Source organism: Staurois parvus, unplaced genomic scaffold (genome assembly GCF_062004578.1).
Source record: "Staurois parvus isolate SC_StPar_1 unplaced genomic scaffold, SC_StPar_1.0 ptg000096l, whole genome shotgun sequence".
In the NCBI taxonomy this organism is placed as follows: Eukaryota; Metazoa; Chordata; class Amphibia; order Anura; family Ranidae; genus Staurois; species Staurois parvus.
Genome location: NW_028317892.1, coordinates 1,687,369 through 1,802,500, shown reverse-complemented (window position 1 = coordinate 1,802,500; position 115,132 = coordinate 1,687,369). Strand labels below are relative to the sequence as shown.

Sequence of the window (115,132 nt, the reverse complement as noted above, 5' to 3'; positions counted from 1 at the left end):
TAGGCAGTTCCATTGATGTCAACTGTGACATAGCAGTTTCCCAGACACAGCCGCTACTAAGTATCCAATGTGACATCCATAAGGGTGCATTGCCCTAAATACACACTGTGGGATGCATGCAACACCTGTGCATTTCTGTGTCAGGAAATGGGGATGCACACAACAAGCAGCCCTGCCTGAGGCATGGGAACTAATTGCCACGTGAGAATGAGGCCTAACACCACATTAAGTTATGCAGGCCATAGATGGGTCATTTATCGGCCGAATTTTCATCTGCACGAAAGATTGGCAGATAATCACACCGTTAGTGGGGCCAGCCCGTCGGCCGTTTTTTGCGGATCTCGTCATTTATTTTTATCGGTCATGCTGGAAAATCCGTGAAAAATAGCTGTTTTTCGTGGACATGGGTGGCAGCATCGGCAACAGGGCCGACCGATTTTTCGTTTATCAGCCGAAAATTCGGCCGATAAACGGCCCGTCTATGGCCTGCCTAAGTCTCTCTAGGCTTTATCCACTGTCCTTGTTTTTTCACTCTCTAAATCTAAATCCACCCAAAAACTCTCAGTATAAACACAAATGCTGCAGTCACAAATAAGCATAACAAGTCTCATTTTGCATCAGTTTTTAATTGTAACAGGACAGGACAAAAATGTATTAGTAAACAAGATAACCCACAGTCACGTCTGTACTAACCTTTGCTGAAAATCTGTTTGAAGATACTGGGAAAAGGGAAAAAAAGATTTGTTAATAAAAGAAAAGCATTTTCTTTATTTTCAAAGAAACAACAGTAGTCAATGATGTATGATTTTTTGTAACACCTATGGCATAGACCAGGGGTCTCAACTTTCTAAACAAAAAGGGCCAGTTTATGGTCCTTCAGACTTTGGGAAGAAATCGTGCCCCATCATTGGTATCAGTGGGAGGAATAGTGTCCCATTGTTGAGGTCAGTGGGAGGAATGGTGTCCCAAGGGCCAGATAAAGGTATGCAAAGGGCTGCAGTTTGGAGAACACTGACCTAGACAAATTAAAATGTTATTTTCTATATAAAGAAGAGTCCTAGCTATGTGCATGTTCTGCAAAAACACTAAGGCCTCACTAACATTAGTATTCCTGCATTTAGCCTTTCTAATTGTAGGAGGAGTCATCTGGGAAGTAGAAGCAACTTTTATACCTCCCAGATCACTTTCTCTGGCATTTATATGTTTCTGCTCTTAGCTCTGTTTATAGTCTCGCTTAGTTGCATCCAAAGCTTTTAATTGAAAAGAACTCTGTTTGTCTGTGCGTTTGGGGTCATGCACCCACACAGATGTCACATCGGGAGCTGTGGTTGTGTTCTTGCAGCCACTGTTGCCCAACTGACAGCAATGGAAGCATGTAACACCTGTGCATCCCTGTGTGGGTACAAATGGCCCTCACACAGGGTTCATACACCCCATGTGAATATGAGGCCTAAATGCAGCTAAACTGACTGCGCCTAAATGCTGGTAAACACTCGGCGTGAGTGGCATCAAAAATATTACATACATTTATATGCATTTAGAAATGCCTCTAAATTCAAGAAAATGAAAGTTTGACAGTGCCATTGTGAATCAGGCATAACAGAAACTGTAAAAATACTCTTCTCTGCACTACCTGCTGCTGAGATCGCATAGTAAATGGTCACATTGCCAAAGATTATCTGAGTAGAGAATTTGGTCTAATGAGAGGTGGTCATGAGAATCCAGTGAAAAGTGTTTGAAACGTAAGAGTATTCCATGGCATGTGGTCCCCTTTATTACTAAAGGAAACAAAATGAACAACACGCGTATAATTCACAGGATTGACAGGTGAAAATAAAAGGAAAAAAAGTCAGACAAATTGCAATATATTACAATTTTTGTATTTAGATATATTTCAAGTCTCACTTTGTTTCTGTTCCTTGACTTTACCAAACATCATGGGTAACCTCTCCTAAGTGGAACTACCTTCCAATGAGACTTTCTTGGTGGACATGCTTAGCCCAGTGTACACTTAAGCATAACATATAGAGGCAAATTTTGAGACTTTTTTTGCATGAAGTGCCATACCGGAGCTTTTTGGGGGCAGAACCACGCTTTTTTGGCCCCTTAATACTCTTATTATGGGAGTGCTTGAAAAAACGCACACAACACGTGTTTTTGCGGTCCTTTCAAAATCAATGAGAACAAAAACACCTCATTCCACTTCATAACTTGCTAATGAACTTTTGTAAGCTTCAGGCATTGAGCTACAGGCGCTTGAATGCTCACATATGAACAGGAAAACAGTAAAAGCATAGAATTTTGGTTGTACAGCATTTTGGATCTTTGGAGCTTTGAGCTACAAAGCGCTCATATGTAAATAGGGGCTTAGTGAGCAGAGGAAGAGTAGTGATAAGATAGGGGAATGTCAGGGTGTAAGAAAAAGGGATATCAAAGTGACTCAATGTGCAAACAATTATGCCTGCTGCAGAGAAGACATTTAAGATTTTAGGATCATTACACCTCAGTTCCAGTAGATTTGGCATTTAACCAATCTCTGTTGTGGACAAAATGTACTTAGTCTAGGGTTCTTGGATGCTGGAAATATATTGACAGGTTGTGCCCTTACGTACTTGTGGTGGCTCTTGCTCACATTTATTGTATATTGGAGTGATGGTACTTCTTTTGAAAATGCACAATGTCAAAATAAAGAATTACAAAAAGAAGACATTTAAGAGAAACCAATGCTTCTGGGAGTGTTGGACTTCTTCTACCCTGCTGTGCACAGTGATTCAATCCACCATGTCTTACTTCAGTACTTGAAGTAACATAGGGGAAAGCTGGAGGCATCACAGAATTCAGAGCGTCATTAAGAAATCAACACTTCTGGAGTGTTAGATTTTGCAGATACTTCAGCAAGCAGTTTCTCTTTACAGTGAAGCTTTATTTTTTTTTTTTTTTTCAAAGACTTCACACAAACTTTCCGACCAGGTCCGCCTATCTGTTTTTCAGGTAGATCCAATCGGAACTTCTATACTCCTCTATGGACACATGTTCGTTTACACCCGCCTACATCCAATCCAATCCATCAAAAAGACGGAGGGGATTCAATCCCCTTCTGTCCAACAGGTCAGGTCAGATGGCAGTCAGGTGTAAATGGACAGGCGTTCTGTTTACACTGACCTCCCATAGAGGAGAGCAGTCTGTGTGTGCACAAGTAGAGTGCACATGAACCTGTCATACGCCTGCTCAGCGGGGATCAGCGGACAAATCCCGTACTGAACAAGCGGATCGCAACTACAGTCCACTCCATGTGAAAGGAGCCATAATATGCTGCTTTGCATTGCATACTAGCACATTATGAGAGACTTGCCTTAAAGTGGTACTAAACTCACAACAGTAAAATCAGTCCGTATGTGCATCAAAGCATACTTGTTGTACTCAAAGTGGAATCTAATGGGTTAATCCTGCACACTGTGTAAAAAGGCTGTTTGAGCATGTCTTCTCTGATTCTCCCCTTCTACTGTCCCCAATCAATCTTGATAGTACAGAGCTCTAGGAGCACATGCTCAGTTTAGTATGTATTGCTAGAAAGTTTTGTTTTTCTTTGGGAGGGTGCATGTGATCAGCACAGGACCAATCAGTACTGCCCAGACAGAGGGTCAGAGGTTATGCAGCCTCATAAAGCAGTCAGAGGAGAATGAAAACACCTCCTACAAGCTTTAACCAGTGCTCAGCTGGACACTGATAGAAGTCACAAGACTGCTATATACTGCTGATGAGAAAAGGCATTTAGCAGTTTATATTTACTAAAATAATTGCATTTCCATGTTGTGTGTACTATGGGAGACCAGATATAGTGAATGCAGGGTGATGGGTTTAGACACTTTAAAATGAAGCCCTCACCGCTGACAGAGCTTCAATCTTCACTCAGTCTTCCTCCTGGTTTCAGGGACTCTGGCCATCTGACTGGCTAGGCAAGAACACATCACTCTCGTGCATATGCACAGGAGTCATGGTTTACAGCACAAAACTCTGAAGGAACGGCATGCTTGTGCTGTTCCTTCAGTGCGTATGCGCTGGTAACATCACCGACTGCTGCTCATTGGAATATCTCCTAAACGTAGCATGTTTATGAGATATTAATTTTACCTACAGGTAAGCTTTATTATAAGCTTACCTGTAGGTAGAAATGTAAGACACAGGGATGTGCAATTCCTTTCGCCCGATGCCTGGGACATGTAGTTCCAGGCACCGGGCAGATAGGTTTTTTTGCCTTTAGCCCTGTTGTGGAAAAGCAGCAGGGCCCACCTGTCAGGTGGAAGCATTCGGGCGGTAGCGCTGCCACCCGATTGCTTCCACACAGCCCACAGTGCCAGCCGCAGCTGCACCTCCGCCCGCTATATGTTCCAGGCTCCGCTTGCCCATCTGCGGGCCCGCAACTGGTTCAGTAGGTGCTGGTGGTATGTCAGGATGTGGTTATAGAGGAGGGAGGAGAGCGGATACGTCCGCTCTCCTCCCCATCTTGTACTGACCAGGAAGTGATGTGACGTCACTACCGGGTCGCCGTTGTCAGATTCCCAGTCATCGAGGCCAGGAAAGAATGTAATGCAGTGCGATGTGCACTGCATTACATTCAGGGAAGCACAGGGGAGACATCTCAAAAGATGTCTAAAAAAAAAAAAAAAAAAAAGAAGAACCTGTCACCAAAAATCATCACTTTTTTTTATTTTTTAAAAAAATGTAAGTTTCACCATAGCATATAACCGCCCCCTCCCCCAACTTTTTCAAGGCACCCCCATGCACGTACAACGTAAAAGCACGCGCTGGGGCTCCTACACATGAAAACGATGACTGCGATACACGTTATATATTGCCATGACCCCACAGCGAGAGCAATAATTCTAGCACCAGACCTCCTCTGTAATGTTAAACTGATAACTTATACAGAGCTTTAAAAGCGTCACCTATAGAAAATATAGGGTACCAAAGTTTCTTGCGGTTTTACGAGCACACGCAAATTTAAGGTCACCTTCGTGACAATATCGTGTGACATAAAAAATTGGAACTACCGCTATTTTATTCTCTAGGGTCTCTGCTTTCAAAAAAATATATATTGTTTGGGGGTTTTCTGTAAACTTTCAAGCCTTAAATTATTTTTTAAAGGTGCAAAAACAGCTCTGGCAGCGAAAGGGATAAAGGATCAGTTCGACACGCCCCTTTTCTGACGAGCAGCCAATCGGTGCTCATTACACTGAAAGGTCTCTCCCCGCCTTGCTAGTCCCTGGGTGCGGTGCTGGAGACAGGCAGGGAGGGGAGGGGAGGAGGCGATATACAACGCAATGTTAAAAATATTAAACATTTAAGTTGCCATAAAGCCCCTTTTGTTTTTAAAAGCCCCAGACATTCCATAAAGCTCCTCAGATTTAAATACGGTTTTGGTTAAAATATATTTATTTTTATCAGGAAAAGTAGATTGTCATGAGGGACAAGTAGATTGGGACACCGATTTAGTCCCTGGACAAGTAGTTTTCCCAAAAATTTCCACACCCCTGAAGACAAGTTAAAGTGGAGTTCCAGCCATTTTTGTGTTTTATAAAAAGTCAGCAGCTACAGTTTTTGTAGCTGCTGACTTTTAATAAACACACACACACCTGTACCAGAGTCCAGCGACGCACCATCCCTTCTCTCCCTGATGCCAGCAGCTCAACTGTGGGCACCAGGCTGTGACAGCTTGCAGCTTCACAGCCGAGTGTCCACTGTGCATGCGTGAGTCGCGCTGCGCATCCTGATTGGTCTGGCAGTCTTCTGGGACCTGTGAAGGTTCCCAGGAGACTGCAGGAGGAGGAGGAGGGGGGCCGAACTTCCGGCTCAGTTCATCGTGGCGAAGTGAGCCAGAAGTGGGAGTGGGTACCTATCAAAACCAGGTATCTGCTCTCTCCTCCCTAAAAGGTGCTAAATGTGGCAGTGGAGGGGGGGGGGGGGGGGGAATGAGGCAAATAAGCAGAGCTTCCACTTTTGGGTGGAACGCCGCTTTAAATACCACTTCAAAATTTCTTTTTTGCAAAAGTTTAAAATGTAGGATGCGTCGATCTCCATGTACACTATATTTACTTAACAAAAGTGAACCTACCTTGAAATATGATTTTGGTTCTGTCCAGTGGAGCAACTGCTGTCTTGGCCACAGCTCCAGCCAAAGCGCCAGACATTAAGGAGTTGATGACTCCCTTGCCGTTTTTGTTTCCCTAGTGAAACAGAATAGACAGTTACAACAACAATCTACAAAAAGTATGGTTATCCCTAATGGGTACTATAACACGTACTCCATACACGATTTATAGTGTCAACAAAGTTTACTTAAAAGTGAACTAGAATGACCTACCTTATTTAAAAAAATTATTTATATCCAGTCAAGTTAAAGTGAAATGTCTCTTTTACTATGCCTAAACCCTTTGGGGTGCACCAGTCTAATAAAAGAGGCACTGACGTTTATTACTGAAAGCAAGAACATAGGATTTGGCTAGAGTAATAGATCTTCTTCTACATAGAAAGGAGAACAAGAATTCAGTCAAGCTTGGGTGCTCTAAAGAACCTGTGTACACCTATGGTAGCTTTAGAAAACAAATATAATAGCTTTTTTTCATACATCTAATGGATAAGTGGATAGTCAAGCTGGGTTTACCTGTGTACACAGCTATGTCCAAGAAAAAAGAAAAAAAACAGGAAAGGGAGGGGGGGGGGGGAACTCAGAGGAATCAGCCAAAGAGTCCCAACCTTGCCATAAGAGATTATTTGTATCTTAGCCATCTGATTATTTGTTGAAGTCATAAATACAAATGAACATATGTACCTGTACAAAAAAGAAATCTTAACATTATCTTCACTTAGACCTTCATTTCATGAACTGCATTTTCACTCTGAGCTTGGACAACCCCACCCCCAGACACACACACACACACACAAATATGAATACAGGGGGCGGAGGCGTAATACAGGGGGACCTATCCCAACTCCTCCGCACAGCAATGCTAGATATACTCTGCACTGGCTGACAGCTGACTGGTGCAGAACTACAATGTGAGATTTGACATATGATACCAGTCTAATTTTTGGAACAGGACATCATGAAAGAGGGAAACAATTTTACTTGATTGCAAAATATCAATCTGCGAGAAATCTCTTACAAAGCAAAGACGTGTTTATGCATTAGCTACAGTAATAAAACTCATCTCTTATCTCATATAATGATCTCTGCACACCCTTGCCCTAAGGCTTTCAATGCAAAACCTGTAGGAGAGTACAGTACGTAGTGTAATAGCTCATCGGATATGTGTTTATGCGAGCAAATATCACTTTCACGTGCACAGTAGAATTTGTTTCAATTTTTTTTATTGTGGTCTATGCCCCCGTTAGGGAGATTCACCCTCTCGGTTTGTCCGGTTTACCATTATCATTGAAAGTGAAAGTAAATCCTACATTTTCGGTTGTCTCCAAAAAAGTAAAAGAGGGGAAATCTTCCAATGGGGGAACTAGCTCTGGTGACCTGGGAGGGCCACAAGAGACTTCCTAATTTACAGGGAATTCCTCACACTTCCTGTTTGGCTATGGGACAGAAAATGACAGTAAATCTCCCCAATGGAGGAAAAAAAAAAAAAAAAACCCCACACACAACACACAGACAGGGGTTATGACCTCCCGTACTTTATCAAAAGAATTTTTTTTTCTTTTGATAAAATACGGGAGGTGTACATTACAGAAAAGCTATTTAAAGTAGAATTATGGGCCAATTTTTTTATTGGCCCATAATTCTACTTTAACTTTTCTGTAATGTACACGGTTATAGAAAGAGCAGAATAACAGCTATTTTAAATAATTATCTGGCATTTTACTGTGCCCAGTTACTTAGTCTATGAATGGTCTCATCACTGTTCAGGCATAGTTTACCAGCCAATAATTGACATTTCAGTTACCCAAACCCTTTCAGCAAAGACCATTGGTCTTTGATCAAATGACAGGCTTACAGGGCATTCCAAATTTAATGTCTAGCAGATTTTTTTTTTATCTATTGCTATTTACAGTTATTTAGTTTTTGGACATAAGCTAACAAAATAAATTATGCAAATCACATAGACAATAAGAATTTTGGGTGCATTCCAATTGTAAATAAATACCTTTATTTAGCTGACGAACCTCGGGAAATTACCACTTGCTAACCTCCCCAAAAGAGAACTTTCCTAGACTTTAGTCAGTTAAATAGTTAATGATAATATCTAATAGTGGTTTGGTAGTTTGTATAATTTCAAGTTATTTCCATTAGAAAATAACCCAAAGCTTCTTATGAATCTGTTCTCCACTTCATATGTGTCTGTTGTGTTTTTCTCCAGCTTCTCCTTAGACACACAGGGGTTATTTACTAAAACTGGAGAGTGTAAAATCTGGTGCAGCTGTGCATGGTAGCCAATTAGCTTCTAACTTCAGCTTGTTCAATTAAGCTTTGACAAAAAAAATCATGAAAGCTGACTGGTGTCTAAGCAGAGCTGTACCAGATTTTGCACCATGCAGTTTAAGTAAAACATCCCCAATAAAGTGATCCGAGCAACTGAGTAACCACCAGATCACTTTTAGAAGCAGCAGGAGGCGTCACCACCCCCTTTCCAGTGGATCTTGTGCTTAACGGTCTCACCCAAAAGCTTTGGAACCTATTTGGCAGCTGGCCATTGAGGTGGATAGTGACCAAATTGTCTCTAATCACCTTCTGACCTAGGAGGCCAGCAGCGACATCATGACATCACTTCCGGTTTAGGACCAATGTAAACAATGCCATTTTTTAGGGGAAAGCATCAAATTTTTTTTTTTTTTTTGATCTGATGCTTTCACAGGTATAGGAGAACTGGGGTCTAATAGACCCCAGAGCTCTCCATAAAGAGGACATGCCATGCTTTATTTTTATCACAAAGGATGTTTATATTTCTTGTGATAGCAATAAAATTGGTAAAAAAAAAATAAAAGGGACAGTGTAAAAATAAAAAATAATGTAATAAAATAAATAATTATTTATTTAAAAAAAGGACTCTAAAAACATCCCCGTCCACCCGTGCTCACTCTGTGCTACATGTAAAAATACAGATTTTTACATGTAGGAGAGAAGTGTCAGAATAGGCCTGATGAATCCACTTGTACTGAGCACCCAAGTGCTTTTGTGTGCGAGGGTAACCCTGAAGGTATAAGGGCTCGTTCACACTTGACCGTTTTACCAATGCTTGCCAAACGCCCCTATAGCGGTGCCCCGGTCCGGCGTTTTCGGAGCGTTTTTTAATACTTGGCAAACACCGCATGCACGGTTTAGCGGCGGTTGCTAGGCATTTGCCAAGCATTAAAAACGCCCCACAAACGCCTATAATGAAGTTTGAATGGTGTTACCGCTCCGCAAACGCATCGCAACTGACGGCCGGGCGTTTGCGGAGCGGCACCATAGACTAGAATAGGAGGCTTCAACGCCTCCTGACTCGACCAGAGGTGTCCGTTTTGCCGCGACGCTGACGCTAGAACAGCACCATGTGCTGTAATGTGCAGAATTGTCCGAGGCGTTTGGGAAGCGGTAAAAACGCTTCCCAAGCGCCTCTCTGCCACCTGCACACAATGCTAGTGTGAACGTAGCCTAAAGGTTTTTTGTTTTGTTTTTTCCTCAATGGGGCCAGTGCATCATTTACTCGCTCAGTAGATATGCTTCTGCTGAGGGTTAAGAGAGCCCAACACTTTCCTTTCCTGACAAGCATCCAACTGGTGCTCAGCACACTGTGAGGTCTCTCTCCTCCCTGCTAGTCCCCGGGTGCAGTGCTGAAGAGAGGCAGAGAGGGGAATAGGAGATAAACAGCGCAATGTTAAAAATTCTAAATTGCCGTAAAGCCCCTTTCATTTTTAAAAGCCCCAGAAATTCCTAAAAGCATCTTATCAGGACAAGTAGATTGTCATGAGGGAAAAGTAGATTGGGAAAAGTAGTTTTTTAAAAAATTTCTACATCCCTGCTCCTGCTAGGATATCCCATACAACTGTGCCAAGGCTAAATTAGGTGGCGCTTGCTTTCAGTCCTGTTCCTAAAACACCAACAACACTGCTTGTTACTACTCCATATCTCTTACCTCTGATGACACTGCAGTAGTGGAAAGGACAGTATGTGCTCCATTTCTGTTCAGACTCACTTGGCTCTTCTTAATAGCATTCTCCATACCACAATTCTTCACAGCTATGTTAGAAAACAAAGCGAATCCTGACAATGAAAAAAAAAAGAACTTTTGACGTAGGATATCTCCAAGCAGTACCCTTTTTTTACCTTGTGGTATAAAGCAAGTCATGTAAACAGCAGAACATTTCTTGTAATGACTTTCAGTGAAGTGTTAAGGTGAAAAAAAAGGAGGGGGCGAGCAACATGCAACCAGTAATGCTCCTGAGCACTGGCACAAGTCAGCAGCTTATTTTCAGAACTACTGCATGAAACATCCCAATCATTGCTGCTAGGTCCTGACTCTAAGACCCTGTACACTGGATGTTTTTAAAGCGGCTGTTTTGGACTTTTTTTCTACAGTTAGTAACCCCCCCCCCCCTCCCCCAGCATGTTATCCTATGTGCCCATGCACACAGACTGTAATCAACAATTTTTGAAAGGGAAGTTTTTTGGCTGTAAAAAAAAAAAACCCAGGACTAGTGGGTTTCTAGAGGAGTTTTTTAGCTGTAAAAACGATCTAACGATGAAAATGCAGTAAAACGCCGTAAACTGGTGTTTTTGGACTTTTTAGGAAAAAAATAAATAAATAAAAAACAGCTAAAAACCGCAAACGCAGAAAACGCTGCTAAACGCTAATGCAAAAACGCTAAAAAAAAAAAAGCTGAAAAACTCACGTTTTTAACGTGACTTTGCACAGTGTGCATGGCGCTATAAGAAACATATTAAACACTGATTTTTCTGTGCTTTAATTATGTAAAAAAGTGCCATATACACTGAGTAATCAAATCATATGTATTTAGAAGAAACATCAATAATCGATGCACAAATCAAAATACCTGGGGTGCAAACTGGAACCTCAATTGCCAATCAACAGTATAAGCAGATACAAGGAAAGCAGATTGTGAGAGGCAGATGGCTGCTCAAAGAGAAAACCGACAGGTAGAAAACCTATATATAGCCTTATTAAGAATTATGTACATGAAAAATTTATATAAAAATGAATATGACCATATATTATTTAAGTATTTGTAATACAAAACCAGGGGCTCAATTCACTAAAAGGATATCACATGCAATATTTGGATCATATATCCAAAATATCGCATAAAAAATGGAAGTTCTCAATTCACTACAGGTTTATGCGGTATTGACTGCAAAAACAAGAAACAGTAAATATTACATAAACCTGTCAATTAAAAAAGTAAACAAATACATTTGTTACATAAGTTGTGGTCTAGCCACACACTATTTAACAGCTTCCCGACCACCCCATAGCAGAAATACTGCTACAAGGCGGCACAGGTGAGCAAAATTAAGTACATATATATATATATATATATATATATATATATATATACACGTGATTTTGCATTTCCGGGTAGGGGGCGCGTGCGAGCGCTATTCTTGGCTGTCAATAACCGGGTGCCGGCTGGTGATTTCTGAGGATCTCCGATGGGGAAGAGGACTGTTTTGTTTACTAACACTTCTCTTCCCTGTCAGCTCGGGCACACTGCTTTGGATGGCTGTGCACAGCACAGGTATCCAAAGTAGTGTGCTTACAGTGAAGCACACTGACACGGCCCCCTAGTAAAACACTCCCTGCACACAGTTAACCCTTTGATTGCCCCTCAAGTTAGCCCTTTTCGGCCCAGCGCCATTAGTAGTGTCAGTGCTTTGGTTTAGCACTAAGCACTGTATTGGTGTCACTGAGGATGTCAGTGACACCAAGTCAGTTCCCCCCAGTGTCAATGTCTGCCACAGTCCCGCTATAAGTCGCTGATGGCCACCTTTACTAGTATAAAAAAAAAAAAAATTCCAGTATCTATACCGCCATTTGTAAACGCTATAACTGTCATGTAAACCAATTAATTTACACATAATGGGATTTTTTTTAGCAAAGACATGTAGCAGAATACATTTTGGCCTAAATTTATGATGAAATTTGATTTTTTACATTTTTTTACTGGACATGTTTAATAGCAGAAAGTCAAAAAATTGTTTTTTTCTCTCAAAATTGTTGGTCTTTTTTTTTTTTATAGCGCAAAAAAATAAAAAAAAAAAATTAAAAACCCGCACAGGCGATCAAATACCACCAAAAGAAAGCTCAATTCATGGGAAAAAAAAAAAAAAAAAAAAAAAAAAAAAAAAAAAAAAAAAAAAAAAAAGAGGACGTAAATTTCATTTGGGTGCAGCATTCCATGTCCGTGCAATCATCAGTTAAAGTAAAGCAGCGCTGGAACACAAAAAATGGCCTGGTCAGGAAGGGGGGTAAATGGCTAATGAATATCCACTTGAAGACCAGGTCTTTTCTGTCACTTTTTGTTTACATGTAACAATCAGAATTTTTTCTTTTTCTTAGAACCCCCAAACATTATATATTTTTTAAAGCAGAGGCCCTAGAAAATAAATTGGTGGGTGTTACAATTTTTTTTATGTACCACGGTATTTCCGCAGTGGTTTTTAAAAAGCTTTTTTTTTTTTTTTTAAAGTATACAATACATCAGGGCTTGACAAATTTGCTTTGAATCTAGGAGCCAGCTAAAAAAGTTAGAAGCCAGTTTTTTTTTTTTTTAATCACTTACCTACTGGTTACTTTCGCCCCCTTCCTGCCCAGGCCAATTTTCAGCACCGTCACACTTTAAAGGACAATTGCGCGGTCATGCAACACTGTACCCAAATTATATTTTTATCTCTTTTTGGAGACAGATAGAGCTTTCTTTTTGTCATATTTATTCACCACTGGGTTTTTTATTTGTTACTAAATACACAAAGAAAAGACCAAAAATTAAAAAAAAAAAAAAACCTTTTTTGTCAAATAAGTAATTTTTCTTCACTGATGTGCGGTGATGAGGCTGCACCGGCGAGGAGGCACCGATAGGTGGCCACACTGGCTGTCACGAAGGTAGCAGGCTCCTGGGCTGCCCAGACCCGACTCGGAGCTGCAGTCTGACCCTGTCCAGGGTAAGAACCGCAGCACCAGAGAAGTCCCTTATGAGAGGGTGTCCAGCTCGGAGCCATTGCTGAGCCACCAAGTTCTGCTCCGAGGTAAGGCTGAGGGTCTCCCTGAAGCGGCAGGTGTCCCCTAAGTGCCCCAAAGGGGACACTTCCTGCCAGCTTCACTCCTCCTCTGACCTGCCCCTCCCACTGCTGTACAGCCCTGCGTCTCCCCTAACCCACCCTTCACATTCCTGCAGCTCTCCTTTAACCTGCCCTCAAAGCACCGTTCCTCAATACTCCATGGCCTCACACACGTAGCAGACACCTGCAGGCTGCTCGGCAATGTTGCACCTGGCTGTGCTCCCCTATGCTACACCACTGGGGCTGACAACAGCCCTGCAGCCAGGCCACACTTTCTAGTGGCCATGGCGACCTGGTGCCCGATTTATCGAGCCCTGCAATACATAACCCAATTTTTGGTAAAATATAAAAGATGTTACAATGAGTAAATAGGCACCAAACATGGCACACTTTAAAATTGCGCACGTCTGTGCAACAGTGACAAACAATGTAAATTTTACTATCCATAGGAGATAATGTAAAACCTTTCCAGGTTACCACTTTAGATTTACAGAGGAGGTCTGGTGCTAGATTTACTTCCCTTGATCGGACGGTGATACCTCCCATGCATGGGACAATTGCTGCTTGTGTGCAGGACCGATGCGTACATGGAGGCATTTAAAATTTTTTTTTTTTTTACATTTTTACACTGTTGTTTACATTTTTTTTTTATCACTTTTATTGCTGTCACAAGGAACATAAACATCCCTTTGGACGGCAATAGAGATGTGACAGATATGCTTTATAGAGAGATCTGGAGTCAATAAGTCCCCAAATCCCTCCTCTGCACTTAAAAGCATTTGATCACACCAAGATCGGTATGATCAAAAGCTTTTTATTTTTAAAAATGGCGTGGTTTACATTCGGGTAAACAGAAGTAACGCAAGGTCATCGCTTCTGGTTCCCTATATCAGAGGCAAAAAAGCAGTTCCACTCTTTGTTTGGCTCTATGATCAGCAGCCAGAAGCGCCGGCTGATTGACCGGGTGTCCCCAGTGGTGTATTTAGGTTTTTTGCTGCCCTAGGCAACACAAAAATTGGGGTGCCCTCCCCCCTTTCCCACAGAAAGAGCCTGCCATTGACCAAGAACACCCCTACCCTCCACCCGAGCCTTCCACTACCACTGCCCCCCATAAACCAGACAACATCCCCCATGACGAGAGAAAGAAAGACACTCACCTTCACAGCTCTGGACATCCCCAGGAACAAGAAATCGGGCTGTGCATACACCGTCATGAAACCCACAGCATCTCTCAGAACCCACCAGGTCCCCATGCCTTGCGAGTCCCTTCTTCCATCCCTTCTTCCGAGGGGCAGTGCTGCCCCCCCTGAAAAATGTCGCCCTAGGCAAATGCCTTGTTTGCCTTGTGGTAAATACACCCCTGGGTGTCCCACTGGAATGAGACAGACTGTTAAAGCAATAGTAAACTGCATTAAAAAAAAATGCCCCCAAAAAACCACTCCCTGCAAATTCTTGTATAAGATCTCCGTGACTTTAAATCAGCATCACAGATATAAAACCCAGTGCTCTCTCCGAAACGCCACACATGAGTTTACCAGAATGTCTGCGACTCTCAGTGTATGAAGAGTCAAAACAATCAGAGTCAAATAACACAAATCTGTTCGTTTGGTGTTTTTTGCTTTTTTTTTTTAACCTGAAACTGAACTCCCATAGTCGAACATTGAACAAAATCTCTCATTTCTGCTGTGACGAAGTTACCTTCATAACACTGAACACACCTATCTTACAAGGTACAGCAGGCTAATAAAGCACATAGGACCTCCTAAAAGGGAAGTATATGTTATCCATATCATATTCGTTATCTAACACATTGTCATTCTGCAAAAAAAAAAATAATATCCTGATTGTCAGATTGTAAAACCTTGTCAGCACGCCTAAATCACAAAGAAACAATACGTTGCACATTCAACATTTTTTTTTTTCATTTAACCAGTGGGTTGAATGAAAAAAAAAAAAAAAAAAACCGACACACCCCAGCATGCCCCGGCAAATTTTTCTTCATTTTTAATAGCCGTCAATTTGTTTTTATATTCAACTGTCTGAACCCGCTGACAGCTACATTGCTGTATGTTTTCACTATTAAGATACTGCATGACTTAATAAAATAACTCATGCATTATTTAAGTAGCAATTTTTTAATGAATGCCAACAAACTTTTTGTGCGATATCTTAGCGCATACTTGGATGCGGTGAGATACCACTTTGTGAATTGTCCCCACAGAGTGGTACCTTGCCACGGGCAAGTTTGTACTGCAATGGGATCATGCCTTTTAATGTCTGTCCCCATCAATTCACAGCACATCTCTTCCCTTACTTATGCTGTGACTTACACAGGAACTTTACATTTCCAGCCTGGGAGTTTAAACCACTAACCCTCTTGCCTGACCTCTGCTGCTGGCAGGCAGTACTGCATCTGGAGTTACAACAGACCTCTATGAACATTCACCATTGTGCCTGCAACTACCCCCTTCCCCATCGCCACTGTGCCTGCAACTACCCCCTTCCTCGTCGCCACTGTGCCTGCAACTACCCCCTTCCCCGTCACCACTGTGCCTGCAACTACCCCCTTCCCCCATCACCACTGTGCCTGCACCTACCCCCTTCCCCCAATACCACTGTGCCTGCACCTACCCCCTTCCCCCAATACCACTGTGCCTGCACCTACCCCCTTCCCCCATCACCACTGTGCCTGCACCTACCCCCTTCCCCCATCACCACTGTGCCTGCACCTACCCCCTTCCCCCATCACCACTGTGCCTGCACCTACCCCCTTCCCCCATCACCACTGTGCCTGCACCTACCCCCTTCCCCCATCACCACTGTGCCTGCACCTACCCCCTTCCCCCATCACCACTGTGCCTGCACCTACCCCCTTCACCACTGTGCCTGCACTACCCACTCCACTATGCCCGAAACCTCCACCCCCATACTCTCATCACTGCAGCTGACTCCCATCCTCCTCACCTCTCCCATGTCTCTCACCACTACACTTGCTGCTACTGCACCAGCGCATGCATCAGCATTTACCCCCACTGTCCCAACGCGCACTTCTATGCTCTCATTTAGGGATGGTTCACACTATAGAAACGCAGTCCGGATGCGTTTCTGCATACGCGTTTGACGCGTTTTTGGTGTGTGCCATTGGTTTTTGATGCGTTCTTGATGCATTCCAGTGCGTTTTTTTATGCTTTCCAGTTAATTTTTTCCCCCTCTTTTTCTTCAATTTAAATAGGTTCATGTGCGTTCCAGTGCGTTTTACCGTGTTCCAATACAGTTCTGTGCAGAAAAAAATGCAGCCTGCTCTACTTTTTTTTTTTGCAACCGGAACACACTGGAACTGCAAGCACTGATGTGAACTGTGACATTGACAGCCATATCACCTACTTCTTGTGCGTTTTGGATGCAGAAAAAAACAACTGAAACGCATGTAGTGTGAACTGGCCCTCACTGCAAAGATGAGCCCTTCCATATTTAGCCCAGTCAACCAATGGGCACACTTTTGCTAGCAAAATTAAGATGATACATTTGCACATTTTAGATTTTCAACATAATGAAACACTAAAATAATGAAATAAATACTAAACAACAGCATGTTTTTTAAAGTATATGTTAAACCTTATCTTCAAAATCAACGCATTATGTTTAAATATAAATGAAAGGCAAAACATTTGTGCATATAAAAAAAAAAAAAAAAAAAAAAACTTTTTTGTTTTTTATCCACTTGCCTACTGGGCACTTGTACCCCCTTCCTACCCAGGCCAATTTTCAGCTTTCAGCGCTGTTGCACGTTCAATGACAATTGTGCGGTCATGCAACACTGTACCCATATGAAATTGTTATCATTTTTTTCACACATATAGAGATTTTTTTGTTGGTATTTAATCGCACTGGAGTTATTTTTTGCACTATAAATTAAAAAAAAAAAAAAAGTTCTTTGTTTCTATTATAAAATTTTGCAAACAAGTAATTTTTCTCCTTCACTGACGAGGCTGCACTGATGGGCACTGATGAGGCGGTACTGGTGGGCATTGATAATCAGGGCACAGATAATCAGTGCCCTGATTATCAGTGCAGATCTGCTGTGACATTTGCCAGTTATCGGCAGCATGTTATTGGTACTCTGTGACAGCGTGAGGAAAATCCTGCCGATAACCGGCAACTGTATTTACTTTGTGATCAGCTGTGTCATTGGACACAGCTGATCATGTGGTAAAAGGCTGCTGTGATTGGCCTTTTACTTAGTCATGTGATCAGCTGTGTCTGTAGGACACACCAAAAACAGACAGCGCCGGGAGCACGATGCTGGAGGTGCGTTCAAAGATGACGCCCTCCCAGAACTGGACAACCGCGCTGTAGCCATCTTTCGGCTATAGCTCGGTTGTAAAGCGGTTAAGTGATCACATCTGTCCTCAGTTGCATAAAGCGCTTAGAGAGCTAGGAGTGGAAAAACAACAGAACACCTATCTTCCCAGTACTGTGCAGAGTGCACGTCATTTCAGGTCTGACCATTGGAGGACAGGCAGGCTGTTGCCTCAGCACAGCCAGAGAACGGACCACTATGGGATGGATGTGCTCTCCTACCTAGTGTGGTCAGTTTTTAATAGGAAATCAGAGGGAGTGGCAGGAACACCAGGGATTTCCCACAATATACTGATGTACATATACTGATGATGAATCTCTCCAGGCAGCAACAAAAGCCTGACAGGGGCTCTAATGCTTCCTTGCTCTCCGAAACTTTAAAAAAAAAAAAAGGGGGGGTTAGTCTTTAGATACAATTCAATGCATGACTGATGACTGTTTGGGTCTGTTCTGTGATCCTGTGACAGCAGGGGATTCTTTAGACAACATGCACCATGTGATCCCTATGTCCATCCCACCCCCTCAGTGCAGCCAGTCAGAAGGCACATTCCTGTACACCACATACATAGACAGACACCTGTGGGGTGCAGTGTCCGCCATGTGGATGGTGGGCTCCCCCCTGCACAGTATGTAAAGTAACAGGACACATTCGTAGAGGTTTCCCTCGCAGGTGTCATGAGTAAAGCCAGCAGAGGGACACATGACAACTCCCGGGCACATTCCCCCACACAGGCCACGCTGCCCGCACAGCTGTTTACCACAGCAGGTGACACACTCACCCCAGTCTGACAGGACTCCACTCACCCGCTCCCACTGCAGGCCACCGTACCATTGCCCGCGTTACCGCCCATGCTACGCCCTTCCAGGTGTTGCCCAGCTACGAAACTCAGCGAACTAGCAGGCCGAGGAAGAGAGGCACGGCTGTACGCCAATCAGAAGAAGCGATGCGTAAAGCTGGGCGGGGACGAAAAGAGGCAGGACCGAGGAAAGTGATTGATAAGAAAACGGACCAATGGCGCAGAGAGAAGGCGGAGTCATGAATCCCATGCGGCTGCTGTTTTGGGGGATGGGGGAAGGGTGTTGGAAACAGGGTGAAAGGTGATAGGAGTGGGCGGGGTTGAGCACTGTGTGTACAAGTGGAAATATGTGTGAGGAGAGCACGTGGCTCATGTACAATCCGAAGGGCAATTGGGATTGATGAGCTGTCACTGTATACAGTGCAGAACACAGCCTTCAATGGGATGGCAGTTGTTACTTTACTGTGCTAGTGGAGCTGACTTTTCACCTATTTCAATAAAACTCACATCAAGGTCAGATCATCTAAGACTGTGTTTTAGTTAAGTGTTCTTGCATGGCACTTACTGTCATCTCACATATATATTCTTATTATTATAGCCAAATTTACCACCCTAACTCCTCCCACAGTTTTTACACTACCTAGACCGTAATATACCGAAACGTGCGGATTGTTCCCGATTGGGGTGCCATTACTTTGTGGAACATTTCGCCGATTGGTTCACGAAATATTGGCATTTTTGTGGTGAAATTGGACCCATAGGAATGAATGGTGGAATGTTCAAAACTAGAGTGGGAGCTGACAAAAGCTAGAGTGTGAGCTGAAAAATCAGGACATGTTTTCTAAACTGCCATCACTCCCTCATTTTCAAGCCCAACTACACAAATCTTATATCAAACGTTCAGCTATCCCTGCTGCCACTAAAAATGTCCACGGCTAAGCCATAGTCCTGATAGTTTTCACAATATGACCATTTGTTTGCAACTCACGCCGCCCATTGACATTCATTGAAACTCCACTCTAGCCACCTCAAATTTGAAGGGCAATTTCTAAACTGCGACTGTGCCTTCATTTTTAATATTTCAGAGACATACTATACATCAAAATGTAGGTCTGGGTCTTGTGATTCCCACAATATAAAGCTCTTCACTGTAGGATTTATAGTTTTTAAAACTACGACCATTTGAAGATGCCAGTGAAGTGAGCAATTTGGAGCAGTTGGTTTTTAACCGCTCTTCTCTGCCCTATTTGAAATCTAATTTTGAATTTGTGACAGTTTGGCCGGCTTCTGGTTAAAGGTTTGGAAATAAGTTTTCTACAGTAGAGAGTATTTGAGGTGATAATGCTGCTAATGTTTTTATAAATGTATGTTTTAATGTAACTGTGAAGCACTTTGGGCAACAACATTGCAATTAAATGTGCTATATAAATAATTAAAGTTGAAATGCATTTCTCACTCTATCAAGCTTGCCATGTGCACTTTTTAAATTTGATCAATCCATTGGTTAGTGTAATGTTTACTATCTTTACTCACTTCAAACACTCCACACAGTTACTCTGCCCACTCCATAAAGTTACTCTGCCCAGTCCAACCTTTTCACAGTTACTCCAGCCACTCCAACCACACAACAGTTACTCAAGCCACTCCACCCAGTTACTCCGCCCACTCCAGTTGTAGACTACTGGTGGAGGCAAGAACACTTCACACAATTTTCCCAGAAATTGAAGCTTTTCTAGTTTTCTTTTTTGTGTCTACTTTTCCCTGAAGGTGCTGGTGACTGGAGATGAGCTTGGGCATCCTTTGAACTTATCTCTACCCGATCCTCCACTTTATGCTTTAAAGTGGTTGCAAACCTCAGACATGAAATATGAACAAAGAATATCCCTCTATAGTGTGTACTTGTCTCAATAAAGGACACTAAGTGTCATCTCTGTCTGCTGCTTCATTCCTCTGCTATCAGCATAAGTCATTTCTGAAAAGTTTTCCTGACACCAAGAGAAAAATGGTGACAGAGGAGGGACCTCCAACAGATTGAGAAATATAAATAGGGCTACCCTGTTCAACTTGCCAGCCAGCTAACCAACAACATTGGTCAGCAGCCCCAGTCTAAAAATGGCTTTTATCAACAAGGAACATGGATAGGTATCACTTATCAAAAAGGGGGATAAGAAAGCCAGTTCAACTTGCCAGCCAGTTACCCAACAACCAAATTAACCTGTCTAAGAACATGCGTTTAAAAACAGGGGTTTAGTTAGCACACATTTGCAAATACATACGCAAGCCACAGAGCCACATCACGGCTCAGGGGTGTGCTCCCTCAGGTCCACCTGCCCTTGGTCTATCCATTAAATGCATGTGCCTCTACTATGAGGACTTTCAAAATTTGTAGAGTTAGGACCACAGAATGTAGGGGTGCTGTGATGTTGTTGGTTAGCTGGCTGGCAAGTTGAACAGGGTAGCCCTATTTATATTTCTCATGCAATGCCCCCATCCATGTTCACTACTAAAAAAGCCAGTTATAGACCTGGGGCGGTGACCAGTCTTTTGACCTCCAACAGATTGACATCCTCAGCTCTGTTCCTGAGTTGTGTGAAGGGGGGTTTGTTCCTTCCCTCCAATTAGCTCTTCAGTGTATGATTTCAGCTCTCCGCCCCCTTTTTGCTGAGCTCTCAGATAAGCTTTATAATTCAGCACTTTGAATGGCTGTAGAGAAGAAAAGACTGCCAATAAACAGGTACAACTTATGTAGGATTATTTGTTTCATCTCTGTGTATCACCTGAGGTCAGTCACTTCACTGGGTGTATATGAGGGTTTACAACCACTTTAAACCCTTGATACCGACCGCACGCAAATTAGCGGCCTCACAGAACTGGGATTTTTTATTCTCTGGGGCCGCTAATTTACGTGCCTGTCTTTCTACTGGGAGCATGCCCAACGGCGCTCTCCCAGCAAAAAGACAGGGGTGTTTGTCAGGGATTCCAAGTTTCGCCGCGGCGCACGAATCTGCACATGCGTAGGATCCCGACAATACATACAGGCAGGCGGGCACTAGGACCCAGGCGTGCCTGTCACCAATGGCAGCGCCGGGCAGGCACTAGGACCCAAGGCGCGCCTGTCGGGCGGGCTATTTAAACCAGCTCTTGCAATGCTCACATTGCCGTATGGTCTTGTTCCTGTTCCTATGAGAGGTTCCTGTTGTTGCTGAACCCTACTTGATCCTGACCATTGCTGACCTTCTCCTGCCCTGACCCCTGGCTCATTTGACCATTCTTCTGCCTATTCCTGATTGTCTGATCTCCTGCTGCTGAACCTGGCCTGTGACCTGACGACCCTCTGCCTGCTGCTCTGTACCGCTCTCCCTCCGTTACCTACCCGGCCTGTCTGACTCCGCTATTGTTCTAGTGTGTGCTTTGTCCATCCATCTTGCACGGATCGCTCTGCCTCTTCACATCAGGCTCTCATCCTGCTACATGCTACAGACCACTCTACCACAGCTGGGTGTACTCAGGGGCCGCGACCAGGTCTCAGTCTGCTCCAAGTCCATCCCCACCATCAGGGGCTCTGGTGAACAAGCAGATTGGGGCTTAGACTCCGCGCCCTGGGGAAAGCCGGTCTGTGGAGCGCTAGAGCCACCATAGGTAGGTACAGGACAGTGTCGTTCTAACGATTGGGATCCGAAACTCCCAATTCCAGGTCACCTGATTGCTGTGATAGCCTCTGATTGGCTATTACAGTGATCAGTTACTGTGAAGCCTGCCCCCCTTGTTTTCTGTCTCTGAATAGAGGACAGAGATACAATGTATTATTATATGCATTATATTATACATTGTATATCTCTCTGTCCTTTCAGAGAAAAAAAAAAAAAAGTGTGTGTAAAAATAAATAAAATAAACAAAAATACCTAGATCAAGGTTTGATCTAGGTCTGTGCCAGGGTTAGTGTTTGGGTCAAGGTCAGGGTGTTTTATTTTCATTTTTAAATTAGTGGCAGGATAAAAATAAAAAAAAAAAAAGCAAAAAGTGCACTATTGTTTCTGGGCTGTACTACAGGTACAAACAACTAACATACACAAATGTGGTATTGCTGCGATCGTTGAAGCAGGAGAAATTATTTTGGGTTGTTCTTTGGTGGTAGGTTATGGTAGTAGCAAGTAATATACAGCTAAATTTAAAAAAAAAATTTTTTTTTTTTTACTATTTTGGGCCAGTTTTCCTTTGGTAATAAAAAAAAAAATCAGGAGATATCAATTACTATTTACCATCAAATGAAAGCCCATTTTGTTTCTATTATTATTATATTTTTATTAATTTTATAAATACAACAATTTTCCAAACAATAGAAACACACAATTTCCATAGTAAATTTTACATAATCCCTTCCCCTCCCTCCATCCCCAACCGGTCACCTCCTACTATTTCCTCTTTCTTCCTGTTCCTCTATTTTACTCCTAACATCTTTCTACATCACTCCACTCTCCTTCCCTGCCTACTAAAAACTAAAGGAACTATCCTTCCTATCTTGTCTTTACCCTTCCTTTACACGATCAGTTCTAAATATTTCCTAGATGTTTTAAAGTCTGTTCATCTATCCCAAATATTCTTAAATTTTTAAATTGTATCCTCTCCAATATGATATAGTTCCTCCATCCTGTAAATAAACTCCACGCTATTCATCCAATCTTTTATTTTGGGGGTTTCCTGAACCTACCGGAATTTAGGGATTAGTCCTTTCACCGCGTTTATTAAGTATAACATTGTTGTGTTTTATATTGTTTCACCGTGAAATCAGAATTATGAAATAAACAGACCCGAGGATCCTTCAACATACTAATCCCCGTTATCTCCTGTATTTGTTGTATTATTTATTGCCAAAATTCCTGTATTCTGGGACAATCCCACCATGTATGTGCCATTGTTCCTTTCATCCCACACCCCCTCCAACATAAAGGCGAGCTCTCTGGTTGTTGATTGTGTGCCACACTAGGTGTAATATACCATCTAACTAAACATTTATAATTAATTTCTACTGTACTCATATCCACCACACCGTGTGTTAAATTAAATATTTTCTTTTTTTCTTGTTCATTTAATTTTGTTCCAAGCTCCTTTTCCCACTTTTCCAAAAATGGTAGAGAGACAGAACCAGGTATACCAGTAAGGATCTTATATATGCGAAAGCTAACATGTTTTCGCATTATATCCATACTAAAAAGTTGTTCAAATGGATACATGTCTTCCTGCTTTAGTGGCTGCGGGAGCGCTGTAACAAAACGTCTTAATTGATAATAATGCCACTCATCCAATATAAAATATACTTTTATTATTTTTTAAATCTAAAAAAGTGCATAATTCCCCTTTATCAGTGATATCTTTTAAACACGCATTTCTATCTTTTATCCATTTACCTGCAATATTTTCTTTCCCCAGAGGGAAGAATTCTGTTCGTCCCAGTGGTATTAACAGTGAGTTATACTTCCACGCCCTTTGTTTATGAATTCTATCCCATATCCTGAAAACATTCCGTGTTAAAGTGCTTGTATTTTCAGAAAAAAATTGAAACTGTTGTGGAAGCCAGATAATCTTATCTAATTGTGACTCATTCAGTGTGCTTTCCATCATTACCCAACTTTTCCCCCATGAGTTATATATCCAATCTGCTATTCGTGAAATCAACACCGCACAATAATATCTCCTAAAATCCAACACATTTAAACCCCCATTAATTCTATCTTTACACAATACCTAGTAGTTAACTCTTGTTTTTTTATTTACCCATAAGTATCATCTTTTTTATAGTCTCAAAGAATGACTCTGGTAGATATATTGGAAGCATATGAAATGTATACAGGGTCTTTGGGACTATTACCATCTGTAACAAATTTATACAGCTAATCCAAGAGAGTGATCCAAAGGATATTTCCTCAGTTCATCCTTCAGATCATTTATTAATGGCAGGGCTTAAAATTTCAAGTCCTGAGCTACTAGCCAGGCCTTAAGAGTTACCGCCACCAGTTGCCCCACCCAACCCCTAATTCCGCCCCTAAACACGCCCTTGTAAATTATTTCATGAAACTGTTAATTGTTACCCACATTACATCAGGGTCCCCAGAGTCCCCCCACATTACATCAGGGCCTCCAATATCCCCCTAAGCACTCCATCATACTTAGACCATGCACCGCAATAGCAAAGGCGTCAGTAGGGTGGACGCCTTTGCTATTGAGGATCCACTAGCCACCAGGGAACTGCCTTACCAGACCTGGATGAGTATATCTGCATTACCCTTACATTATATGACTATGTACTTATGATACCACTAGCCACCAGGGTTTCATTTATTGGACCTGGATCTGTATGCAGTGCATGTTGTATTAACCACTAACCACCAGGGAGCCTAACCATTTGGGCCTGGATGTATAGTTTGTCGATGTAAGTTCTGGTCGTTCTGCTTACATCTTGTGTTTTTAATAAACGTACTTCACTATAAGCGCTTTCTTGCCTCCCGGCTCGTTTTTTTAATGAGCTTATGTAAGGTGACGTTTTGGATTGGAAAGCCAGAGGGAGCTTGGTTAGCGGTGTACCTGTGTCCTGGATGTTCGGATATGACCAGAGGGTGCCCAGGCTATTGACCAGACCATGATGCCCGGTTGCTGTTGAATTGCATACAATGCTCATATTGTGTGTACTTGTGGTAAGCGCACAACCTCACTATCTTCCTATATCTCACCGAATGTGATCTGGAGCAGCATTGGATCATCTCTGTTTTGCTTCTGACTGATATATATGAGTTATTATATGAACTTCTATGTGATTATTTCATATTGCAACAGTCCCTGTGCTTGTCATCTGTTCTCTAGCGCTACATACCCCATTTATAAGTTTTATTCCAAGGTTTTGAGGTTTACCCTGTATGTTAGCTGCTCACCTGATCTGTTTGCGCTCACTTACCCACCTTTATATCTGCTCAGTAAGATGGCCCTGGGGACACACTCGCCCCCACCATAATTTCCACTCAACAATGCGAGCAGGCGAGTGGAAATTTCAAACCCTGATTGATGGAATGTAATTTATCTGATATATGTTTTTTAAAGAGGGGGTTAACTTTACACCTAAGTAACTCAATTCCTTTTCCCTCCATACAAAGGGAAAAGCTTTATGTAATATCTGTCTTCAGAACATTGATATTTAATATCTCTGACTTCAAGGGGTTAATTTTCAAATTTGATAATTCTCTATAATATTTTAAAACTTTAGTAAGGTTGGGTAAGGTTACTCTGGGGTTTGCGATATAAAATAACATGTCATCTGCATATGCCGCTACCTTATGTTCCACGTCTCCTATTGAAATTCCCTTTAAGTCTATATTCCTTCATATAGTCGCTAACAGCGGTTCCAGTGATATAACAAAAAATAGGGGAGAGAGTGGAAAACCCTACATAGTTCCGTTATACATTTTGAAGGACTGTGACAATGAGCCATTAACCTTGCCCGCTGCTGATAGAAAACTATATAACGTTTTTATCCATTGTACCATTTTAGGTCCAATTCCTAATACTTCCAATGTATCAATCATAAATCCCCAATCTACCCTATCAAAGGCTTTTTTGACATCAATTGACAGAAGTAACGCCAAGAATTTCTCTTTTCTACTTTTTTGCAGAAGAAGCAACGATCTTAATCCATTATCCCTTCCCTCCCTCCCTGGGATAAAACGCACCTGATCTAAATGTATCCACTCCAACATCAACTCTTTAAATGAAAGCCCAATTTGTCCTGAAAAAAACAAGGTATAATCCACCTGGCTGAATAAAGTAGTTATGATGATATGTACAGTTTTGCTAATACATGTCAAAGTTGCAAAATTGTGCTTAGGCATTAGAATTTGCTTTACCCTAAGGGCCCATTCACACCAGAACGCAGTGCAGGAAAGTCACGTTTCTGTGCATGATTCCCGCACTGCATGGTAACACTCTGCCCTTGTTAGATATTTGTGGCTGCTGTTAATACCTATTGGCACTTTAAACCCACCTAACAAGTGCAGAGCGTTTGTGGCCACCAAACCGCATCGTACTGCAGTACCATTGGCGCAGTGCAACTTTTAAAAGTCGTGACTTTTTTTGTGTGTTCATGTGTGTTTGGCAGCCTATTAAAATGAATGGTCTGTCAAAAATGGATCACACGCACAGCTCAGTGTCCAAGTTCCAGTAACACTGAGATAAACTCCTGCACATGACATCATCTCAACCAAATGAAAATGGCTGAAGATTGGTACCAAGAAGCTGATCCAGCCAAAGATGATAGTGGCTGGGGGAGCTCCATTGGATAGAAGGTGAGTATAGTTCCACTTTAAGAATTAGAAACCACAGAGAATAAAACATTGTAAAGAAAATTTTTAATTGTCATCACTGTGGCTAAATGGTTAGCACTTCCGCCTGGCAGAACTAGGGTCATTGGTTCGACATCCCAACCATGGCACCACCTGCCTGGAGTTTGCATGTTCTCCCTGTGCCTGCGTGGGTTTTCTTCGGATACCCCAATTTCCTCCTACACTCCAAAGAAATGCTGGTAGGTTAATTGGGTCAGCAAGCCCAGATTGCAGGTTGCCAACCTGCTATCCCAGAGCATGGAGCCAGTGCTGACATCAGAGGAAGCAAGTGACCGCAGAGGAGGCAGAACCTGCAGAAGCCGATGTTTCCTCTGCCAGCTCCTGTCCCAAGTGGAGTGATACCAAGTGCACTTTTGCCTGGGACCTTTCTAGCGTCCTAGCAATGCCAGCAGAATCTGGAAGAGAAAAAGCTCAGCTTATCAAACATCACATGGGCATAGGGTTATCAGGCTGCTTTCACATTGATCTGCAGGTGCAGTAAAGTGCACTTGCAGTTATCCTGTGGACTAGCTGCACTGAGTCATATACTTCTATTATATTCTGCATCAAAACTTCTGCATTCAGGTTGTGGTGCTTTCAGAAAGTGCACCATACTTGCAAGATATAATAGAAGTCTATGGCAAAATGCAGCTAACCCACCTGAAAGCCGCAGGTGCACTGTGCTGTACACACAGTGCAGGCAAACTGTGTAAAGGCAGCCTTATAGGGGGCTCAAGCCAGTAAGGGCTGGTTTACATTTGCGGTTTTGGGGGGAGGGGGTAAAACCCCATAGTTGAGCCAAGTTTTTCCCACACATCCCCAACCATCAGTGTAGCGTCAGGGGTCGTAGTGGCGACCCTGCCCCATGCTCCAACATTTTGTTTTACACTTGGACAGGATGGGGGCAAGGGGTCGGCTTGTACAGGAACCTATCCTCTCCAATTTTCCAACTGCAACCGCTGAAATCTGGCTCCTCCTCCTCTACCTCCTGCTTGCGTTCAGCAGCTACAGGACGAAAATGTTCATTATGCTTTTCAATGGCTGTCTCTGTTGACAGTAAGTAAGGCTCTGTATAGTTGTGAAAACAAGACAGGGGTTCTATTTCTTCCCCACTCTATAAAACAACTTATAAAAGTTTTTTGACTTGACACTTACAAATTTTATATTGCTGCATTCAGTTTTTATTTTCTTTGCAAAGGAAAGACACCGAGACATGTGGGGTTGATTTACTAAAACTGAAGAGTGCAAAATCTGGTGCAGCTGTGCATGGCAGCCAATCAGCCTCTATCGTCAGCTTGTTCACTTAAGCTTTGACAATAAATCCTGGAAGCGGATTGGTTTCTATGCAGAGCTGCACCAGATTGTGCACTCTCTAGCCATAGTAAATAACCCTCATGGAGTTTTAGACCACTGTAAAAAATCTGGGAGAAAGAAGCTAAAACTGAAACATAGAAAACAGCAGACAAGGAAGCCTGGAGATTTCACTATGGCTTAAATGTTCATTTATTTTTTTGTTAATACAAGTACAACTTTTCATAGCCATATGCCAGCATCCATTACACAGAGGCAATAACTTGTTGTATACAATACACTAGAGTACCTGAAAGCTCTTGATTCATGTTTTTTGGCACTAGCAGCTAATTATATCAGTGGGTACATACGTCTAATAGCAATAAGCTGATACTGTGATACATTCAACTTCCAAAAAAAACAAAAAACAAATAAGAATATACACTAAACATTACATTAAAAATAATGAATAAATGCAGACCTATATAGACCATGGTATAATGCTTAACTAAATTAGAGGCACATTTGTCAGGCTCTCTCTGAAGATGTATTTCTTTTCTGCCTTTTTGGTAAACGTTTCAGGATAATTTTTATGCAGTAATGTTGCTAACGCAAATGCAATCATTAAGGCTCGGTTCACACTGCTGTGACTTGGAATCTGATTTGTTAGACCCCAAGTCGCATGACAAGTAAATTCCCATGTTAGTCAATGAGAGCTGTCTTAATTAGCACTTGTGAAGTCTTTACGACTTTAGAAAAGGCCCATAGAGTTCAATGGAAGTCACCTCCAATTCAGATGCTCATCTATATAGAAGTGATTTGGATCTAATATTACCGGAAAATTACCCAGGCAAAGTCGCATGGCACGAACGTTGTGCATAAAATCACATCAAAGTTGTACTCAGGTTGCATCAAGTCGCACTGCGTGTGACTTTCAGGTCGCAGTAAGTAATGTGAACTGAGCCTTATTCTGTAAGGCACTGCTTATATTTAATTGCATTAATAATGTACAAATTAAAAGGGCTGTTCATCTACTAGGTTCATCTGACAATATGTTACTATTTTCTGCTCACCATGAGTTTTTTAAATTTGGTATACAATGTAACTTTTTTGTGGTTACATTTATATTTACTGAAAAAAAAAGGGTCAGATAAGAAGTAGAAAAGGAGAGGTACTCAGGACAGACACAAAGTCAAGCATATCATTATCTCTACACCAGGGGCGGACTGACAACTCATGGGGCCCCCGGGCAATAGGGGATCACGGGGCCCCTGTGTCCTTGCCCAAACTCAAAAAAGCCTATGAAAAAGGTACCAGGGGCATCTCATGGGGCCCTCGGGCAGTGCCCGAGTTTCCAAATGGTCAGTCAGCCCCTGCTCTACACACTATGGGGTTGATTTACTAAAACTGGAGAGCGCAAAATCTGGTGCAGCTGTTCATGGTAGCCAATCAACTTCTAACTTCAGCTTGTTAGAAAAAAAAAAAAAAAAAAAAAACGGTTTCTATGCAGAGTTGCACCAAAAGTATGCACTCACCAATTTTAGCCAGTCAACCCCTATGTGTTCATTTACTGAAGCACTTAGCAAGTGAATGCTCATTGATCTTGGTAAATACAGCAAGGCTATGTTCAATTTGAATGCTGAATCGCGTGCACTAGAGAAAAAAAAAAGGTTGAAAAAAAAAAAACAGGATTTTTCTTGCACGTTATTGGATGAATGAAGTGACCAGTTTAATTTTATTTACCAAGCTCGATGAACATTCATTTTACTAAAGTATGCCATAGACGAGTTGAAATCCGAAAGTTCTGTCGAGCAAAATATGAAAATAGCTCATACGATTGTGCCATCAATCGTTTTGTTTTTCTAATAAAAAATGTGAACTATGAATTATTCAAAATTTTCACATCATCTATGGCCTGCTTAACAGTTGCTCCCCAGCAAACACAGTAAGCATTAACATGATTTGCATGATGTACAATTTCTGGGCTTGGATAGGCTTGCCTAACGAAGAGCACATTACCATAAAAAATGCGTTCTTAAATGCACTGTACCTTAGTGGTAAGGTGTGAACCAAGCCCAAATATAAGATTTAAACCAGATGAAACCTTAAAGACACATTCACTTTGCCTATTCAGTATATGCACACATTTTACCCCCTTAGGCATGTACTGTATACTTCCCTAGCAACACTCCTGTCTCCCTACATCTGGAGCCCTTGCAAATAGAGCTGGGCTTGCTTGTGTGAGTATGTGATCTCACTAATATAGCCATGTTCAAGCCTGAGAGATAAATCACTAGAGTTAAACCCTGCCATGTGTAGGGAGTGCCATGACTTCAAACACCAGTCAGCGTTGGAGCTGGGACAGGCAGGGATGCTGCATCAGGGAGGTGGTAAGGGAGGACAGTTGCTGGGTAAATATACATGCCCGGAGGGCTGGGGGCTATGTGAACAGGCACTGTCCCTTTAAGAAACCATCTTTTCTGTTATCAAAATAATAATGGGTAATGGAGGGAACAGCTGATATGTTGTCTAGATTATATAAAAAAAGTCTAAGCTTTTTTTTTGCATGCAAGTTCAGAATACACAGTTTAAAACTTGGAAAACTAATCCTTCTTCTTTTAAATTACTAAAAACATTTAGCCCTTGATATGTCTGTAATATTTTTAGATAAGTGCCTTAATGACAATTTGACATTAAAACAAGACTTTTTCCCCTGAAACAGGGTGAATCTTCTTTGTCATCCTAATCCCCCTTGCTAAAAGTAGTTGAAACTGCAGCATTTATTTACAAAAGCACAAACTTTGAAAGGCTTTCCACTTACCAGGCATTTAGTTTGGGCAGTGACAGTGTACTCAGTGCCTTCACACAGCTTCCTGGGAAGCCTATGTCATCAAAGGCTGCAGGCAGACCTCAGGAACTAAATAACAAAATCTTGTCACCCATCTCAGAGTTTACACCGATCAGTCATAACATTATGACCACTAACAGATAAAGTGAATAGCATTGATTATCTTGTTATAATGGCATCTGAAGGTCGATGGGATATATTAGACAGCAAGTGAACATATTGTCTCTGAAGTTGATATGTTGAAAGCAAAAAAACAAACTGGGCATCACAGTTTATTGCATATGGGTCTGCGTAGCTGCAGATAGGTCAGGGTGCCCAATACTGATCTGCGTCCACAGCCAAAATTGCCTACAGTGGGCATGTGAGCATCAGAATTGGACCATAGAGAAATGGAAGAAGGTGGCCTGGTCCGATGAATTACGTTTTCTTTTACATCATGTGGATGGCCAGGTGCTTGTGCATCACTTACCTGGGGAACAGATAGCTCCAGCATGCACTGTAGAGGCATGGCGATGCTTTGAGCAATGTTCTTCTGTGAAAGCTTGGGACCTGCTATTTACGTGGATGTTAAATTACATGTACAGCCTACCTAAACATTACCGCTGACCGAGTGCACCCTTTAATAGAAACGGTATTCCCTGATGGCAGTGGCCTCTTTCAGCAAGATAATGTACCTGGTCAACCCGCAAAAATGGTTCATGAATGATTTTCAGAACACCAAAATGAGTCTGAGGTGTTGACTTGGCCTCTAAATTCTGTAGCTCTCATTCCAATCGAGCACATGTGGGATATACTAGAAAACCATGAGTGATTCAAGAGGGCCCCAACCCACGACTTGAAATGAAAGGATCGACTACTGACGGCTTGGTGCCAGATACCACAGCATACCTTCAGAAGTCCAGTGGTGTCCATGCCTCGGCAGGTAAGGACTGTTTTGGCAGCAAAAAGGGGACATGCACAGTATTAGGTGGGTGGTCATAATGCTATGGCTGATCAGTGTAGTTTGTATATGCATAGAGATACATAGAGAATCCAGGTTCAGAGGCTATCCAGAAACACAAAGCTTTTGTAAATAATTACATACAGATGCCTGGAGATCACCTGCATTTGGTCTTGACTTACTTTAGTTGCCTTTGGTTGGTTCTCAAAGCACAATTTATAGATGATCAATAACTAAAGCTGGGAACACAAGCATCAAAATTTGGCTGGCTACTGCTTTGAATTTCAATCTGTGTGTAGGCCTTTGTTAGACAGAAGCTGATAGTTAGTCTGTCTTCTGTTGAACAGCCCTACTGGAAAACCAGCATTCGTTCAGCCGATATCAGAATACAGTAACACATCGGGGGAGATTCCTGCTTCCACATTGCTTGTGTGGATACAGGAATCTGAGGTTTGTTTGTTTTTTTTTCCATTCAGGCCACTCGTTAAGTGGTGATGGATAAAGGGTTCACATCCCTATTAGGTTTCATTATGAAAGGGACAGGGAATTCAATAATATCCTACAGACTTCGAGTTTTGACAGCAAGAATTTAAAATAGTATGCCATCTCATAAACCAGTCTGCCATGCACTTACAAAAAGAAATGCCTTTTACCCTAGCCTGAATGCTTTCTTGCATGATTGAACGAAACCTATCGAGGAACTTAAGGTTGCACAAACAAATTAACTATCCCTAGCTTTACTTCTGGGGACAAATACCACTTGCTCTTACTTATTAACATAAAGATTTGGATCAGCAGGCGAGTTACAAACACTTTAGCACGCAACTTTATATTAAACACAGACTAAGGAAACTAGTCTGTAATTGTGAAGTAGAACATTGCATTGCTTAGAGTGTGCTATGCTATAAACATCTTGAAGTCAGGATTTGTTTTTATACTGCAGTCATAGACTTTGAGGAACTCTCAGCTTTTCATCAGAGTTTTTAGACACTAGCAACATAATGCCTGTTCACTACCATATTACATTTCTCAGCTGAAAAAAAGGATTTTCATCCTGAAAGGTAACCCCGTTTATTGCGCACCTCTATTTTATAACATCAAACAGCTTTCATCTTTTACAGTTTACCTGTACATTTCTACTGACGCAATCCTAAGTACCAGTCTCTATTTTCAAGTAGGAATGTAATCAACCCTAAAAACAAAAAACCTATTCATATACAAAAGTTCTTACAAACACTCCCAATATCTGTGTAGTCCATTTTTGGTTAAAGATCACAGCAGCAGAATCCATTTTATTTGAAATATCAAATTGTAGCTTTTCTGTTGTAATACCATAACATGAACAAGGGTAATTAAGAAAATGAGTCACAAACAAATGGAGCATTTATATTTTCGTGAAATCCCATTCAAATCTCTAGTTTAAGCAAAAACATAGTGACTGCCATATTAAAAAGTAATTTTTATGGGGACGTATACTACAATTACTTAAAGGATAAGTTCACAACTCTGGCAGTTGGAGGCAGGCGCATAGGAGCATATTACACCCCAAATATGGGTGTAACATGTTACATGATCCCATGCACCCTCCTCCAACCAGCAGAGTTGTGAACTTATCCTGTAAGTAATTGTAGTATATGTCCCCATAAAAATAATTACTTTTAATATGCCAGAGCTCTCCTCTCTGTGACAGAAGGCAGGATATACTCTCCTTGCACCCGCTGCCACTTTTTGAAAACAATGCGGTGTTCCACCCACACAGCTGCGTCATTCATTCACAGAGTTCTGTGAATGAAAAAACTACAAGTACCAACTTTCACCGCAGCAGACTTAGGCTGGCCATACATTATACAATTATCTGCAGATTTTCTGCCTAATTTCCTTTAGATTTACCTTCAACTATGTAGTGCAAGGGCCTGCCTAATTGGATACAACTGAAAGTGTTGTTTAGGTTTGTCCTCCTATTATATGGTTTTTGGTAAATCTAAACCAAAAATCTGCAGATAATTGTATAATGTATGGCCAGCCTAACTTGCAGTTTGTAACAGAAAGCTGGTATAGGGATATGGGCACAAAGCTAGAGGAAGATTGTACAGGAGCCTAACACTGCACAAAAAAAAAAATTATAAATGAACATTTTTTTTTACCTTCAAATTTGTGTGCATTTTTTTGAAAAACCTTTATATTCTATAGAGAAGAGAGACAGCAGCACCACTCAGTGTAGAAGGTTAAAATCAAGCAGATTTAATGGTAAAAATGCACATACATAGGCAGGTAACAAGTAGGCATGTCAGGTTATGGAGGTCTGGTGGAGAATCAGGTCCTTTACCACATTCTGGGTGTTACCCCGCCGCTCCGGGGGTGCCCAGGGCTCTGGGGGGTTGCAAAGGGGCGCTGAGAGTGTACAGGGACGGCGTGACCGCATGGAACGGGTTTCCAAGATGACGTGCGTTCGGAGCATGCGTGCTCCTTTGTCAGGCCAATCCATCTTAGTGTGGGCTAACATGGGAAAATGAGGTGGGCCGGGCTGTCCAGTCAATTAAGCCTCAAGGCAAGCGGAGATGCTGTGATTAACACTAACAGAGCCGGATTCAGAGAATTACAGGGCTAAATGACATGCTTTAGAGGACGAAAATATATACACATAACAGGATATGCCAGTAATACTCACAACTGAAACTGGTGGCTAGGGGGCAGTTGAGGAAAGATAAAGGAGACCTTGGAGAATTAAAAAAAAACAAGTATGATGAGACTATAGAGATAGGCAATAATGATGATGGGCAATAATAAAAAACTGGGAGGTGGAAAAACAAATGAAGAATATATAAAAACATTATATATATATATTAAAAGAAAAAAAAAAGTATATGAAAACACAGGTAAAAATGGAAATAAATATAAGACTTTAAAAATAAAAAATGGTTATAAAAATTCAAAATAAAAATAAAGATAAAAATGATTATGAAAATAGAAAGAGAATGGCAAGAGGTGATGGGATGGATACGGAGAATGCCTTGGTGTGGCAAACGTGTAGAAACAGAAAAAGAAAGAGTGGAGTATGGGGGATGTGTGGGGATTGGGGAAATCAGTATCGGCCTGTGGGTATAGGCTGATATATAGGATGAATGGAAAGACAAACAGGTGGGGGAAGGGAAGTCGGGAATGGATTATAGTATAGTGCAGGGGTAAGCAACTGTGGCCCTCCAGCTGTTGGTGAACTACAAGTCCCATCATGCCTCTGCCTTTGGGAGTCATGCTTGTAACTGTCAGTTTTGCAATGCCTCATGGGACTTGTAGTTCTACAACAGCTGGAGGGCCACAGTTGCAAACCCCTGGTATAGTGGATAGTTCCAATTCCTCATTGAGACCACCAGGTGTCAGTGTATTGAGGGTATATATCCAGAAGGTCTCTCTTTGGCAGAGGTTTTTCAAGCTCTCTGCTTGGGAGAGGCCTCTGGGGATGGTTTCTATAACCCATACTCTCATGTGGTCTGAGGATTGGGAGTGAAATTCCAAAAAATGTCTGGGGATGCCAAGTTTATTTTTGCCATCGTCTACTGAGCGTCTGTACTCACCGAATCTTTGGCAAAGTGTGCGGATGGTGCAACCAACGTACAGAAGTTCACAAGGACAGGATATACAGTAGATAAGGAATTCGGAGGAACAATTGTAAAAGTGGTAGGTTTTACCTTGGGTAGAGAATTGTTTCTATCCATGTAGGACGTATTTGCAGGTTAGGCATTTGGGTTTTTTGCATTGGTACATGCCTTTGATGGATAGGAAGGTGGGTATAGGGTTGGTGGTGTTTTTTTTGGTGGTTTTAAGTTTGCTGGGGGCTAGTTTGCTTTTAATGTTCTTAGCCCGCCTGTAGGAGAATTTTGGAGTCTGCAGGATGGAAGTTTTGAGGTGTGGGTCCTCAATAAAGATACTCCAAAGTTTCCATTTTGCGGTGGTGGGTGTGGAACTGTGTGATGAAGCGTAGAGGTCTGGAGTTGGGGTGGTTTGCATTGGGTGGAGTGTGTTTGGCTGGAGGGGTGGATAAATAGAGAGAAAATGCTTTTTGGACCAGTGGTTCAGGGTAGCCTTTTTCCAGAAATTTGAGTTTGAGCTGGTCACCCTGAGCAGTATAGTCCTCCTCACGTGTGCAATTGTGTTTGAGCCTGCAGAACTGGCTTTTTGGGATATTACTTATCCATCTGGGGTGATGGCAACTCCGAAAGTGTAAAAATTAGTTGCCGGCCATAGGTTTGGTGTACTTTTTGGCATAGATGGAAGTATTGGTGTGGCAGAGTTCTAGGTCTAAGAATGCTAGGGTGTTGGGGTGTTCGCTTTATCTTGTGTGCCGTCCCAGATGATGATGACAATGTCATCTATATAACGACCGAAATAGATGAGGCGTTTGGTGTAGGGGTTGTGATTCCAAATGGATTGGTGCTCCCAAAGGCCCATGGTGAGGCTTGCGTAACTGGGAGCAAAATTGGCTCCCATGGCTGTGCCTTGTATCTGAAGATAGTAGTAGCCATCAAACTGGTAGTTGTGAGATAAGCAGAAGTGTGTGGCATCCAGGATGAAATGGGCCTGTTTGTGGTTCAGTGTGGGGTCCGCTGACAGGAAATGTTGGGCTGGGAGTCCCACTTGGTGGGGGATGGAAGTATATAAGGATGTGACATCTAGGGAGAGCCAGAGATAGGAGGGTTCCCATGAATAATGTTGAAGGTTGTCTAAGAGATGAATACTGTCACGGATATGGGCTGGAAGGTTTTGGGCCAATGGTTAGAGGAATTGGTCAATGTATATGGAAAAGTGGCTGGTTATGCTATCCATGGAAGCCACTATGGGGTGACCAGGCAGATTAGTGAGGCTTTGTGTATCTTAGGAAGATGGTAGAAGTATGGCGTGGAATGGTAGTCTTTATTAAAGAAGGCAAATTGGTTGATGATGCTTTCTGCTACGGCGGTTCTTGGAAACCCAGTCCCTACGGTGAAGCCATCCCTGTGAGCCTCCCTGCGCCCCTCTGCAACTCCCTGAGCCCTTGACACCTCCAGAGCAGCGGGGTAACACCCAGAGTGCAGTAAAGGACCTGATGCTCCACCGGACCTCCATAACTTGACATGCCTACTTGGTACCTGCCTATGTGAGTGCATTTTTACCATAAAATCTGCTTGATTTTAACCACTCAGAGTGGTGCTGCCGTCTCTCTTCTCTACCTGCATCCAGGAGCATCTACAAGTTCTTACAGCTGGCTGCCTCCTCTGACAAGTCCACACAACTACAAGCCCCCCATTAAAGATGGACTTGGTCATGATCTCCACATGAATCTTTTACTAATCCCTATCACTGATGATCCACCCCCTAGCCCACACAGGGTAGATGTTTTGAGCGCTCCCTTCCCCCACTCACTTTTAAATTCTATAGGGTTCTTTTGTAAGTGGTTTGAGCAATTTTTGCGTTTATGTCGCAGAATACATTCCACATAGCTGAATATTTACTATTTGACCCTTATGCAGTTCTCAGCATTTCATGTGCCAACACCCTAAGTGGTTTTACATTTTCAAATTTAGCAAACTGCATGGACAAGAGAACTTTTGCTTTCTGTTGGAATTTAAAAGATTTTTTTTAATCATACTTACCTAGGTGGATGCAGCATCGATCCAAAGCTACATCTGTCCCCCAATAACTCTAAGGCTGAGAACTGAGCGATCAGACACAGGTGATCGCTCTGTTCTCCCCGCCGCTCTGAGAAGAGAGCGGTGACTGTCAGGCTGAGCCAGGTGCCAGTCCAGGCTGCCGGGTGGATCCCGATAATATGGTTGTGATCTTTCCTCAATCTGGACTGGCTTTGTGACGTCAGCCCACAGCGGGCTAAAGATGAAAACAGATCACAAGAGATAAGAATGAACTGCACTCCTGTAATCCACAGAAGTACAGCCAAACTTTTAACTATGCTGCAGAACTTTAACTGGTTTGGTTTACTGACAGTAAAAATAATAATATAGAATTTACAGAAAGAAAAAAAAACTACTATACTGGTGAATTTCAGATTTACATAACCTAATGAAACATATTTGTTAAATGTTTAAAATGGTATTATGCAACTGAATTAAAATAATCATTCTCTATTCTTAGAAATACCACATGGCTGTATTTGATGTGTCTTTTAATTTCAAGTACTAACTTCCCACTTTAAAAGGCAAATGTTTATAGCAGGTTTAATACTGCCTATGTTAACTGGTCTGTAACAGGTAAATTCAGATAAGGCAAAATATGTTTTTAAAGTTTGGTAAATAGAGTTCATACTTGAAAGCAGGGAGGATAACATTTAAAGTTTGGTAAATAGAGTTCATACTGAAAGCAGGGGGGATAACATCAAGAGTATCAGAAGATGTAGCACATAGGAAAACAGCAAAAACACACATAAATAAAAGCTATTAAGCAGAGGTCAAATGTAGTTTGTTTATACGAGGACTTGAAAGTTTGCCATAACTGCCCTTATAAGCTGCCAGCGCTTGTTTATCATGAGCACAGAATGTACTGAGGTTAGTGCACTAAGTTGCCTTTCTGGCCAGTCCACAGTTCTCGGAGTTCTACTTTACAGCCAAGATCTCGTAGTGCTGCCTTAGCTACATCATCACAGTCCTTGTGAGTGCTGCGAGCCTGTAAAATTAAGGACTCCGCTCCCATTTCCAAGATGGGTTGTGAAAAATCTCGGGTACGTGAAACCAAGTTCCGAATAACCATACAGGCGTGTTTCTGAGAGAGAGAGAAAAGAAAGCATGAGCAAACGTAAGAAAAAATTGTTTGTATGTAGGTTAGTGAGCGCACTCTGAAAAGCGGCTATTGCACTAAAAAGGAGCCACAAACCTTTCTGTATGAATCATTAAATAGGGAGTGCAGTGCTACAAAAAGTTATAAACAGGCTGAACCTATCTTAAGCACATAAATAAATAGATAGCAATGAATGTCCAATAAGCAATATCATGTAAGGTGAATAGTCCAAAAATTATGGGTGACTTCAATCAATGCCGGTATGATCCCAGTATCCTGATGTGGAGATATAGATAGATTGCCTACTCACCAGAAGCGCAATCTCAATGCGCATGTCAAGATCACATGTAGCCTGGGGTCCTGGGTGGATACTGCCTGGTAATGCAATCCTCTGGTGGTCACTCAGTGGCGTGTGATAAGGATACCGGTCTGGTCATAACATACTTACTCTTCAAGTCTGCACAGATGCCTGGAATGCTGGGGCTGAGGTGTGGAGGCTCAGTGCCAGGTATAAAAAGTAAAGGTGCTCATAGTGTAGTATTATTGATTAAAAGGTTTATTAAATCAAATGAAGCAGAATATACACACGACAATGACTGTGGGTAGTGGTAGGAGGCTGCTTGTAGATAATGATAAAAGCACCTAAAAAGCACTCACCAGTGGAATCAGATGGTGGCTGCCGGACCTCCTGATCCGGCGGCGTGACGTCAAGGCGTGCAAGGAGGATTCAATAAACCTTTTAATCAATAATACTACACTATGAGCACCTTTACTTTTTATACCTGGCACTGACCCTCCACACCTCAGCCCCAGCATTCCAGGCATCTGTGCAGACTTGAAGAGTAAGTACGTTATGACAAGATCGGTATCCTTATCACACGCCACTGAGTGACCACTAGAGGACTGCATTACCAGGCAGTATCCACCCAGGACCCCAGGCTCCATGTGATCTTGACATGCGCATTGAGATTGTGCTTCTGGTGAGTAGGTGAGTGGTGAAGATAGTGGTGAAGATAGTGGTGAAGATAGTGGTGAAGATAGTGGTGAAGATAGTGGTGAAGATAGTGGTGAAGATAGTGGTGAAGATAGTGGTGAAGATAGTGGTGAAGATAGTGGTGAAGATAGGTTCAGCCTGTTTATAACTTTTTGTAGCGCTGCACTCCCTATTTTATTGTAAGAAAAAATTAAAAGATACCGAGTGCAGGTATCCAGCAACAGCAGGAGTGACCAGTTTAGTGCACCTGTACTTAGGCAACTGAAACCAGCGTGTATGATAAAAGTAAGATTTATTAATAATGAAACAAAATCCATCCAACACCAGCACACAAAATACACAACAAAAGTGAAGGTACACATGAACCATAAACCATGTGACAGAATACCTAACTAGCAACATAACTACAATACAATATACACTGTGTGCACAATTATTAGGCAAGTTGTATTTTTGAGGAATAAGTTCATTGTTGAACTACTACAGTGCTCTCGGTCAAACAAAAATATTAATAAACCTCAAACCTGAATATTTAAGAAAGTAAAAGTGAGGTTTTGGCTTTCTTAGGAGAATATCTATGTGTGCAGAATTATTGGGCAACTATTAGTGTGCAAAATTATTATACAACTAAATGAAAATTTTCCCATGTCACTTGTTTATTTTCATCTGTTAAAGTGAGAATAATAACAAACAAACAACTTAAAATTTACAAGTAAATATTTCTGACATTAAAAAAAAATAAAATAAAAAAATCAGTGACCAATAGCGCCACTCTTCTTTCTAATAACAGTCATAAGCCTTCCATTCATGGAGTCTGTCGGTTGCTCGATCTGTTGATGATCAACATTTTGTGCAGCAGCAACCACAGCCTCTCAGACACTGTTCAGAGAGGTGTATTGTTTTCCTTCACAGTAAATCTCCCGTTTACCCCAACAACCGGCAACTGTATTTACTTTGTGATCTGCTGTGTCATTGGACACAGCTGATCACGTGGTAAAAGGCCGCTCTGATTGGCCTTTTACCTAGTCATGCGATCAGCTGTGTCCATAGGACACAGCGATCACTGACAGCTGGGTGCATGCTGCTGGGTGTGCGGGGGCGCATTCTGGGAGGCCATCATTCGGCTATAGTGCAGTTTTAAAGTGGTATTAAAAAGTAATCAAAACATGGCAATTTCAAAAATGTTGGATTCTCCTCCACTTTAAGTCCCGGGGTGTCAGGACCTGGATCACCTGCCAGTGACACTGTGGTTCCCAGAGCGGAAGGGTGTAGTTCCGGTAGCCACCAGCAGGTTTCTTTCAGTAGCCAGCTGATCTCAGTAATCAGTGTCCACCTGATGCTGGCTGCTGGGAAGGTTTATAACCCTTTCCCTAACTTCCTTCACTGGCTCGGTGTTTTGCCTGTGTGCTGTCTGTCTGAGTATTGATGTGCTGCTCCTGTCTGTGATCCTCATTTCTTCTGTGATTCTTTTCCAGTACCTGTATTCTGTGCTCTGCTACATTATATCTGCCACCCATAATCCTGATCCCAGTTCTGGCCTCCTTCCCTATCCATCTCCTTGCAGTCCTGTTTTACTCTATTAGTGTTCTCCATTTTGTATACACTGTGTGCACAATTATTAGGCAAGTGAGTATTTTGACCATATCATAGTTTTTTGCATATTGACCAACTCTAAGCTGTATAAACTTGAATGCTTATTGGATTTAAGCATATTAGGTGATTTTGTATTTGTGTAATGAGGGACACACCCTATATCAAGGTGTGCATAATTATTAGGCAGCTTCTTTTCCTCAGGCAAAATGGGCAAAAAAAAAAAAAAGATTTAACTGACTCTGAAAAGTCACATAATTTGAGAAGTCAAGACTGCATCAAGAAATATCTGAAGACAGACATTTCAAAGATTTTATGGACTGATGAGATGAAAGTGACTCTTGACGTACCAGATGGATGGGTCCACATGGTTGGATCAGTAACGTGCACAGAACTCCACATCGATTCAGATGCCAGCAAGGTGGAGGTGGGGTACTGACATGGGCTGGTATTATTAAAGATGAGCTAGTTGGACCTTTCCAGGTTGAACATGGACTCAAGATCAACTCCCAAACCTGCTGCTAGTTTTTAGAAGACACTTTCTTCAAGCAGTGGTGCAGGAAAAAGTCTTACAGGAAAAAGATATTTACACAGGACAATGCTCCATCGCATGCATCGAAGTACTGCATGGCTAGCCTGTAAAGGCCTTAAAGATGAAAGAACAATGACATGGTCCTCTTCCTCACTTGACCTAGACCGTATTGAGAACATGTGGGCCCTTCTGTCACACCGTTAGGAAAGTACTGCTAATAACTGGCAAATGTCACAGAGCAGATCAGCACTGATAATCAGTGCCCTGATCATCAATGCTGTCCATCACTGCCACAAGTCAGTGCCACCAGTCAGTGCCCAGCAGTGCTGCACATCAGTGCCTCCTCATCAATGCCCACCAGTGCTGCCTCATCAGTGTAGCCTATCAGTGCCCATCAGTGCTGCCTATCCATTCCACCTCATCAGTGCCTATTAGTGCCTATCAGTGCTGCCTATCAGTGCAGCCTCACCAACGCACATCAGCGAAGGAGACCCGTTTACAAAATTTAATAATAGAAACAAAGAAAACCTTTTTTTTAATTTTTTTGCTCTTTTTTTGTTTATAGTGCAAAAAAATAAAAACCCCAGTGGTGATTAAATACCACCAACAGAAAGCTCTATTTGTGTGAAAAAAAAAGATAAAAATTTAATATGGGTACAATGTTGCATGACCGGCAATTGTCATTCAAAGTGCAACAGCACTGAAGCTGAAAATTAGTCTGGGCAAGCGAAAAACACAATAGTAGGTTTCCAGCCTAAACTGTAATTGTATTTAACCACTTGCCCTCCAGAGGATTTACCCGCCCTTCCTGACCAGGACATTTTTTGCGATATGGTGCTGCATTACTTTAACTGACGATTGTGTGGTCATGCAATGCTATACATAAAATTATGTCCTTTTTTGCCCCACAAATCGCCACTGGGGTTTTATTTTTTGCACTATTAAAAAAAAAAAAAGAATGACAATTATGAAAAAAAAAACAAAACAATATTTTTGATTTTTTGCTATGAAACATATCCAGTAAAAAAAAAACAAAACAAAAAAAAAACAAAAAACACATTTCTTCATAAATTTAGGCCAAAATGTATTCCGCTACATGTCTCTGCTAAAAAATAAAAATCCTGATACATGTAAATTAATTGGTTTACATGAAAGTTATAGCGTCTACAAATGGTGGTATATATACTGGATTTTTTTTTTATAATGGCACCTATCAGCGACTTATAGCGGGAATGCGGCGGGCATTCTGACACTGGAGGGGAACTGACTAACTGCAACTGACATCCCAATGACACTAATACAGTGATCTGTGCTAATAAAAACACTGACACTGTACTAATGACACTGGGCAGGAAGGGGTTCACATCGGGGGCGAACAAAGGGTTGACTGTGTGCTATGTGTGTTTTACTAGGAAAACATACTGCTGTGTATTTCTCTGCTGTGCAGAGAAATACACAGCAGTATGCTACTGTTGGCAGGAGAGAGACCTGTATTGTTTACACAATTTACGCCGGGTGTTGGTGGGGAATCTCCGTCCGGGATGCAGTGATCAAAATCTGTAGCCACCAATGGAAATGCAAAATCACGTACTGTCTATATTCATGATTTTGCGCAGCCCTGCTGCCCTGTAGCAGTAGCTCTGCTATAGGGCGGTAAGGAAGCGGTTAAAGACCAACCATTTTCTTTAGTTCTGGATACAGTAGGGATGGTTAGATATCTCCTAAATTGTAAGCTCGAAAGAGCAGGGCCCTCGATCCCCTCATGTTTTGCATTGTATTGGTATTGTTCTTTCACATGTTCTGTCCCCCTTTGTGATGTACAGCGCTGAGCGAACCATTGGCGCTTTATAAATACTGTATAATAATAATAATAACTCTATTGAGTTTTTATTGCTGTCTATATCCCCACTGGAGGGATTAACCTGCTCTTAGCAGGAAATTAATATGTACAGTCTTGAGTAAAGAAGGGAAAGAGGAAATATGAATAAAACATTTAAATACATTAAGGGAACAGCTAAGATCAAGAACATATTGACATGGCCTCAAACTAGCAGGAGTGAAGTTCAAAACTAACCCTAGAAAGTAAAATTTTCCCAAAAGAGTTGAAGCTTGGAATACATTTCCAGCAGAAGTAGTGAGTACGCAGAAATAAAAAAAAAAAATGGTCATATCACTTGTGCTTCCAGGAGAGAGGCTGTCATTAAAGCAGGCCTTGCATTTTCATGCAAGGTGAGCTTTAAAATATTTGTATGTCTGTTATCACATTAATGTTGGTAGTTTGCATAGGTCTACACAATTGTCCTTGTGATTTAACACTGGATGAAGGTGGCACACATTATTAGTAAATTATCTGTTTGTATAGTTATCATATTGGTGTACTCTGTGCAATACAGGGCTTGACAAATTTGCTTTGAATCTAGGAGGCAGCTGAAAAAGTTAGGAGCCAGTTCTTTTTTTTGACTAACGGCTTTATTTTCAATGACGGAGATGGCAGATCTTGAATTTGCGCATGGAGGGGACTGGAGCCGAGGTTTTTGGGGGCTGAGGTTTTTGATGTGTGTGTGGCATGCTGTGTGGGCTGGACTCTGTTCGTCTCAAGTGCCACATGTGAGGACTGGTGGTGAGGAGGAAGGGTGGGCCACGGTATGCACGGATTGGCTGGTGTCAGGGGAGAGGGGAGTGTGGGAGAGCATTTCTGCACAGCAACGGTGGGTCTGAAGGGGGAGGGGGTGGAGGGTGCATGGGGATGCCGGTGTGTGGAGAGGTAGAGAGAAATTTTGGCTCTGCTGTGAGTAAGCTGCATGTCTGGGGCGTCGGGCAATGGGAGCTGCTCGTGCCTGGTGCTGGCGGTGAGTGGGCTTGGTGGAAGACCAGGTGCCAGGACGTGGTTTCTGGGATTTGACATGCCCTGCCCCCCCCAATATATCCTGGTTTCCCCCCTATACATCCCTCTCCCCCCCCCGCTCTGTATACACACTGAATCTGGTTTGTGCCATCTGCCCTTACTCAAGATGGACACTGGCAGAAATGCCAGGGGGTGTTTTTCAGAGTGATTTCTCAGCAAAAAACAAGCATGGAGACATTGGAGACATGGATGGATAGGGGACTTGCTTTGAATATTAAAAATGAATTAGATAGCATTTTTCTGTTGTGGTGCAGTAGTGTAGTTCCACTTTAAGTAGCTAGTATTTTATTATGCTTAGACTGTAAATTAGGAAAATAGTACAAAAACAATTTAAACTTCTACAACATAAACTCTTTGTTTAGTTCGACTGCAACAATGAGGGAATAGTGAATTTACACTTACCTGTACACTGGCATCATTAGGATGCGCCTTCATGGCTTGGAGAGCAGTTAATGCTCCGCCTCCTTCCATAATAACTTTACAGTTCTCAGGCTTACGTAGGGCTAACATAGCAAGAGCTGCACAGCCCTGTTCACAGACCTGCAGGGAGAAAGCACATCTTATATCATCCATTCAGTTGTCTTATCTCAAATTAGCCTTATGCTTTTAGTCATTTAAGGAACATACAAATTGGAAAGAAGATATTAAAACTCACCAATGCCTGTGTCGCATAAAGACTAAGTTTACTTTTCAGAAAAAAATGATAAATGCACATAGTTTTCCAGAAAAAAATAGCATTTATTATTTTTTTCAGATCAGCCTGCAGAGCTGACATTTTTACAGACCGCAACTTATGTCATACTTACGGAGCTCCAACACTTGTCTTTCTGGTCTCAACTCCAGCAGCTGCAGTGATTAACTTACCACTAGGGAATGTTTGGTGAAAATCTTGTTAAAAAGGTAACCCAAAGTGTTTTCAGTCACTCCACAGTGACTGCTATTTTATCTCATGATGAACTACTAGATCACTAATTTAGGAATGAGACAATATTAATATTTATTATAAGAAAATATAGAAGTTCAACCCCTTAATGTGTTACTTCTGTTTCATGTGATCACTATGGCTGAAGCTCACAGAGGTCAGATGATCGAACAAGCTGTCACCATTCTGGATACTGCTCAGGAATCAGCAGGATGGGTTCCAGTGTGCTGGGAGAGGCACTCTCAGCACACAACCTCAGGCTACAATGGACGCATATGTGCAGTTGGTTGGGCGTTAAAGCCACAACTGCTTTTTAATTTTTTTAAGATCCTGAGGATTGGTGATTTTGAGCTTTAAAAGTATACTAATGATCTACTTGAACAGTTGTCCTGTTGTATGGTGTTCAGCGCTGCAAATGAAAGGATGACTCCAGTTGGCTGCTAAGGTATGAATACTTAGATTTCCCCCCAGCTCTCACAGGCAGTAAAAAGAGAATTATAAACTAAAGGATTCCAAATCTGTTGATTTCTATTAATTTTTACCAGAATGTTAGAGAGGTGTCTGGACATCGCAAGAACAATCAGGTCTGTCCCTCCAGAACTGACTATTGCATCTTTCACGTCGTCATTGCCAGCAATTGCCTTGATTGCACTCAATACCTGCTTTACAAGCTCCTGAGAAAAGAGGATTTGACAACACCAGTCATTTATACAGATATCCACATTTACATCTATCTTATTATGTATATCATGTTTTTTAGGGGCAGGAAGGTTAAATGATCAGACAACAAAACAGATCATCTGAATTCAATGGGGTTCCATGCAAGACTTAGGGGAGGAAGCTATACAATGAAAGGATTCTGGTCATCCATACCACAGTATTTTAGTCTGCTTTTTAGAAAAAGGAGCAAACATCATCACAATTTCAAACATGGCAACTCTACATATTTAAAACACTTTTATTTTTATTTTTACGGATGACTCAATATAAAATACAAAATATGACTGATTTTGATAAGCCTCTGACATTGTGTTCTGATCACACAATCTCCTCTATGTTAGAAGTCCCTAACTGTAATCTTCCTGTGAAGGTATATTATATTCATAGCCACAATTAAAAAATAACTGCTTCAGAAATCCACATCAACCACTGAAGAAAAATTCTGGTCTAATGTCAAATTAATTTTTACAGCTACCTGCTAATCTGACCTAGAATCCTGCTGAAAGGAGAAAATATGCAGCTCAAGACTGGACAGTCTTAAAACTTTGCGTCCCCACTTCCACAAGTATATCAAACTGATAAAACAGATTTAGACTGAGCCAAACTGGAGAAGCTGCTATTGAAAAAAGGGTTTGAGATACTGATGAGCAAATCCATTCAGGCTCTCACTGTGAGTTTGGCAAACCCTATTAGAAATTTGGTGACCCCCAACTGAAGTGTATGGGAACAAAACATGTTAACATGATCTGGCCATTTTAGGGCTAAAAGGCAAGTTATTGTCAAGGAAAAGGATTGGGAAGCTGGACAATTGCAGAGCGGATATGTACGGATGCCAAATAAATATTTTTTCTACATACTGTACAGTGGGGAGAGCGTCTTTTTCATACAGGATTGGGGCAAAATTAAACATACACAAATCCTTTAAAAATTACAAGCTTGAGGGGGATTCCTTAAAACTGTCCATGGTGTTACAGAACAGTGTGAATCTAACATACAACAGTGACAGCACATACTATATTTGGCTTTACTTTTTTTTACAATAAATCTTACTGTTATTTTTACTACAGAAATAGGACTGGAGTGATATAATGCAAGTTGTTTCAGGCACACATTGCTTTTTTTTTTTCTTTTAAACAATGGTGCAGTGTGGCATTCACTTGCTGCTGACTAAGAGTTAAGCCCCGTACATATGATGAGAATATCGGACGAACAATCGCCCGGTTTTTTTTCACCTGCTAGTCTCACATCGAAAGTGAAAAGGTTACTAAAGATATGAAAATTCTCCTATGAAAGAATAGAATTTCAAAAGTGATGTCATGTATTGTATTTGTATTATATTTTCGGACGACTACTGTACTAACTAAACGAAAATCGTACGATCTGGTATCGTATGAGAAAAATTTTCACACTTGTCCCTTCGGATATTGTCGCACGAATTGTCGTGATTGGCTCTTGAAAGCTGTGTACTAATGATCCGATTATCGGACGATCGGTCCTCGTACGAAATTTTTCGGATAGTGTGTACGGGGCATAAGGATCAGAAGCTCCCCTGCTCTCTCCAAGAGTGGTAGTCTCTACTATGTACAGCTATGTACATTGCTGGACAACTGACATGCTATCCTGTACACCTTGCTGGAGGATCAGAGATAGCTAGTGAGCTGTGATCCCTTTTTTAAAAGGTGCTTTGAACACCCCAACCGTAAAAAAGGTCCTATCAACATAAAATAAACAATATACCCCCAAAAGAAATGAACACACCAAAATATCAGCCCCTGAAAAAGAAGCCCTTACCACTTGCTACCCAAAGGCCATATGTAAGTGACCTGAACTTCAAGTGGTACAAAACAAGCTCATAGTTTGTTATGGAAGGGATAACAGCTGCCACGAATCAACAATGAACTAAAAAAAAGCGTCCAATAAAAAGACCAGCATAAAAAGAAAGCAAAGGGGGTGATTGCCCAGACATACACTAAGTGTGGGTTTACAGAATGTAACTCTAAAGTAAGTCTTTCGGTGGAAGCGGCTTGCCTGTGTTACAAAGGATAATGTCTGCTAATTACCTGATGATCGATGCAGTCAGCTAGAAGAGCCACCATGAAATTTAGACCACCCAGGTCAACAACATCTTGACAGAACTCATTACGTACACAAAGGCGGGAAACTGTAGCACATAGTTCACTTAGTACTCCAGTATTATCTGTAAAAGCTAGAAGACAAAACAATAATCATTCCAGCTGAAGAGCAGCTTTCTGCAAATTCCTTCCAATATGTGGAACACTCCACAGGCAAGAAATCTTGCATGAAGTTTACAAGTGCATTTGAGAGTGCAAGATATTTTGCACTCACTAGATAAAAATGTACTCCATTTACATTTACACAACATGTATTTATTGAATAGAAGTAAAACATTACAATGAGGAACCACTGAAGCTCACAGCCTTCTGCTAACAGCTTAAGCTCTCTGACAAGTAACAGGTAATGTAAGAAAATGTTTTGCCAGGGATTTACTAGGAACCATTACCACATCCCAGAAACAGGTGAAAAGAACAAATCCATCTGAAGGCAGCCAACAGAAATTCGGGATTTTGAAGGTGAATTATCTCACAGAAAATTCCAACTGACATTATTTAAAGCAGAACTAAACCTTCCTATTCTTTTCAGCCAAGGAACCTACCATATTAGCCTCTGTTTGATCTTCAACTGCCATGATGCTGCACATGTGATCAGTAATGACACCAGCGATTTGATGGTTTGGCAGTTTAGTTGAGAGCACCAGCAAATGTGACAGTTAGAATTAAAGTGTGTCAAATCGATGGGTTTAGTTCCAGTTTAATATAAAAATACAAAAGTTTATTCCATATGACCCAACCTCAACAACAGGTTAGTTGTGTTAAAATCATCAAAGCAGATGTCAAAAGCTGTGTAAGAGTTTCAGTATCTCACTGCAATTTGCAGGTGTGCTTCTTCAGGAGTAAGGTGTTCTGGAAACCATAAATCCCCTCAGGATGTTAATACAAAAAGGTCACACGGAAAAAACACATGGAGATGAGCGCCACAAAAGAATCCTAAATGTGAATGCACTTTATGGGGAAACTGCCTTCAACAAAAATGAACCCCGCAATGACGTCCAGGTCCCTGTGCAGTGGATATAAAAAAAAAGTCTACACACCCCCGTTAAAATGTCAGGTTTTTGTGATGTAAAAAAATAGACAAACATAAATCATTTCAGAACTTTTTCCACCTTTATTGTAACCTATAAACTGTACAACAAACTAAAATCTTTTAGGTGGAGGGAAGTAAAAATAAAAAACTAAAATAAAATGGTTGCATAAGTGTGCACACCCTATCAACCTTTTCTATCAGCATGGCACATCTTGACTTGGCAATATTTGCCCACTCTTCCTTGCAAAAACACTCCAAATCTGTCAGATTGCGAGGGCATCTCCTGTGGCGTGATCTTTAGATCACGCCACAGATTTTCGATCAGATTCAGGTCTGGGCTCTGGCTGGGCCATTCCAAAACTTTAATAATCTTCTGGTGAAGCCATTCCTTTGTTGATTTTGATGCTGAAAGATGACGTTCCTCTTCATGTTCAGCTTTCTAGCAGAAGCCTGAAGGTTTTGTGCCAATATTGACTGGTATTTGGAACTGTTCATAATTCCCTTTACCATGACTAAGGCCCCAGTTCCAGCTAAAGAAAAACAGCACCAAAGCATGATGCTGCCACCACCATGCTTCACTGTGGGTATGGTGTTCTTTTGGTGATGTGCAGTGTTGTTTTTGTGCCAAACATATCTTTTGGAATTATGGCCCAAAAGTTCAACTTTTGTTTCATCAGACCAGAATACATTTCTCCACATGCTTTTGGGAGACTTCAGATGTGGTTTTGCAAAATTTAGCCAGGCTTGGATCTTTATATTTGTAAGAAAAGGCTTCCGTCTTGCCACTCTATCCCATAGCACAGACATATGAAGAATACAGGAGATTGTTGTCACATGTACCTCCCAGACCAGTTTTCTTCTCAACTTTTCATCAATTTTGGAGGGATATCCAGTTTTCAGTAATGTCACTGTTGTGCCATATTTTCTCCACTTGATGATGACTGTCTTCACTGTGTTCCATGGTATATATAATGCCTAGGAAATTCTTTTGTACCCTTCTCCTGACTGATACCTTTTAACAATGAGATCCCTCTGATGATTTGGAAGCGCTCTACGGACCATGGCTTTTGCTGTAGGATGCAACTAAGAAAATGTCAGGAAAAACCTACTAGAACAGCTGAACTTTATTTGGGGTTATTCAGAGGCACTTTAAATAATGACTCCTATTTAACATGATTTTGCATGATTGCTTAATTCTGAACACTGCTACAACCCCAGTTATAAGAGGGTGTGAACCCTTATGCAACCACATTATTTTAGTTTTTTATGTTTACTCCCCCCCCTAAAAGACTTAAGTTTGTTTTTCAATTCGATTCCTATCGCCCGACGCCTGGGACATGTAGTTCCGGGCGTCGGGGCAGGTAGTTTTTTCCTATCTTTAACCCTGCTGTGGGCATGCAGTAGGCTCACCTGTCAGGTGGAAGCATTTGGGCAGCAGCACTGCCAATTGCTTCCACACAGTGCCAGCCTCTCTCCCCCCCCCATCCCCCCCGAGGTCTCCTGGGCTGGGCTCCGGTTGCCCATCTGCAGGACCAGGAATGGCTCACTACCGTTGGCTACAGGGGAGGGAGGCGAACGAACATGTCTGCTCCCCTTCTTGTCCTGACGTTATGATGTCACTTCTGGGTCCCCGGTAAGAGATTCCTGGCCATGGAAGCTGGGAAAGAATGCAATGCAGTGTGATGTGCACCACATTACATTCAGTGGAGCACAAGGGAGACATGCAGGGTCTTTTAGACCCTAGATGCCTCAATAAAGAGAACCTGTCACCAAAAAAATCATCACATAGGGGACTTTATCCTCTATGTGGTGAAAAAAAAAAAAAGTTAAAAAACCCCAAAAAGTTTTTTTATTGTAAAAAATGAAAAAGTTACACCCAAGCACATACCACACCCCCCAAAAAATATTTGAGGCCCCCCCACCCCTACATATACGCATGTACAAATGTAAAAGCATGCACTGGGGTGCATATGCATAAAAACATTCATTACGATACACATATCACATATCGCCGCGCACGCCAGAATGAGAGCAATAATTCTAGCACCATACCTCCTCCGTAATGCTAAATTGATGACCTATAAGGAGCTTTAAAAGTGTCGACCTATAGAAAATATAGGGTGCTGAAATTCTGCGCCATTTCATGAGCTCACACAAATTTAAGTTTTGACATGTTGGATATCCATTTACTCGCTGCAACCTCATATTTTACGAAAAAATAGGGTAATTTATTGCTTATTTTGTGCCCTAAAATTAACTTATTTGTATTTTTTACTGACATTTTGCGGTAATATCATGGGACACAAAAAATTGGAACTACCACTATTTTATTCTCTAGGGTCTCTGCTTTCAGAAAATATATAATGTTTGGGGGATTTTGTAATCTTCAGGCCTAAAACGATTTTTAAACTTGTGCAAAAAATGCAAAAATGGCTCTGGCAGCGAAAGGGATAAAAGATAAGCCCTGACCCACCCTTTCCTGAGGAGCAGCCAATCGGTGCTCATTACACTGCAATGTCTCTCCCCTCCCTGTTAGTCCCCGGGTGCAGTGCTGAAGACAGACAAGGAGGGGAAGAGATAAACAGTGCAATGTTAAAAATATTACACGTTTAGGGCACCATAAAGCCCCTTTTGTTTTTAAAACCCCCAGACATTCCTAATATCACCTCCGATTTAAATACAGTTTTGGGTAAAATTTATTTATTTTTTTATCTGGACAAGTAGATTGGGGTACCAATTTAGTCCCTGGACAAGCAGTTTTAAAAAAATGTCTACACCCCTGCAGGTCACAATAAAGGTGGAAAAAGTTCTGAAATGAAATATCTTTGTCTCACTTTTTTACATCACAGAAACGTGACATTTTAACAGGGGTGTTTAGACTTTTTATATCCATGGTATATGTTGAAGATCCTATGTGCCCCCTATAACACAATCTAGAGAATGCAATAGATCCATATAGGCACCTTTCAAGCACACAAATGTGATATATTATATGCAAATATATTATATATGCAAAGAAATGGAGTGTGTTAACACAATGCACCAGATTGGGGTGTGGATGGACCCTTAGGATGGCTATAGAGGGTCTGGTAATTACAAGCAACTATCTTAGTTTCAACCGTCACTTGCAATTTGGTAGTGTCTAATTTCTTGGTATGTTAAAACCAGCACACTGTCTATGTTCAGGGACATGCACTGGCACAGATGTCAAACTGGGAGCAGAGGATGTGTGTATGGGACTCCATGCATGCAGATGCATAAGATATTTCTGCATCCCGTGCAGGCAAACACAGCCCTTTGCACAGATATATACATAAGTATGCCCCTATGAACAAAGCCATATCAGTTAACATTGTTTACAGATATCTCTATGTACTACAAAACACTCCCTCCTATGGTTTGAAGAAGAGAAAAAAGTGGAATATGTTCTGTAGTTTAACACTTTGCCTTACGGTGTCATTGCTGTTCTTCTATAGATAGAGCATGGAGGCAAGTAAGTGCTTTCAAACTAGGACAGGAATGTGTTACTGGCAGGATCAACTGGTGAAATAAAGGTTAAAAACATGAAAAAAGAAAATGAATACAGCTAATACACTTAGGGACTGGTGAGCTGAGTTATATTTAATTCTTGATCTTGGGTTTAGATAATCTTTAAAAAAGCCTTTGTTTCTGAAACACAAGCAGAACAAAATATAATGCATACCTTTTGCAGCTTCTATCAACAGTTTCAGGCCTCCATTCTCCAAAACAATCATCTTCGCATGATCATGTGCATGTCCAAATGGAACTCTAATGTCATCATCAAAGGTCATAATCCTCAAAGCAGAGCAAGCTTCACGCACCACGTCTGGATCTGCTCCATGGTTTGATATGGCTTCTGTAAGGTGTCGTAAAATACCCACTTTAACAAGGTCTTGTCGATTCTGCTCATGTTTCAGACATGTGTGCCGAGTTAAACGGATTGCCATTAAGGTCACCTCAGCATCATGTGAAAAATTCTCTAAATTACGAATTAACAGCTCCTGTCCAACACCTTCGAACAAATCAGGCTGCCCATCAGTGAGAGATGACATAGCATAAAGAACGTTCAGTAGTGCTTCCCTGTCATCCTCAGAAAGTTTCCAGGCTTCAAGAACCACTGGATAGGCAAACTTCTGTCCTGCTAGGTACCGATGCCCCATACCCTGTTTACACTGATCCCCAAACTGAATAAGAATTTCAGAGAAACTGCTTGTAGACCCAGAATCCACAGCCTGTCTCAATGAGTCCAATGTCTGCAATAAAAAAATAAAAGAAAACAACTGATCTATACTTAATAAACCTTAATTTGTTTGATTGTCCATGCATTTAGAACATTCTTAAAGCAAAAAAAAGAAGAGATTTCCCTTCTTGTCTCACTGTCTTCCTGTCACTGGGAAGTAAAGGGAAACCTCCTCAAGATTGAAACACCAACATCAACTGGACAGGGGTTCCATCCTTTCCCCATTCCATTAAAAAAAAAAAACAGACACTGCAAAGATTTTTGGCTGCAGATTGGGTTTAAAAAGCCAATTGCAGTGCAGTGCCTTCCCATCCATGTTCTCAAAATAAAAGCAAACCTACCTGCAGAATGTCATGGCCTGGGGCAGCCCCACTATCATCATTTTGTTTTCGAACTTCCTTAATTATGTTTGTCAGGTCAACACCTAATTAACCAAAGAAAAAAATACCATTTTGAAAATCAGTTAATGCATTTTGAAAAATTAAATGAATATTAAAGCAAAGCTTCATCCAAAAATACGATAAAAATAAATAGCCCAATAAAAAGGTAAAAAAACAACTTTTGTGACATTATTCATCTTCAACCCTGAGATTTCCTCTAAAGAAATTTTTTCTGCCACTTGATACCCTCGCTGATGGCCTGCCCACTTTGTCTGGGCCCAGGTCACCATGGAGCAGTCCCAGATTGTGACTGGATAGTGAATGGAGAAGCTGCAAAGTGATGAACTCATGGCTCTGTCATTCTCCTTCCTCTTCCTATCAGCATGCTTCATGTCAGCACATATACTTTTAATCAATAATGCAGTCAGTTTAAGTGTAATTAAACTGTGACTAAACCCACATCATTAAAAACTATCAATAAATGCCGTATTACATGTAGTTTATACTCATTCAGTATGGGATTCATTTTCTGTATTCTACAAAAAAACCTGGTTGATCCTGCTGTTCTCTGTCTCCCCAATGCAGCTGTGGAATTTGCAGAGCAGTTTGTTTCTATGCTGATCATTTCCTCTTTATCACATCTTAGCAGCCCATGTGACTACAGAGTCACACGTGTGGGTGTATACACAGTGGTAAATGACAGCCCACTTCCTCCCTCCTCCTCCATGCCCACTAACCAGCTAAACACAATGGGGGTGGGACATTACATCTTGATTGATGGAGGTTTAATCTTCCTGTTATTCCAAGACACAGGCTGGAGGGGCAAGACACAGCCTGTAACTGGCAGAAATCCGTCCACAGCATGTTAATGCCAAAAAATAATAATGCTTTCATTTCAAATATATATTTGTATGACAATTGAAAACAGTTTATTGATATTAATTATTTTTACTCTCTATCCCAAAGGCTGTTCTTTATCTTGAACATGTGACTAGCAGCAGAGGAATAGAAGCTCCTCTTGCACTGTTTGACTGCAGACAGGCTGGGAAAGAAATTGGTCATGTAACAGCTGTATATCAATTAAGAAATAGGGACTTATTTGTTTTGTTTTTTTGTGTTAGAATACTTGCAGTGCCATCATCCACACACAGAAAGAGAATGGATAATGTAAATTAGAGTGTGTGTTTAGTATCACTTTAATGTGATTGTGAAGTGTCTGTTTTTTTTAAATAACAAACAAGTTATACTTACCTGCTGTGTGCAATGGCTTAAACAGAGCAGCCCCGACCCTCCTCTTCTTGTGTCCCCTGCCAGTGCTCCTGCTATCAACTGGTCCTGTGAGGAGGGAGAGAGCTGCTGCTCTCAAGCACGGCACTACATCAAGATTGGGCTAAGGCAGTGTTTCTCAACTCCAGTCCTCATGGATCCCAACAGGTCATGTTTTCAGGATTTCCCTCAGATGAAACAGCTGTGGTAATTACTAAGGCAGTGAAACTGATCAAATCACCTGTGCAAAATAATGGAAATCCTGAAAACATGACCTGTTGGGGATCCATGAGGACTGGAATTGAGAAACACTGGGCTAAGGTAAGTATAATGGGGAGCGCTGCACACAGAAGGTTATTTACCTTAATGCATAGTTTTGGATGAAGTGGAGAGAGAATAGAGCACCTGGTTTTTTATTGCTGTCTATTTTTCTATTACGTATATTCACCCTCTCTATTTGTCATGTTTACGATATTAACAAAAGTGAAAGAAAATCCCTAAATTTTGTCTCCTGCTGCTGTCAATCAAATCTTGTGCGGAAGGAGTGGAGGATGGGGCCAAGCAGCAATGTGTGTGTCAAAAGACGCGCAGAGCCTGGCTCAGACTCAAGCCGCCATGTGTGCCACCATAGGAAGCAGCTTCCTATGGTGGCACACGGAGAAAAATAGGAACCAGGAGCGCCAGCGGGGTACCCTTGAAGAGGGGGATCGAACAGAGCAGGTAAGTAAAACGTTTGTTATTTAAAGAAAAAAACAAACCAGCTTGTACTATCACTTAAACCGATCAACATTAGTAAGTGCAGACATAAGGAATTAGCTGCAAAGAGTAAATACTGAAAACACCATTTACAATTCAGACCAAATCTTTATATTCAGCTGTCTGGTACCTTGTGATTCAAACTGTTGAATAGCTTCATTCAAAGCTTCTTCTGGTTCCATATCAAATTCTACCACATTTTCCTGTACAACGGCATCAAAAGTCTCCTGTGTTATCCATTTGCACGCCATTTTCAAGTGTCTAATGCGTTAAGTCTTATCTAGAAAAAGAAGTTAGAATGGTACAGTGTGAGAGAACACAGATGTTAAAATGTTTTCTTAAATTAAAACAAAAGGAAAAACTTTTATTTAGTTTTGGATAGAGGGGAGAGGGATTGGAACCAGTCAGATGGCATTGCTGTCTGTGCACTCATTAAGGAGATTCACCCTATTTGTCCTGTTTACCATCACCATTAAAAGTAAACTAAAATCCCAAACTTTGGGTTGCCCCCAGAAAAGTATCAGTCAGCTGCTGCACCTGCTTTCCTCTAATGAGGAAAATTGCAGGGTGTGCATCCTTTAGGCGTAATCTCATATTGGGGGTATCTCACAAAAAATTACATTTTTGTTGCAATTGATGCCTGAAATCTGACTTGTATCTTATTGCAGACTTCTGGGAACTCAGTGAGCCAATCACACAAGCAGGAAATTATGTTTCTGGGGGGTGTTCTGCATGTGATACTACCAGTCCATCTGCTGATAGTACAGAGCACTTGGAGATGCTCTGCACATGCTCAGTTTAGTGCTTATTGCTATGTATTTTCCTGGGAGAGTGCATGTGATCAGCACAGAGCCAATCAGCACTGTGCAGACAGAGGTCAGGGGTACTGCATTCTCCTAGAGCAGAATGAAAATTCATCCTACAAGATTAACCAGTGCTCAGCCAGACACTGATAGAAGTCACAAGACTGCTATATACAGCTGATGAGAAAAGGTATTTAGCAGTTTTTACTAAAATAATTGCATTTCCATGTTCTGTGGGAGACCAGATGTGTGCTCATTAAAGTTACTAAACCCACAACAGTAAAAGCAGTCTGTATATGCAGTAAAGCATGCTTGTTATACTCACTGTGGAACCTAAGGGGTTAATCCTCTGCATTGTGTAAAAAGGCTGTTTGATCCTGTCTTCTCTGATCCTCCCCTTTTTTTTACTGCCCCCAATCCACCTATCATAGTACACAGCAGCAGTGGCAAGTCAGCACATGCTCAGTTTAATGTGGATTGCTAGAGTTTTTTTTTTTTAGGGAGGGTGCATGTGATCAGCACTGTCCACACCGGAGTCATGCAGCCTCATTGGACAGTCAGAGGAGAATGAAAACTCCTCCTACAAGATTAGCCAGTGCTTGGCTGGACACTGATAGAAGTCACAAGACTTACTGCTGATGAGAAAAGGTATTTAGCAGTTTATATTTACTAAAATAATTGCATTTCTGTGTACTGTGGAATACCAGATATAGTGAATGCAGGGTCCTGGGTTTAGTAACACTTTTAAGTATGGCCAGCTTAGGCAGTTGCAGATCCTTCTAGAACCGCTGATGACTACAGTCCCTGATGAAACAGTGTACAGTTTGCTGGTTGTCATGGGCAGTACGAGCTCATTGTTCCCTATACCCAGACAAACAGGGCGCCTCACTGATAACAGAACACACACAAGGCTAGGCAGCTCTCTTGCTCCTAAACCTACAGCAGTAGATCTCAATACCTGTACACAAACCTCCTTTCACTAGCCGTCGGCTGTTACACGAACCTATTATGGTTATCACCATTCAATCCTTCTCACTGGATCTTGTATCCGCCACCCCTTCCTTCCGTGAGCCAAGCCTCGTTCCGGTGCCCCTCCACAGATCACATGACCTTCGCTGAGCCAGCCTTCGTTCTAGGACATGTGCTCCAATCACATGGCGAGCTTCCTGAATGAGGCTTGAATCTTGGTAGGTCATGTGATCTTGCCGAGCGCTCTCAGGAACGAGGCCTGGCTCTGGACGGAAGGAGTTTGGTGCGTGCAGAGGAAGGCCCCAAGATCCGCTGAGGAGAACTGAATGCCGATATCTGTATTAGATTCGCCTAACAACTGACGGCTAGTGAAAGAGGTTTGTGTACGGGTAGTGTGAATTACTGCGGTGGGTTTAGGAGGAAGAGGGCGGGCTGACCCTGTGTATGAAATCATTGGTAGGGTGTCGTAGGTATAGGGAACAATGAGCTCATGTGCTCAACGCCTCACGTTGCACACTTATATACGAACAATTACCGGCAAACAGCGGAACACGTGACCTCCTAGCTTGGTCTGGACACCGAGCTAGGCCTAGCAGCTGTGACGTCCTAGCACAGGCTTTAGGCGGGACAAAGAGCAATGCTGATTACAAATAGACAATTCAAGTTTAACGTGGCACAGCCTTACAATATTACACCAAGTGTTTTTACCACACGCAACCATGAGTTTAACCGCTTTCCCACCGCCCTATAGCAGAAATAGTGCTGCAGGGCTGCGCAAAATCGTGTGTGTATGTGTGATTTTTGCATTTCCGGGTAGTGGTGTGCACATGTCCTACCCATGCTGCCATTAGCGGCCTCTGCTGTTGATCACCAGGTCCCAGCCGGCGATTGCCTGCCTGCCTGCCTGCACCCGGTAATTGCCAAGTAGCACTGAAGGGGGAGAGGTCTGTGTGTAAACAATACAGATCTCTCCCCTGTCAGCACCAGCATGTTGCTTTGTATTGCTCTGCACAGCTGATCACATTAAATATTGAATACAAGAACAGAGAGCGCTCAAGACTCTGATTAGGTCAGCAGCAAATGCACTAAAAAGGAACCTTATATAAAACATAAACAAAAATTAGTGCAGCGCTGAAAAAAAATTAATATATGGCCTACCTCATCGCAGGCTATCCCCTCTTCAGTCTATCATGAATGCTGTGGCCAGACTCATCCACCTTACTAACCGTTCTGTATCTGCCACCCCTCTCTGCCAATCCCTCCACTGGCTTCCTATTGCCCAACGGATAAAATTCAAAATATTAACAATAACGTATAAAGTCATTTATAACTCTGCCCCAAATTATTATTATTATACAGTATTTATAAAGCGCCAATAGTTCGCTCAGCGCTGTACATTACAAAGGGGGACAGAACATGTGACAGAACAATACCAATACAATGCAAAACATGAGGGGATCGAGGGCCCTGCTCTTTCGAGCTTACAATCTAGGAGGGAGGGGATAGTGGTACAGGAGGAGATAGCTGTGGGGGATGGAGTGGTAGGAAGAGTGGAGGAGGTCGGTCAAGTTAGCAGGGGGTAGGGTAGGCTTCCCTGAAGAGATGGGTTTTCAGGGTGCGCCGAGAGGAGAGTAGGTGATAATCTGATGGGTTGGGGCAGGGAGTTCCAGAGGATGGGTGACACCCTGGAGAAGTCCTGGAGGCGGGCATGGGAGGAGGAGACCAGGGAACTACAGAGAAGGAGGTCTTGTGAGGAGCGGAGTGTGCGTGCTGGGCGGTACTTGGATATTAGGTCAGTGATGTAGTTCGGGGCAGTATGGTGGACAGCTTTGTACGTCAATGTTAGGATTTTGAATTTGATCCGTTGCGCAATCGGAAGCCAGTGGAGGGATTGGCAGAGGGAGGTGGCAGAAATGGAGTGGTTGGAAAGGTGAATGAGTCTGGCAGCCGTATTTAGGATGGACTGAAGCGGGGATAGCCAGCGGCGAGGCAGGCCAGTGAGGAGGGAGTTGCAGTAGTCGAGTCGTGATATGATGAGGGAGTGGATGAGCTGTTTAGTGGTTTCTGGGGTTAGGAACGTGCGTATTTTGGCGATGTTGCGGAGGTGGAGTCTGCACGAGTTTGTTAAAGATTGGACTTGGGGCTGGAAGGATAGGTTGGAGTCCAGAATGACACCCAGTACTCTGTCCTGCAGGGCAGGTTTGATATTGGCGTTGTTGGATGTGATGGAGACGTCAATGGGGGGTGGGGTCCGGGCTGGGGGGGAAGACAAGAAACTCGGTTTTGGAGAGGTTCAGTTTAAGGAAGTGGAGCGACATCCAATCTGATATGTCGCTCAGTAGGTGTGTGATTCGGGCTGAGACCGAGGGGGTGAGGTGGGGGGTTTAGAGATAGATTTGTGTGTCGTCGGCATAGAGGTGGTAGTTGAAGCCGTGAGAGTGTATGAGTTGGCCAAGGGAGGAGGTGTAGATGGAGAGGAGAAGGGGCCCAAGGACAGAGCCTTGAGGGACCCCAACAGAGAGGGGGAGTGAGGGGGAGGTGGTAGCATTATAGGTAACGCTGGAGGAGCGTTGTGACAGGTAGGATGAGAGCCAGGAGAGAGCAGAATCTCTGAGGCCGAGGGAGTGTAGTTTTTTGAGGAGGGGGTGGTCGACTGTGTCGAAGGCTGCAGAGAGGTCAAGGAGTAGGAGCACTGAATAGTGGCCATTAGCTTTGGCGGTTAGAAGGTCGTTGGACAGTTTGAGTAAGGCGGTTTTGGTGGGTCAGCAGCAAATGCACTAAAAAATTGTTTTTTTTCAGCGCTGCACTAATTTTTGTTTGTTTTATATAAGGTTCCTTTTTAGTGCATTTGCTGCTGACCTAATCGAAAGATCATCAATGATCTTGTCTCCAAATATCACCCAAACCGTACTCTCCGCTTCTCGCATGACCTTCTGCTCTCTAGCTCCTTTGTCTCCTCCTCCCATGCTCATCTCCAGAGCTTCCCCCATCCTCTGGAACTCTCTACCCCAATTTATCAGACTATCGCCTACTCTGCTCACTTTTAGGCGATCTCTGAAAACCTATCTCTTCAGGGAAGCCTATCCTGCCCTCAGCTAAAAATGGAATCTTCTACTCTTCCAACCAGTCCATCCCCCACAGTTACTACCTTTTTGTACCACTAGCCCCTCCCTCCTAGATTGTAAGCTCCAAGGAGCAGGGCCCTCCTATCCCTCCTGTATTGAACTGTATCGTTGCTATATTCTTTCCCGTTATATTGTAAAGCGCTGGGCAAACTGTTGGCGCTATATAAATCCTGTATAATAAGATATAAAAGTGCAATACTCAAAATATTCTTAATATTAAATACAAGCTATAACACAGGAGTGAATGAAGCGCTGCAATGAGCGCAATGAAACAAGTGCGGCTATGAAAGTCATAAAGCAAAGAAAGTGTTCGTATGATGGTGAGGTTTTGACAAACACCAGTCAGAAAATTGTGCTGCACAGGTGGTATCAAACTATTTCATGTGACTTTAATCCATGTAGGTAATTAATAAAAATGCGCACTCACCAGATGCGCATAGTAAAAGCAATGTGTTGAATCCTATAATGACCAAAGATCTGCAGGAAGCCCCCTTTAAGTGGACCAGACAGCATGGGAAGAGACTTCCTCCTCTGGATCTGAGACTGCTCTACCACCGTTCTCCAGCTGGAGTCCTGGAAATCATTTAGCTTGCTGCAACAATAGAAACTTCAGCTCCAGCTGTTATCTCCTCCAGATCAGAACACTCTGCCCAGGTTGATCACGTGATGAGGTAAAAGACCAATCACAGCAGCCTTTTACCACGTGATCCAATGATACTGCAGATCATGGAGTAAATATAGTTGCCGGTTATCGGTAGCACTTTCCTCACGCTGTCACAGCATGAGGAAAGTACTGCGGATAACTGCCAGCTGTCTCAGAGGAGATCGGCACTGATCATCAGGGCACTGATGACATTGTTCAACAAATTTTTATTTTTTGCCAGTTTTGGAAACAAAAGGATCCATTTCTTAATGAATTTCACATTCTGAGTTCAAATATAACAATGAAATTTGTCAATTGGCTCTAGTTTTTCTGTAAACGGAAAGTTTTCTACTATAGGCGTCATGACTACATAATGCACAATAATTATATAGATAGATGTCTTTCCACAAATATAAAGCAAGTGATATTGACTACATAACAAAGCCTAAATGGCATAATATATTGCATAGGATTACCAAGAAAAATTATAGCCATAAGCTAAGTTGAATCATTTTAATACTTCGGATTCTCACTAGTTTTGTCTTCAGTTTGTGTCGGTTTTGCTTCTCTTGGCTTTTCTCTTGTATTCGAGGAAAGGGCTATCTCTTACAACTGCACGTGACTACACGCTTCAGGTTCTTCCTCACTTGACTCAACCACGAAGGATTCTGGTGCTTTAGGAATTGGTAGCCCCTCTCCATGAGGAACTGGACGTATTGCCGATGGAATATTTGGATAGTGCACAGATAAGTTTTTCTTCTTATTTAGCCCTTTTACAATTGGAGGCACCATACAAAAGTAACAATTACTAACATGATCTGTTGGCTCTCTCCAAATCATTGGCACAGCGAAAGGCATAGATGCCTTTTTTCCATTCAACCATTGCTCCAGTGCCGTCCCACAAGAATTGCAGCATATATGTGGTGCCCAGCTCTTGTCCTGGTCCCCTATCTTGCAGCCAAAATACAAGTTGTAGGCTTTCTTAATCATCCCTGTTATCCTCCTTTTTTGTGAGATAAAAGTTATTTCACCGCAGATATAGCAGAAATTATCTGCTTTATTCACACAAGTTCGAGGCATTACTGAGTAGCCTATATAAGCAGAAAACGAAATGTAAAGACGCTGTCGAACTACAATCAGCTACAGATACTGCAGCTTTTATGCAGTGAAGTGATGCAATTAAAGGCTAATATTGCATCATCTCAGTATACATGCAATTTTCTATTGGTCACCAGTATCAATTGCGCAATATGCAGCTGAAGTTGCATCATAATTTTGAATGGCTTACGTCATTAGATGGGTGAATATATCATGGAAACTAGAGCCAATCAACATTTTTTAGGGTCATTTTCGTTTTCAGCACCCCAAAATTATGTAAGATTAGCTAATTTTATGCCCAAAACTTTTTACCTGTTGAACAGTGTGATCAGTGCCTCCGGTCAGTGCCATCAGTCAGGGCTGTCAGTCTCATCAGTTAGTGCTGTCTATTAGTGCAACATCATCAGTGCCTCCTCATCAATGCCTATCAGTGCTGCCTCATCAGAGCACATCAGTGAAGGAGAAAAATTACCTGTTTGCAAAATTTTCTAATAGAAACAAAGAAACTTTTTTTTTTTTTTTTACAAATTTTTTTTTGCTCTCTTTATGTTTATAGTGCAAAAAATAACACCCAGTGGCAATTAAATACAACCAAAAGAAAGCTCTATTTGTGTGAAAAAAAAATGCTAAAAGTGTCATATGGATACAATGTTGCATGACCGTGCAATTGTCATTCAAAGTGCAACAGCACTGAAAGCTGAGAATTGTCCTGGGCACGAAGGCGGTATACGTGCTTGGTAGGCAAGTGGTTAAGGTATAACTAAGGCAAAACTTGTACATGTAAATTTACATGTTATATGTAATGAAGACCGGGGTTGCCTTTTCAGCAGTTTTGCCTTAGTTATACTTTATAGCCCAGCTCAAGGAAACCAAAAAATTATTTGCGGTAGAGCTGCGCCTATACTACAAGGGTTAACTGCTTATTTGTCCAGTATTCAGCTTCCCCTTTAAACAGCGCTCCCCCATGCTCTGGCAATGGACTGGCCCTTTTTGGTTTGAAATCAGTCTTTATGAGGTCAGGGGACCTTAGGCCACTGGAGCATAGAAGAAAAGAGGCTGTGGGGGCCGGTCTAGCAGTAAGAAGGAGCCAGCAGGAGCAAAGGATGAGGTAAGTAAATCTGCTTTTCCAAATCCCCTAGATAAAAATGAGCATATAATCCTTTCAGTGTGGGTGCAGCCACACTGTAAGGTATAATTTTTAGGTTTCCTGAAGTTCAGCTTTATAGATACTTTAACCACTTTCCCTACAGAGGATTTATCCCTCTTTTTGACCAGGCCATTTTGTGTGATACGGCACAATTAGATCCCGGACCTCAAATCCTGGCTCCTGGAGTATTTGGCCTGTTCTGAATCGAGTATCGGGCCCAAAGTGTTTCCTTCAACATGCTCTGCACTGCAGTCAGGCGGCTCTTGTCCCGCAAGCTATGGTCTCTGCGCTTTTGCATGCAGGCTCTGGGTCTCATGGTGACTACCTTTTTGAAGCAGTCCCGTATGCCCTGTTCTACACAAGGGCTGTGGAGAAGGAAATCCTGTTCCAAGTGGGAAAGGTCGCCGGCTTCTCTGGACTATCAGATCTACCTGGAATAGTCGACCCGGGCCTCCCTTCTTTGGTGACTCCAGTCTCCGTCCCTAAGAACTAGGAAGTCCTTCCTTACATTTTACTGGATGGTAGTCATGACAGATACCAGCTGGTTGAGCTGGGGAGGAGTCCTAGGCTTTAACTCAGCTCAAGGTTGCTGGACTCTAGAGGAAGCTTGACTGCCCATCAATGTTCTGGAGCTTCAGGTGATCGGGCTGTCCTTGGAATGTTGGAAGGATCTCCCAGTAAGGATCCTGGTGGACTATGTCAATCAATAGGGTGGTACAAGAAGTGCAGTAGCGGAGTCGGAACTGTCTCACATTCTGAGGTGAGGGGAACAGTTTGTATGCCGTGCACATCACTGATGTTGAAAATTGGCAGGCAGATTACCCTGGATCAGGGGGAGTGGTAGATAACAGTAGGGCAACCAGATTCAGTAAAGGCTAGACAAAGCTCTGTGGACACCTCAAGGTGTTACTCCTCTGCAATGCTTGCATATTAGAATGGGGCATCTGCAGGATTACCTTCCGGCATCACAACATTTGGGGGGGGGGGGGGGACTGGCTGGCAGGGGGAGAAGTGAGAGGGGTCCGTAAAGGCTGTCAATTTTTCATTGACCATGAAGCAAGTCAGGTGATGTTTGACTTCCTGGAAGCTGAGAATGGGTGACTTTCAAGAGTGAGCAATGGTTTGATTAGTAGTGATAAACAAGAATGTGATCAATTTACCATTTTTTTTTTTTTTTTTTTTTTTAAATGAACTGCTTGTATGGGTTTAAGCAAAAGCGCCTCAACTGGCTCTTTTTGCATGCTATAGTGGAGAAGCATGTTTATCAAGGAATACACCCTGATCCAGAGTCTGCGCACTGTTGGGCAGGTCCACTAGAAGTGGTCCACGCAACTGAATGCAGAGAGGTGAGTGGCTAGGTACAAATTTAGAGATACGGGCTGGTATAAGATACCAACGCATAAGGACTTTATATGAGTTTTCAAGCGCAATTACATTTCTCAAGCAAGTAGCTGTGGACTCCCAAATAGCCTTCCAGTCTTCTGAAATGGCTACTCCTAGGTCTCGCTCCCAGTTTATCATGTAAATAGTTTTTTTGGGCACATGTGGGAGAATTGGGGCAGGAATATGAGTGAGATAAGGCCTGGGGAGTGTGGATCTGCATGGCATTTACTCAAACCACGTGAGTGGGAAGGAAGCGGGTTTGTTTAAGAGGAGGAAGTATACAAAATGTCTTAGTTGGATGTAATGAAAGATTTCCCCTGATGGTGGAGGTAGAAGGCCACCAGAGTATTTGACAGAGTCCTAAACTTTAAGAGAATGGGTCAAGGAAGGAGTTAGAGAAGGTTGGTGTTGGGGGGGGTTAGCCATAGTAGAGATTTAGAGGCCGTGATACTGCAGTAAATTTTTGTCCAACCATGTCCATATGGAGATTTCAGTAGTAGCGTGGAATTTGGTGAGCTGGGCCAATTGAGCAACCTTATAATAATGAAGAAGGCATGGAGTCTCCAATCCCCCCTGATACTTTTGTATACAGTACAGACCTGTTAATATGGAGCCTGGTGGTATGCCAGATAAATGAAAGAACTTTGTTTTGTAGGACACGCAGTACCATTGGCGGGACATGGACAGGCAAAGCTTGAGCTTAGCAAAGTAGTAGAGAAGCTTGGACAGGAAATATCCAAGAAATAGGAAGTTGAGACCGAGAATGAAGAAGGGAGACTAGAGATTTGAAAAGGGGATAACTCCCCAATATAGAGTATCGTAAGAGGGTGTCAGGTGTACCCCCAAATAGGGGAGCTTGGTGGCTCAAGTAAAGGGGAATGAAGATTGCAAGGATGCCAGAGTAGAAGAGGAGAGAGAAACATCCATGGTCTGAGACTTGGATTGGTTAATTTTGAGGCCGGAGAAGGATGCAAAGTCAGCGAGGACCTGAAATAAACTTGGAACAGAGATCAGCAGGGACGTGATGTTGAAAAGAATGTCGTTGGAAAAGAGCGATAGCTTTCCATGAATAGTAATTTATCAACTCCTTTTAATGTCCGCATGTATCACTATTGCCAATGGTCCGAGAGCAAGGATAAACAAATTAGGAGACAAGGGACATCCTTGTCTCGTTCCTTGTCTAATTGGGAACCAGGGAGATTGAAATCCAGAGCATCAGACAGAAGCAGAGGGAATTGAGTAAAGTGCCATGAGCCAGTTTAGGAAGCATCCCCAGAATCCCCATCGTTTGAGAGTGTGGAAGAGATTTGGCCACAATAATGTGTCAAAAGCCTTTTCTATATCAGTTGGAAGGAGCATGAGTTCTTGCTTTTTATGCTGTGCAGTATGGAGCAGGTTCAGGAGCTTCCTAATGTTATCTCCAACTTGTGGTTGGGGAACAAAACCGGTTTGGTCTCGATGTATAGGAGAACCAAAGCCAGAGTTTAATCTGTGGGCCAGAATTTTTGTAAGAAGCTTAACATTAAGGAGTGAGATAGGTCTGTAACTTCCCCAAGAGTGAGGGTCCTTGTTGGGTTTTGGAAGCATTACTACTTGCTCATGGAGCATAGTGGGAGGTACCGATGCTGCGGTTCTAATTTCATTAAACACAGCCACCAGGGAAGGGCTGAGAAGATCCACAATTATTTTATTTTATTAAATGACTGAAAAGCCATCAGGGCCTTGTCTTTTCGCAGTTTTCTAAGTTTTTATCGCAGCCTCGACTTCCTCAGGAGTGATTGGGACTTCCATTCTGGAGGCCAGAGAATCCGAAATGCGTGTTAGCTCAAACCTCTTGAAAAAAATCTCAGCCGCTGCAGCATCGAAGGGAGCTGGACCAGAATATAGTGTAGCTAACTGCTCCTTGAATTCTTCCACTATTTTTAGGGGGTTACTAGTGCCTACACTACTACTTGTGCGTAGGCTTATAGGGGGGGTGGACTGGATTGAAGCAACGCAGCCGGTTCGCCAGTGGGTTGTCAGGCTTATTGCCTTCGCTGGAAAAGCGTTGTTTAGACCAGCTTGGTTCATGAGTAACATGTCGAGATTAGCATCAATTTTTTCGAAGGCGTGCAAGTTCGTTTTTGTGGGGTGAGATTTAACTAGGGCAGTCCTCTCTGACAATTCTTTTTCTAATCTAAGCAGAAGTTGCTTACATTCTGTTTTCCTATGAGATGCCAATTGAATTAGGTGGCCTCAGAGGACAGCTTTAAGGGCTTCCAAAATGGTGGAGGCTGAGTCTACTGAGCCAGTGTTGAGATTAAAAAAAATTCCTTGGCCTTATCTCGTAGTTGAGTCATAATCTCTGAGGATGACAACACTGAATCATTCAGCAACCAAGAGGAGCAGGAATGTTTCAGGACTGGAGAGGAACAGGTAAGGTAGACAGGGTCATGGTCAGTCCAAGGGACAGATAAGATGTCAACATGGGCTACAGTGGGCAAAAAGGGTTGTGGGACAAAAATATGGTCAATCCTGGTGTATGTATTATGGGGTGAGAACAGAACGTAAAGTTTTTGTATAGGGGGTGTGTTTCACGCCAGGCATCCACTAGGGAATGTTGGGCAAGCAGCGTTTTGAATCGGTGGGCGTCAGGTGCTCGTGGTTGGGAGAAAGCCGTATCTACAGGGGACCTGTCTAACTTTGGATTGAGAGTAAGGTTGGAGTCGCCACAAAGGACTGCTTTTCCTGTGGTGCTCCAGTAGGGCTGGCAGGTGGAAAAAGAATTGAGATCTATTAGGAGCATAAGTAAGGATCTTAACTTCCGTATCCTGAAGTTGGCCCTGAAGGAGCATGTACTGTCCTTGGGGGTCTGCAATTTGCTTAGCAAAGGAGAATGCTTGCAGAATGCAATGAGCACTGCTTCGTTGGTGCTATGGACTCGAAGACTTGAAGGCAGCGTCAGCTAAAGTATGAGATGGGTGAAGCTGTGGAAAAATGAGTTTCCCGAAGACATGCAACATACACCTTTTTTGAGAGTGTAAAAACATGAAGACCTTGACCTGTTTTTAGGGAGAATTGAGTCCTTGGACATTCAGTGTGAGTAAATTAAGAGCCATATTGGGAGGGTAAGATACTTATAATGAACAGGTAAGCCAGGAGCACAGCTCTCCGAGGACCGAAAGGGGGGGAGAAGTGAAGGAAGAAAGGGGGGTGGGGGTAAAATAAAACATCCCCAGAATGAGGGGGTGAAGGAAAAAAAAACACTCCTCCAAAACAGAGGGGTAAAAAGAAGCACCCGAAGAGTGCTAGTAGGATCTGGAGACACAATTTGTGTCTTGGGGGATTGCAGGGGAGCATGGATCGGCTTCGGGAACAATTCAGCCGGCTAATCGCCTAGAAATCAATTGTACAGAACCTGGGATCCAGATCCTGTATAAAACAGTTAAACCAGGATTTCCGATAATCCATCAAACTGGCTGCAGGAGGTGTAAGGCAGTAACAAACAGGAGAGAGCTCCTCCCAATAAGTACAAAATAACTTGAATAATTAGTTTCACAGGCAAAAGCTCACAATTACATTTGACCATTGAAGAGCAAGACCAACTGAACACGGTGTCGTCCCCCCTCTCCCCCAGACTCGCCATAATGCTAGGTCCACTGATTCTTTAGACATCCTCCCCCCACATGTAAAAATCTTTCATTACACCTAACAAGGTTTTTGACCCTTGCGCCTAGGCATGAGTGAAAGGCAGTGGATGGATTAGAAAGGGTAAACGTGGTGGCAGAATCCCATCTGTCTCGGGGTAATTGTGTTGACATCAGATGGATAATATTGCTCTGGAAGTCAAGCCAAATCTTTGTGTAGTTAATGAAGAAACCTTACCATACAGTTTTTATGTTCCTCTTGCTCCCCTAGGGATGAAGTGCATGTAGTATTTCATCCTGAACATTTTGCTCAGTAGGAGAGGTCTAACTAACTACAGCACCGATTTCCAGCACTAGGCACTTCCCAAGACCAGCAGTCCTGTAAAAGGTGAGAGGTGTGTTCAGAGAGCATGCCTTTAAAATATAAATAATACTGAGCTCAGGTGCACTCACAGGAGAAGGGGAGTTAGCCTGTGAGCTCTGCCTTGGCTCCACAATGGGAATGTGCAGTGAATACTAATTCAGTGGGATGGGTTGAGTCAACATGAGTCTCCTGTTCCCATTGGAATGCTTACACAAGACTGCCTGCAGCACAGGACTAACCTGCCATGCACATTCATAGAACTGTAAGTTCCAAGGAGCAGGGCCCACCTAACCCTCTTGTATTGAACTGTATCATTGCTGTATTGTCTCCCTTTTTATATTGTAAAGCGCTGAGCAAACTTGGCTCTATGTAAATCCTGTATAATAACTGGTGGCAGTAGCAACTTGCTGCTTTGCGTGAGCTCCATAATGGGAACACCCACAAATCTCTAAAAGGGGAGTTGCTGACAGGCGGTAATGCAGAGGTAAAGAAGTGATTTACTGCACAATCATTCAGCAATTCTTTTATAAAATACTTATATTAAAGTGTTACTAAACCCAGGACCCTGCATTCATTATATCTGGGCTCCTACAGTACAGAGAACATGGAAATGCAATTATTGTAGTAAATATAAACTGCTAAATACCTTTTCTCATCATCAGTCTTGTGACTTGTATCAGTGTCCAGCCAAGCACTGGTTTAAAGCTTGTAGAAGTTTTCATTTTGCTCTGATTGTCCTAAGAGGCTGCATAACCCCTGACCCTCTGTCTGGACAGTGCTGATTGGACCTGTGCTGATCCCATGCACTCTTCCAAAGAACAAATAACTCTTTAGCAATACACACTAAACTGAGCATATGCAGAGTGACTCCTAGAACTCTGTACTATCAGCAGATGGATTGGGAACATTATAAGAGGATCAGAGAAGACAGGATCAAACAGCAATGCAGAGTATTAACCGCTTAGGTTCCACAGTGTTTTACTGCATATACAGACTGATTTTACTGTTGTGGGTTTAGTAACACTTTAAATACTTATTTGTCTGTCATTTTGCATCGTCTTGTTTTGATCGTGTGTGTTTTTGTTTTTTTGTGTGTTTTTGTTTTGTGTTTTTTTATTTTAAGACACTTAGTCCTGCAAGTTGACAATATTTTAGAACAGGATTTTGTGCTTTATGTAACCAATTAAATCATTTTTACTTGCAGTGTTAGAAACATGTCAGGCCAAAGAATTACACGGGATGCATTTGATGCTGTAGTACAGGAGAAGATGAAGAGATATAGAATAAGCATGGACCAAGCAGTTGCTAACACTGTACGAGAGTTTCAGATGGAAGGTGAGTACCATGTGAGAGACTTGTTTTTAAAAATAAAATGTTTTTATATATTAGTGGTGCACCGAAATGAAAATTATAATACCGATATTGAAAATTCAGAATGCATGTGGCCAAAAGCCGAAATGTGGGTAGGCTCCAGTTTTTTTTTTTTTTTTGTTTTTTTTCTACTTTCATGTATATTTTTACTTATTTTAACTTATGATTTTATTGCTGTCACATAGGGCAGGGTTGGGCAACCATGGCCCTCCAGCTTTTGGAGAACTAAAAGTCCCATCATGCCTCTGCCTTTGGGAGTCATGCTTGTAACTGGCAGTTTTGCAATGCCTCATGGGACTTGTAGTTCTACAACAGCTGGAGGGCCACAGTTGCCCACCCCTGACATAGGGGACCAATAGTCCCCTATGTGATAGCATATGAGTGACAGGTCCTCTTTGTAGGGGGGAGGGGGCAGGAGAGGAGCAGTGTATACAGAGAGGCTCCCTCACTGGCTGTCACTATATGTCAGTGCCAGTTTTTAAATGCAGTTGACGGCTTTTTTTTTTCCCTTTACTATAGCTGACAGAATTAGCTGTCACTTTCCCCAGAGCTAAAGGAAACTTTTTTTTGTTTCCTTTATCTCGGAAAATAAACTAAGAGGAAACTTTGTTTTAGCTGGGGGTAAAGTGACAGCTGATTCTGTGAGCAGTAGTGAAGGAAAAAAACAAACACATTACATTTAAATACTGGCACTGACATAGTGGCAGGCAGTCACCGTGTACACTGATCCTCTCCTGCCTTTCTCAGCTGTCCCTTCACCCCCCCCCCCCTTCACATCTGCAGTACACACAGTTTCCTGTATCGGCACCTGTATCTGCTAAATTTTTCTTATTGGCAAAATGCCGAGAGGGCTATTTTCAGACGAAATATATACCAGAATTGTGTTACTTGTGAGCCACTAATTAAAATCAATGCAGGTGTGCTGACATCAAACACATCCTCTATTCATGTGTATATAAGTACCAACAAAATTATTAATATATGTCGCGCTCCCAATCTGAGTGAAAATATAAATAATATATATAATTCAACTCAATAAATCCCTAAAACATAATCTAAATAATAATCCAAAAACAATGTGATCAAATAAATGTATAGTGACTACTATAAAAATAATTGAATAATGCAAAGAAGTCTCTGTTGAAATAAGGTGACGACTCCAGTGATGTGATGCAAATAAAATATACATTTCCGGTGATTCCTTAATGTGATTTAAGTTGTGCGCTCACCTCCTTATAAGCTTCTGATAAGCTTACTGCGCTTTTTGTTCACTTATGGAACTTTTGAAACCTGTGTTGCATCATATGAAGGGTAGTGGGTATCTCTCAGTTGGCTCCCCATACTCCTATCCCCGCAGGGCTCTCTCTCTCCTGCTGCTACTCTTGTTTTCCTCCTTGGTTGTTCCTCAGTGGGAGAGAAATGCAAAAATAGTGCCTTATCCTTTTAAGGTTAAATTACTTTATGTGCCCAAATGCACTCATATTCAATATAATTTAAAAACGCTTTGTTAAAATCAATAGCCGATAACAGCGTGCTCTGTGTATACGCGCCGTCCACGAATGGTCTGTGACGTCGTAGCCCCTCCCCTACGCGTTACGCCGCAGGTCACGCGGCTTCATCAGGGGGTTGTGATGAAGCCGCGTGACCTGCGGTGTAACGTGTAGGGGAGGGGCTACGACGTCACAGACCATTCGTGGACGATGAGTATACACAGAGCACGCTGTTATCGGCTATTGATTTTAACAAAGCGTTGGGAGCGTGACATATATTAATCATTATTTTCGGCTGAAATGTTTTGGTGGCCGAAATTACTTGATCCATTAAAAAATTAAATACGATTATTTCTTTAACCCTTTTGTTCTGGATGGTAATAATGAAAACCTAAAACATTCAAAATTAAATAGACACAAATCCTTTACAAAACAGCATACAAAATATTTTTTTAGGCCAGTTCACTGCACTGGGTTTTGCTGTGAAGATACCCGTTATGAAAGAAATCTGGAGGCTTCTTAACTTTTGACATGCCTGATCTGCCCACTTGTTCTCTCAGTGCTTTGGAAAGAAATGTTGCTTGAGGGCAAGGCTAACAGCTACTCAAGTAGCAATTTTAGATGAAGTCCTGCTAGCATGGATAAATGGCTTCAAAAATGGCAGAAATAAAAGGCCTGGGCACTTGTGATCTCTACTGAAGGTGGTATCACTGTTCAGATTGACTTATCATCCCCTTGAGCTGAGATCACATGGCCAAGTGCCTAGGCCTTCAGACCAGCATTGGGGAAAACCTAACATTCTTCAGGAGAGTTAAGTGTTCACTGACAGGTGCATTTGACCTACAACTGACCTCCTACTGGCCTGCACTGGATTCAGCATCTAACTTACCAAATAAGCAGTTTTGTTCTTTTGTATTTCTTCATATCATGTTAGCTTCAGAATACCCGTGGTCAAATACACAAAAAATGGTGTGGATAACCAATTCTTCTATCAAGCAGTTCTTCAAAATGTGTAAATGGCTATTGCAGAGTATGATGAATTCTTACTTAAAGCAATACTAACCTCAATAAACAAAGCATGCATTAAACTGCAGGTTAACAATTCTTGGATGTGGTGGCTATATTCACTTCTTTTTTAGGCTTTATTCCTCTATTTTGCCAGCTGATTCAGCCAGTAAGTCTGTTATTTTTCAACCTGCTTTACCAGACCAAGTTATCCAGACAAAGTAGCAGAGGATTGAGACAAACTTTTTGACAATGATAGGGGTGATTATAATGGCCAGCTTTTATTCATTTATATATTTTTTTCTGAAAAGAAAAAACTGTTTGCTGTAACTGCTTAGAATGTGTTAGCTGGCATGCAGCTTCAACTTGTTAGTAGAGTCCATCTTAAAGTGGTTGTAACGGCTCAAGGTTTTTCACTTCCATGCGTTCTAAAAAACCTGTGTGTAGCAGCCCCCCCCCCAACACTTACCTGAGCCTATCCCAATCCAGCGATGTCCACAAGTTCCTCGAGGACTCTCCCTCCTAATTGGCTGAGGCCGCAGCGGGAACCATTTGTTCTCACTGCTGTCAATCACAGCCAGTGAGCCAATCAGGAGGGGGCAGGGCTGAGCCGCGGTTCTGTGTGTGTGAATGGACACGCAGAACTGCAGCTCGGCAGTGCGCCTGCTCGGGTGCCCCCATACCAAGTTGCTTGCTGTAGGGGGCACCCGACAGGAAGGAGGGGCCAAGAGCGCCATCGGGAAACTTGAGAATAGGAGGATCCAGGCTGCTCTGTGGAAAACCACTACACAGAGCAGGTAAGTATGACATGCATGTTCTTTATTAAGAAAAACAAAACTTTATTATCACTTTAAGCTGCTAGTTTAACACTTCCTCCTCCCACATGTGACAATGCTGCTATCCAAAGGTGTCTGCTTTACTACTTCATCCAGAATTCAAACACCTTAAGACAGGAACTTTGTTACTGGCCAGATCACCAGGTGAAATAAAGGGGGAAAATGCCTTACAAAGGAAAAAAAAAATGCAGCCACCACATCTAAGGATTAGGAAGCTGAATTATTACATTTTGGGTTTAATACCGCTTTAAATAGAAGTATAATTTTGTTCTCTAGAGTTCACACCTGAGCGTTTTTTAGCTCGAAGTTCCAAAACATGCAACGTCCAAACACCCATGATTTTCAGTTGCGTCTGCTCACACCTGAGCTTGGTGTCACTTGACGCTTGCAGCTCATGCACTGTTTCAAGCTGCAAACTTCAAGTGTTCTTGGTCCCATTAGACATCAATGGGAGTTCATGAAAAACATGACAATGCAAATATTGTGCATTTTTCTTGTATTTGGCTTTCTGTTGCCTAGAAATATAAAAACAAAACCCCTTTTAAGTCTCGGATGCCTTCAGAAATGCACAAAAACGCCTATACAAATTTAAAAAAAAAAAACGTTTAGTCCTGCCAAACGACCAAAAACGCTCAGCTGAAGTGTGAATGCTGCTTTATGCAGATGTGAAAAGAGTTGGATGATATGCCTGTATAATTTTGTTTTAAACTGTACATTATGTTTATTTCAACAGGACAATCAAAAATGGACAAATATGATCCGCATTTTAGAGACCAAGAAAGACTTTCCTTTCGCGATTCTTCACATGAGCCTTTGAGCAGAACGTGGGATACCGACAGGAGAAGAGACAGTGGTTCAAATCCTTTATATTTTCGTGAATTAGAAGGGAAATCCTCTGGTGGCTTACTTTCAGATCCATTGTTGAACAGATGGGGTTCTGTTGATCCGCTTTTAAAGGAAAGGTTATACAGAGAAGAAATGTTAACCCGAAATTTGGATCTTAATCGCAGGAAATGGGAATTTGAACGTAGTTCTTTATCTGGCCCAGAGCTCAGCATGGGCAAGTCAGATTCATATAGAGAATTCCAGCACTCCCAAGGTTTAGAGCTTGGTCCTAGATCAGTTAAGCAAGCACGTGGAGTAATGCAGATGTCAGGAAAAGGGCAAGGAGGGCAGCGTTTCGGTACTGGCAGACTTGCAGCTAAAGCTGGGGAATCCTCCGGTAGAAAACATAACCCTCAAAGAAAAGTCATACTAGCTGGAGACAATGAGTTAAGTGAGCAGATTGTAACATGGGCCAGGTTCCACAATGTTAAAGATGATCCTGACCTTTTGAAACAACACAAAGTCCTTTTCAAGGTGAAGACTGAAGTTTGTAAAATAATTGTTAACTGTTTTAAAGGTCGCCTATCTGCCCATCACACAGAGCTTTGTTTTTCCAGTCTAAAACCTATACCTCATCCAGCCTTGTTTAGTCCAAAAATAGATAATGATCTTTTGGATTTTTTAGTGGCAACAAAAACCGTGGCTGCTAAGAATGATTTCTTTGACGCAATCAAGCCATTCGACAAGGAAATGATGATTTTACAGCAGCGATTGCTGAAGTGTGTAACTCCATTGCTGTTATCCTGTAATACATTTGAACTAAAGTATCCTATTCTCACGGATCCAAAACAACTACTTGGTGCTCTGGACAACACCATGTTTTTGGCCAGGAAATCCTTGGTGCTTTTGGGGCAGACATTTGCATTAGTCACTTCTCTCAGACAAAACAATGTCATGGAAGTCCTGGGGATCAGTGAAGCAGAGTTAAAGCCCTCAGAGTATCCCAATTTCAGCGACTCTTTTCTGTTTGGGAAGGAATTTATTACAAAACTGAAAGATTGGCTCAAAAAAAGTGGACGCAAGTTAACACTGAAATCTAAAGCCACAGTACCCAAGGAAGCCACAGTTGTCAGAGAAGAAATTGAAGGTTGGTTTTGTACTAATACTTTTTTTTTTTTTTTTTCCACCAAAACTGGGGAAAAAATTGAAAATGAAGCCCTAACATGGTACGAATGCTAGGTTTTTTGTTTTTGTATCACTTAACAGGTGTTTCTTCCTGTAGAGATCACAGTACTTTCCTTGTCAGTGCCTATATTCACTGTTTTCTATAATAATGCCATCTTTGTTCAAACACCATCTGGGACTTTATCTGTTTCCTAGACTAAGTTGCCAGCTCAGAAATGATGTATGTAAATCCTGATGTCTGTGCATTTAATTGATTGTGCATACAAATATCTGACACAGATTACCTTGTTAACTGAGGCTGTTAACTGAGGCTGCTGCAGTTTTGTTGTCTGAGTTTGTGGGTTAAAAAGGAACTGCAGAATAGCTTTGTCCCTCCTGCACCAGAATTATGACATCATCTTCCTTGCCTGGAACTTAAATGACAATTGTACCTTTTTCGTACTTGTTCTACTTTTAATAAATGCATCAGCCCGCCTGGTTTCATTTTCAACCCTTCAATCTTTACTGCGCTGTCCTGTCAGGAGAGGCACAGCCTTGCTTAACAAAACCTCCTTGCTGGGTCCACCTGAATGTGCATTCATTTCTTTAGAGAGAGCCATTCTCTGCAGGACTGCTGGAGTATGGCTTTCAATAGGAATGAATATAGACATTATGATCATGTGCAGTCTGAAAGGAACCTGACGAGGACGTGAAACATGGATGTGCTGCGTCCGGTAGGGCCACGCTGTAAAGATCTAAAACAAGGGTGGTTATAAGACCAGTTGGGCTGCACTCAGTGGGTTTGCTTCATTCATTAAAAGACAACTTATACCTAAAGTGCAGCTGCCTTTTTAAGGACTGATTATGACAATAAAATGATCTTAATAAAATATATTGTTGCTATATATTGTCATGTGAGAAATTGAATTTATGCAACTTTGTAAATTTATTTAGTGGTTCACGCCAACCCTCCAATCAGATGAAGTTGATCAGCAGGATGACTTCTTTGAAAGGTCTACAATGCCATTTGTAATTGTAGAATTTTTATAGTTAAATGGGAGGCCAGATTAATTCCCTTTTTAATTCATACCCAAATATTTCAATACTCAAAAAAATAACTAAATCACATTGTATACCATACTTGCACATCAAAAGGGGACACAAATAGAAAATCTTATATAACAAAAATGAAAGTTGAAATTATATAGCAATATTTGTCCAGGTTTTTTCTTTTCTTATCATTTTCACCTCATCCACAAAGCTGATTAAAAACAATTGGCCATGTATGAAGGAAAGCCACAATATATACTTATGATACATTTTGAAAACTATATAAAAAAAATGAAACCAAAATATTTTGCACATACAGGTTTTTAATTTGGTTATTTTTTTGCAACTGTCAGTGTCAGGATGTTGGGCAAAATCAGGACACTTCACTTTTTAATTCTAAACCAATGGTTAAGAAGGATACTAAATGGCATGCATAGAACTGCATAACATAAAAGCAGTCAGGTGTGGCAAGTTCACCAAATTTTGGTGTTGATGAAATATCACTCCTTAAAGAAAAGCAGATTGTGTCAAGTTCCAACAAAGTTAAATCAAGCATCTACTCTGGAAAGTAATTTTGTGTGATCAAAGCTGAGCTTAAAGTTTGGATAAAAGTCTCAATAGCAGGACAGGAAATTGTTACCATGTCTTCTTCCATCTGTCCAGATTGCCTGTCTTGCTATTGTAGTGGCTTCTATCCAGCTTTTAAGCTCAGCTTTGATATTAATAGCTGGGAGTTTGACTGGTAGCTGTGTAATTTTTTTATTTTTTTACTAAAATAACAAACATGTCTATAGGAACCTGCTCTGTGCAATGCTATCTCCTGCTGCTATCAATCCACCCAATGAGGCGGGAGACAGCAGGCTAGAGCTCTTTTGCACATCGCGGGCTCGGGTATATTTAAAAAAAAAAAAAAAAAGGGGCCTCGGCACAGAAGGTTTTTCACCTTTAATGCATAGAATGCATTAAGGTGTAAAACCTTAAGTCTTTAAGACCTGTGATAGGTGGTCTTTTCCGTCCATTTGTGGCTCTGTGAGATGGATGAGCTGTTTCTTTTTTGGTACTGACTTTTCTTTATTTTACAGAAAGCACACCTGCTGACCCGAATGTTGTTGCTACAATAGATGAGCTTCTGGAATATGCAAAAAAAGGCGATGAAGCAGAAGGAGAAAAGCCTGCATTTTGGTAAGTGTTTGTGCAGCCTTAAATACGTAAAATTGGGTGCAGCGCTAATAATATATGTACAAAGGTGCTTAATACGAACAACAACGTATTCGAATAGAACCATATAAAGTGCTGATGATATGAAATAAAGTGACATGAGTGTTATAACATATGTAAACACACTAAAGTGCTCAATAAAAACCACAGAAAGTGGTTAGGGCGATAAGTGAATGTCCAAATTATTGAACGTGAGGATCGCAGGGGATCTCCAAAAAGGTGTTCCAATTCCTTAATCCGGAGTGGTAGATGGTGTGACCGATATTTAGGTAAATTGCGCACTCACCAGATGCGCAATATAATCATGCATTTGAGATATAACTGTCTCATCAGGTCAGCCAGATCATCCACTCTGGAGATAGCCAAGTTCCTGTTCCCTTCAGGGTCCTCCAATTAGTAACAGTAACGTCAGGTTTCCTCTAAGATAGGCTCTGTGAATGGTGAGACTCACAGAGAGCCCAAAAAAGGATGCCACATAGCATGATACTGTTTGATCAGAGGAATGTTTATTCCCAAATCAGGGTACAGTGACAGAAAAAAACAGACTGACCATGTGTGTCCAAGATGGCCACCAGTGGCGGCGTGACAACAGGGCGCTGTAGCTCCTCGCTTGCGCGTTTCGTGCTCTTGCACATAGTCATAGGGGGTATGCATTCATACATTTAAAAAAAAAATGCCCTCAGCATTGGGATGGTGTCTGCCAACATCGCCGTTCGCTCTGCCCAATTGTTTACATGTGACTGTCAACTGTCAGACCTGTCATATTGCGGTGGGTGCAGACATTCCAGTCGAAAATCAAGCCATCCATAGTGGTGAATGAATTACTTCCTTTTAAAATATGCACCTAAAAAATTCACCTACAGTGAGTGATGTCATTTTCACTGCTTTATAAATGCGCTCCCAACTTCTTGTGAGTAGCCAAATCTCTACATCAGTGGTCTCCAAATTGCAGCTTGGGGTCTGGATGTGACCCTTTGCCATCCTTCATCTGGCCCTTGGGGCATTATCCCTTCCACAGACACACATGATGCTGCACCGTTTATTCCACTGACACATAGGATGGCACGCTATTCCCCCCCCCCCCCCCCCCACTGATGCCAGCCAGTCACTAGTCCTCCCACTAAAACCAATGATATAGCATTGTTTGCTCTCACTGATGTTGGGGCATTTTCTACTGCCCAAAGTCCGGCCCCCCCAAAGCCTGAAGGACCGTAAACTGGCCCTTTGTTTGGGAAGTTTGCAGACTTTTGCTCTACGTAACAAGAAAGGTCAGCCAAACAGTGTGTCTTGTAAGAAGAGCCTGGGGTATAGTGTTGTTTATACCAATATAAACCTGTCATAAACTGCATGTTGTTGGGTCCTCTTTAATGATGATAGAAAACAAGGATGGAAAAGATAACCATTTATATTTGCAGTAGTGATATTCAAAAGTGTTGTACACTAAACTGCTAAAAGTGCATTATGGATGATTTTTTGTCCAAAGTGTGAATAATCGTTAATTCAGCAATAATTTCTTATCCAATTTAAATACCTGATACCAAGCAAAAGTGCAGACTTTGATTTCATCTGAAATTCTTCAGTTACTATGAGGTTTGTTTTAGCAGTTTTTGTCAGAACATGATTTTAGCCAAGCATACCGAATTTTGTAATTGTTTGTTGTTTGGGCACTACCTCCCATGAGAAAATAAAGGTGTTATTAAACTGTAAAATGTTTCCAACTAAATTAGAAAAGAATGAATGAAATGTTACATAATTTATATTCTTTTTGGGTAGGGAACTTTGCAGTTGTATGGCTAACACTGTATATGTCTTTCCATTTTAAGGTTCTTATTTGATAAAAAAAGCAGTGAGTATAAATATTATCACCAAAAGCTAGAACAGTTCTATAAATCCACAGATCACTTGGATGTAAAGAATACTCAAACCACAAAAGCAAAGAAATCTGAAGAGCTGACTGTAGAGGCCGTGAGGGCAATGCTGTATGCCAAAAAGGCACTGCAGGTGAAGAGGAAGCTTTTTGGTAGTTTGGCTTTATCAAGAAAGCGGAAAGGAATAAAACCTGTGTGCCGCCTGTCCAAAACTATGAAGGCCCGCAGAAAGATAAGGAAGGTGAGCCAGAAGGTGGGACAGAATGTAAATCAGGACATCAAAAAAGAGACTGTAACCCAGGAGATAAAGAAAGATAATGTAACCCCTGCAGTTAAGGAGGCGGAGGCCACTCCGATCAAGGAGGAGGAGGAGGCGGCAGTCAGGAAGGAGGAGGATGTCGAGGAGGTGGCGGCCACCCCAGCGGCCAAGGAGGAGGTGGCGGCCACCCCAGCGGCCAAGGAGGAGGTGGCGGCCACCCCAGCGGCCAAGGAGGAGGTGGCGGCCACCCCAGCGGCCAAGGAGGAGGTGGCGGCCACCCCAGCGGCCAAGGAGGAGGTGGCGGCCACCCCAGCGGCCAAGGAGGAGGTGCCAGCAGACACTCCAGTGGTAAAGAAGGAGGCGGCCGCCACTCTGGCAGTCAAGAAGGAGGCAGTGATCAAGAAGGAGACAGCGGCGGCCACTCCGGCAGCCAAGAAGGAGGCAGCAGCCAAGAAGGAGGCGGCGGCCAAGAAGGAGGCGGTGGCCACTCGGGCAGTCAAGAAGGAGGCGGTGGCCACTCGGGCAGTCAAGAAGGAGGCGGCGGCCACTTCAGCGGTCAAGAAAGCAAATGTGACCCCAGCAGTGAAAAAACAGACTGTCAAACCAGTACAGGATGCTTCAGGAAAGAATTCTTCTAGCAAAGTAGAACCAAAGGGACAAGAGGTACCATGCAAAAGTTCTTCAGGCACCACCAGTAAACTGAAAAAGGATCAGTCATCAGATGTAAAAGCTGAGGAAACTAAAGAATCACAGGTTTCAGATGGTAAGTAGCTGTTCATGTCTTGACTTTGGTCACCACTGATTAAATGTATAGTTGACGCCAAATGAGGAGTTACCATAAAGTAATCAGCATAGGATTCCCAAATGTCTGCTGATCCTGATGCACATATCGTCAACATTTTTAAAGTGGTAACGAGATGCTGTTTTTGCAACAGCAATCCTAGCGGCTAGATTGCTTTTACAGGTGGCAAAGGGGCCCCCTGCTGCTCTCCAGTGCCTCTTCAGGCTCTCCAGCGGGAAGCAGGGCAACAAAAGCCGGTGGTTCCACCAGCTTACCATAGAGGTGAGCGGGGACATTCTCTATTGTTATAAGAAACCAGAAGCAACAAGTATTTTGTCACTTCCGATGTCGCCATTTTTAAAATGGTGAAAGTATCTGATTAATAGACCCCAGATCTCTCCATAAAGAGTGCCTGTCACTGCTTATTGTTATTACAAGGGATGTTTACTTTCCTTGTGACAGCAAAAAAAAAAGTGTTAAAATAAAATTTAAAGCTCATGTGCAAAGGCGAACTTGCACATTTGTCCCGCATGCATACGTAAGCGGCAATTGAACCACCCATATGAGGTATTGCTTCGAACGCCAGAGTGAGAGCAATTATTCTAGCACCAGACATGCTGTGTAACTCTAAATTGGCAACCTGTAAAGGTTTTAAAGTGTTCCTATGGAGATTTTGTAAATGTTGTAGTTTGGTGCATTCCACGAGCATGCGCAATTTTAAAGTTTGACACCATCTTTTATATTTTACTAAAAACTGGGTATTTTGTAATGTGCTTGTGTGCATTAAAATTGAAAAAGCCACCATTTTATTGTCTAAGGCTTGTGTGTAAAAATAAATAATACACAAACACACACACTTATTTGATCCCCTGTAGATTTTGTAAGTTTGCCCACATACAAAGAAATGAAGGGTTTATAATTTTTTATCATAGGTGTATTTTAAATGATAGACAAAATATCAACCAAAAATCCAGAAAATAGACACAATACAAATGTTATACATTAAGTTGCAGTTCACTGAGTAAAATAAGTATTTGACCAACCACCTCTAATTCTGGCTCATGTGGTACACAGATTAGTCCTGTCAATTTAAGAAGATGCTCCTAAGGACAACTCGTGTGTGTATAAAAGACACCTGTCCACAGAATCTCTTCATTCCATTAAAACTACCATAGGCAAGATTACCAAAGAGCTGTCAAAGGATGTCAGGAACAAGTTTGTAGACCTGCACCAGACCTGCTGTGTAACTCTAAATTGGCAATCTGTAAAGGTTTTAAAGTGTACCTATGGAGATTCAGTAAATGTCGTAGTTTGGTGCATTCCATGAGCATGCGCAATTTTAAAGTTTGACTCCATCTTTTATAGTTTACCAAAAACTGGGTATTTTATAATATGTTTGTGTGCATTAAAATTGCAAAAGCCACCATTTTATTCTCTAGGGCTTGTGCATAAAAATAAAACGCACACACACACGTTTGGGTGTTCTGAGTAATTGTTTTTTGTTTTTTTTTTTTTAGCACAAAAAGCTGATTTTTACATGTAAACAAAAAGTGTCAGAATAGGCCTGGTCTTAAAGTGGTTACATATTTTACACACCTGTATGGTTTTTGTACTGTAAACACAAGGATCACAAGAGACTTGCAATCCTTCTGCAGAACCTAATAGTAGTGTCGCACAATCCGAGAGGCTGTCTAGTGCAGGGTTTCTCAACCAGGGTTCTGCGAGAGGTGCCCTGGGGTTCCGCCACAATTAGCCTCTCATTCAGCTGACGGGTAGATCGCATCCCCACTCCGTAAACTCTCATGTCATTTGCCCTCTATGCAAACCGGTGCAAGTAAGCAAGGAGTTCCTCTACTGTTTTTGGCCAACTCCCTTCCTGTCCATCTTAGGTGCTTGTATGTGAGCCAGCCAGGAATAACGCGCTAGAGCCACGAGTACCATAGCTGCTTCCCTGCTTCGCTTTGCATGAGAAGGAAATCGCCACTGCCATGTCTCCATGTAATTATGTGCCCTGCTGACTTCCTTTACTCTAACCTGCTGAGGTCCTGTACCCTGCTTATCTCAAGTTCGCTCCAGAATTGAGCATCTGTGCGGAAAAAAAAAAAGAAAAAAAAAAGGATTCACGTTATTCTTTGCTATTTTATTATTTAATGCCATTTCTAAAAATAATTATCATTTCTCTGATCACACCAATCTTAATGAGCTGTAGATATGAACATTTTTTTCTGGCGTTCTCTGGGATCTTAATCTTTTTACCTTGGAGGAACCCTTGGCAAAATTTTAAGAAGCTCTGGTCTAATGTTTCAGAGATGCAGTTAATGTATGCAGCTGCACAAAAGAGGGTATATCAACAGGGCCAGCATTAAGCTCAGTGAAGTTTTGAATTCCCTCTGACTCCATCAAGCATCTCCCTGGCAAGCACACTTCATTATTGGGAGTATCAAACTCCGTAGTACATCTTACGTCATTGCTGTAATAAAATTCCTTTGTGCCCAAACCAGACTGCAGAGGCGTTTTACTGCAGCTCGTTTTAAACAGAGATTTGTAATGAGAGAAATATTTAAGCTGCCACTGCTGACCATTTTCAGAAAATGCGAGTTGCCAGGCTCAGTTTATTATCCTTACTATCTGAAACACCAACTGAGAATGGCATGCAGATCAGGAAAGTAAGAGCATGGTGGTTCGAGGTCAGTAACTCTACATGGTAGTTTGAGGTCAGTAACTTAGAAAGTGCTGGAGTCATTGGACCAGAATGATATCCATAATGCTAATAATTTTCAGATCAGAAGAAAAGCTCTCCCTTTATGGTCTCTGTACCTCTCAGGACAAGTTTAATTCAACTATCCCTTATTAGACGTGAATATTTGATAAACCACGGTTACATGTCCAAGTGCAGTACACACCACCACCTGATTATCCAAGTATTCCATTTAAATTTGTGCAGCGCCTGGACGGATAAGTGGCCACTGAATATTATATTGCTGTAGAAAAAGAAAATACGTTTTTACATTGACTTATGAGTTTGTTTTTCTTTTTTTTTTTACTTACAGTTGATGAGAAGACGAAGGATACTGCAATAAAATTGGCTCAGTTTGTTGTTCAGATGGGTCCTGAGATTGAGGAATTTAGCATGCAAAACAGCGTAAATAACCCTGACTTTTGGTATGACAATAAAAAATTTCTCAACAATTTAAATAGATTGTATGGATGCAAAACATCACTTGGACCTAAAATTTTTGTTTCCACATCAAGGTTTTTACGTGAAAAAGATAGCCCGGCATATAAATATTACAAAAGTAAGTTGGAAGAATTCAAGCAAGAGCAACAGGAAGTAACATCTGATGTAGATGAACAGGGGAGCGTCAAGACAGGTGATGAAGATGTTGAAATGGGTGCCGAGGCTTCTGCCGCAGACAACACTTCAGTAGCTGCATTTAGCCAAATGCCCACTCCTTCTAGGCCTCCCATTCTTCGTAAGAGGGTAGCAAAGCTCAAGGTTGGCATGCTTCCAGCAAAAAGGGTGTGTCTTGTGGATGAGCCACAGGGTAAGACTATGTTTCCATCTTTAGTTTTGCATCTGTAGTCTGGCTGACTTTACTGTTTTAAACTGTTTTCTTATTAACAAAATGCTCCCAACAGCATTTGTCTTTCTTGCATTTTCCCTTTTCTTGACCTAAAAAATATAACAATTTACATTTCAAAGTAAAAATCATACTAAAGACTAAGTTCGCCTTTAGGAACATGTTCCATCCATTTTTAGGGTGAAATATGTAACATTGTTCCCACTCCTGCAGCCTCTCCCTGACCCCCCTTCTCATTGTGACAGCAGGCTGGGGATCTTCTCCCTGCACCCGCTGTTACAATTTAAAAAATTGCTCTTCTTTTGAGCCTGATTGGGTGTTAGGGTCTTTGGCATATTTTACATTGTTCTTTGTGTAACTAAAAATCAAGCTGAAATTCTGGGCTCTTTCACAACCCATCAGGTAATGAATGCTAGCACAACTCACAGTAATACGCTGTATATGTGCTTTTACAATTCTTATTTGCATAACCCAACCCACACATGCAAAGCCTATAGTATACCACAATGCATTATTTTTTTCACGTGTTGATGGACAACAGTCAGTGCATAACAATGTGCATAAAGCGCGTTGGTTGTGGTATGAACAAAACGTTACATACACAAATAGTTGAATCATCAGAAATCCACTGAATGTTGGTCAATAGTAATTCAAATCGGAAATAATCTGTTTTGCTTTTTCTTTCCTTTTTTATAGTGTTTCAGACATGCCTTATTAGGGGAAATTACTCTTCTTACATTTTAATTCTGTGTTTTAGTTCATGATCCAGTTCGTATTGACTATGAACGTCCCAAAGGTCGTGGAAACAGGAGAAAGGTAATGAGAAAAATCGTGCTGTATGTTTGATTGTTCCTGCCAAAAATACTGTATGTTTTGAAATCCTTTTTTATTATTAGATTACTACAGTTGTAGGTAGAACTAGCTGTATTAAAGTTGAAGCAAATACAAAAAGTAATACTATTTCATATAGTTGTGCATTCTTTTAAAATTATGTTCTTTTAGAAATTATTATTACAACTATCAGAAGTACCTGAATCTGTCTTTATATCCTCCTCCTGTTATCCCTTGCACAGCGGCACACAACCTTGGAGAGGAAAGAGCAGCACTAAGAGTTAATCAGGATCAGCTTTGTGTATACAGCTGTGCTCAAAAGTTTGCATACCCTTGAAGAATTGGTATACAGTATGTACCATTTTTAAAAAGAAAACATGAGAGAGCAGGCAAAACACATTTATTTCTTATAGGATTCATAATTAGCTGTAGGTCATAACGGAATGGCACAGTCATAAAACAAAACATAGCAACAAGTAAACAAATTAAATGAGCCCCTTAGTTCTGTAACAATAGTTGTCTGAGGCCCTGAATTCTTGCAGGTGGTATAGCTGCCCATTTGTCTTGGCAAAATGCCTCCAGGTCACACAGTCTTTGGTCATCTATCATGAACCACACATTTGAGATCTCCCCAGAATAATAAGTTCAGGAGACTGTGATGGGCACTCCAGAACCTTTACCTTTTTCTGCTGTAACCACTGGAGGATCAACTTGGCTTTGTGCTTAGGGTCATTGTCGTGCTGTAAAGTCCAAATGCATCTTAAGCGCAGCTTTGTGCAGAAGAACGCAAGTTGTCTGTCAGTACTTTCTGATAACATGCTGCTTTCATAATGCCATTTAATTATCACATTTTCTTGTGCTTTTTAGAGTTTGCATACCCCCAAAACATCAGTGAGCCACCACCATGCTTCACAGTGGGGATGGTATTCTTGTCACTACAGGCCTGATTGACCTCTCTACAAACATAGCGCTTATGATTGTGACCATAAAGCTCTATTTTGGTTTTCTCACTCCAGATTAGTGTGCCAAAAGCTGTGAGGCATGTCAAGGTGTTGTCTGGCATGTTATTGTAACCGTGCTTTTTTGTGACATTCGTGCAGAAAAGCCTTCTTTCTGGCAACTCGACCATGCAGCTCATTTTTGTTTAAATATCATGTTGTGCTCCTTGAAACAACCACATCATCTTTTTCCAGAGCAGTCTGTATTTTTCCTGAGGTTACTTGTGGGTTTTTATATGTATCCCGAACAATTCTTCTGGCAGTTGTGGCTGCAATCTTTCTTGGTCTACCTGTACTTGGCTTGGTATTAAGAGATGCCAGAATTTTCCACTTAACAAGTGATTAAAAAGTACTGACTGACATATATTCAAGGCTTTGGATATCTTTTTCTATCCTTTTCCATCTTTATAAACCTTCCATTATCTTGTTACAATCTTCCATTACCTTACATAGGTCTTTTGACCATTCTTTTCTGCTCCCCGTGGCTCAGTATCTAACCTGCTCAGTGCATCCACATGAGAGCTAACACATTCATTAGCTTTTTATACACAGACAGTAATTGCATTTTAAAAAGCCACAAATGTGGGAAATTAACATTTTAAGTGCCCTTTTAACCTGTGTGTCACAGTGTGTGTCTGTACCAAGGCCAAACATTCCAGAGTATGTAAACTTTTGATCAGGGCAAGTTGGGTGACTTCTGTTATCAATATGATTTAAAAAGGAGCCAAACAACTTGGCATGATCAGTCATATTTTCAGTATCAATGCCAAAATTTCATGATTTCTGCCAGGGTATGAAAACTTGAGCACAACTGTATTTACTAGTAGGATTTTAAAGCGTTTGTAAAGTCAGTGGTTTTTTTTTTTGTTTTTTGGGGTTTTTTTAATGCAAAAGTATTGCACAGAGCTGCCCCTTACCTCCTCTTCTGGGGTCCCCCACTGCCGCTCTCTGCTCCACCTTCTTTTCAGAGACACACAGAGCATGGTTCGGCCCTGCTTCCTTGTTGCAGGATTTGACTGTCAGCAGCAGGAACCAATGGATACAGGACTGAGGGAAATATTTTTGGAGGGGGTGGTTCAGGAACAGTTACTGAAAATTTCTTACCTTAACCGCTGCACATACACTATATTGCCAAAAGTATTAGGACACCCCTCCAAATCATTGGATTGAGTTGTTCCAATCATCTCCATGGCCACAGGTGTATAGAATCAAGCACCTAGGCATGCAGACTGCTTCTACAAACATGAAAGAATGGGTCACTCTCAGGAGCTCAGTGAATTTAAGCGTGGTACCGTGATAGGTTGCCACCTGTGCAATAAGTCCATTCATGAAATTTCCTTGCTATTAAATATTCCACGGTCAACTGTTAGTGGTATTCTAATGAAGTGGAAGCAACTGGGCACAGCAACTCAGCCATGAAGTGATAGGCTACGTAAAATGACAGAGCGGGGTCAGCACATGCTGCAGCGTTGAAGTTGCCAACTATCTACAGAGTCAGTAGCTAAAGACCTCCAAACTTTGTGTGGCCTTCAGATTAGCACAACAATGTGTGCAAAGCTTCATGGAATGTGTTTCCATATGTGACGGATGCGGCGTCAGACCCCAGCCCTTCTCACCAAACTCGTGACCGAAGGACTAGCCAATCCAAAACCGTGCTGTCATGTGCGTAACAATGCCACACCCAGCTGCACACTGATGTTCCAGCTACTTGGACCACAGTCGATGTACCGGCAGCCTGAATGCGCTTGTTACTGGGTCAGGTTAATTACGCAATTAACCTTTCACACTGCCACCACCTCCTTTTTATACAGAGAAAGAGGAAACTCAGCAATACTCTAGGACAGCAATGGGCAAACTACGGCCCGCGGGCCATATACGGCCCGGCGGACCTTTTAATCTGGCCCGCGGAGCGTGATACTGTCAGGATGGCTGTCAGGATGTGTGTAGGCGGGGCAGCGTGACGAACGCGAGGGGAGCTAGGCTCCTCTCACAGTCCGCCCTGAAGACCGGTGTAGCATGAAAATCTGTCTCCTATGAGGATCTGTCCCCCTCGACGTATCTGCGCATGTGCCGGAGATCGCCGATCGGCTGCTAATGCCTGAAACTGGCACATGCGCAGATACGTCGAGGGGGACAGATCCTCATAGGAGACAGATTTTCATGCTACACCGGAACGGTGCGGGAACACGGCGAGAGGAACGCGCGGAGCAAAGGTAAGTGAATTGACACAGGGGGGACTTAATATGGGGGGTGAATTACTATATGGGGGGTGAATTACTATATGGGGGGTGAATTACTATGGGGGATGAATTACTATATGGGGGATGAATTACTATATGGGGGATGAATTACTATATTGGGGATGAATTACTATGCTTACTATGGGGGAATATTACTATACTTACTATGGATGACACATACACATCATTCATTTACTCTTGGTCCGGCCCCCGGGTCCAATATATGAACCCATTGCGGCCCTCAAGTCAAAAAGTTTGCCCACCCCTGCTCTAGGATGATTGGTTAATCGACAGTAGACCGCTATTTCTACAGACCGGTTATACAGAGGGTTAAACACTCATAGTAGCGCTCTTTTTAGAGGCAGGGATTCGTAAATTGCAATTAAGAGCTATAGAAACAATTCAACACTTCCAGAAAGTAAGATTTATTACTAAAAGGTTAAAAGGGTGCAGTACGAATATTTACAGAAAGAAGATGTAACCAATATATACAGTGGGGCAAAAAAGTATTTAGTCAGCCACCAATTGTGTAAGTTCTCCCACTTAAAAAGATGAGAGAGGCCTGTAATTGGCATCATAGGTAGACCTCAACTATGAGAGACAAAATAACAAAAATCCAGACAATCACATTGGCTGATTTGGAAAGAATTTATTTGCAAATTATGTCGGAAAATAAGTATTTGGTCACCTACAAACAAGCAAGATTTCTGGCTCTCACAGACCTGTACCTTCTTCGTTAAGAGGCTCCTCTGTCCTGCACTCATTACCTGTATCAATGGCACCTGTTTGAGGTTGTGGACAGGTGTCTTTTATACTGATAACAAGTGCAAACAGTCACACTCCAAACTCCACTATGGTGAAGACCAAAGAGCTGTCGAAGGACACCAGAAACAAAATTGTAGACCTGCACCAGGCTGGGAAGACTGAATCTGCAATAGGCAAGCAGCTTGGTGTGAACAAATCAACTGTGGGAGCAATAATTAGAAAATGGAAGACATACAAGACCACTGATAATCTCCCTCTATCTAGGGCTCCACGCAAGATCTCACCCCGTGGGGTCAAAATGATCACAAGAACGGTGAGCAAAAATCCCAGGACCACACGGGGGGACCTAGTGAATGACCTGCAGAGAGCTGGGACCAACGTAACAAAGGCTACCATCAGTAACACACTACGCCACCAGGGACTCAGATCCTGCAGTGCCAGACGTGTCCCCCTGCTTAAGCCAGTACATATCCGGGCCCGTCTGAAGTTTGCTAGAGAGCATTTGGATGATCCAGAAGAGGATTGGGAGAATGTCATATGGTCAGTTGAAACCAAAATATGACTGTTTGGTAGAAACACAACTCGTCATGTTTGGAGGAGAGAGAATGCTGAGTTGCATCCATAGAACACCATACCTACTGTGAAGCATGGGGGTGGCAGCATCATGCTTTGGGGCTGTTTCTCCGCAAAGGGACCAGGACGACTGATCCATGTGCAGGACAGAATGAATGGGGCCATGTATCATGAGATTTTGAGTGCAAACCTCCTTCCATCAGCATGGGCATTGAAGATGAAACGTGGCTGGGTCTTCCAACATGACAATGATCCCAAACATAGTGCCCGAGCAACGAAGGAGTGGCTTCAAAAGAAGCATTTCAAGGTCCTAGAGTGGCCTAGCCAGTCTCCAGATCACAACCCCATAGAAAACCTTGGGAGGGAGTTGAAAGTCCGTGTTGCCCAGCGACAGCCCCAAAACATCACTGCTCTAGAGGAGATCTGCATGGAGGAATGGGCCAACATACCAGCAACAGTGTGTGCCAACCTTGTGAAGACTTACAGGAAACGTTTGACCTCTGTCATTGCCAACAAAGGATATATAACAAAGTATTGAGATGAACTTTTGATATTGACCAAATACTTCTTTTCCACCATAATTTGCAAATACATTTTTTCCAAATCAGCCAATGTGATTGTCTGGATTTTTTTTTCTCATTTTGTCTCTCATAGTTGAGGTCTACCTATGATGCCAATTACAGGCCTCTCTCATCTTTTTAAATGGGAGAACTTGCACAATTGGTGGCTGACTAAATACTTTTTTGCCCACTGTATATAAATATACAGAGCACAACAGCACAGCAAACCGATAACAGAAAGAAGTTTAGGTAAATAAGTACTTGCCAAATAAATGCCTGGAGTTAAGCAGTGTCAAGTCTGATGAGCTAAGAAAGGGATTTCTGGTCTCGCATTGGGTTTCGTTGTTGCCGTGAGATTCTCCTTTGCTTTCTGTCTGATAGATGTTGTATGGAGACGGTCCTCACTTGTCTGACTACTCACAGAAATTAACAGCTTCTTTTTCTACACAACATCAACTAGTATCTTCCCTACCTTATTTGGCAGAGGAATTGTTAGGCAGGGCTCAGCATCATACGCTGGTTGCATTCCTGAGGGAGGGGGAATGAGGAGATACATGAAGCCTTCTTAATACAGGGAGATCCTGTGCCTGGCTCTTCTATGCACGATACTACACCTCCTCTCAGGTGACTGCATATTAGTTTAAGAGAATACCACAATGCAGAAATTTGGAGCAAAATGGAGAAAAGTGCCTCTCCCGGTGGGCATGGTTGTGACACCATATGATCCACATAAAAAGTAGTAAACACTGACTGTCATTCATGACGCTATTGCTTACTACTGTGATCTGTGTTTGGTTACAGTAATCACATGGTACACGGGCAATCACAATGGTCCTGTATCATGTTATAGCTGTGCCCAATCACAATAGTAAACAATGGCATCATGAATGGATGCCAAACACAGTTAAAGATAGATTGCTTATGCAGTGTTCAATCCTGGTGTGAAAAAAAAAATAAAATTACCATAGTGACACTGCGCTGATATTCTTTTTATATCTATGTATGTTTTTTTATTTAGTTTTTTTCTTTACATATGCTCACCAGAGCAAGTGCAGTGCCACTATGGTGACATCATACTGCTGCGGCAGCGAGCATGTACAATGGCTGGCTGCACTGATATTGCTGTATGTCAGTGCCCTCAGCCATTGTCTCTGATCACTGCCACAGCAGTAACCTGTCACCAGACCACTGCTGCCAGTCAGTATCCCTGATCACAGCCACACCAGTCATATAGTCCCTTATTACCTTTGCACCTATCCCAGTGTATGCCAGCAGCAGTTTTTTTTATCGCCAAAACACCAGTGTAGGCCAGCAATGTCATCTAATTGTTGCCACACAAACCCCAATGTCACCAGACCAGTGTAAGTCAGCAGCAGTATACCTGATTGTTGCCACACTAGCCCCCACTGTTACCAGATCAGTGCAACCAGCAACAGTGTTCCTGATCACACCAGTGCAGTGTTGCCTCAACAGTACAGTGTTGCCTCTGTCTGCTGCCTGTACTGAACCTGGTCTGTTTATTGATCACATTTCTGCCTACTGCCTGAACTGATCCTTTGCCTGTTTGCTGCCCATGTGTCTGCCTGCGCCTACACTGACCCATCTGCACGTCTGACTGACTATGTTCCTGCAAGACACCAGTCCCAGCCATCCCCTGGAGACAACTGCACTCCTGGACCCACATGAACTCTTTTTTTCTTTAGCCTCCTGTATTTCCGGACCAGTGAACATAACATTTCTGGGGGCAGCCACTTACCAGTAGGCTAGGTTTGCTTGGCTTATAAGAACAATGACTACTATTGGTGACCCTACACTTAGCTATATTCCCCGATCTTCTCCGACAAAGGAAACCATTAAGTTTATATTAGTTTTGACAGAATTGGTTGATTTGTGTGATACACAATATACAATGTCTGTTACATAATTAGTCCAACATTGAAAAAGTCCCAAACATGATATCGCCATGCTCGGTAGAGTAGTAAAATGTGTTTTGGCTTCTATTTCGAAGTATGTTGTATGTTAGAAATATCTTATTACAGTGGTATAAAAGTCCAATTTTTAACTTGTACCTACAGGCAAAGCTTACCTGTAGGTACTGTGATTATCTCCTAAACGTGCAATTTTTAGGGGATATTCACACGGGATGCAGCCCGTGACGTCCCCGGTGCATGTGCTCTGAAGGGACAGCTTACACGTGCTGTACCTTCAGAGCTCCATGCCATGACTCCTGCATTCATGTGTGGGAGTGACGTCACCACAGCTCACCTCTTTATACACCCGGAAGGAAGACCTAGTGAAGATGGAAGCCTTGCCAGTGGTGACAGCTTGCCGCTGGAGGGCTTCATTTTAAGGTAAATCTGCCATAATGTGCTAGTGTGCGGTGCATGCTAAAGCATTATAACATTAACTTGTAGGTGGACTTTTCTTTCTTTATGGACTTTACTACTGCTTTAAGTTGACAACTTTGTGTAAAAACATTAATTTTAATTTCAAAAAGACCTAACATGCTTCTTAGAAAATACCCTTGGGTGTTTCTGCTTTCTAAAATGTGGTCATTTTGTTGGTGTTTCCGCTGTCCTGGTGGGCCTTTGGGCCTCCAAAAATGTGATAGGTAGTCAGGAAGCTAGATGCGTAACTTATGCCCCTGTGTTTTGGGGTGTAATTGCAGGTATATGCCTATGCTGTAAAAAAAAAAAAAAAAAAAAAAATTAATTTCATTTTCCAAAAAAAAAAAAAAGTAGTTTTAAAAAAACTCATGAAAAGATTATAGACCTGCACAAGGCATATATATCATTTTTTTTTTACCCAAATAAATGTAGCTTAATACATTTTTTTTGTCCTAAATTTATGAATAAAAAACAGAACTATTTTTGTCTTTTTTTTTTTTTTTTTCTTTTTTTTCCCTCATCCAAAATATTTCATTTATATAGCAAAAATAAATAAAACCGTGGTGATTGAATATCACTAACAGCTCTATCTGTCTCAAAAATGCTAAAAATGTTATTTGGGTACAGTGTCACATGTGTTATTCAAAGTTTGAGTGTGACCGTGCTGAAACATGAAAAAAGGCCTGGGTGATGGGGGTGAAAGTGTCTGAGGTGGTTAATGCATAGCATGCATTAAGGTTAGGGAAAAAAAAAAAACCTTTTGACTTTAGAACCACTTTTAACCACTTGCCCTCCTAAGGATTTACCCCCCTTCCTGACCAGGCCATTTTTTGCGTTACGGCGCTGCATTACTTTAACTGACAATTTCGCTTTCATGCAACGCTGCACCCAAATGAAATTTACGTCTTTTTTTTTTTTTTTTTTTTCTCCCACGAATAGATTTTTCGATGGTATTTGATTGCCTGTGCGGATGTTATTTTTTGCGCTATAAAAAAAAAACAATATTTTAAAATTTTTGCTATTAAGCATGTTCAGTAAAAAATGTAGAATATCAAATTTCGCAATAACTTTAGGCCAAAATGTATTCTGCTACATGTCTGCTAAAAAAAAAAAAAAAAAAAAACTCCCAATGTGTGTAAATTAATAGGTTTACGGGAAAGTTATAGCGTTTACAAATGGCGGTATATATACTGGGATTTTTTTATTTTTACTAGTAATGGAGGCGATCGGTGACTTATAGCGGGATTGCCGGAGGCATTCTGACACTGGGGGGACGGGTGTGGAAATTTTTTTAAAAAAACTACTTGTCCAAGGGACTAAATCTGAGTCCCAATCTACTTGTCCAGATAAAAAAAAAAAAAAAGGAACCAAAACTGTATTTAAATCGAAGGTGATATTATGAATGTTTTAAAAACAAAAGGGGTTTTATGGCGATTTTAAAATTTTTTATATTTTTAACATTGCATTGTTTATCTCCTCCTCCCCTCCCTCCCTGCCTGTCTCCAGCGCCACACTTGGAGACTAGCAGGGAGCAGAGAGACCTTGTAGTGTAATGAGTACCGATTGGGTGCATTGTCAGGAAAGGGGAGTGCCGGGCTTATCCATTAACTCTTTCGCTGCCAGAGCAGTTTGTGCACGAGATTAAAAAAAAAATTATTTTAGGCCTGAAGATTACACAAAACCCCCAAACATGATATATATTTCTAAAATCAGAGACCCTAGAGAATATAATAGTGGTAGTTTAAATGTTTTGTTATGTCGCATGATATTGCCGCAAAATTTCAGTAAAAAATACAAGTTAGTTAATTTTAGGGCACAAAAAAAAGCAATAAATGACCCTATTTTTTGTAAAATATAAAAGTTGAGTTTGCAGTGAGTAAATATCCAACTTGTCAAACCTTAAATTTGTGCGCGCTCGTGAAATGGCAACAAACTTCAGTACCCTATATTTGGTGACGCTTTTAAAGCCCCTTATAGGTCATCAGTATAGTGTTACGGAGGAGGTCTGGTGCTAGAATTATTGCTCTCATTCTGGCATGCGTGGCGATATGTAACGTGTATTGCAATTGACGTTTTCATGCGTAGGCGCCCCAGCGTGGGCTTTTTCGTTTGTTCGTATATATGTGGGGGGATGTTATGTGCTTGGGTGTAACTTTCATTTTCTACAATTACAAAAAAAAAAAAAACTTTTTTTTTTTTTTTTCATCACAATGTCCCCTTTGTGATGGTTTTTTTGGTGACAGGTTCTCTTTATTGAGACATCCAAGGTCTAAAAGACCCTGGATGTTTCCCCTCTGCTCCCCTGAATATAATGCAGTGCACATTGCACTGCATTACATTCTTTCCCGGCCTCAATTGCTGGGAATCTCTCTGTGGACCCGGAAGTGACATCATAACGTCACTTCCCAGTCAAGACAAGAAAAGGAGGGATGTGGACATGTCTGCTCTTCTCCCTTCCTTCTAGCCGCCAACGGTGAGCTGGTCCTGGGCCTGCATATGGGCAATCAGAGCCCGGGAGACAGTGGGGGGAGGGGGGGAGTTTCACACGGGAAGGGTGGAGAGGCTGTCACTGTGGAATGTTTCCACCTGGCATGTGAGCCCTGCTGAAGGTGAACAAAACTACCTGCCCGATGCATGTTATGGGCGTCGGGCAATAGGAATTCAGCATCCCTAGGGGAACTGACTTGGTGTCACTGACATCCCCAGTGACACCAATACAGTGATCAGTGCTAATAAAAAGCACTGACACTGTACTAATGACACTGGGCAGGAAGGAGTGAACATCTGAGGTGACCAAAGGGTTAACTGTGTGCTGTTTTACTAGGGGCTGTGTGTTTGTGCTTCACTGTAAGCACACTGCTTTACATGGCTGTTCTATGCACAGCCATGCAAAGCAGTGTGCACGAGCTGACAGGGAGGAGAACTGTTTTGCTTGCAAACAGTAAACACCCAAAATATTGAAATAGTACATGTTTTGCAAGGCTCTTTTGGCAATATTCCTAAGTCCCCTGCCTGAGAGGAGCTTAAAATGTCCCTACCTCAGTCATTAAAGTACACATTTTAAAGCCCTTTTAACACTTTTGCTGGAACAGATGTAATGTTTATCTGTAGCAGCAAAGCTGACAGCCCAATCACTTCCATGAACACACTATCTGAACCCTCCTGGTGCCTCCTTCCGATGTCCCGTGATTTGGATGAGTTGAGGAAATTTTCCTCAGTGTACCCTGCTCCGGTACTGCGCTCTGAACACTGCCAATTAAAGTGAATGAGGCTGCCCAGAGTTGTGGCAATGTAGTGCGGACTTTTAGGATTTAAATGGGCAGTGAGGAGGTGACATTACACCTCAGATCCACAACATATTACTCAGTGGGCCAATACTAATGTAGACAAGCCCTTAGCGTCTGAGTTAAAAATGGCTGCACCAACATATTCTATATTTTTTTTTTTTTCGTCCTTGCAGCTTTTGAGCATCCCCACTCCAGCTGTTGTGTGGATAGCAAGGCAAGGAGTTGGTATGGGAATATTAACAGACGGTGTTTATTTCTGTCCACTTTTTCATTTATTTATTGATCAGTCTTATTCTCATTACTGTTTTATCCGTTATTTATTTAGCATTGGTTCCTTCACACTTTTAACTGCCACAAGGATCCATTCAAAACATCTCTATACTTACCTGCTCTGTGCAATGAAATTGCACCCCTGGTGGCATTCCAAGGTCCTCTTCTCTGGTCAGTGCCCCCATGGGAAGCTGCTTTCCATGGGGGCACTTGTGCATGCTAGTTCCTGAACTCTGCTGTTGTGTCCATTGTTACAGACAGCAGGACTTGGCCCCGCACCCCACTCCCTAGTCACTGGAATTGATAGCAACGGGAGCAATTGGCTCCTGCTCCTGTCAATCTACTCAGAGGATGGAGATAGCGGCGAGAGCCGCTGCTATCGTGCACGTCGCTGGATAGGATCAGGCTCAGGTAAGAATAAGGGGGACTGGGTGATCCTGTAGCAGAGAGTTTTTAACCTTTAATGCATAGAATGCATTAAGGTAAAATACCTTGAGGCTTTAGAGGCACTTTAATTTTGTTATACACCTGTGTTTACCAATCATCCTTGAGTCTAGGTTCAGACCTATGTGTTTTCGGTTGCGTTTTGCAGAAACGCACAGTAGTCCATTTAACATTATTTCCTATGGGTCAGGTTCACATCTCCGCGTGGTGCGTTTTTTGGAAAGGATCAGGGACTTTTTTTAAAACGCAAAATGTGGCATTTTTGGTTTAATAGATGCTGCAGAAATGCATGTAGTGCGTTTTTGACACTTTTTTGGTGCTTTTTGCGTTCTAATCTGCCCAGCAACAAGTTGGAAAAACAAATGCAAAACGCGTCAAAAACACATGCAATAACACACCACAAAAAGCACTTCTGACCTGGATCAAACGCAAACTGCATAGGTGTGAACCTAGCCTTACAAATGGTTTGGTCATACTTCAACATATTGGATTGCTTTTCTAGCCTTACAAAGTTGCTGTGATCATGACAAATCATTTGTAGGCAATACTGACATGCTAAAAAGTAGAGTTTATCTGCAACTCATTTTACACGTTATGACGCACTATCCTCCTTTTTGTCTCCACAGAAACCAGCAGATTTAGAGTTCACTAATAAGAAGTTAACCCAGCACAATGTGGGTTTTCAGATGTTGAGTAAGATGGGATGGCAAGAAGGTCAAGGACTTGGATCTAGTGGATCTGGAATCAAAAACCCTATAAAAGTGTATGTTGGGAGAAAAGGTTTAATGTTATTGTGTATCTGTCTGCATTTCCGTTTTTAAGTTGCCTTGAAAAAAGGCTGCAATAGGTATACATTGGATATGTTTTGTAGAAGTCTTGATTAACCCCTTTTTTCTTTTGTAATTGATATATAAAAGTATCCACAGATGTTATGGGTATTTATAAATGTCCCCTCTTTGAGAAGCAGAGAGAGAAGTTATTTTGCTACAAAATTTAGCCTAGGTGTCAGTAGTCTGTTTTGCAAGAGATGACAGAGCCAGAATTCTTTATTATCCTGGTGCTTTCCGCCAACCTAATAGCTTTTTGCTAAAGAAGGTAGGTTGTGAATCAAAAATAGAGTACTGTAGTACATGAAAAGTACAGTGTAAAAATAGGAAGGTGTGTGCTTACTCTATTGCAGTGTACTCTCTGTTTATCAAAAGGAAACCTTTTTCTTATCCATTTAGGGACACAGAAAGTGTACTGTTGGGGTTATACTTCCCACCTACAGGAGGACTGGACACTGGCAAACAGAAACATTGTAGGCCAGCCCAACATAGTTCCTGCACCTCCAGCAATCCTTAGTTTGCTAGTGTCCTCAACTCTGCTGAAAAGTCTAACCTTTTTTTATTGTTTTTGGGTTTTTTTTTCCCCCCCCTTTTTAATCAAGGCTCTTGCTGCACTGCTGCTTGAGACCGCATCTGTAGTTGCAGCTATCTAGTTTGATCTCTCCTCTGCTTGACTGGACATTTGCAGGCTAGTCTGGAATGTGATCTCCTGGCTCTGGGTTCTGCTTGTAGCGCTTTCCAGACATCAAGTATCAGTAAAAGTTAATCACTGAGCACTTTTTAGGTCCAGAGCCATGGCATTGTCATAGCACTTGTTCTGTCTCTGAAGACTTACCTTGTGAGTTGGCTGTTTGGACTTACCCCTGGTAGTTGCATTGTTGGGACCCCTAAGTGCTGTAAAATTTCATGATTTCCTAAGTTTCACCACAGAAGGGGTTAGTGTTTAGGGACTGAGAACTGATGCCATCTGTTGGATGGAGTGCTGTGCATGCTCTGCACTTTTGCTAACCATTCAATGTTTAAGAAATCTCTTCCTACTGCTGCTTCTTCTTTCAAGAGCCATGTGGAACTCTGATCCTCAGTCTTTTCCAACTCCATTCCTACAGCAACCTGGTAATCTTCAGCCGCCTGACTCTAAGAGCCGCCTGGCCATAGATGGATCGAAATGTGGCTAGTTCAGCAAGGACTGGCTGAATTTCGATACATCTGTGGGCAGGCTGGTTTTACAGAAGGCATTCTCTTTATTGAACCGGCCTGTCAGGTTTTTTTAAACTGATTAATGCTGCCGGCAACATGGATCATTGTGTTCTGACAGCAGGGAACACATAATGGGGTAATCAAATTATTATTTTTTTTTTTTCTGTTCAACTCTCCAATTGAATGGAAAAAAATGCATCTTCTATGGCCTGCCTAAACTTGCTTCCAAGCAGTCAGGTTTGTGAGTACCTGAGGCTTTGCCTCCTGCCGTTATCTATATGGTTTTCAGCATTGCAGCGCATCATGCTTGATTTTAGACCAAGGGTGCCAGTTCTGCGTGCATCCTACTCAAACTCTACTAATGGCTCCGTTGCCTGCAGTGTGCCCACTGATGTATCTGATGCCTGCGGCCTGGAATTTTGCCCTCTTCTATGCCATATCGTTTATGCCATCTTTGGAGTTCTCCATAGTTTCCTTGTCATATCCACCTCCTCTGCTTTGTGCAGGGTGGATTTCGCTGCAGTCAAGCAGCATTTCATAAGCTACTGTTTACGCTGATCACAGAGACCTTAAGCATTTGTCCATCCTTGTAGAATCTCTACCTGATCTGCCATTGTCCTTAGCAGCCCCTGAGCCTTTGGCCACCAAGACTGTCTAATGCTGAAGATCTTCAATCCTTGATGAATAAACCTGCATCTTCATAGTCCGTTGTCTGCCATTGCTTCCAAACAGAGACTATTTTGACTCTTATAGATGCAGTTTGTACTACTTTAAAACTAGATGATCATCCTGTAGTCTTGACTGACACTGTCCTAAGGCTGGGATCCTTTGGCACTCCTAAAACTGCCAAGACTTTTCAGGTCCACCAACTGTTTGAAGTATTCCTAGTGGAGACTAGAAACATCCTGACAGAATGTTTGTACCTCCCAAGTGTACTGTTTGAGGAGGATTTTGTTAAAGAACTACCACTCCATATGCACCAACTCCCTAGGGTACAAAGTGCCTATAGGAGCTGTAGAAGCTGAGAACCAGTATTTGGCAGCAGACCCCAAGCTCTGCAAACCGATTTCTGACCACAGCGATTCAAAGAAACAGAAGTATGATTAGAAGTGTTTGTGATGTCATCCATGCGCTTTCCTGACACAAGTGCCATCACTTTGAATGCAAGGCAGGTGGCCTCTCAGTTTAACACTGAACCACACAGGCACGCTCCCAGCACCTCTTTTCTGTGCTGCTCACACGTCCTTCCTGTTTACCAGCTGGAATTGGCAACTGTATCAGAGGCAAAGCTTCCAATTGTGTTCACACGGGGCTTTCATAACAAATAGTTAAAATCATCCATGAAAGCCTCGTTCTTATGCTGCCACTCCTTGCTTGTTAACAGAATCTGCATGTGTTATTGGCACAGGCACAGTACTGTTGTGACTGTGCCTCTGTTGTTCACTGTTAAACTGACACTTTGCCGTTTTGTAGGAAACTGAAGGATGGAGCTTGGGGCACAATGTCACATACTGGATCTCCACTTCTACAGTTCCTACAAAAATGGGAGAAAATGGTATGTGCACTTCGTACCCTAGGGGACTTGACCATCAAATATATGAAGGCATAGCTCTTCTTTAAAAAAAATGGGCTGTCCCCTCTGTGGATCTGGAAATATCCCATCTTGACAAAGCATTTACCATCCATGTGCAAGATTCACCAGTCTCCCTGACAGATACTACCCTGTAAACTGTCTTAACCATAATCTTGATCTTGCAAAATCTGACTGACTGGTCAAAGCTATTAGAAGGGATCTGACCACTATGCAGGTTATCTCTTGGCCATAGTCTGCTGTGGATGCCCTCCTAAAGGATACCACCAGTGGCAAAAATACTGATTTTTTTTTTTCCCAATTTAATGGATCCTGTGGCTCAGTCTGAAGAGGCTCATTCTTTGACAGAGGCCAGGAAAATTCCTTTTTGTTACTTCACAACTTCAAATTTCAAGTCCAGGCCTAAGTCTGGCACCCAGTCCACCTGTAAACATTGGTCTTCTATGTCCCTTGAACCTTCAGATGTGTCTTTATCAGTGTTAGGCTGTGCACCCACTGTCCAAAGTATAGAGATGTCTGTTAGCCTTTGCAAACACTTGGACAGCCTGCATCTTAGGTGCTTGGATGTGGGAGATGATTTCCAGAGGCTACAAGCTAAAGTTTCACTCCCATTTCCCTCCCTTGTTCATAACTTCAACCTGCCTGACCTGTGTCACTGCACAGATCAATAGACTTCTATGTAGCCCTAACTGGTCAACTGGAGCAGGGTTTGTCCCTGGGTCAGAACAGTTTCAGGGGTTCTACTCCACCCTGTTCAGTCCCGAAACAAAATGGAAACATCAAGTCTATCTTCGATCTTAAGACCCAAAATGTCTTCATTTTGGGCCCAGAAGTTCCACATAGAATCCACCAAGCCTGTTAGCCTCCTTTCGTCAGGGAGACTTTTCCTTCTGTTTTTCTTTTTAAAATGTGTTGGCGATTCCTATGTTTTGCTGTGGGTCCATTGTATGTCCAGTTTGTGACAATGCCATCTGGGCTATCTTGCACATCTGCAGGCCCAGTATTAGCCTTACTGCACTTACGGCATTCCCATTGTGGGATATGTAGATGAGCTCCTGCTGAGGGAATAGTAGCACAGATTTTGGCAAGCAGTGTAGCCACGACTGTCCAGACCTTGTAGCGGTATCGTTGGATCCTGACCCCTAAAAACATAACACTAAAACTGACCTATTGCTTGGAATATCTGGGTCTAGTCCTAGACACCGCTCAAGCCAGAGTTTTTCTTCCCCAAGAGAAAATTCAAATGCTACAATCTCTACCAGAAGTTGCCAGACTTTCAGTTCTGCATGAGAGTCCTGGGCTAAATGGCACTCCAATTGCCCAGTTCCTACCCAGATACTCATAAGACAACATTCTGTCATCATGGGATTAGTTATTCCAGTCCATAGAAAGACAGATTCATCTGGCACTGAAGATTGGATTATGCCTGGCCTGGTGGCCAGAGAAATCTGGCCCTGGAGTAGGGGAGGTGCTTTCTTTCAACCTTCTGAAAGATTCTCAATATGAACGCCAGCCTGTTGAGCTGAAGAGATGTCCTGGAAATCTTGTTGGTACAGGGGACTTTGGCATTTAAGTTCTGTTTCCCAATCAGCTTTCATCTTCAGGTGATTTGGTTGTCTCTGCAAAGACTTATCTCCTGATTGGAGGGTCATCTGACCAGATGCAGTCTGACACTGCCACGTCAATGGCATACATCAACCACCCGGGAGCAGCCAGAAGTCTCTGAGACGAGCAGCGGTGCAGATCCTGAACAGAACTTAACATTCCAGCCTTCCCCACCATTTACATCCCAGGTTTGGACTATTGGTAGGCAGACCTTCCCAACTGGTAGTTCCTGGACCTAGGGGAGTGGTCCCTATGCTCCTGTTTCAGGACCTGTCACAGTTGTGCAGACCTCTTGGCCCATGTTTACAAACCGGACAGGTTTGTCTCCAGGTACAGAGATTCTTTTGCGATATCAGTGAATGCTCTAATAATTTTGTGGGATCAGTACCCCCTGATCTACATCTTTCCTCTCCTTAAACTCCTTCCTTGTTTGTATCACAGGATCGTGATGAAGGGCATTGCTGTGATCCTCACAGCTCTGGACTGGCCCAATCAGGTATGATACTCTGATCTGATAAGACTCCTGGCAGAAGTTTGTCCTGATCTTCTGTCTCAAGGACTGATTTACTACCCTACTTTTCATGGCTGCTAGCTTTAATAGCATTGTTGTTGAAGCCCATGTTTTGAGGAACAACGTCCTTTCTGAAGCAGTAATTCCCACAATGCTAAAAGATAGGAAATCTACTTCCTGCAAGTCCTTTGAAACATGGCACATAAAAGGTATATTTTGCTTGGTGTGAGTGGTTACCACCCAGAAAATTATTGGTGCCATGAATTTTGACCATCATCCTCAAGGGTTAGGTCTCCACGCTTGCAGTCTTCCTTCAGAGACCACTGGCTTCCCATTTTTGATCAAGGCTTTTGTGCAAGGTGTCTTCCGTGTGGTTCCACTTGTCCACTTCCTTGTGATTCTGTGGGATCTGAATTTGCCCTTAAAAAAAAACACTTTTTGAATGTGCTTTTTGTGATTCTTGCTGCCATCACCTCTGCAAGACTAGCGTCTGAGCTGGTATCCATGTCCTACAAAGAACCTTTTCTGATCTTGCACAGGGTGGTGGTAGTGGCACTTCATTCTACCCAAGATAGTTTTGGCCTTTTCACCTCAGTCAGGACATCCTTTACCTTCTTCTGTCTGATCACAGTTTATCCGATGGATCAGTTAATCAGCTCTTCCTTCATTGCCTGGATGTAGCTCAGAGTTTATTGCACAGCCACGACTTGTTTTAGAAAGACTGACTGTTTGCCATTCTTGATGGTGAACCATCTTCTGATTCCACCATTTTGTCAAGGCACACTCTACTAGATCTGTAAGTGACTCTAGGGCTGTTTGGCATCAGGCAACTGTTTCTTGGATTTTTAAGGCTGCCACCTGGTCTTCTGTTCACATATTCAGTGTTCTCAGTTTTTCAGGCTTCATGTCGTACCAGCTTTGGGTGTAAAGTCATTGAGACAGCTTTTTGAGCTGTAGAAAGCCCCTAGTTACCGGTAGTTGTTTTTGTCAGCCTCTGTTATGCCTGTTGTGTTTGCTGTTGCCCACTCTTCTCCTGGACTACTCTTGGACATCCCTGCAGTACAAGACTTCCTATGTCCCTCTCTGTATGAGAGAAAACATTTTTGTATTTACCGTAAAATAATTTTCTTGGTGTCCATTGAGGGACACAATCTGTGTCTGATCATGGTCTTGGTACTGCTCTGCTATGAAACGGAGGCATGCCTATCCTGGGTTGGCCTCATTATTATTATTATTTTTTTTTTTTTTTTTTTTTTTTTTTGCTTATGTCCAATCATCCTGTTTACAGCAGTATAACACAACAGTACATGGTTTCCTGTGTCCTTCAGTGCACTCCAAGAAAGAAATGTTTTGGTGAGTACAAATATCCTATTATTCCCAGCAAACTAACAATAAAACCGGTGCTGCAGTTATGTAAAGGGCTAGTCCTTGTGGACATTGATTTCCACCATTCAATGGAATCATCCCTATGCAAAAATCTGAATTTTTCTAAGCATCTTTGTTTTCAATTTGCATATGGATTATATTGAAGAAACAGTGGCTAGTTATACATCAAGAATAATGATTTAACATTAATAACTGTTTGTTACCTTTCTCAGGGGTACAGTCTCTGCTGGGGAGGGCCTGGGTACTGAATTAAAAGAACCCGCTCAGTCCAGAGATGACAACTTTGATGCTTTTCGTCAAAGAATGATGTCTATGTACAAGCAAAAAATTTCCAAATAAGTTGGTAAGTTAAATTTATTGTAAAAATGGTTTTATTATTGTCACATGCTGAGTCTCATACACAGAAGTGTCCAGTGAATTAGTTTGTGTGCCTTTTATAACAACCATTAAGATTCCCTTCATTTCTTGAACAGGCTAGACCAAAAGGAAAATCTGATTAGGCGCTTTGGGTCAGAAAGACACTTGTATACATTACAGCCCCTTTTTTTTTATTTTTAGTCAAGTCAGTTTAGTCAGCATATTTGTCTTGCACGCAGGAAAATATTATATGGTACCTTGGAGCAAAAAGTTAAAGTGCACCTGTGCCCAAACTATGGACAGTAAAGTGTTTACATATTCTTAAGCAGTAAAAGCTTTTAAACAAAGTATCCATTACCCCTGTAGTTGCATGTACTGTAAAGTAATTCTGAAACATAAAAAAAAAAAGACTACAGTTGGTTTCTAAAAGCCTAGAAACACCTGCTATGTGTTTTTACATTAGAGGGCTTGCAGACTGCTAAGATACTGGTTTCCTTATGAAGTAAAGAGGAAAGGTGATGTAATCAGTGCTTCTGTTGTGAAATTTTCTCCACAATGCCTACAGCTACAGCAGTAAATAAGAGCCTGTTTCAACTACTTCCTGTCCAGATAGAGATATATATATATATATATATATATCTATATGGGTTTCCTCCGGGCACTCCAGTTTCCTTCAACACTCCAAAGACATGCTGGTAGGTTAATTGGATCCTGTCCAAATTGGCTCTAGTATGTGTATGTATGAATGTGAGTTAGGGACTTTATATGGTATGCCCTTTGAGGGTTAGGGACTGATGTGAATGTACTATACTGTATATATGTAAAGCGCTGTGTAAATTGACAGTGCTATATAAGTACCTGTAATAAAAAAAATAAATTACACACACACTAAATTGCCAGAAGTACTGGGACACCCCTCCAAATCATTTGATTCAGGTGCTCCAATCACATCCATGGCCACAGGTGTAAAAAATCAAGCACCTAGGCATGCTGACTGATTCTTCAACCATTTGTGAAAGAATGGGTCACTCTTAGGAGTGAATTCAAGTGTGGTACCGTGATAGGTTGCCACCTGTGCAATAATTCCATCCATGAAATTTCTTTGCTCCTAAATAGTCCACGGTTAATTGTTAGTGGCATTATAAAAAAAAAAGTGGAAGCAACTGGGAACAACACGAAGTGGCTGGCTACGTAAAATGAGAAAATGGGGTCAGCGCATGCTGAAGCGAACAGTTTGCAGAAGTCGCCAACTGTCTGCAGAGTCAATAACTAAGGACCTCCAAATTTTGTGTGGCCTTCAGATTAGCACAACAGTACATAGAGAGCTTCATGGAATGGGTTTTCATGGCCGAGCAGCTACATCCAAGCCTTACATCACCATGTGCAATTCAAAGCGCCGGATTTAGTGGTGTAAAGCACGCCGCCACTGGACTCTAGAACAGTGGAGAAGTGTTCTCTGGAGTGACCAATCTTGTTTCTCTGTCTGGCAGTCTGATGGACGTGTCTGGGTTTGGTGGGAGAACGGTACTTGCCTGACTGCATTGTGCCAAGCGTAAAGCTGGTGGAGGGGGGATTATGTTGTGGGGTTGTTTTTCAGGGGTTGGATTTGACCCCTTAGATCCAGTGAAGGGAACTCTTAAGGCATCAACATACCAAGACATTTTGGACAATTTCATTCTCCCAGCTTTGTGGGAACAGTTTGGAGATGGCCTCCTGCCTGTTCCAACATGACTGTGCACCAGTGCACAAAGCAAGGTCCATAAAGACATGGATGAGCGAGTTTGGGGTGGAGGAACTTGACTGGCCTGCACAGTCTCTCCTGACCTCAACCTGACAGAACACCTTTGGGATGAATTAGAGTGGAGTCTGCGAGCCATACCTTTTTGTCCGACATCAGTGCCCGACCTCACTAATGCGATTCTGGAAGAGAGATTCCCATAGACACACCCCTAAACCTTGTGGACAGCCTTCCCAGAAGAGGTAAAGCTGTTATAGCTGCAAAGGGTGGGCCAACTCAATATTGAACCGTACGGACTAAGACTGGGATGCCAATAAAGTTCATGTATGTGTACAGGCAGGCATCCCAATACTTTTGGCAATATTGGCAATATTTGTGTGTGTGTGTGGATAGATAATACACACCATATATGTACCCGTATGTCCTTCACAATTGATGGCTCAAAGAGTGTGCACACACAAGCCCAGAAAGTGAAAGTAGAGCGAGAGACAATGCTCTTGAGGAGTAGCAGAATGTTTTCTGGGGTGTAATTATAAGTGTGTCTGTGCCGTGTGTGAGATTTAATTTGTTAAAATGCCAACTTTGCGGGAAAAAATATTATTAAATTTTGGGGGAGAAATTACAATTTAAAAAAAAAACTCATAATACAGTGCTCAGCATAAACGAGTACACCCCTTTTGAAAGGTAAGATTTTAATCAATATCTCAATGAACACAAGAACAATTTCCAAAATTTTAACAAAACTGAGTTTTATAGAACATTTGTTTACCTCATTACATGAAAGTAAGGTTAACATATAACTTGGATTATAAAATCTTCAGTTTTACTCAAATTAGTTAATTCAAAAATGAATACACCCCACAACAAAACTGCATCTAGTATTTTGTATGACCTCCATGATTTGTAAGGACAGCACGAAGCCTTTTAGACCTGGAATGAACAAGTTAGCAACATATTGCAACATTTGCTTTTGCCATTCTTCAAGAACGACCTCTTTTAGAGCCTGGATGCTGGATGGAGAGTGATGCTCAACTTGTCTCTTCTGAATTCCCCATAGGTGCTCGATTGGGTTCAAATCTGGAGACATACTTGGCCACTGAATCACTTTCACCCTGTTCTTTAGAAATGCAACAGCGGCCTTAGATTTGTTTTGGATCATTGTCATGTTGGAAAAGGGCACGACGTCCAAGGGCACGGAGTGATGGTAGCTTCTTTTCTTTCAGTATAGAGCAGTACATCTGTGAATTTGATACCTTCAATGAAATGAAGCTCCCCAACACCAGCAGCACTCATGCAGCCCCATAGAACACTGCCACCACCATGTTACACTGTAGGCACCATGCATTTTTCTTTGTACTCCTCACCTTTGCAATACCATACAGTTTTGAAGCCATCCAAAAACATTTATCTTGGTGTCATCACTCCGGAGTACAAAGTCCCAGAAGTCTTCTTTTTCAGCATAGGCTCTGGCAAATTCTAGGTGGGCTTTTTTCTGTATGGACTTTAGGAGAGGCTTCCTTCGTGGATGACACCCATGCATGTTATTCCTCTGCAGTGTATGCCATATTGTGTCACGATAAACAATCACCCCAGTTTGTCTTTCTACTTTAGCTAACTGCAGTGAACTTGCATGGCTATTTTTCTTCAACCCTTCTCATTAGGAAGACACTCCTTTTCAAGGTGTTAACTTCCATGGACAGCCTGGATGTCTCTGTGAGTTGGTTGCAGTGCAATCTTTGTTAAATTTTTTTGCTACAGTATTCTGACTGATAAGTAAAGCTTTGCTCTTCCTGTAGCCCTCACCTTTTTTATGTAAAGAAATTTTCTTTCTCAGGCCTTGTGATATTTCTCTTCCATGTGGTGTCATTGCTGACATGAAATGGGAAGGGTTTTCTTTAAATAACGTCCTTTTATAATCAACTGTCTGCTGGACACCTGTTTAATGAATAATTAGACTTACCTGTAATGAATTAGGATTTTGTTATCTAAACTTTAGCTTTGCTCCTAAAGCCGGCCAAACATGGGTCGAATTTCGAAAGACTTTTCTTTCTAGTTTTGCACCATTAGTGGCCACAGCAACAGCCAATTTTCGAGCAACCATCAAATTTGAGTGATCGGCATGTTGGAAATGTTTTGAAAAATGGATTCATTTCTAATCAATGATGGGAGAGTCATGCGGGAAATGTAATCGAAAAAGAAATGAGCAGGAGCTGTGACCTGGAGAGAAAAGAAAATTCTGGGCCACGAAAATCTATTTCTGTAGCAATATGAGGTTATATTAAAGGCTTGGTTGGTCGAACTTCAAAACCAACAGTGGCACCATCTGATTACAAAATGCACAAAATTTCCAATTTTCTAAAGAAAATTTGTTTGGAATTTGACCCATGTATGGTCTGCTTTACTTTCATTGGGGTGTATTCATTTTTGCAACATGGTCTGAATTAATTTGGTAGGAAAAATATTTTTGTGTGTGCAAATTAACAAATCGTCTTGACAATCAATGGCCCCCATTTAAGGGAGTATTTTGTAGTATAGCGTCCCATAGAAAATGTTGATTCTGAAAGGAAATTAAAGGTTCTCTGACAAATGTGTTAGGGTGTACTCAATTATGCAGAGCACTGTACATTCTTATTTAACTGCAAAGTTTTATAGCCAAAACTTAGAAAAATGCTTTTTTTTTTTTTTTTTTTTTGGGGGTTTTTGTGTTTTGTTTTAACCTTCCTGGCAGTAATCCCCAGTGTGGCTCAGGGTTAATTTCAGTACCTAAAGCATTAACCCTAAGCAACACTTGGGATTACACTGCAGCGATCCCTCGAACCTTACCTTGTCCCACAATCCTGCGAGGTCCTCCTGCTTTGTCCCCCGGCCATGTCTGCCGGCTGGTGCCAGCATCCGTCTTCCACAATGCAAAATCATGTGTATATATAAGTGCTATATTCTGCTATAGGGCGGCGGGAAAGCGGTTAAAATGCTTTTAGTACATGTTTAGGATATGTAAATACTGTAGTATGCATAGTCTTGGCACAGGTTCACTTTGATTCCCATTGAAAAGATTGAAGTATAAACAGGAAAATAAAGAGACTGACTGTTTTGAAAGACAGATCATCTTTATTGATATCTTGTGCTAAAAATATTGCATGGTACACGGCTTGGAACATTTCCATGTAAAATGCATGCCTGTTTTCTTCTTGATGGCTGTTATTTCATAGACCTCTGCTTGTTGAGTATATTGTTTGTACTCTTTGGCAACTTTGGTAAATAAGGAATATAAGACAAAATATACTGTGGACAAGACGGTTTTATTCATTTAGGGCTTCTTTTCTGAAGAATACTTTTAGGTCACTTGTGTTTCACACAACCTGTTTGAAGGTAAGGTGACCTAATAGCACTCAAACGTGCACTTTTTTTTCCCCCCTCACGCTTGAGCTTTTCAGACCCACTGTGGGGTATAATGGAATGCCCAACAGAATTTTAAACTGATTTGGGAACCATTGTCTTACAGAGTGCTGCGATTTGCTCAGAACCTGCACTTTAATTTTACCAGTTTTATGCTGGACTATTGAGATCACTTGGTGAATTGGTGCTTGAAAAATAAAATATTAAAAGTATATTTGTTTTAAACACTAGATGTACTGGCTATAGGACAACCCTCTGCTATATGTATAGTTTTATATATATTTTTTTGATCTAGAACTTTTTTCAGCAATTGAGACCACTTTTTTTTTGTTATCCTTAGTTTGTCACTCTTATTTGCGTTCAGAGAGCGCAGTGTTTTTGTTCTTGTTTAGGCTTTTATTCTTCAGTACTCATTTGTTGAGGCTGTCTAACATATATTAATATTTCATGCCTGCAGTTCTGCTAGATTCTTTTATGAAATGTTTGCAGATGTTTTCATACATCATAAGATTTACCTACATTTTTTTCTGAATGCTATAAGTTGGCAGCGTATTCTGGCATTTAGAGTGCATAATTCTACAGCCATGGTTTAAGTCCTTTTTTTTTTTTTCATTTTTTATTTTTTTTTTTTCTCCCCCTCTAGTTGACTAGTCTGCAGACAGATCTTGTCATTGTATGTGAAAGCCAATTTTTTCTGCTATTACAGAAAAAGGACCCTTTTTTATGTCCTCCCTGAGTCATGCGCTGTATCTGCCTGAGATGTGCAGATCTCCACAATACAGCAGTGCGAGGACATAGACTAATATCTGATGTGTAGTGGAGTGTATGTTACTTTGGGAATAGACTAAGTATTTAAGCTCCACCAATGGTAAAAACCTGTAGGAATGTATAGTAAATGGAGATGGTCACAATCCCAGATGCATACAAAAACTATATGTAATGGAAAAATAAAATGGTATCCAGTGTATGCATTCCCCTGCCATGGGCAAGAACATTTGAGTTTAACATGCCCTTTGAGGTTTACATGCTATGTCTCCAGGGCTATTTTCTGTGGTCCTAAATTAAGATGGTCGCTCATTTCTGTGGATGTATGCAAAGTTTTCAGACATTTTAATGTTATTATGAAATCTTTTCCGGGTTCAGGTGCAAAGGGTATTTTTTTTTATCCCTGTTAAAGAACCTGGTATTTTTATACTTTAAAAATTAAGCAGGTCAAGCATTGTTACTATTGCCTAAAGATTTTTTTTTAAACCAGGATGGTGGTCATTTGTGCATCACACTGTTTTTGCTTTTTGCTTTTTTCTTGAGATATGCGGCCCATATCGCACAGGACTTTGCACGTGTGATAATGTTTTGGTGCCAGAATTTTTTTTCATTGGACAATAATGTTTTAGAACATAATGAACACTAAGCCTTGAATTATTCAGTCTTACTTTGCCTTTTAATGGCAAATAATCCCTTGGAGGCTTGGTGTGGTCATTTTGTATTTGTAGAGTTTGTTTTCTGCATTGAAGTATTCACATTCTTTTTTCCTTTCAATTTTTCAGGGTCGCCAGGACTACAGAAATCCATGACTTACATTTCTTTCTCTGTATTCTGGGTCTGACGTTGTGACCCTGTAGCATAGTGTGCAGACCAAAGTAATCAGTGTCTGCTTGTAACTCCTTTTTTTGTTTTTTTTTTCTTGTGTACAAAATAGTATGTGTTTTTTATTTTTTTGGTTTGGCAGAAAAGGTGTCTTCCTATTCTATGTTTTATCTTAAAGTTGGTTGATTTTAAAGTGCACAATGATTTGTTTAGTAACAATGTCAATAGCCTTTTACTTTGCTGTTCATAATACATATTTCACAGTGATTTCCACTATTTTATTTGAAAGAGGTCCTCTGCTTCACACTTCTGCCTAATACCAAGGCTGCACTTTCCTTGTGGGCACTTTTTTAAATTTAATGTCCCAGGAGAAGCATAATATTATAAACCGTAATAGCTAGGATAGTGGGTTTCCTTTTACAGGAAAAATTGTGTTCATAGCAGTACCAGACAGTGGAAGGGGCTCCGGTCTGTGCTACACAGAGGTACCTTTTTTGCTCAGTGTGGAAATTTTTCTTGGGAAATGTAAGTACTTGAATATTGAGTTATGAGTTGAAGTTAGAAATACGTATATAGGCTATAGGAATGTGTTGTTAAAGAAGCCATTGACAACATCTCTAGCGCCCAAATCTGACACAGATGCTCTTCTAGACAACAAAGCTTGTATGTATAATAGTCCAATGTAGACCTTTGGCAAATTCTTAAAGAATATTAAGTGTTTTGCCACATTTTGTGGTCACCCACAGTTTAACTTATTTCTCCACTACAGGTAAATCATAGGACAAAAATAAATGAGTGGAGGCAGCTCACATGGAGTGCTGTCTAACTGAATAGACTGCCAGTGGGACTGGCCTTGCTATTTTCCAATACTATGTCCCATCAGGTTCCCCACAGACATTCTAGTATGTTTGAATCTTAGAAATAAATCTTATAGAAGGAAATCTAGTCGAAGCATACTCGTTAAAGGGTCAGTCAAAACAGAAAAATGCTATCATAGTTTAAAGTTTTTTTGTTTTGTGTTTTTAAAAAAAAATTTGGGTGAGGTGGCTAAGGATTAGAATCCCTGTCTGGTCTGTGTTGCTGGTGGAGACAAACCTAAGTGAAAATGCTTTTCCTAACCGTATATAACGCAGGAGACCGAGAACTTCATATTCATGACTGCTTGGGTTGTGCTACCATCTTCATAAGAATGGACAGTGGCCAAAAAGGCAGTAATTCACCCAAGAATAACCACTCCCAACTTTGCTAAGCCTGAGTTTTTAGCTTGTGTCCCTAGGTGATGGATGTGTCTATAGATGTCCTTCTAAAGATTTTACAAAGGAGTAGTTTCAGATTTCCTGGAGTATTCCTGATGTCCTTGCTGGGGTGGAGGATGGCTTCATTTTGGATCGGTCGCTACGGCCAAGAGGCACTGTACTCAGACCTCACCTGTAAGAATGGAGAAGGCCTTTTATTTTTTCCAGTTAGCACTGGATCCTGTGGACAGCGATCTTTGGAAGCATAATGTATCCAGTGAGCTTGCTTGCAGGCTGCTTTTACAAGTCCAGAGCAGTGATCACCCTGGAGGCGTCATTGTATGCTTAGGCACCATTTGCTGACTCTAGGACTCAGAAACACATGCATTCACTGGCTCTTGGTACACCACTACGCAGAACTACTCAAGCAATTTGGCAGCACACTGCCGCAGTCCTACACCGCTCCAAGAGCCTCATCATTAGGTTTCTGGCACAGCAAGTATTGGGACACTCTGTCTTGAGGTGATTTGCCCCACAGGTGTTCTGGCTTAGGCAAATTCTCCTCTCAGCTGAGTGGCCGCTCCCTTTACTGAATTTCCCAGGCCTATTAACTCTCTGCAAGTCATAACTTCATACAGGCAGAGGTGTGGGGAAGGACAATGTGGAGGGATCCAAATTCCTCAATTGGGTAGGAATTCTTGTACAGTCACATTGCAGTGCCTTCCGGAAGGTCAGACAGTTCTGAATCTCTGCCCTTCTTTTTTTTTTTTTTTTTTTTTTTTTTGGTTTGTTTTTCACTTTGTCTTAGGAAGTGAAGGATTGTGACCTCTTGTGTCAAGGGAGGAATTTTTTGCAGCCATTTCTGGTTTGCAAAATCTGTTCTCAGAAATTCTGGTTTGGAAAGCCTGGGACGCCAGCATCCTTTTGTGGGAGTTTGAGGTGTCAAAGGAAAATCCTTAAGAAGAGTAAGCTGTTGAAGACTGGGAATCCTTTATAGAGGAGGAATCTCAGGGCCCAGAGCTGTCTCAGGCAGCAGGGCTTCCTGTCAGACATGCAAAACCCTTAATTTATGAATACCAGAATTCTCTACCCCTAAGTCACTAATTTTAGTTCCTGGTGGCCACAAAAGCATCCTAAGTCCTTGCTTTTACACCATTACTTGCAGGAAGAGATGTATGAAAGCGGTCCCTTATGCCCAGTTTGACTCCAGAGGTTTTTAGCTATAATCATATTTGTTTACTAAGTTATACCAGGTAGATGTTCAGGCCTCTGCAGATCCCAGTTTTGGGTGAAAAGGCTTGCAAGAATCCTTGTAGTGGGATTCCCTCTTGTTCTTGTTTGGCTTTTGGGCATGTTGGCCATGTTAGTGTTGCCCACCCCTCATCATAAAGGCTTTGGGACATCCAAAGTAGTCATGAATATGACGTCCTTGGTGTCCTGTGATCTATGATTAAGAAATTAGAATTTTTGGTTTATAAATAAAAATACTTTTTTGGAGTACAAAACAGGGCACAGAGATCCCTCTCCTCCTGTATGTTCTTCTTTTCTTGCTACAAAACTGAGGCTTAGCACAGTTTGGGGGGAGGGGGTGGTGGCTATACCTGGGTGGTATTCCTGCCCCCCCCCCCCCCCCCCCTTTTTTTTTTGGTCAGTGTCCATTCAACTGAAGGTGGCAGCATAGTAGTCATGCATATGAAGTCCTGTGATGTTCTCCAAGAAAATGGTTATTCATACAAACTGAAAATTCTTATTTTGTTAGGTTAGGGTATGCTAAAACCTCTGTCAGTTCTTTGTCTTTTTCCTGTTGCAGTTTTTCTCACTCCCTGGCTGGTAAAATCAGAGCAGAAGCAGGGATAAATCTGACAGGGGTTCTAGCCTTTCCTCACTACACCACAAACTAGAAATAAATGTTTTGGCTGTGGACACTTTAAGGTTGATACAGGCAAGTTAAAAAAGACTTGTCAAGGGTTAAAAAAAAAAAAAAAAAAGTTGCTACTATTGGTGACCTGTTTTGATGAGAATTTCATGCTGATCTAACATAATTTCTTCAAGTTATTTGTGACCTAGTTTCTTGCTCTATGTATGCCTATTGCTTTAAAGCCTTAGGATCAGCATGATGGCTAGCATTTCCTAATATGTGAGGGCAACAGTGTCATTTCCCCCTCGTCCGTTTCTACATTGCCTGGTGTACCCACATGCTGCTTGTATGACCAAGAAGATGCTACTTATGTTTAAATTAGCTTTTTTGTTTAAACTGTAACTTGAAATCATGAAATAAAGCATGTTAGCAACTGAGTAGTGTTTTTATTTGTTCATAGCTGTGTGTCTAATCTTGTTATACAATTTTCCTCTGTGATTCTTGGAAGTACAGAAACTGTTTTTTTTTTTTTTTTTGACAGTTGGACTTTTTTGCCCTATGATAGTTCAAACACATTAAATAAGAACTTGCATTAGTATGAACTTGGAAGACTTGGCTTGCAGGCACTGTTCAGAAAACTACTTTGAGACCTTTCTGAACTCTAGTGTATTTTAGTGAACCTGCATCCAGTAAAGAAGGTGAAGGAGCCAAGAGCGGACAGGTTAATGTAAGCCTCTGAGAGAAATGTGGGGACTGC

General features: G+C 41.8%; 3 protein-coding genes across 8 annotated transcripts in view; 1 reads left to right on the top strand and 2 right to left on the bottom strand.

The window, feature by feature from the left end:
• Window positions 1-18,584, bottom strand: part of SLC25A42 (solute carrier family 25 member 42) — a 43,054-nt gene extending 24,470 nt beyond the window's left edge. Inside the window, exons 1-5 of one of the 4 annotated variants that reach the window (XM_089670806.1) lie at window positions 18,418-18,565; window positions 11,038-11,120; window positions 10,119-10,246; window positions 6,113-6,224; window positions 694-719 (exon numbers count right to left, since the gene is read on the bottom strand). In XM_089670806.1, coding sequence (XP_089526932.1) covers window positions 694-719; window positions 6,113-6,224; window positions 10,119-10,205 — 225 coding nt within the window. In that variant the 5' untranslated portion in view covers window positions 10,206-10,246; window positions 11,038-11,120; window positions 18,418-18,565. Of the gene's footprint in view, window positions 1-693; window positions 720-6,112; window positions 6,225-10,118; window positions 10,247-11,037; window positions 11,121-18,417 lie in introns of all 4 variants that reach the window. The other 3 variants (XM_089670808.1, XM_089670804.1, XM_089670805.1) reach the window with 3 other exon arrangements.
• Window positions 18,585-28,277: 9,693 nt separating this feature from the next.
• On the bottom strand, window positions 28,278-58,045 carry ARMC6 (armadillo repeat containing 6). Of its 3 annotated transcripts, none has more exons than XM_089670803.1 (8): window positions 57,933-58,045; window positions 56,257-56,406; window positions 54,066-54,148; window positions 53,167-53,737; window positions 48,362-48,507; window positions 46,124-46,255; window positions 45,062-45,199; window positions 28,278-38,623 (listed from the first exon to the last, which is right to left on the bottom strand). In XM_089670803.1, exons 2-8 carry the CDS (start codon window positions 56,375-56,377, stop codon window positions 38,411-38,413), a joined length of 1,404 nt encoding a protein of 467 aa, XP_089526929.1. In that variant the 5' UTR covers window positions 56,378-56,406; window positions 57,933-58,045; the 3' UTR covers window positions 28,278-38,410. The 3 variants fall into 3 exon arrangements, with proteins under 3 accessions (XP_089526929.1, XP_089526927.1, XP_089526928.1); XM_089670801.1 differs by having other exon boundaries at window positions 57,900-58,039; XM_089670802.1 differs by having other exon boundaries at window positions 57,888-58,036.
• Window positions 58,046-58,123: 78 nt separating this feature from the next.
• On the top strand, window positions 58,124-114,812 carry SUGP2 (SURP and G-patch domain containing 2). The gene is made up of 11 exons (XM_089670800.1): window positions 58,124-58,275; window positions 70,489-70,619; window positions 74,720-75,958; window positions 78,108-78,207; window positions 80,067-81,133; window positions 84,202-84,313; window positions 84,404-84,696; window positions 85,490-85,548; window positions 97,714-97,850; window positions 104,417-104,547; window positions 111,243-114,812. Exons 2-10 carry the CDS (start codon window positions 70,499-70,501, stop codon window positions 104,541-104,543), a joined length of 3,255 nt encoding a protein of 1,084 aa, XP_089526926.1. The 5' UTR covers window positions 58,124-58,275; window positions 70,489-70,498; the 3' UTR covers window positions 104,544-104,547; window positions 111,243-114,812.
• Window positions 114,813-115,132: the final 320 nt, after the last annotated feature.

What these genes read in the sequence shown, in the direction of transcription:
- ARMC6 (XM_089670803.1), bottom strand. Translation starts at nt 56,377, where the DNA reads ATGGCGTGCAAATGGATAACACAGGAGACTTTTGATGCCGTTGTACAG. An exon ending in CAGGCCATGACATTCTGCAG is followed by an intron (nt 53,738 to 54,065) that starts GTAGGTTTGCTT and finishes TTTTTATTGCAG; the next exon opens with ACATTGGACTCATTGAGACA. An exon ending in CTAATGATGCCAGTGTACAG is followed by an intron (nt 38,624 to 45,061) that starts GTAAGTGTAAAT and finishes TCTCTCTCTCAG; the next exon opens with AAACACGCCTGTATGGTTAT.
- SUGP2 (XM_089670800.1), top strand. Translation starts at nt 70,499, where the DNA reads ATGTCAGGCCAAAGAATTACACGGGATGCATTTGATGCTGTAGTACAG. An exon ending in GGAGAAAAGCCTGCATTTTG is followed by an intron (nt 78,208 to 80,066) that starts GTAAGTGTTTGT and finishes TTCCATTTTAAG; the next exon opens with GTTCTTATTTGATAAAAAAA. An exon ending in AGAATCACAGGTTTCAGATG is followed by an intron (nt 81,134 to 84,201) that starts GTAAGTAGCTGT and finishes TTTTACTTACAG; the next exon opens with TTGATGAGAAGACGAAGGAT.